We start from the raw sequence: 144,179 nt of genomic DNA on the forward strand, positions 1-144,179 counted from the left end.
AAGCAGGATCTATCCTATTTAAATCATCAGCTGAAGTACTCCTCATACTCCCAGTACATCATCAGCCTTTAGTGGAGTAGAATGTCTGCTATATATTCAATTCCTCCTGGTTCCATATGCTGTCATCTGAAAGGCATTTCACTCCATTAATAATTGCAACATGGTATGACAGAAATCACACATAGAATTTGCTGGAATGGACTTAACATTAAATTTCTCCCTAATTCATAAAGAATAGTTTGTTGCTTCAGGAATCTGAAATACAGTTTTATTGTATTACAGGGCTGGGAACAAACACAGTATTCTCAGGAAATAAATGTGGAGGTATATGAGAAGCAAATAAAGGAACACTACAGTTACAGCAGGAAAATCAGAACGGACCTGGCTTCCTTCATTAAGTGCTTTTATTTGTTTATTAGCATTGCTAAAGCAACATTAGATAATAAGAAAATACTAATAACATTTCATTAATAGCTGCAAATAAAACTTAACTTTGCCCTCGCAGCAGAAAAGCCAGGAAATCCTAGTAAAATGTAGTTTATCCATTCAAGAACTTATTTTTTTCCCATTACTAGAAATATCTACAAATATCACAAAGGAAAGATGATCTCAGTAATGGAAACTAACAAATATTTTCAAACAGCACCTACAATCAATTAATGCTCTTTTAATATATCTTGTATACTTATTTCAATATTCAGCAGTAAAAGTTAAAAGTGACATTTCAAAAGCTGAAGATACCAGTCCACATTTTATTATAGAGCCATACAGGTTTGAGAACATCCTGCACCTCAACCCCTTATTATCACCTACTCAGTTGAAATATGCCTACTGCAAACATGGCTTGTTTCAGTGCAAAATCAAAAAGTTGGTATAAAATATCAACAATTAATCTAAGACAAGTATCTATGCTCCTGGGATTGTCAATTTAATACAGCATTTGGTAACACTACAAAGACATCCAGCCGTGTGTGAATCCCAGTCTGAGAAATAAACAGATCTCCAAATGCTATTGTATTAGAATCTCCTGAATACCATTCCTTCTAACTTCGTTGTAGTCTGACTTGTCATTAACGGTGCAAGTGTGAGCCTCTCTCAGCTTTATCTTCCAAGTTTTCTGAACAGCACAGTCTTCAGTTCCTGTATTCCAGCCACACTGCTTTTCTAACTAGTTTCTATCTATATTACAATTAGTCCCAGTTGGAACATATCTTCTTGCTATGGGTTATCCTATCCCAGGACACTTCTTTACCCATTTTTATATTCTCTTTACTTGATTTTCTTCCTCCTCTCCATCTAGAGGGATTACCATGATGGTCTTTTCCAAACTCCTGTTGTTATTACCTGGTTCAAAATGGTAGTTAGTCATATCAGCTTGATCCCCCAGAGCCCCTATTTCACCTGAGCAGACAAACCTGTTTGAAAAGAGTTCCCTTTCAAAGAATGCTTCTTTCAAAAATCCCAAAATCCTCCTAATATCTATCTTGAGAACCATGCATTCTTCATTATTTTCACAAAGATGAGAATAACTCATTAGAGTTTACCTCAACCTTGGTTTCTTTGAGCACCTTGCCTACTTGGCATAGTCATCTTCACCCTGTTAAACCAGAATTCCAAGCTATCACTTACCCTGATACAAAGAAAAATCTGCAGAGTCCATGCTAGTATCATCAGGATGTTTTTATGCCAAGTTTACATCCCAGATTCTGGCAAGCTACACACACTTCAAGATCTGTTCTCATAATCAGCTTCTTTATTTTTATTGCGGGTTCACAATCTCAGAGGTCTTGGAGCTGAGCCACTCATCTCTCACTCTTTCTTCTTTTTTTAAATCATTAAGCCTTCTAACCCTTTTTTCAGTCCTCTGTATGTCAACTATTTCCCTTTTGAATTTCATTTTCTAATCACCTCCATCATCCATTTGTCTGGTGCAGCCAGTTTCTTACATTGCTTCTCATATTTTCTTCCCATGTCTTTCACTTGCCCATTTTCCAAATATCATTGACTAGCTCTTCCATTGCTAAGTCAATTCTGTAACTGTAAAAGACAGGAAGCAAACTGTTTCCCTGAATTACCCTGCACATGCTGAGATTTTTCTCCTTGATTTTGTTTGGTGCATGCTTATTTCTTACACACACACACACCCATCAGATTTATAAACTCTCCCCACATTCTCCTTTAAAGGCACACTGCCCTTAAATTTACCGTTATTTCTAATGGTGACTGTATATGTAGGAATACTTTCTCCCCTACTTTCCCCCACTTGTTATAACACATATCCATTTCTGTGTCATGCCTCAAATTATAATCACCTCTGTAACTACTGAAATCTACTCTTCCTATTCCTACTATTCAGGAAATAAAAGCAGTATTTCTGAATCAATTTGTCCATTTCTTCCTCTTTGCTTGCTTTTGTGTCTGGCTGCTCTTTTTTACCTTTAAAAACAAAGCCAACACCCCCCAAAAAAAAACCACAACCAGAACCACCAAACAAAAACAGACTACAAACAAACAAACAAACCAACAAACAAATTTCTTCTCTCCCACAGAATCTGCTAAGTGTGCACCACTTGTGATTTACATCAGACAGCATTCCCCTCTGACCAAGTTGTATAAAGAAAGCAACAACGTATTTTGAATTGTGATTCCCTTCCAGAAACTGATTTCTAAAGGCACAAATGATGTAAATATTACAGTTAAGTCTGAGACACAATAATCAAACAACCTACTATTAAATCTACTAGTACTTTTTAGAAAAACAATCAAGTTTAAGAATTACTACAGTGCCTTCCTCTTTGAACAGGTGTGGCCTAGCAGACCATCCTTTAGTTTGAGTGCACTGTTTGAACAGGGTAGAGAACGAATAAAAATGATAAAATACAGGATTGCTCAATTAAAAATTTTAATATGCCTACATACTTCTGTATACTTCAAGTTAATTTATCCAGAATGTCATCGGCTGGTTGTATTAAACTGTGCATGGTACTGTCCTGTTGGAAAATTCGAATATGCTTCTTCTTTAAGATAAATGTTCCTAGCAATAAATAAAAAAAAAGATGCAGTTAGTAAATGTTTTCTCATTATAATACAGAACTAACCTGAGAAACCTAAAGAAGATGTAATGCATAAACACTCATAACTGATAATATAATTCACAATTATTAGAAATTGAATTTAATATAACTAGATCTTTTTCTCCAAAACTGCCACATCTCAATATAGCAAACGTGATTTTTTTCATCCAAAAATAACCTTCCAAAAATCTCACAGTGAAAACCTAAATTAATACAATCCCAAATTTTTGCCTTCATAATAGGAAAGCATCAGGTACTGGAAGTTCTTTTGCAAAATGTATGTATGCACGCATGATGAGAAAAAAAAGGAGAAAAAAAAAACCTGGAAGAACCGAACACTAAATCACTTGGTTTGACTTCTTTTTTTCCTTCACATATTATCTTCCTCCTTTCCCAGAGCAGACACCTCTACCTCTCCACCAAGACACGTCTGGGGGTTAGCTAAAGAATCATCTAGTTTTGTCATACATAATGGAAAAGCTCCATTTGTGCCATTAGCTTAACTCTGAGCTATCAGAAACAGGAAGTTCTACTGATAATCATCCTTTTTTGTTTCAGAAAACTAAGGTAAATTAAAGAAACATGTACTGTTCTACACTTGATAGTATCATTTTCTGCATAGTTAATTGTATTTATTCTCTGCTATCTACATAAAACATCTGTTGTCAGTAGAACACTTTGAAGAACTCCAGCTACAAACTCACACATGGAAGTTAGTAACAATCATAACCTATCTTTGAAGACTGTTTAAATAGTACTGAAAAACACACTTAAGCCGGATTGTTTATTTTTTTAGAAGTATAAACTTGTATTAAAAGAAGTAACAATACAAGTATAAAAGCTCTTTGAAAGTCAATCTATTGTGTTAATGTTAAAGAGTTTGACTTGAAAAGAAGAAAACTCTTTTGGTGCTTACCTTGCTTTCTGCTCCTGAGACAGCTTTGCATTTACGTTATCTAAAGCTTGGCGGCGTTCCCGCTCCTGTCGTTGTTGATGCCGCTCTAAAACTAACTGTGCCCTTGCAGCCCGTGTACTTTGCCTGTCCCATTCAGCATCTCTTCGGTGTTCTTCCTCTTTGACTCTCTACAGGAGTGAAAAAAAATGCTTCATTTTCACTTTATTCAAAGATGAAACAGTATATATAAAGTCTGGCAAATCAATCCAAACAAACTTGCTTGCCTTTAGTGATCACTAGGGGTAGCATCTGAAATAGGGAGAAAAAGCGCTTCCAAACTAGGTAGGAGCCCATGCATTAGGCATAAGATATCACAGATGAGAAAGCTATACTTTTCCAAGGAGCAAGACTCCCACCTCTGCACAAGGTAAGAAAATTAGGACCTGCCACCTGGCAGAAGTAAGTTATTCAGTAGATTACTATTTCTCTCTGATATACTAGGTCTTTCTAAAAACCCAGAGCAGCAAGATAAAACATCGGGGTTTGGGATTTTTTTTTTTTAAAGTTCTTATTAGTAAAAGTTGTAACTTCTTGAGGTCAGAAGTTAGTAGACATCAGTATGGCTTATAATACAGCTAACTCAGAGTAATAACTGACCCGCCAATACCAGATAAGTAGACCCAAATTGTTTGTAACTCTGTCTCTGTTATACTATCACTTCCTTACTTCTTGCCTGACATCATACTGAACTGATTCAAGAAACCAGGCCTGCAAAACCCCTCACTTTCCTTGGTGGGGTTCATTTTCTGCCAGCTTAACTACTTCAATGGGTTCACTTTAGGGTCATAGGAGAGCCAGTAAAATGACAACTCTATCTTCAGCTTTAATAACACCACTGGATAAGACATAGTGTAGCATACAGTATTGGATGGATTAAAAAAAAATAATTGAACGGCTATTCATTAGCCATTATGAATTCAGCCTCTGCACTGAATGAGGAAAGTAGCTTCCTACTTCACAATACCTAGGCCTGTACACTCATGACTGCACAGGAAGGGTAAATTTCTTCATTTTGACTGCCTGCTTTCATAGACCTTTAGAGTAGCAATTATTAGCAATATTTCATTTTTCTATTTTCTATTGTAATCCTATCCCAGAGCATGGCTCGTGTGGTAGAAAGGAAATTCTGTTACGTTCATGAGCTTTTAAGACTATGAAATATGCACGAACAGGATCACTGGACCTGCTCTATTTGTCTTGCTCAAGTACCCTTGAGCATCAGAACACTGCTCTAGCCGGCCCTGCTTTCACCCTCAATTCCTGGCTCTTTCTTCTTCCCCTATGGAGCAGTCCACTCCTGCTCATCCCTTGCAGGCAGCTTGTGCAATCAATCTCAGGTCCTAAACTGCATGATGAAGTCTGGGTCTCGGGCTGCGCAGGACCTTGCTCCCCCAGTAGGCCACCATGGACCATGCCCCAAGATCCCCCAGGTGCCCTGGCCCTGGCCTCCACAGCAACCTTCCTCCCAGCCCAGCTCCAGGGCTCCAGCTCACTCCTGCTCCATGACATTTCCCAGCTGAGACACTGTGTTCAGTTTGATTGATTAAATTTCTGGTAAAATTCAGATCAATGGAAAACACAGTTTTATAATGGGATGTGCAGGGCAAACAATAGTTTCTTCTACAAACACTGTCTACAATTCTATTACAACCAGAAACACAGAATACATGTGTCAGCTTAAATACCAGTTTCTCCAGAACTTGCTGCTGTTGAGAGTAACGGATTGCCATCAGCTGATCCTGATTCATTCCCTTCCATCGATCTGTGATCACACGATGTCTACCAAAGGAACTGACTGCTTGTTCAGGGTTTTCAGAAAGTAAATTTCCTTGAAGGAGGCCGGAAATTTCATCCATGTCATCTTTCATTTTTTGATCCTTTTCCAACTTCTTTTTCTCAGCTAGTTCAGCAGCCTAAATTCAGTGAAAGAAGAGAACTGATATTTTTTCCGTGAGAAAGTATTAACTAAGAGATGCAACAAAATTAATACATCATAACAGGTTTCTTTCCACCTTGTATACAGTTGTCAACAGCATCACATACAAATACTATGATCATGATCCTATTGGCTACGATCAAAAATCTAATAGTATACATTTCTTTAATGTTGTTATACCACATACAGCAAATAATTTGGGGAAAAAATAATTTTGCTTCATAAGAAAAGCCAGAATGAAATAAAAAACAATTTCACATTTATCCACAAGCAAACACCAGTTGGTATTTGGAAACCAAACACAATATGGAAGAAATTTATGATAAAAATTTACAATCTTGAATCACTAGCCTTGATATAGATTACGTAATAGAGAGCATGGAGAGCATGATTAAGCACTCAAAACAAAATAGACAGGAGATGCCTATGTTAAGCCTGAAGATGCAGCCTGGAATCTGTTCCCTTTGCTGATAAAAAATACTAACTTGAGTCATACGATGTGAACATATTTGTAGTATTCGAAATCATAATATGCATTCTTTATGGAAATCACTGTTCCTAGTCCACTATAAGGTCGTAGTCTCCTATTCAGAGGAAGTTTTCCCCTTACAAAACTTGAGAAAGCAATTATTATTTTACTTTAATTGCCTTCCAAAGAAAAATTAGACTAATTAGAGGTAGAATGATAATGCTATGCATCACCCATTTTTAATCCCGTCTCGTTCTTTTGTAACATGTAAACTAAACCATCTGGAACAATGCACAGTGCTGGCTTCCACAGGGAGAGGTGACAGGTTAACTTTCTTCTTGCCGGGGCACAAAGAGCACAGGTTGCCAGACCTGTCTCTCATGTATGTAGCTTTACACATCTATCTTGACTGCAACAGATCAGTGGATATCTGTTTCTCCAGTTTGTCCAATATTGGCTCATACTCTGTTCAAAAACTGCTGGCTTGAGAATATTCACTTTATGAGTTAACTGGAACAGTTGTGTACTTTCCTTACCAATTAGTAGTTTGCTGGTTGGCACACAAACAATTTAGAAAGTGGATGAGGACAAATGAAAAATGGAGGATTATGCATCAAGAAAGTCACAGTAGGTCAAATAGTCTTCTGTGGCAAAAAAGGTGAAGTTGAAAAATAGTAGGCAGAGTAGCTAGAACATATGAACAACTGAGAATGACAGAACTACCTAGGCATACATGTGGGAACCTGTTCCTTTGTAAATGCTATGGAGAACAATTCTCACTCAGCAAGCACAGTGATCTATGCCACCCTTAAAGGAAACTGCTAACCTGAGTTTGGCTCTACATTTGTAGTTATGGACTTTGAGCCTGGGTGACAGCAGTTCTCCCAAGCATCAGGCCTGGACACTGTCAAAGAATGACTTTTATTTGTTCTAAGCAAATGTGCACAACAACCTGTCAGGGTCTGAACGAAATAACAAATAATACTATCCTAGATTAATAAATTCCATGGCTGATAACAGCCTTGTGCTTTCCATTAAAGTAACAAAAATATTTGATGTGCAAACAAATGAATAAAAGATAAATTCTTTTATTTTTTAGATTTATAAATTAACTAAGATGCAATTCAAATTAGATGATGCAGAAAGCCTCGTATTTAAAAATACCAGCTATCCTATAGGAATGTACACTCTACTCTAAAGCAAGAAAAGAGATGTCTACTTTTAGACAAACAGAAAAGATCAAGCAGATCAAATTCCAAGTGGCAAAACTTCAACTTCAGATCTAGTAATTACTGGCTCTGCCATCATAACATGCAATAATAACTAAATAAAGAATTACAGGCCACTTTTTCCTCTCACTGAAATCAGTGAATACAATTTTTACCAGAAGCTTAAAGGAATTTTTTTTAATCCAAAATGCGTTTCCCTCAAGTTTGTGGGTTTTTTTTTTCCCTCCAGAAAAGTCAGTAACAACTTGACAGGAACTACATTACAATTTCCACGCAAAAAAAAAAGAAAACAAAAACCCCAATGACTTTCAGTCATCCCATATTTTGGGGACACTGAACAAGAATATCTGGGTACACAGTTTAGCTTATTAATACTATGAATCAAGCAATTTGTTTTTAGTTCTGAAAGTGCTCCAGAGTAAATCACATTTAACAAAGTAATTTTGGATGGACCTCACATAACTACTGCCTTGAAGCTTAAAATGTGTAATTTTTATTTAGATCCCTTTATTAATGTCAATCCACTGTCATCTAGAAATAGATCCAAAAAAAGGTACTCAGACATTGTAACCCTAACCTTCTCAGTTAGGAGGGAGAGCCTAAAATTTCTGAGCTGCCTGGAAATCTTACTGGAGGAAACTCCCAGCTCTATGCACAGCCATGCGTGTACCACTACTGTGCAATGATTAATGACACTGCAAAAGAAAGATTTTAAACTCAGAAAATGCATTGGATTTAACCTATCAAGTCAAATCCCTAATAAGATATAATTCATCAATTTATATCTGCATGGAAGAAAAAACAGATGCACAAATACATGCTCCTTCATTTATTTTGATCTGTGATGCAAATTATGTCTTCCCTACTGCTAAATGCTTCCTTTCACTGTTAATGCAAGTCATAAAGCAAAAGAAGAAATGTACATAGAAGCATTAATGAGGCCAGGATTTCACAAGCTTAGAAGTCTCAAGTGTGTGAGGAACTAACTGCCACCATCACAACTTCTGAAGTCCTTATCACCAAGTCACAAAGCTCAAATGACTAAAGTGACCTATCCAGGGTCTTTGGAACTTGTGAAAGAGTATTATTAATCTGTATAGTAAACACAGTTCCTTTGTCTGTATTATACAGATACTTATCTCATAGTAGAGAACTGCACATCCAGCACATTCAAGCTAGGAACTTCTGCTAAGCGAGGTCTGTTAAAAATCAGTATGAGTACTGTTTCCTCATGCCTGAAAATGTAGTGCTAAATACTGACGACCCTGGACATTGAATATCAAGAATAGGATGTAAGTAATAAAAGATATTTGCACAGCACACTTCAAAGAATGAAAAAGTTACCATTCTTCTATGTTTAGGCACTCAGATATCTCGTGTCAGGTGAAAAAAAAGGCTCCACAGTTAATGCAAATACGTAATTTACTCAAAGCCTGAAAAACTGTTTCGCTAATGTGGCTGCTGGCTCTGAATGTGTCAGTAATGGCATAAAGTTCCATAAATAAGGAACCAGAATAATGCCATGAAATACTCATAGTAACAGTATTATGGGGAAAACTATCAAGCTGTTGTGGTATGCCCAGCAATAAACTCTAAGGACATAAGGTCTGTAATATTGTTAACAAGTCTATAAATATGAGGTCATTAAGTTAGAGATCCTCTGTAATGACATCAACTCACTTTCTTAGCATTACCTACAAAGTGTCTTGGAAAGGATTCAAGTCCTGTGCTATACACATCCTTCTGATTTCAAGAACACAATTGGTACGCCTATCACTGTACTGCTGAACTGGACATTCCCAAGTGTTGTTTTCCTTAGTGAGGAACCTCTTTCTAAAACAGTAGGATTCTGCTGTGTAATCACAATCGCATCAAAATAAGTGAAAAATAGATATTTTAGGCAGGACTCTGGGAAGCCTTCATTTCTGTTGTGTTGCTTGCCAAACTAAAATGATTACTACTGATGTATAAATTATTTCAGCAGGAATAACTGACAGTTTAAGCTAGCAGAAGTCTTCCCTTATACCAAGGACAAAAGCAATATTGGTGTTCCTGGTTAACTCATACTTAGGGAAGAGTTTTTTTGTTTGTGTTTCCGTGTTTTAGTTTTTTAAAAATTATTTTCTTCTTTACATCTCCTAAATATACTGGCTACCATAAGGACTATAGATGATGGCCATGGAGACAATGATTGAACCAAAGCCTAATTCTAGGAATTTTCTTCCTCTCTGAAGATGTATTCTTGTATTATACTTCATCTAAATTACAGTAAATGAGGATTGCCTTAGAAAGGGTAGGTTTGCTTTCTCCCTTTATGGCCATGTCAGACTGTGCATTTGCTCCTCCCAGTCAGGTGCAGCAGTCATTCATTCCAGACTAGTTGATTTTATTTCGGATTTGAGAAATGATCTAACACATCCTGCAGCTTCACGATCATGACATCAACTGCAAGAGACACGGCAGAAAAAAGTAATGAAACTCAGGGAACAGGAAACAGGAGTTTCTCCCTGGCAGCCACCAACAGGTAGAGCAGATGTGTCTAGAGCAAAATGTAGTGTGAGACTGCACCCCTCAAGAGCTTAAGGCCTTCAATCCAGCTACCCTGCTGAAGCTGCTGGAGACTCCTGTTCAACAGATTTGAGGTCAGATACAGAGATTTCTTCTCTGAAGTTTATTCTCAGGCTGAATGCCCTAGTTTTCACTCTTGGGAAAAAGCTGTATAGAAAATCCCTCTGTAACATAGCTTTCACTTAAGGACAACATCACTGAAAGGCCTGGCAACCTGAAACCTGTGGCTTGCATGTTTAATAAAGAAAAGCAGCAACTGTACCAGCACATTATTTTAGGAAAAGAGAAGAGCTTTTCCCAACCATTCAGCAAAAGAAAAGCTAAAAACAGTATCACAGTCACAAATAAACCCAAAATGAAAGTAAACAACTAACTACCTTGGGAGGGGGGAACAGGGCGGGGGGACACGCAGCTGCAAGCTGTCACTCCAATCTATACAACACAGCAATAAGAACAATAAGAGCTAACAGGAGACTGTTGCCCAAGCCTCCATTATCATGGCCTTATGGCAGGACTTTTTAGTATATTTAATATGCACGCCAGTCAAGTAAAATGTATATGCCCAAATATTACAAACCACACCACACGCAAGCCTCCCACCCCATCACCAAACCCTGTCACAAATTCAGGAATTTTTACATGAAATCAACTGGTATGACAATTATTTGGGATACTACTGCTAGCCTGAACGCACCAGCCACTTCAGGTACTATTGCAGCTATTCATATATAATACTGTTACTGTTCAGCAGCCATGACTTCAAGCAGGAAAAGCGTTTTAAATTACCTTGGGCTATCTATAAACAAAATCATATGCCAAATGTGCCCTGAAAGGCTCAAGCAACACTTACACTAAGACTTGCACACTTATACACTCAAGCCAAAAGACAGCCTACTTGATGTAGGTAATTTTAATGTGACTTATTTCTATGTGACTAGAGAAATTTAAAGCTAAGTCACACTAAATACACTTTAACCAAACTAACAGCATCTGTGTAGCCCTTTGAGCTGTATATATAAGCTGAGTGGAAAAAAAAAATTGTGCAATAAAATAAAAAACTGGAGCATGACAGATAATGGTACTAAGACAGACAGAGAAAAGTTCATGACATGTTTCTATAGGTTCCAAAGCATCCTTGATAAACAACCAAGAGACAAGTACAGAAATAGCAAAGACGCAGCCAACATGCCAAAAACAGTAGTTGTGGGGAATAAAGACAAAAAGCTACTGGCAGTAATGTTTCTATACAAGCAAAAATAAAAGCAGGCAGACACAGCTAAGATTATCCAAGAACTGATAAAAACCCGAATGAAGTATGGAAGGCTTTTGCTGTACCCTGGTTTACAGACTACAAGTCCCTGAGAAATTAGGGATTTGTTGCTGTCCTGCCAGTCAGCAAGGTGAGAACCAGGAGGAAGAATTTTGACAGAAGGTAACCAGACAGAGGATAGCTAGATCCTTGGAGGGGAGAAAGTGAATAAATTCTATCTTCCAGTTACTGAAACAACCTTGGAAGTTAGCTGCTAAGAAACTTCTGTGAGAATATCCATTACTCATCGTACTTCTGCACATCTTATTTTCCTTTTGTGTTTCCCCTTTTTTTAAAAAACAAACCAACCCAATATTAATTTACCTGGGTTCTATTGAAATCTTTAGTAGCTACACAGACAGCACGTCTGTTTTCTTCTTCTTTTCGTTGTTGCTCCATAGTCTTTTGGTCAAGTTCAATCCTATTCTTGTCATAAAGATCATCTAAATTATATTAAAATGAAATTTAGTCAATGTTCATGGACATAATGCGTCATATGAGTAAGCCACTATAAGAGAGAGACAGAGAGGAGCTACAGATACAGTAGGCTGACTTACATAACTATTTCCAAATCCTACCACTGAAGCTTTCCCTCCCGGGATTTCAGACAACTCATTAAATTAGTTTATTATGTTTGTCTTAACAGTCAGACAAAGTTAAAATGGAAAAGTGTTAAGTACTGAAGAAAAAAATACTTTATGCCACACTAGAAAAAACAGTATTATTTTTTTCTGCTCTAGAACAGTAAAGATTAGGTCTGATGGTCTGGATGGTCCAGAACAGTAAAGATTTGGTCTGGACAATTTGGTCTGATGAAGTAAACATACCATCTAGCATGCAAAACACCAATGTTTTTTCAGCATGCTCCAATACCTCATTTGAGGCATGAACCAGAAATGAAACCTAGGTGATGTTACAATCATCAAGTTATTAAATACAGATTTCTTCAGTGAGATACCAAATACATCAGAGCTTGTAAAGTAAAAACTGCTGCAGTAGTTCTAAGAGTTAAATACCGAATACATTAAAATACTGCTATGTCAAAACGACACAACCTATCAGAATTGCCGAGCAAGCAGATTAGAACCTTACTATCTTCTCTTGGTACCTGCAAACTTTTGATCAGCTAATGCATTCTTCCAGTCTCTCTGTTGCTGAAGCAACCACACTCTCATCTGCTCCTTTTGAAATTTCATCCTCTGATCATAGTTTAAGTCTTCACCCATAAACTTCTGCAAGCCAGATACAGTACATCGAGAGTCACTGTCTGAAAGTCGAGCAGGTCTATCTTTCTTTAAGGCTTGCGGATCAGACAGGTCAAATTCACGTCTTGTTTCTGGCTTCTGAAAATTCTTCTGAAATTCACTGATAGACTTATTTATGTTTCTGATATCATTTTTCTGTCTTTCTTCTAATATACACATGATCTTGTCATTTTGCTTCATTTCATTAGCTAAAGAAAAACAAACACAATGAAAATACAACTCTTAGAGGTGCATGTGGCACAGAAGTGCACATGTAAGATGGAAAATAAAAATTTTAAGAGGAATAAATAGAATATAAGTCTTCAAATTTTTATACCTTATGAAAGAGTATTTGATCTATAAGTACCAGCCCAGCAATGGCTAATTACTAACCCTAATGTTAGCAATATTTACTCATAAAATACTCCCAGTTTTTTAGGTATCTATTTATTAATGTTACAATGAAATATATGCAAGTGAAACAAAGACAATAAACATTTCTAGAATTACGAGGTTTCATTTGATTAGAACTTGCAGTAACACATGAAATATACTGTATACTAGTTCTTTCAATTTACAGTTACAACTGAAACACACTAAGTTGCTTATTAAGAAAAAAACAAAAAGCGGGCTCCCAATGAAAGGAATATAGATAGTTGTTTCATAGTTCCAATGATTCACCTAACCATAGCAGTGAAATAATTAGTTGGTACAAACACTTTCAGAACAGTTTAATAGCTCTCACCCATTTAATCAAAATCCTGTAATTGATTTAGTTTTAAAGAAAAACAAATGACAAAAAAACCCCACCCAAAACTAGCCATTTCAGCCACTTAAATATACTCCACAAGAAAAGATCATTTCCTCTGTTGCCAGACTACACATTGCTTCTGGCAGTTTCCTACGAGTCAGCGTCTAACAGGTATTCTGCCAGGAAAATCACAAGCAGCCGTAGAAGCACAGCATGGAAGTTGGCAGCTCCATTCCAGCTCTTCTTGAAACCCACAGAGAGCTCAGTCTGTGGGACCTTTTCACATGATACCACAAGAAAGCATTCCAAACACAGAGGGCCACAAAGGGTTTTGAGGTTAGGGGACACGGATGGAAATATTTGTGTAGCTACATGTTCTGACTCAGCAATGGCTGTTGTACATGGCTCATGCTTCTAGCATCAATAATCTATAGAGGAATGTATAGAATCTATATATTCTATTGAAGAATGCCAGACAGAGCATGGGCTTACTCTACAAGAAAGCAAACAAACAAATTTGCCACTTCTCTTCTGAAAAGAACAGTATTAAGTAATTAAGGTTTTTTAAATGCTTCTGTTATCTTCAGGTCTCCAAACAATGCTATTTGTCAACATGTACTTAAAGAAACCACTGAAAATTCCAGCCTATTAGAAAATGTATACCAGTTTAATCATGTCAATATAAACCTTAAGATACTAAGGAAAACACATATTGTACCACTGCACATGTACGAACATAAACATGACTATACATAGTATTCCATTTGTATGTCTGAATGTAGAGAAAAGCCTACAATTGTGCTTATATATACATATCCTGATTGACAGGTTTACGTAGACCTATATAGCAAGATTCAAGGAGACAGGCTCCATATAACAATAAATATGGCAGTCTGAAACCTATGAAGGGGAAAAGAAAGCAGGAAACAGATGGTAAATTACATTTAACTCTTCACAGAAATACCATAATATCTATGAATATACCAAGTTCTTCATTTCGTGCTTTTTCAGCTGCTTCCTGAATTTTCCTATCCTTGACCTGGGCATCCAATGCATCTTTATCAACCTATGAAAATGAAAAAAAGCAGCTCTTTAAGAGATACTATGTTTGAATGATTAAAAACAGGCATTGTCAAGCTACATTGATTCCCAGCTGTACAAGACAGATATAAACCCACTACCAACAGAGTATATATATATATCACTATTTCATGTAGGTAACAAAAAGAAAATCCAGAAACAGCATTATTAAAGTTTGTTTGCTTCGTTTTAATGCTGATAGGTATATTCTTACACCAAATCAGAACAAAACACTACATTTACATGATAAATGGAGCTATAAATGTAAACATTTAAAGCAGCACTGCACAGAATATGTTTTCCCCATTACAGCTGTCATTTTTTCTTGTTCTGCTTCCATTTATAAAGCAGGTAAGCATTCTGACAGTCAAGATGACAGGAAGTTGCAATAGTTCAGATTTCAAAAACATGTAGATGGTTGACTAAAAGTGTGTTGAAGAAATAATGGGGAATGGACAGAAATTTTCCAGTCTTATCTGACAGACGGGCATACATGTAAGCTGCCGAAATGCAATACTGGGTGCCATCTGAGATACACACAGACATCTACCATGAGCTGACAGATATGGTACAGAATATTCATATCCCTGGAGAGTACTACCTGAGCTAAGTATAATACCCTAAAGTGTATCATCAAATGGTAGCAGTCACCTCATTTTAGGCAAAAGAATCGGGTCCCAAATTCGTTGACAGAAGGTGCCAAAGTAATAGGCACAAACCTGGATTTTGTGTCTTTTTTCATTATTATTATTTTTACTGGTCAACTTACTGTCTTTGAAAGATTTGACAAAAAACAGTAATAATTCTAGTAAACTCTTTTGGTAGTCTTTGCCTAAAAACTATTCAGATCAAGGCAGAAAGACCTAAACGGGTCATGGCTGAAAATACAGAGTTAGTGCTGTAGAGGACTACTGACTATACCAAACAGACAAAGAGGTAAATCTTAAACAAGGGTGAAACCATAACAAATTGTACAGGGTATCATTGTCCAAAGACAGTGATGTTGTGGCCATTAAATATCTACCCATTTAGAGGTCTCATTTGGGAAACAAAGCTTTCAATATCACTATAGGAAACTGTTAAGAAAATTCAGTATGACTCCATTAGTAGTTTCTAGCAATAATACAGGTTAAGGCAATGCATTGACCTGCATGTGCAAATTCAGTTATGCTGTCAGCTCCCTCCCATTTGAACAGGTTACCCTTGACAAGAATACTTCCTTAAAACAACCGATGAGTCACATAAAGCTACAGGTTTAAGTGTTAAAGTAACGAATGCCTACTATGAACAGTTTGAAGCAGCTAATTTCTAATCTACTTATATTTACGTATAATAGTTCATATATAAATGGAAAGTAATTTTTCACTTGGACTATTCATCTGAACTCTTTTGGGAAATTAGTTTTGTTTATTGAGGATAAATGCTCAAATCTGTAAGCAAAGCCAGCAATATCTTTTCCATTACTCAAATGAGGAAACAGACACAGAAGTAAAAGTAATATTAAAACTAGTAATAATCAGGAAAAAAAAATTTAAAAACTCTGTTCCCATTCTCCTTCCAGTCAGTATAATCTCCTTCCAGTCAGTGTAATCTCCTTGTTTTAAACTACTCAATCCCTGCTTAAGGGTTCATGGTATTTTAAGTCAAACTGCCTTTATTTTTTAATTTTGTCAGAGACAGCCACTCAGCTGAACTGGTGAGAGAGAATGCAAAGAATCTGAAACCACATTGGAAATACTCATATAGTCTATCTCTATATAGATTTGTTGACTCTTAATGCTTGGGACTTGGCCTAACTTCAAAGCACAAGAACAGCCTCTTCTGTCACCAGTCATTGTTCAGCCAATGAATAAGGAATATTGAATGATAATAAGATATTTACAAAATTCCTAAAATGGACTCTGCTTGGATCTGTGAAAACCTGTCTGATAAGTTAATTCTTGAAGGTATTTGGGAAAGACCTTCAGATGGTGTACTTCAGTACTGCTCAATAAAATACACTGATATGCTATTTCATTCTCACCTATTTCATTACCTGAGAATTTATGGTTTACATTTCATTTTTAAAGCTCTAGAAAAGACACCTTCCGAGAAATTACATGTCTCCTGATGAAAAAATTAGAACCATCTTACTATACCCATCCCACACCTGTTTAAAAAAAAATAAAATATTATTAGCTCCTTCCACTTAAGTGTAGAGGAATGAAGCTGGGTTAATTAACATTGATAACATACAGCTGTGTGCTGGCTTCAGGGGCAGCGGGTTGGCTGATGTAGATAAGGTGCAGCTGTGGCTGGTTCTGTTAAGTGGTTGGGCAGCCAATGAAGACAGAGCAGTTGAGGAAGAAGCAAGAGAAAAGAGAGAGAGAGCGAGCACGCATCCTGAATGAGGAAAGACTAAGAGAAGGCAGCAGCGGGACTGGCATGAAGAGTATGTTGGTATGTGATGGTAAAAGACCTTATTGCAGCTGGCTAGTTTGGAGAATGCTGTGACACTTAGGTATATTGTTGGCTACTATATGTCAGGATACTCTATCAGGCTGGGCAGCCTGTCCTGTTGGTTAAGTGGGAACTGCTGCTTTGGTCTGCAACTACAGTGATTCTCGCATAAGAGCGGCTAGAATTAAATCCAAAGCACTGTTGGAGATAAAAGTGAAGATTATCTTTCCACTGACTTGAGATATATTTCTGTACTAAAGACAAGGTGGATCTAATTGATACCTGTTGCAGTTCTACCAGTCCAATGAAGTCAACAGTTAGGAATTATTTTCACCAATTCTAAATTTGGTTCTATGCTAGTTAATGCTGCAGCACTTAACATGTGATATATGCATCAGCACTGAGCACTCAGAATACTTTACAATAATTTAAACTTATTTCACCTTACAGTACTCTTCCCTCCATGCACACACACAGAATCTTAATGTGGGCCTTTGGAAACATTACAGGATGATTAAATGAACTACTACATCCAAATTTTAAATTGTTATAAAATAAAACATAATTTCCTGACATTCAGGGTGCAAACTGCATAGATGGCTCTAGAGAAAGCCCACCAGTATGAAGCTATCATCCCCATAGGCCTTCACAGACTGAAAGGTGCTCACATTCAGACCCCCACTCCAAGAAAGATCAAACACATCAATTAATTCCATAAATATGGCCTAATGGATCTCTCCTATTTTGCCTGATGCAAAATAGGCCCCAAATACAGGATCCCTTTCAGCAATAAACTGCTCACAGGGCCAAGCCTGCTGTCTAGTGAGATTCAAGCAGATGAGGGAAGTTATCAGCAGTGAGGTAAAAAACACTGGAATTTTTACGCCACGTTGCATGAGCCGACTTTGCATGCTTCTGGCTTAGCCCAAAGTAAAGCATATTACATTCACTTCCACACAAGTTAAGGGTGTCAAGATAGGGCTTTATCTTTTTGTCCTGTTCAGGAAATCGGAAATCACGCCCTTGAACCCTACAGCAGTGGACACAGGCCGCCTCAGGCTCTCTCACACACCTGACAATGGCTGCCAAAAATAACTTGATGAGGCCTAGAGAGTATCAACTCGCTTATCACCAGCAACTTTTTAAAAGCACCTCAGCCTTCTGCAGCTTCTGTTCTGGCAGATGCCACAAGGCGTTTTCTCCCCGCTTCCCACCCCCAGGCACCGGCCGTGCCCGCAGCCACCGCCGAGGCGCTGAGGGGGCTCGCCCCCCTCAGCCGTCCGCGCCGGCACGGCTGCCCACTCCGGCCTGCCCTAGTGCTTGTCCCCGCTTTAGCGTCCCCTCAGAACGCACCGGGCGGGGGAACGGCACCACCCCGCCCCGCTGCGCCACGCCCCGGGTGGGGGCTGTGCCCTCACCCCTATGGTCCGGACCCGCGCGTTGAAGATGCGGCTCTGCCGCTGCAGCTCCCGCTGCCGCCGCCGCTCCAGGGCGGCTGCCTCCTGCAGGTCTCGCTGCAGCCCCAGCCCGCTCATGGCGCCGAGAGGGCAACCGGCCGCGGGGGCTGCGCGCGCGGCAGCCCGGAGCGAAGCGCGGCCGGAGAGAGCCGCCCGCCAGGAGAACAACGCACCGGGTCGCGATGGGAACGGGAGCCCCGCCCCTTCGCCGCTCGCCCCGCCCCTTCGCCGCTCGCCCCGCCCCCTCCGCGCTCGCGCCTTTGTCGCCCAACGTGGCGGCAGGCGCGAGGCGGGCGGCCGCTGAGGGCGTGCCGTGGGCAGCGCCGCCTGTCGCCCGCTGAGGGGAGAGAGGCCGGGGCCGCGCAGCTCCCGCCTCTGGGCGGCAAACCGGCGACATACGCCCTTCGGCTATTTAAATCGGGTGGGGGAGTGCATGAGCCAACGGCCTCTCCTGCAGGGATGGGTTACCTGAAGCTGCTGGTGATACAGAATTTCAAGTCATGGCGGGGGCAACAGGTTATCGGCCCCTTCATGAGGTTCAGCTGTATCATCGGGCCCAACGGATCAGGTAGCAGGCTGGGGAGAGGGAGGGGGGTCACTGGGCAGCTGGTGGCTCTGTTTCTCCACTGTAGTTATCAGGACTGATGTTTCAGTTTTGGGGTCTTTGCCTGTTCTGTGAAGGCCACAGGCCTGCTAGGGAAGAAATGGCAGCAGTGCAGGCCCAGGAAGCAGGGTCAACATGGCTGTGCCAAGACAGGTGAGGATGTTGTACTTTCTGGTGCTATACAAGCAGCAAGGAAAACCAAGCCAGCAATTTCACTGAAACCAAAGGTTCTCAAGAGCTCATCCATTCCAGAAGTTAAACCTCCATCTGTGGAGGTTTGCCTATGGAGGAATAGCATTGCAGTGCTTGGGGGGGAGTGGGGGAAGTAAAAAGTCACACAGGCCTGCTTAAAATTTTTTCATATGCACCTGAGGGTGCAGCAGCACAAGCAAAGTTTTGGAGGCCTGATCCGCTCTTGCTTTTAACTGAAAGTACAGATTTTTCAAGCATGGAAGGACAGAGGTACAGTGGTGGAAAGAATTTCCATTTTTAGTTGTCTTCTTTTTCCAGCTCTTGTAGAATGAGTGGTTTGCAAACAACACACCTTGCCTTTGCTGCTCCGGTTTGCAATTCAGCTTACAATAATCACATAAAGGTGGTTTTACTTTAATACTGTGGCTTGAAAACTGCTTCTTGATTTGAGTCTGTGGTCTCTGTTACATGAGTAAGCGTGTTTGGGAAAGAGTAGCTTTGCAGGATGGTAGCTGCTTTGTGGTTTTAGCCCACAAGAGCCTTGGTTTGTAGATGTGACCCCACATTGTTATCCTGTGGGTGCTGGAACTTCTGAAAATCTAAATCACTTCTTCTGAAAGCCCCATTGAACAAATGGGATTTTACCTTCTATTTGCCACAGTATGATATGATAGGAGGTCAAGGTTGCAAAGATGGACTTGGCATTTGGTCTTAGTTTCCCCAGTCTGTTAATGATTTAGCTTATGATTTAGACTTTTTAGATCATGTTGCTTCTTGACTTATCTAATTGGAGTGAGATCTGTGAATGTAAGTAACAATTATTTAGCATTATTTTTGTATTCTTGTCACTTTATCCCTAATCCCCATTGTATGTATTGGAAAGCCTCAAAATTATACATACTTTTTCCAGGTAATTTTCCAGTTACACCTGTATACGTTGTATAGGTTAATCTAGGGAGAAAATTTGTGACTATTCTAATCTCTAATATTTCATTTGTCTATTCCCCCCTAGTATTCTTCCTTTTATGCTATTTTGGAGAATAAGTCAACATGCAGCAGAAGTAGCAAGGTTGAAGACAGGAAAAAAAAAAAAACCAAACCCAACAGTAATGCTCAAGACTAAAGGGGAAAACCAAAAAGGATTCAATTAAGAGAATTTTTGTCTGAGGGAGTATGATCTGAGAACTCTTGCTGTGGTGAATGGATCTGGGAGAGTAGTTGTGTTCTTTAGAACACTGGAGTTATAGTGGAAAAATTCTGGTTAAGCAATAGAATGCTTATGCAGCAAGTCTTCTTGACTGCATTATATGAAGAAAACTACCAAATAAGGAGTATGATGCTTGCTCAGTTTAAGTAATGGCCTCTAGAGATGCCTATGTAAGAAAAATTTGTTCCAACAAGGCTGAACAAATAACAAATCAGTTTTGTGATGATATTTATTACAAGCCTATTATCTGCTGCCAGTGTGTTACATCTTAGAAATTTACTTATTTATTATGTGCAATATTTTTTCTTTAATGAAATGCAGAATTAGAAATAGAACTAATAAAGACTTTTTCATTTATGTATATGGTTTTTAGTTAATTGTTAATCAAATGCCTCCTTTCTGCCATGTCAAAGTGTTTTTTTAAAAACTTTTTTAAAGGAAAATCTAATATAATGGATGCTGTTAGTTTTGTGATGTGTGAAAAGACATCTAATTTGCGAGTTAAAAGTGTTCGAGATCTTATTCATGGAGCACATGTTGGAAAACCAGTTTCTTCTACAGCTAGTGTGAAGATGGTATATTGTGAAGAAGATGGGGAGGAAAAAGCATTTTCAAGAGTTATCCGTGGTAGGTAGTGGATTCTGTTGGGTGTACTTCCTGTTTTCTGATGTATAAGAAATGGAGACGGAGAATATCCAACTTTGTTTTTCAGACACCTAATATTCTTTCATATTTGCGTGGATTAAGCCCATTAGTATTGCAATACTTCAAGTCCTTCAGTGGTATTTTGATAACCAAGTGTTATAAGTGAAAAAACATACTGGGGCAAAGTTAAAAAATTAAGCAAGTAGTTAATAAATGTTCTTTGTTCCATACTTTGATCTTATTCACTTGGAATATGTAGATGGTTTAGGCTCTAGAAAATGAGGTCTGACACCTTGCTGCAGGCACAAGCGCTTAAGCATTTATCAATACCTTTTTTGGAAGTATGCAATTAGAATTTTCATACAGAAAAATGAAATTATTGAAGTGACTAAGGGAGTAGTTGAAATACCTTTTCTTCTTTGAAGAAATTGTTCAGTTAAATTGTTCCATGAGTTTAGCCCTTTTCCTATGGATTTTATGCATAGCCATTTTATAGTAATTTTTTTTCTTTCCTCCTTTAGGTAGTTGTTCTGATTTTTTTTTCAATGATAAGTCTGTCAGCCGATCTACTTACATAGCTGAGCTTGAAAAAGTAGGCATACTTGTCAAAGCTAGGAATTTTCTTATTTTTCAGGTAAGCATTTAAGGTACTTTGTAAGGAAGATAAAAGCTTCTGAGATTATTTCATAGGACTACATAGTTATTTATTTAACAGAGAAGAGGCCATCCTTAGCTAATTTCAAGCCAATACATTTTTTCCAGACCTTGACCAAGGATTAGACTACAGAATGGAAATAATGGAGTTTGTGTGTACATGAGAGTACTAGTAAGAAAGAAGCTAAAATGGGAGAAATTAAGTACTTGTATTATTCAGAGTGTATAAGAAAACACGTTTAGTGTGTTATAAATAGGAACAGATAAGTTCATCTTAAAACTTCTATTAGTCAAGATGTGTGAAATTTTTAACTGGATTTTACGTTAAGCTTGAGAGATTGAAAATCCTAGTGGGTTATTAGTTCACAAGTATTTAATGATACAGGTCAGAAATGCCATATTTTTATGATGAATGTATTTCACAGGATTATCTTCCTTGCAGTTGTTGAGGAAAACTTCCCAAGGAGGAACTGATTTTTCCCTGTTATGGAAACCTTATAGATGGAGTTTTGTTGTGATAATAGTGTCTATGATGTGGGCATTTGTCTACTGTACAGATAAAATAAATCCCACAAAGCTTATTCGCTACACTTTACTGAAAATTGTGACTCCTTCAGATCATGAAGATCTGAGCAGCTAATACATGGACAAAAACTCTGTACCGTTAACTGTAGGAGTTAAGTAATCTTCCATAACAGTGATTTCAGCGGGTTTGCTTTTGAAATACTGGGGGGGCGGGGGTGTTAGTTTATTTTTCATTGACAATCAATTTCAGTTCCTCTAAAGAGGCTAAATGATTTAACTTTGTCATTCTGATACTGCTCACTGATTTGTGCCTGTTGGTTAAGTTTGAAGGTGTTTTTCATAGACCATATCTGACATTCTAAAACTTAGTGATTTAATTAGGTGAGGTGGCTAGGTGATAGTGCCTTTGGTACTAAACTTTTCCTTGGGTTTGAATCTAAAAGTATTTCCATCCAGTTCTGTTAATCATAAATATATCCAGAGAGAAATCTGTACTATATATCTATATATAGATCTACAGTGCTGCTTTGTATTTGCCATTTTTTCTTTAGGGAACAGTAGAATCAATTGCACTGAAGAAGCCAAAGGAGAGAACTCAATTTTTTGAACAAATCAGTAATTCATGGGAATATGCTGAAGACTATGAAAGAAAGAAGAAAAAAATGCAGCAAGCAGAAGAAGATGCACAGTTTAATTATAACAAGAAAAAAAGTGTTGCAGCAGAACGCAAACAAGCAAAGATAGAGAAAGAGGAGGTAACTCAAGGCTATTCCTTTTTTGCATGTTAAGATCTCAGATCTTACATCTTTTATGAACTTAAGTACAGATTTTCGTAAAAAAAACCCACCAACTTCTGTTGGTTTTAATCTAATATTTTTTTCCAGGATGGTGTACTATATAAAAACAGTATAATTTAAAATTATATATAGAGGAATACCTATAATAAAATCTAAATAAATGAAAGTGTAAATTTGCCAGTGTAATTAATGAAGTGCTGACTTACATGTTGGAGCTTTATGGTTAGTGCGCATTACTGGAATTATGGCTACAGGTACGTCATCTTATATCGCTTTAGATGTGAAATTAGATGGCTAATGATTAAAAATCCTTTTTAGAAACCATAAATAAATTTTGTAATGTTGGTAGGCAGAACATTACCAGATGCTTATCAAGGAACTGGAAGAAGAAAGGATACAGATGCAGCTTTTCCGGCTTTATCACAATGAAAAAAACATTACTTTTCTGAAAAAAAATTTGGATGAGAAGAATATGGAGGCTAGTACAAAGAAAGAGCAACTTTCTGCAGCAGAGGACGCATTTAGAGCCAAAAAAAGTGTGCTTGGTGCACTAAACAGAGACCAACAGCACATGGAAAGACAAATTAAGTATGTTTTCCAATCGGATTCTCTCATAGTTGTGTTAAAGCACAGTCTGTGCTGGGAATTCCTTGTCAAGCATGTGTTTCCTGTTAAAGTGGTTGGGTGATATCCTAGTGCTATGGAATTCAGTTTGTAGCAGTTTAGTAAAGTAATATTTAGATGCTGATTTCACTTCTACTACTATGCCCAGGTTGTCAATAACTTCATTATATAAATGAGTGTTTGCTATTAATTTTTATAAGGTTATGCTTCACTTTTCGAATTTCTATTTTCAGTAGATACTAAAAAAAAATCACCTGTGGGTATGTAACCTTGCAGTTGACCACTGATTATTTTCATGTGTGGTTGAGAGGAGGTTTGTTTTCTTTTTTTTTTTTTCCGGTGTGGTTTAGTTGTTTTGGATGTGTTGTATGGGTTTGGCTTTTGTTGTTGGTTTGTTTTTTTAGGACTCTGGAAGCATCACTGATTCAGCAGCGATCCCTCTGTGTAAAAGCAAAGGAAAACACTTCCTACCAAATCAAGAAAGTAGAAATGTCTAAAAAATCCCTAAGGGACAAGGAGAAATCCTGTGATAAGGAAAAGCAGAACATAAAAGAACTAGAGATAGAATTGAATGTTATTGAGAAAGCATGGACAGCATTTGAGAAGAAAGTTGAAGAGGAGTTACTGCAGCGAGCAGCAGCTGTTGAGCTGGGAGAAAGTCAGGTGACTTGGGAGGCCAAAAAGTACTGTTTACTAGTGAAGTCCAAAAATCCCTGGTGGTGACAGAAACCATTGTTTTACCAATAACATGTAATTTCTACTGATCTTTTTGCTGTTGAGCTCAAACAAAAACAAAACTGTAGCTTTTATAGTCTGTTTCATTGGATGAAGAGAAATTATGAGGAGGGACTCCCTCATGATTCCTCCCACTCTTGGGGGGGTAGGGGGTGGAGGGAGTCAGATCTCAGAAGTTCTAAACTGTGTAAAGATCTAGGAATTGTGAAATTGGAAATGGTAAGAATCTCTGCTACAGTGTGAAGTACATCTTTGACGCAATGTGAGAAGATCCCTTACTAGAGAAAGCAAAAAATTTTCAGTGAACAAGAAGTTGAGAAGAGTTTGATGGAAGCTTTAGAAGGGTTGTATGCAGGCATTGTCATCTGTGGATTAGCGTTATAGCTACACTTAATTATATGTGGTTAGGTGGTTCTCTGGTCTGTGGGTTTTTACCCTTTGTGGAAGTCCACATGCTACATTGTGGGAGAGTAGGATAGCAAACACCCAGTAGGATCTTGTGGTGAGAGGGTAATTGCTGAGAAATGGCTTCTCAGCTGAGGTACAGAAATATGTCTTCAATTAGAAAAAAACCCCAAGATGACAAGAAAAATGCAAACAAGACTTGGTAGTATACACACCATCTACTGTGGATCAAAATCTAGACCTGAGGTAGCTCACTTAAAAGCTATTTTAAGTTGCCTAGAAGGAAAGGACTGCATCACTGCATTCACGTTTGAAGAAGCTACCTTTGCAACCATATGGACAGAAATGCTTTTAAAATGTTATCTTTTCTCCATTGTCTCTTCCTTAAAATAGTTTTTGACCAATTAATGGGGAACCTGCAGGGTGGTTCTAGTCTGTGGATCTCTCCGCTTTGCGCTTTAGAGGCATTTGGTCAGTTAGTTGTAACTTTGCAGGATGGTTTGAAATGTTTGTTTACCTTATAAAATTTTATTTTAATTTTTTTATATGTTTGATAACATAGGAATGCTGTAATTCTAAATAGCAAGACTAAAACTTACAGTAATTTTGGGCTGTGCAAAGTCTTAGTGTTAACTTTAAGATTGATTGTGAAGTACTTAAACTTTATAAACTTCTGTGAAAAATAAGTCATTTGAAGTCTAAAACAAGACCGTAGGCAGTAAGTGTGAAGTGTAAGCTTTGGGTTGAATCTTTCTCTAATGAAATACAACTTCTTATAATGCAACTAGTAGCTAAAAAGGTTTTCTGGAGAATTGGGTGCGTTTTATAATCTTGATGATGATAAAGTAGGCAATTAGTAATTGAGTCAGTCCACAAAGTGGGTAGATCCTGTTGTACGTAATTTTTATTTTTTTTGTTACTTTTCCAGTTGGAGCGCTATAAAGAGCTAAAGGAAGTAGCAAGAAAGAAAGTAGCTACACTAACCCAGCAGCAAGAAAAACTTTGCTGGGAGGAGAAAGGAGATCAAGAAAAGCTGAAACTTAACCGGAGGAAGAAAAAAGAAGTTGAGGTATTTGTATCAATCAAAGGTTTTAAGGAGGAGGAGTTTGGTTTGGGTTTTTTTTACCTTTCCCTCTGGTATAAATGTCTGTATGTGTTAAATGCTTTGACATAAACAAATCATCAGCAAAGGAGATACATTGCAAGTATTAGTTCAGTTTTCATGTTGCAGCAGCTTTAGAAAAATGACTCCTACATTTGATTAGAGAATGGTTGTGTGGACCCACGCTGATTTGGTTTTGAAAGCTTTGGCTCTGATATTTTACATTTACTCAGAGCATATACTTAACTGCAATCAGTTCCTGTCATTGTAAGAGTAGTTTTTCTTTCTGAGATGTTCTACTGCTGTTGTATATCTTTATGATACTCGCACCATTTAGAAGTTTATTTTTATTATAGCTACCTTTTTGTTGTGATGTTTTTAAGGTCAGCTGTGTGTATGAGTGTGGTATAGTTGGAAAAATCTTGGTGTCCACTTCTCTATTGAATTTCAGAGGCCATGTATTTGGTGTGAACACAGATCATTATTGTTGTCATTTTGTTTCTGATTTCTTTTATCACTGCAGATCTAAACACGTAACAATAAAATACCTACGTTGTTCGCTATAACTTGGTCACCATGCCTGATGTTCTCTTTCAGAAAAACTGTTTCCCATCTCATTGTTCAATGATGCTTCTGATAGTCAGCTGAGCTTCCGTCCTTTCTACTTCTATCTGTCTTTTGCTGGAAACCTTGCCCTATTACATGTTCTGGGGTTTTCACTTCATTTTTTTTGAATCATGATAATCTTGCAATTTTGTTACCTACTAAGAAGTTAGCGAGGCAATGCACATTTCTTTGCTGTGTAGTTAAACTGGAGGTTTGGAGGAGACCTTATGTTCAGGAAAATTAAAAATCTGTCAGATGAGTTGTTACCAGTTTTAGTTCCTTATACAAGTACATGTAAACTTGCTTGTGTGGGAAAGTCTGTGTTTTACTGTATGAGGATGTAAAATAATCATTGCCATGATATCTAAGTTAATAGTTGTACATCCATTTGGTCTTGAGATGATACTACTTTTTCTTTTTGTAGTACTAGTTACCAGGAAAACCTAGTTAATATCTAGAAGTGAAATAAATCTATTGTTTGTGTTTCTAAAACTGCAAGTCCCATTGTACTGTTAGGAAGGAAATAAGGAATACTGGAGAGTTTGTAAAAACTCATGTCTCATAGTTTAGAATTGAGATTACTTACCTGTGCTGGTGATGTCTGGTGATCACTCCTCACAATGCCACATGTGTGTGACCACATCTAGCATGCTCTGTCCAGTTCTGGGCTTCCCCGTACAAGTTATCTTTCTTGACATCCTGGAGTGAGTCCAGCAGAGAGCTACCAGGCTGGGTAGGCTGGAGCTCCTGGGTTACGAGGAGAGAGAACCAGGAGAACTGGATCTGTTCAGCCTGGAGGAGGAGAGGTGATGGAAAGACCTTACTACTATCTGCAGTTACCTAGTGGGAAGGGTATGAGTAAGGTAGAGCCACGCTTTTTCTAGAGGTGCACAGTGATAGAATAGGAGACAATGGGCTGAATTCAGAATACGGGAAATTCTGAAAAGGTATTGGGTAAAGTGTTTCATCTCAAGGATAGTCAAATGTTGAAGCATGTGCACAAAGAGGCTGTCATCCTTAGAGCTATTCAAAAGGTCACTAGGATTTCAGAAGTTAAAGCTTTATAAAATCTGTAGGTAACTATTTTTTTATTTGCTTTAGTTACTGTATTTTTATTCAGTTTGAGTAATCAAAAATGCTTGTTTCACTGTTTGCTTGGGTTTTAGCATAATGCTGTTGTGTTGGGGTGGAACCTCTTATCTCAGCATATTCATGTGTCCTTATTAGGAAAAAACCTTCCGTTAATCTCGGGCCAAGAAAAGCACCTGTTTTGTTTTAACACCTATAACTTACTAACACAGTGTTTAAGTTGTTTTATTTACTGGTGTTGTGCTTCTTTGTGCTGAAGAAGCTTTTGCTGAACTGTAGCCAAACACGAAAAATTCAGTAATGGCCTTGATAAAATTATTTTCCTTTATTATATTCATGGTGCAATTTGGCACCTGCTATTGAGAAAGAGATGCTATTGCTTCAGCATGAAATACCAACAAAGAAAATCTGTCTCAGTATTTGTTCTGAGCCCTATACCTTGCTATGAAAGGTATTTTCCTCTGGCTTGTTTTTAACACATTCTATTTATGATTGCATAGGAAAACATAAAACAGATTGTGGAGCAAATAGAAGAGCATGAAAAACGAATAGAGAAGTTAGAAGAATATGTCAAGATATGCATGTAAGTTTAAAAGAATCAAAAGCTGAGTGGATTTCTTGCATATTCCCTATTTTCAAATTAATATAGCAGGTTTCTAATTATTTCTAATTCTTTTCTATTCTTCAAAATTTTAATATTAAGAATTAGAATTCTTTCTAATTATTTCAGTTACTTGTCAAAATAAAGTGGGAAGTATGAAGGCTCATCCATATTTCGTTTGAAACCAGTTTTATAATTGCTTCTAATTTCTTGCAGGTGTGCAAATTATGTCACTACAGGTAGGGTATGGGTCTGTTAGTATACAAATTCTGAGCAAGAGAACAGGGCAGTTCTGTAGTTGTGCTACTCTAGAAAGCATTAATATTTACACTGTCTACAGGGAGCACAGCTCAGTTCTTGCTTCCTGGGTCTTGTCTTTTACCTGATTTTTACTCTTTGTGAAAGAAGGTGTATAAGCCCTTCATTGAGTAAACAGAACTATCTTTGATATTAGCCTATGTTTTGTGCAGGAGGTCAGAGCAGGTGATCTCTAGGGATTTACTCCACCCCCACCACCCCCCGTCCTATCTTTTCCTATGCACCTGTAATGTGTGCGTTGGCTTAATACTGTCTGTGTAGTGAATAAAGCTTGGCCATGGACAGGGAGCAGTAGACCCACTGTGACTGCTGTGATGCAGAATTGCTTCCATTAAGTAGTTGTACTAGACTGTGGCAGAGCCTTAGTGCTATTGCTAAGTATGTAAAGTGAGTAATATCTTTGCATGAGAATTCTCAGGCCTTAGTTTGATAATATCAGACATTTTATTGATGGAGGATAAAACAATGCAGCTGTGTGTTTTACAGGCAAAACCCCTCACTTGTACTCAATTTTGAATAGCTTATACTATAGAATGCTACTTCTATAAGAAGCTTCTTATAGATACTTAAAATCTTTAATGATTTTTCTAGTCTGTGACCATAGAATGACTGATTTTGTAAGCTATAAGCTTGTATAAATAGTAAATAACTTTCCTATTTTTGCTTCAATTCAAAGTGAATTGTTAACAGAGAAAAAACAGCAAGAAGAAGTGCTAACTAAGGAAATTGAAAGTTCAACAATACGAATGGCTGAAGTGAACGAAGAATTGAATAAAATAGTTGGTGAACTGCAGAATGCCAAAATTGATTACCATGAAGGAAGGCGACAGCAGATGAGAGCAGAAATCCTGGAAAGTCTCAAAAGAATGTATCCAAATTCTGTGGTAAATGAGTGGTCTCATTTAAATGTGTTATTTTAGAATTAAGATTTAAGAGTTCTGCCTTAGAATGAGTAAGCAGCTAAATTACACTGGATGGTCTTGCATATTCTTTTAAACTTAATGCTTTCTTGACTGTACATGGTAAAATAGTATTCCTGAAAAAGTAGCAGCATATACTGTCATAATTTTTTCTGTTTCTAGAAACAGACAAATTACTGTCTGTATCAAAGAATAATTTTCATCTTTTATGTGATTTTTTGTGGTATTTGATTTCTACTGTTTTTTTGGCTTGTTTTCTTTTGTCCTCAAACATATTTTTGACTTCCTTATTTTGAAAAATGAATGGGAGGGTTAGCTGTGAGACCACTTATTCCAAAAACAATACTTCTTCCAAAGGGCAATTTTTTCTTAGGTGGATGAGATTATGTTACCAAATGGTCTGTCTTTTCTTATCAGTTACCGTATTTTACTTAAATTACTGTCCAGTAATGCCATTAAGTGTTTGGTGTATTGATTCTGAATTATCAGCAGACATTGATTGTTTTATGAGGTATATTTACTGCAACATGGAAAGTCATTCCAAATAAACTTATTAATCTAAACAACTGAATAGTTGGTCTCAGAGTATGTCTCAGTATAGTCACTCCTTTTTGATATACATAGTTGAGAAGTGCAAGGCAGTAATCTAATCTTTGTTTTTTAATGTTTAGAATGTGACATGCCTCTGGTTCCTAGTGCTACCATAAGAACATAAAAAAGAAAGTGTTTTCAGTTGTTCTTTTGCTTCTTGGTCTTTTGCAAAACCTCCTCAGAATCTGGCAAGTGTCTGATCCTGTTGTTTACTCAAGAGATAAAGAAATTTGCTTGTCAGCTGCTCAGAACTTTTTCATCCATGTTAACAAGATACTCCAAAAAATCAAAAAGACAATTGGTGGATCTCCTTTGCTCCTTTTGCATTGTATCCCTGTTTTACAAGAACTGGATCAAACTGGTGATACATTGCTGGCTTAGGAGAGAGATGGTGTTCAGGATGATCTCTGTGCCAGGAGCTACAAATTTAAGAGTACTTACAGATGGGACAGCTTCTAACAAGTGAAAACTAGTTAAGTCAAATTGGTTACATAAAACTATCATGTTACAGAAAGTTTCAATGATACCTGCTTCAGTTACTGCTGTTCCTGCAATAGTTTTCGCAACACTACTATATGAGGCAACAGAGTTGCCTATGAGTTGCTGCTTAAGGCTTTGGTGTATTAATTTCAGATGACTGAATACAATCTAAATTAAAGTCTCAGGATGGGAAGATCTTGACACATTTAATCTTCTGGGCCATTAAGTACTCAGGCAGAACTGAAGGAAATCTTAGTGTTGGTCTTCTGGATTTCATAGGCAAAAAAAATGACACACTGCTTCTAAATGTTTAGTTCTTACATCCATTTCAAAGCTTCTGTTAAAACATTCTTGTAATGGTTGGTGGACATTGCAGGTACCGAAAAGCTGTGCAGTAATGCAATTCTGCTGTATGAGTGACGTGTGCGTTTTCATGGATTTGTCTGTTCAGCAAAGTGAATTCTGCAGCTGATGACACTTTTCATAATTTAATTTTCAAAGCAGCATTCCTGCATTGGTAGTTTTAATTGCCAAGGTTGCTATTGTTACAGATTCAGTTTTTCAGAAAAGGGAAAACATTTGTGAACGGTAGGAAAGTAGATTGTAGTAGGCTGTGATTTGATCTACTGGAAATTATTACCTCATGAATGATACAGTTGAGGTAATGTGGATGACTTACCACATACAGCTCTTACCAGTTGTCTTCCTGTTTTCATTGGTTTAAATTTGATAAGTATAAAACTGTAAATACGCAAGAGGAGACCAGTAGCTATATGTCGACAAGCAGGAAATCATTCTTGCCTGAATTCACAGGCTATAATGTTCAGAATGTGCATTAGTAGCTTTAATCATTCAGGGAAAGCTAAGCTGTACCTATTATTACAGAAATGGGAAAAAAGATCTGTAGGGAATATGCACAACAAAGAGTTAATTAGTTTTATCCAGGTGGTATTTCAATATACGCCAAAACAGGATTAATTATTTGGACTATGCAGTACAAGAAAATCAGTATTTTTTCTTTTCATGCTGAAGTAAGCAGATAATTCTTTTTCTGGGGGGGGTTGAAACTAGAATAGTGCCTCTTGCTACCATTTTCCAAGTTAACAGTTCTACCTATCTATGACCTTATTGTCATTCAAAGATCTTACTGGATGTTAGATGCTTTATCTCCAAAAAAGATGCTTAGCTAACTTTTGCTATTGTTACTCTGAATGTTTCTAGAAGTGTATACTAGAGATTATGAGTAAAATACTGAGGTATGTGATAGTAACCTCAGGGGAAAAAGTTAAATCACTTCAGATTTTGAAGGTAACACTTTGCAATTTGAATTGATTACTACATCTCTGGTTGTTCTGATGTACAGCCATTGTAAATGAGTGCAGCTGGTGGATACCCAACACATTTCCTCTTACTGTCACTATTTTTTAATGCAGAAATACTATTTGATCTCTAACATACTACTATTTCTCTGTATTTTTATCTTCAGTTTGGAAGACTGCTTGACCTATGTCATCCTATTCATAAAAAATACCAACTTGCTGTTACCAAGGTATTTAGCAGATATGTGACTGCTATTGTTGTTGCCACTGAAAAAACAGCAAGAGATTGCATTCACTTCTTAAAACAAGAACGAGCTGAACCTGAAACTTTTCTTGCTTTAGATTACATTGATGTAAGTACTGTTTTCTTTTTTTCTGTCATCAGCAAGTTAATACACTTGTAAATCTTGATATTGGCTCACTTATTTTAGTTAAGTTTAAGTTTACATGTTAAGGCCTTTGCCTTTGCCTTACACTTATGTGGTGAACTTTATGAGGTTGCTGTCGGCCCATTTCTCCAGCCTGCTGAGGTCCCTCTGGATGCCAACATGATAACCTGGCATACCAGCTACTCTTCCCAGTTGTGTCAGCAGCAACCTTGCTTGAAGGTATATTCTCCCCTGTCATCCTGATAATTAATGAAGATGTTAAATTGGTCCCAGTACTGACATGTCTAGTAACTGGCCTCCCACTGGACTTTTTGCCACCAGTCACTAGCCTGTGGGCCTGTCTGTTCAGGCAGTTCTCAGTCCACCTCACTGTCTTTTCAGGCAGCCCATATTTCATAATTTTCTTTGTGAGGATCTTACGGGAGGTAGTGTTGAAAGACTTAACTGAAGCCTAGGTAGACAATATCCACTGCTCTCCCCTTACCTACTAGGCCAGTCATTTCATTGTAGAAGGTTGTCAGGTTGGTCACGTATGACCAGCATGGTGAATCGAGAGATTTCTGCTGACTGCTCCTCCAAGACTTTCTTGTTGTTCATGTGCCTGGAGATTGTTTGTAGAATTAGTTGCTCCATCGCCTTTCCAGGGTTCAAGGTGAAGCTGACTGTCCTGTAGTCCTTGGGGTCCTCTTCCCCCTTTTTGAACATGGGAGTGACACTTGGCTTTTCTCCAATCCTTGGGTACCTTTTTCTGTTGCCACGATCATTCAAAGATTATTGAGCGGCCTTGCAATGGTATCAGCTAGCTCCTTCAGCACTGTGGTTGCATCACATCAGGGTTTATGCATGCTTAAGCATTCCCTGATCTGGTCCCCTTCCATCAAGGGTATGTCTTCCTTGTTTGAGGCTTTCCCCCCTGGTCCCTGGAACCCAGGATTCCTGGAGGCTAGTCTTGCTAGTAAAGACCAAGCTGAATAAGGAATTCAGTGTCTCAGTCTTTTCCGTATCCCGTGTCATGAGGTTCCCTGCCTCATTCAGCAGCAGTCTCACGTTTTCCCTGGTCTTCCTTTTGTCACCTTTACTTACAGAAGCCATTTCTTTGCCATCCCTGGTCAGGTTCAATTCCTTGGGCTTTGGCTTTCCTAATGCTATATCTGCATGCTTGAACAGTGCCTCTATATTTCTCTCAGGTTACCTGTCTGTGCCTCTACCTTCTGCGTGCTTCCTTTTTGTGTTGGGAGTTTTGCCAGGAGCTCCTTCTGTATCCATGCAGGAAGCCAGGCAAAAATGCCAGGAGGCCTTCTCATTGGGACGTTTGCCCTTAAGGCTGGAGGAGGTGATCCTTGAATATTAACCAGCATTCTTGGGCCCCTCTTCACTCTGGGGCCTTATCCCATGGGACTGTAATGAACACATGTTTGAAGAGGCCAAAGTCTGTTTCCCTGAAGTCCAGGGTTGTGAGCTTGCCTTTTGCCCTGCTCCATTCCCTCAGGATCCTGAACTCTCCTAGCTCATGCTTACTGCAGTCTGGGCTGCTTTTGACCTTCCTTGTTAGTGAGTATGAGGTCTAGCAGAGCACCTCTTCCCCTGGGCTGCTCTGTCACTTGGGTGAGGAAGTTGCCATCAGTGCCTTAAGGAACTGCCTGAATTGCTTATGCCCTGCCGTGTTGTCCCTGTAGCCGTTATCAGGGTGGTTCATGCACCCCATGAGGACCAGGGCATGTGAGTGTGACAGGCCTCATCTATTTGTTCTTCCTGGTCAGCAAGATACCCACTACAATGTTACCTTTACCAGTTCTCTCTTCAGTCCTTACCCATGACCTCTCAGTTGGCTCATCATCCTTCCCCAGGCAGAGCTCTGCATTCCAGCTGTTCCTCACATATAGGGCATCTCCACATCCTTGTCTTCCCAGCCTGTCCTTCCTAAAGAACCAGTATCTCTCCATTGCAACGCTCCAGTTGTGGGAGCCATCCTGCCATGTCTCCCTGATCCTGAGAAGATTGTAGCCCTGCAGCTGCACACAGATGTTTAACTCATCTTGTTTATTCCCCATGCTACATGCATTAGTGTACTTGCATTTCATGCACAGTGGAATTTAGATTTTACAGATTTAAGGACTGTAGTATATGTGGAACATGAAAACCAGATCTGTTTCTAGTCTTGCAGTGACCAAGACCCCAGTTAGGTCCTGTCCCCAGACCACTCAGGCTTGGACATGCTTTGCTATTACAAAACTGATTCTAAATGCTGCCTTACTTGCTTTACAGGTTAAACCAATCAATGAAAAGTTACGAGAGATAAAAGGAGCTAAAATGATGGTGGATGTTGTACAAACTCCATTTCCTCCACTGAAAAAAGTGATTCAATTTGTGAGTGGGAATGGCTTGGTCTGCGAAACAATTAAAGAAGCAAAACAAATAGCATTTGATGGACCAGAAAGGTTGAAAGTAAGAGGATTAATTTTGTTGAATATGTTTTTCATTGCAGTTACGTATTTGATGCCATTTAAATAATTCTTCTGTTAACATCCCATGAAGCATTGCAGATAAACACAGAATGCTGTTACACTGTCTAGTCTGTTCTCACATAAATAAACCCCCAGATATTTCCCATGGTTATGTTTTCCTCTGTACGGTAGTATGTTAAGTGATCTCCTGGGAAAAGGAGGCAAATCAGAAGATAGTGTCCAAATGTTTCTTGGTATGGACCTTGTAATGAAGAGGAGGAAGGATAATCCTGTTCGTAAAACTGTCAGATTTAAAAAGTACAGACTTAATTTTGCTAGCTTTTCTACGAAGAAATGCTTTCAAAAATTCTTCAAAATATCTGACCATCTCTTAGTTGTAGATGTCAGCTGTGTTGAGGACTGGAAGCCTCTCTGTCTCTTCCTGCAGTTTGTTCTTCTGTTCCATATCTCTTGCTGTAGACAGTCCGTGGCGCCCTTTTGTGCGCTTAGTACACCTTCTAAAATCTTGATTAAAACAGCTTTAATTAAAAAAGCAAAAAAAGTTGAAGGTGAGCATGAAACCACATTTACATGGAATCAAGTCACAAAACCACTTGTGTTCTTTATTAAAATTTACACTTTGTTTACAAACAAGCTGTTTTATTTCATTATTGCATAGCTTCATTTGCTCTACTGAGCCAGACATAACCTTCTGAGTTGCCAGTGTGTCCACAAATGTCTCATGTTATTTCCGACATACAGGGAAATTGGACAATTCATCTGCTTTTTCTGATCAGTTGTAATACCAAAATGTGACTAGTGCCAAGAAACAACAGGGGTTTTGTGGCTTCATGTAGCTCATATTAGCAGGTTTGGAACAGGAGAAAAATTGGAGTTCAACTAAAATGTGCTTGTTGCTTGTTTAGCTGCCGTATCTTGGTGCACTAGCTCATGGGATATTTTGGCTGCTTTTGTCTTCAGATTTTTTGGGGGTTAATTATTTTTTTTTTTTTTTTGTCTTTCAGACAGTGGCTCTTGATGGAACTTTATTTTTGAAATCTGGAGTGATTTCTGGAGGATCAAGTGATTTAAGAGCTAAGGCTAGATGTTGGGATGATAAAGAAATAAATAAAATGAAAGAACAAAGAGATAGCTTGATTAATGAGTTAAAGGTAGGTTTGTTTTAAAGCACTTAACTGCAGAAGACATAAAGGGATAAAAGTTGTGTCTAATTTGGCTATGGGAAGGTGATTTTCTAAAAGGGTGATTTTTAAAGCTAGAAGATGCAGACAGGATATAATAGCTGGGTTTTGCCTTCTATTTAATAATAATCAACTGTGGGTCTTTTTCCATAGCTGGCTGGCAGGTTGGCTCACATATTACAGAGGTAGTGAACCAGGATAACACTATGGATAAAAATTCCTTCAAGGAAAAAGAGCTGTTCAAAGTACCTGAAGGCTTTTAGTGAAAAGGATTATACATTCTGTCAACGTGAAAATATTTGCACAGACCAAAATCTGTGTTAAATTTGTCATACCTCTAGTTACTTTAGAAGAGGGATAGAGTAGGAGATTAGGAATTTACAAGCATATGCTTTGTTTTAAGAAATACATGTTACAAAATTACTGTTGAATATGACTGGTGCTATCAGCATTTACCTTGAATGCAGCCTACATCAGTGAGGCTAGCTTTATGTAGTGTGTCAATCTGAAAAATGAGTAATTTCCAAATAAGTCACTTTTTGTTCAAAATGCTTTTTCTCCCATTGTAATGTTTTGCTAGGACTTAATGAAGATCAAACGTAAGGAGATTGACTTGAAGCAGTTGCATGCTCAGTGCCATGGAACTCAGACACGACTTAAATATTCACAGAGTGAACTAGAGCTTATTAAGAAGAAACATCTTGCTAAACTCTACATGGTATAGTACTAAACCTTTATAGCTTTCATGTTTAATAATTGTAATCTTTTTACCTAAGCTGTAATTACTGATGAAGTAAATACTGCTTCCTTATGTAGTTTTTTTTAATTGTGTTTTACATGCAGCAGTTATTACTGAGAAATTAATAAAATATAAAAAACAAGACTACAAAGTAATCTACATAAAATCTAAAATAGAAAAAACCTTAAATTTGTATTTCTGGTAAGCTTGGGTTATCATTTAGTAACCTTCAGAAGTCTGTAAGTCAGAATGCACTTTAAACAATACTTAAGTAATTTGCTTTTCTGCCTATTAAAATGGTAATCATTGCATGCAAATCGCCAATAATAGTGGGTAAGTGGCACTTGAGAAGATAAACTGTATTTTTCCAATTAAAAACATTATGTACTATCTTGAACAGAACTGTCTGAATTTCTAGAAAGTTGACCATCCTATTATGAAAAAATACCATCTTTGTCATTTCTATCTAGGAAAAATCAAAATTGGAAAGTGAACTGGTAAATATTGAGTCTCAGCATGATATGCTGAATGAAGTAATAGCACAAAGAAAAGAAAAAATAGAAGAATTTCAGAAAAAAATTAATGAGGTAATGCCTTCTGTCATAGTCATGACAGCTTATGCTGTTCCACTACAGAAACTTCTCATCTCTTCTACTCTCTGGAAACTGCCTTTGTTTCTACTCTTGCCAAACAAATCTGATACAGACTATGGAAAAGTGGTGCTGTAGTTTTATCTGGAAAATTTGCAGCCCTGCACCTAGATGCTTGTGTGAATATAGACTCTTAGAGAGTTTCCTCACAACTATTTGTAGTTACTTGAGGTGTATAGTACATGTATAATTTTGTTCCTGGCCTTTGACCCATTCTTATCAGTCTATCTTGGATTAATCTCTGACTGGAATTCTGCACATACAACAATTTTGGCTTCTTTTTATGTCCTCTGTCTTGCTTGTGGTGCAGGCGTGAGAGAGTGCAGATGTCTGTCATGTGCAAACACTAAGAAAGTCATTGATGCTTATGCTATAAGAATTCCAGATCCAAGGAACTTTTCTTTTACTTGTTCTGTGAAAAAAAAAAAAACAAACAAACAAACAAAAAAAAAAAAAACAAAAAAAAACCAAAAAAAAACCCTGACAAAAATACAAAACCCAAATGGAGGCTGGTCATCGGTTTCCAAAGAATAGTGTTAGTTGAATAGTATAACTTGATTTCATGTAGTATTTGAAACCTGGTTAAACAAGCCTCTGTACCAAAACAATATAAAAACCACTGAGTTTTGAGTAAAGTTCTCTTAAAATTTTGTTCAGTCCATTGGATTTCCTTTTAAATGCTGTAGGCTGTTGCTGTTTCATTGTTTAGTCTTGCCATATACACTATGCCTACAATTTGCCTGCTTAAATTTGTCATTAAACTCTTAGGACTGGTTTTGGCTGAAACTTCTGTTAGTGTATACTAACATATATATAAAATAGGAAATGAGAGATTCTGTAGTGTATTTTTTTCTTGTGACTTTGCTATAAATGGAACATAGTACTTAATATTTATGGATTGCTTGAAAGGATTAAAATGAAGAATGGAACTACACAAAGAAGCCTGATGTATCCAATTAGCGTCATGTATCCCGTTCAGCTTTCTCTTCTTCAGTTGACTGGGAACAACAGACAAGAAGCATTTAGATCAGAGTTAACTCTTGCAGATCATATGCCTTGTATCTGGCAGTGTACTGAAAGTGTTATTTGAAAATTAAAGTATATAGATTATTTCTCAGTAGTTCAGTTTCCTGTTTCTTAAAGTACCATGAAAATCCAGCCTGTAGCATGAAATGATTGTCTAAATGTTTTACTTCTATGAGTTGCAAAATAGCATAAACATTATTTGCTCCGCTTCTCTTTTTTCAAAGGCTGAAGATGCTGTTTTCCGGGAATTCTGTGAAGAAATCGGTATAGAAAACATTCGTGTATATGAACAAGAACATGTGAGACAACAAGAGAAGATCGATAAGGAAAGGTGATACTTGTAACTGAAATGTAAAGTAGTGGTTTGTATTAGATTTGGCATGCTGGTAAACAAGTAACCCCATCACAGGAAATACCACAAAAACCCTATAAGACTGTAGAAGGTTATAATCCTTTCAGTGGTAATACTTAGCAGTTGCACTGCTATGGTTTGAGTTTATTACACAATTATAGTCAGTGACATTTTGCAACAAACTTGAAAGATAAAATTTACTGGTTTAGTAGCATTGTTGTAAAAGAATCAAGCAAAGAATAGTTTTCTAAACTCCATGTTGAAAAATGGCTCGCAGACTGAGGATGGATGAGTAACTTGTGTATCAAAAATCTTGAAAGAGAACTGGGTGTAAGATGCGGTGATTTGGTATAGGGACATGCTGTTAAGGAAAACAGGGTCTTAATTTTCTCAACAGGCAACGTTAGCTGGTATTCCCTCCAAACAGGCACATGTCACAGGACCGCAAATGCATGTCTTAACAAGGATGTTAAAATGAACTATCTTCTTGTACTACAGGAATTTTCAGGCAGATGATAGTTTGTGCATTTCCTGACTTTATAGAAAATACACCTTTTCTACATGAACTAGTGTAATAGCTAGCACTGAGCTCAGTTTTCTTTTCAGTCATCTCTTCAGCTGCTAAGACACTCTGGTTTTCAGAAACTAGTCCAAATGTATGTGTTTGGCTAGGGCTGCAATGAGGTAGTAGTACGGTGTGTTCAGTTGCAGTTAAAGCACCTGCTGGCTGAAGTGATTCAATCGTTTATTTATGTTTGTGAGAACTGAAGTTTGGTGAAGTGTAAAGTCAGAACAACGAAAAGAGGAGTTTTTTGCATGACCTTATGCTACACTGCACATATGGCCTTGGCCTTGCTTGTGCTCTAACTTGCCATCCTGTAAGCCTATGCTGTGGTGCCTTCTTGCCCAGGTCTAAGAGTCTGGAGCTGGTGTTATGCCAGTGCTTTTGCCAGAACAGGTGCAGTGTTAGTAAGTCATTTTGGGAAGCTCAAAGTTCAGAGGCAGACAGTAACAGCTGAGAGGGTACCTTTCTTTAAACAGCCGTTTAGTTTTACTTCAGTCCTTGGTCACAGCAGCATATGAAGAAGTTTCTGGCATTGTACCCCTGCAAACAAATACGGGTCTCAGTTGAGAGATGATAAGTAAGCCTGATTATGGCTTAAAAAGCTCTGGTCTCATGCTTCTTAATTGCCATCTCCCAACTAAGATGGGTTTTTTATAATACTCAGATAAACATACATGGCAACTGACTAGGAGGTTTGCGGAGGCTGAGCAGGGGGGCACAGGCACTGAATGAATCTATGGCATCAGTGCAGCTTTTCCCCAGCTCATATCCACATCATTTACAGGTATATCATTCATACTGAGATACTTGCATTTTTAATATCACTTGCCATATTGAGAGTGCCCATGATGTGTCTTTATATTGTATTTATTTAACTATTATCACTGTGTTTTTGTAACCTCTGGTATATCCACAGGATGTGGTGTAGTGGAATCAATGATCCAAACGTTTGTGAATTTTTGTGTTCACATAGAATATAGCATTTTTATGTTTTCACTTTGACTATTTAGATACATATTGTAATAGCTTCACAGTTACTAGTCTGCTTTGTAAGTGTTGGTTTGAAATACTGTACTTCGACTAGACTGGAGTTTGAAAATCAGAAGACACGACTAAACTTTCAGCTGGAATATAATCGTGAACATCTACAAAAATTAACAAACGTAGTCAACAAGTTGAGAGAGAGCATTCATAAAGATGAAGCTGCAATTATTGGGCTACAGAAGGTAACTGTGATATATACATATATATATATGGGACTGAGAGGGAAGAATGCACTGAATTAAAATTTTGAATAAACTTAGTTGATGCTGTTGAGTAATTCTTCTAGGGCTTAATTCAGTGCTGACTTTGTAAATGTTAGAAAAATGGAGTTGCATATTTTCACACTAACTTTGGAATAACCTATCATATTAGGATGCTTACTAAAAATTTAAATTGGGATTACTGTATGTACGGTGTTGTGTTCAGCTTATGACAAGGCAGCATATGACTACAGATAAAACTAGTAGCATGTGGTTGAGATTCATTAGAAAGTTTTATGAGTAATAGCATACAACTCCTGGTACTTTGCATCTTTAAGGTGCTTCACAGCTACTAATAGACTTTAAATAATTCTATGAAAACTAATTATGATTTTTAGTTGAAATAATATGAATGGGTTCTTCCTTCATAGTGTTATCTATTCATAACTAGCTTTTTTATTACGTTAATGTTGCTTGTTAAATAAACTATGCTTATGGTGGAAAGTGAAGGAGAGAAGATGTATAATAGTGCTTTAAATAAAAAACAAAAGTGAAATGTAGAACTGCCCTGGAGTAGGCAGAAAAAAACATTTGCATCATTTGAACTCTGTGTTTTAACATTAGAAAACATACATTCCTGATACTGAGGAAAAAACAATAGATGTTTAGTCAGACATGGTTTCATGCATGTCTGACTTCATGCCTGTATGGATAATTCTTCTGAAATACAACTTCGAGCAAAATCAGATATTTTTGTCCTGGAGAAGGATTGATTGTTTTAAATTCTGAAGATTATTTGGATACTGCAACAACAGTAGGCCTTAATTGGGTTGCCATAATACTAGGCTCTTAAGGACCATGTCTTCATGCATGTAGTGTTAGGTTTACTATATTCTGGCACCTGATATCTAGTGATTTAGCAGTGGTATGGGTTCTGTAAGGGAAGACTCCTCAAGAGTATCTCCACAGATTCTTTACTCTCTGCAGAGTACCTCAGGATTTACCTTTAATGAACATTACTTTCAAAAGGATTTCAAGTTACCTGAGGTGTTGCTAAATATGTTGTAGATGTACAGCAGATGGGATCCTTCTTGGAGGGCTAGGGGAACAACTGAGGAATAGGGAGTAGCCTACAGATCTTAGGTGTCCTAGGATCCCTGCCTTGTTTGGTGGCTTTATAGTTTAGTCCGGTACAGTCACAAATCCAGAGCTGGCTGTACATATGTGTACGAAATGTCTGGATCTTCCTATGTGTAAGACGGGTTGTTTTCCCAGTGCCTTTCAGATTTTGTGCTGTAACACATTTGGATGTATTAAAGCAGGTTTAAACTTTAACTCTTTCTATAATAAAGGCTCTATATCAAGGTTTACCATGAAAGGTTACAAATGTAAATATTTCTATGCAGGATGAAGAAAAGCTGCTAGAAAAAGTGAATGAAATTGTGGAGGAGCAGCAACATCTTAAGGATAGATTAAGTGCTCATAAATCTAAGGTTATAAAAACCCAAAATGAAGTTGAAGACTTTAGAAAGACATTGTTAACTCTTAATAGGTAATTACTAATTGTACTGCTGGGAAGACAATTAACGTGATAATATTTAGAAGTAGTTTAGTGATCAGATGTTTGAATTTCTCTTGTTTTGCTTTCCTGTGAAAGATTAATTAGAGAAATGGTAATTTGCACTTACAGTATGCATTAGTCAAAAAGTATTTCTAATGCAGTAAGTGGTTCCCAAAAGTAGCGTGAACAAGATTATTTCATGAGAGCCATCTCATAATAAGATGGTGTTATTCTGTATGGTTTATCTACCTAGTTTTGGGTCATCTTGTGATATCTGATAAGTATGTATTGGCTTGCAACTTGATGGGGGGGCCTATTAAGTTTGCTGGTAGTTTCATGTTTTTGAGTTGCACAGTTGATTCCAATAATAAGAATTCTTATTCTTTTTTTCTGATTTCAATGTTCTCCTTTCTTCCAGGCCTTTTGAGTGGTGAATATCTTAAATTAATATTAGGACACTACTTTGTCCTTCCTGTTCTCTTTGGAGACAGTTTATGCTTCAGTTTTCTTATGCTTGCTTGTTATTGATATGTTTAGTGTCTCTTAATCAGGCATCTTCTTTATGTTTAAAAAACGCGACATGTTGGCACAGTATGGCTAGGGGAAGTTGTGGAATTTTATATAAATTAGTTTATATATATAACTAATTTATATAAACACATTTTATAATGTGGAATTTTAACAGTATAAGACTGTTATGTGTCTGCCTTATTTAGCAACTTGATGCTATCAAAGGAATTAGTTGCAAAGAATGAAGGCGTATTTCAAGAAGAGTAACGGTAAAAGATACTTGGTTAAACTTTAAAAGGATCAAATCTCCATACATGTTCAGCAGAGCTGAACAGAATGTAGTAGCAGTTAGGAAAGGTGGATGTACATACTGTAGTGTGAACTTGGCAACATTCTGAAACTATATCTGCACTGCTAGCATTTACCTTGCGATAGAATTAAGAGTTAAGCACGCAAGCTCGCTCTCTGCTATTCTGTATTAAAATGGTGTGTGGTTCTCGGCTCCCTCTTGAGTAATTTGGGAGAATTAAGGGGTGGAAGAAGTTAAGTACCACCTTCCTTTATGTTTGATGGGGATTGTAGAGGAAAAAACCCTCTTTGTTCTTGGTAACTTTTTCATGCTGTATGACTGTAGATGTTACTGGCAGTGATGCTTCTGCTCTTCAGGTTTTTTTGTGCCTTTTGTGTATGTAGGGAAACTACAAAATTACAAAAGGAAGCTACAGCTATAGAAACCTCCCTGGAAGAGAAAAGATTAAGACAACATAATATGCTTCTTGAATGCAAGGTGCAGGACTTGAAAATAAAGCTCCTGTCTGGATCACTGGATGACATCAGTGAAGTAGAGGTACTTTAAATGTTTATAGAAGATGGATATCACGGAGGAGCAATTGTTCAGAAATTCTTGAATTTAAAAATACTTGGTTTTCCTTACAGGACTGTTTGTCTTGCCTAGTAATGTTAAAATAAATAAAACATTTTAATGTGATTGGGCCTCGTCCATTTAAGAGAAGGATTTTTTGTTTACTTTCATAGACAAATATTGTTTGCAAGTATTTTTCCTTGTGATTGAAATGTATTCCAGTGAAATAATGTAAAATTCTTGTGGTATAAGAAAACTGGTATGAAGGAATATTCTACATACAGATATGTCAGAGGACACACAGGGGCCAGTGCAGAAATGTAAATAAATATGGTGTGTATATGGATTGAGATAATATTTGGTTAATCATTGATAATACAAATTCTGTCTAAAATCTAAAACCATGAAGAGGCTAAAATAGATATACACCTGCTGTCAGAGGGTTGACCCTCATTAGTTTTCTGTCATCCCTCTTTCTGCAGCATATCTTTTGTGAGGAGAAATTAACTTTCTCCACTGCTACAAAAGAAAAGAGCTATGGTTTTGAAGGACTTGTAATGTAAATCTTTCCAATCTGTATATATACAGTATGCACATTGTTCTAAATATATTACAAATAAACTACTGCTGTTTTCCTCTTTGCTTCAAACTGAAATTAACAGATGTTTTCATCTTCATTTAAGCAGTGCATTTTTTAATTAGACTTTAAATAGAACTTCACTAAATGTTAACTCCATTTTGGTTAGGGGAGGAGCTATGGAATAAGTTTACTTCACTTCATGCCGTGTTACCACTGTCTCCTCATTTTATATCCTTTTGCTGTATTGTTTTAACAGTTTTAAGTTTACTGTCATTTCTGAACCAGAATATCCTTCATATTTATAGCTAGGAACTGAAACGGAAGACACTCGGACTACATCAGGTATCTTTGAAAGGGAAGAGGCAATTCAGATAGACTACAGCAGCCTAGCAGAAGACCTGAAGGTATTTTTTGTTTGTTTGTTTGAAATTATTAGAGAATGAGTTTTTTATTTTTATTTAAAATCTTATTTGTTGAAAATATTTATTCTTCACCCTCGTCTTGAAATGAAACTTATTAAAAATACTGTTAAGCAAGTGTGTACGTGTGGTTTGGTTTTGCAATCATATATAGCACTAACGGGTTCTGGATAGGTCAATTTCCCATATAACTTAAGTTCAATTTAAAGCTTGCCTAAACCGTAAAAATAGAATGATGAAATAGTAAATACAGCTCTGACTTTTCCTTCGTCCTTTATCTTCTGCCTTTAAGTTCCAACACTATATGTTATGACTCAAAACTCTTGAAACCAGTTACTGGCTACCAGGGAGACTGTACCGCTTTCTGTAGTATTTCAGAAACTGAGACTTACCGTACTTCCCTCTGTAACAGTCTGTTAGGTCATGTTTTCTTAGTACTTTTTTGTAGTAATTTTTTTCCTCTTTAATCATAAGGAAAATAATTAAATGTCAGAGGCTAGGTGCAAAGCAAGGTACGAATCAGTCATAACATGTCTTGAAGAATTCATCAAGAACCTGTCTTCAAAGGTTTTCCTTACAAATCAAGTAGTGAAGCCAGCCAGTCCCCCTCCTGTGTTGCATTTTAACCCAGACTTCTAGACTGAAGGCAATTTGTTTGTTTTCTAGGGGTCTTGTGGAAGAATATCTTAGGACCTAGTAAATTTATTCTGAGAGCTAAGACTGGGTGGGGTTTTGTGTTTTGCTGTGTCTCCAGTTAAAGCTATTAGATGAGTGGGGTACTTCTTCCAGAAACCGTAAGAGTCTGTCATACATGTTGAAATGTCCTGGCCTAAAAGCAAGTTTTATTGCTTTAGTAATTTTATTTTTTTTCTTTAGGACCTAGATTCTGATAAAGATATAGAGGATCATCTGATCCAGATGCAGCAGGAAATAAAATCTAAAGAGAATACTTTAATGAAGACAGCTGCTCCAAACCTGAGAGCAGTAGAGAAATTGCAGATGGCTCGGGAAAAGTTCCAAGAATCAGTAGATGGTAACACTGAGGTTTTCATATTAATCTCTTCTGTGACTTTGACACTTTTCACCTTAATTGCAATTCCTCTTTCTGGGGTTGGTCCTGCTGGCTTTGCTGCTTTCAGATATTAAGGCATTTTTTGTACTCGCGTATTTATCTTCAGTTGTCTTCTTAATTATATGTAAGCACTTCTATTAACACATACTTTGCTGTAGGGTATTGAAATACAGTTTGAATGATTGGAAGGATACTTCGTGGCCAAATGACACTATAAAGTATTTTTACTTTCTAAAAATTACTGACTATAATCATAAAATATTTTTTTCTTAAATAATTGAAATAACATACATATGTTGTCCAGAACTCAGTCACGAGCATTACTGCAAAATTATTGGTGTCCTCAAAGAGCATTGCAGACACCAACAGTGTATTAAGCAAACCAAGGAGTTCTGAAGCTGTAACATATAAAAACTGGTGCTGCTTAAGGCTGTCCAGCTTACAGAAGGAATTAGGAGAGGTATTTTGTTCATTGCTCCAGATGAACGTGGCATAGGGCAAATCTGAATACATCCTAGTTTTTCAGGTTTTGGGGCCTCCATTTGAAATCTGGAAGGAAATTCATAATACTGGTATGCTCCTTGTATGTGCATTAGAACCTTTTCATGCAATAAATATTTTCCTTTGTTTGTTATGGTACACAATATATATTTTTTTCTGTGTATTTGCTTAGAGGCTTATGAAGGGGTAATTTTAAGTAATTTTTTTAATAGCTTTTGAGACCAGCAAAAAGGAGGCCAGAATATACAAGCAAGAATTTGAACTGGTGAAGAAAAAAAGATACGAGCTTTTCAACCAGTGCTTTGAGCATGCCTCCTTAGCTATTGATCAGATCTACAAGAAACTTTGCAGAAACAGTAGTGCCCAGGTGCGTCATGTTCTTAGGTGCTCAACTTAAAAGGTCTACTGGATGCTTTATCTAGAATAAGAGAACTTACTAATACTTGTGTGTTTCCAAAGACAGCTTCAGTCCTGAAGAAGAAAATCACACAATAATGAAGACTTTGGAATGTTAGGGTTAGGAGGAATAGGTATATAATATGTCAAGCGTGCTTTGGCACATTATATACCTTAGACAGAGAAATGTGGTCTACAGTGTTAACAAAATTGGGAACTACTTAGTTTGTGTTTAGCAGACCTGAAATTATCATGACACAAATGTGAAATACATTCAGGTACTTCAATTTAAAAATAACATTGGTTTACAGACCTGGTGATACCAATAATAAGTAGTTAAAAACACTTAATCATTAGTATAAATAAAACTAAAAATCATAAATCACTATTTCAATGCTAGTGTTTATATGAGGTTTTGAAGCTTCTTATACCCCACTTAAATAAACACTTTAATAGGACAGACTCAATATGTTTGCAACTTTTAAGAAACCTGTAGAAAAACTCTCACAATTGTCTTAATCTTCGCTAGTGTTCCAGTATTAACGCCAAAAGTAAAGAGGAAACTTCCAAATGCTTTGGTTACATCAAATTCTGTAGATGGTTGAATGTTTAAAAGGCTCAGGCTTGAACTCTTGTCTGTCTTAAACTTCAGAGTTTGTGTTTTCCCTGAGTCAGATACTCAGTAAATACTTAAAAAAAATCAAAAAATATCTTCAAATAATAAAGTAGAAATATTTTTACAAATATAAATAATAACGCATTTCTTCATGATTACTGGGCATATACCTTCTTCCCTAGGCTAAATATCAGGAAGGTCTTGAATTTGAATCCCTCTGTAGCAACCAGTATTTTCCAGGGTCATTGCTGGAAGTAGTTAGTTGGGTGCTGTCTTTCTGTGGCCTGTGATGCTCTGCCTTGATTTGTAACCTGTGGTCAAGAGATTATCCTGTGATCAGCTGAGAAGCTAAAACTGCCTGCTAGTTACTAACATAGCAGCTAAAGGAAGCTGGTCCAATTGCACTGAAGGGAAGTGCTTGCTCTGTGTGGTGATTGTTCTGGTCAGCTAAGGGAAAGGGTTAGCTCTGAGGTTTGCCATCAGAGGAAGTGGCCTAAGGTGCAGCTTGGACAGCTGCCTTTTAAGCAACCTTAACAATTTGTAACATGAAAAAATCTTAATTTTTCTTAATATATTAATAATACTTTACTATCTAGTCAAGGAAAGAGAAGCTTTGGTAGATCGAGTTAGTTTAACTTCCAGACGTAGACTCAGAACATTTGTGCACTGAATGTATGGCTCACTAAAAGTTATTTCATCAGCACATTGTGTATTACAGTACTTTAAAAGAAACTACTGCTTAAGAAATTGCACAGACACAGATTCATTATTCACCACCAGTTCTCTTTCATTCCTCTTCTGTGGAGAAAGGAATGTCATTCCTTTCATATCTTGAAATGCAAGGAATTGATGTACCCTAGTAAGCCACAGTGTCCATACATATTCCTTTTGCATAGATACATGCAGTGGCATAGAAGTCAAGTATCTCACAATGCAACTCTCACATGGTTACAGCCTGAAGAACATTGTAGTAACAATGACAGGCATTCTCGGCAGAGAAAAGGAAGAAAATATGCATCCTTCCCACAAAACAAAGATGCTGCAGGTGCTATTACTTCCAGGACTATGTACCGCAGAAATTATTTTAAATCAAATTAAAAGTTATGTTTCATTTTCTTTTTCTTCCACTGTGTCTGTGATCTGAGAGGAGTCATTTGAAATGAGTGTCAACTAAGGAAGTTTTTGTCTGTATCCGCTTGGGTAGAGGGGAAGAGACTGCATTGTTTTATTGTCTCTTCAATGGAGAAAAATAAACCATGTACCAATTAGCTTATCAATCATGCTTTTTAATGATTTGGTAAAATGGACATGCCTTTAAAATACACTTTTTACATTTTGGACCTGGGAAGCAGGATATAAAATATAGAGAAAGGCTACCTATATTAAAATCTTTATCCAGCCCAAAGCTAGGTTTTGTAAAACTAACCTTTCACAAAAAAGTGTAATTTTGAAGTATATTTACTTCTGAACAAAAAAGAAAACTGCTTTTGAAGTCTAAAACTCTAATAATAAAAAATAGAGCACTTACATAAAAGGTGATAAAATCAAGTTTATTCAGTAATTGAAAGTTTGTAAATAACAAATATGTAGAGCCATTTCCCAAATGGTTTTGTTAACTAGCCTCCTGGCTCATGATTCATTAAGGCATATTCACTGGGAAATTTTATAGTGCTACTCTTTGGTATAGATGAACAGGTGTTTCCTACAAGTGAAGCCACCTTACCAGCTTCAACACTAGCTCAGTCACTATTTAAGCCTGTCCATCTTAATAATTTTATAAATGTCACTATTAATAATGAAATTTATGCATTTCCAGGCATTCCTTAGTCCTGAAAATCCTGAGGAGCCTTATCTGGAAGGCATTGGCTTTAACTGTGTGGTCCCAGGAAAACGCTTTATGCCAATGGACAGTTTGTCAGGAGGTGAAAAATCTGTGGCAGCTCTGGCTCTTGTGTTTGCTATACACAGGTAAAAGAAATATTATGGTATTACCCAAGTATGTGGCTGAGTAAGCGGCAGGAAGATTGATAGTGATAAACTTAAAAAAATATTTTAAACACATTTGTAATACTCTATTCGAGCATTACTGGAGTCCTTATTCTTTACCTGTCATTACTATTTATCAAAATTTTATGATGGAGTAAGTGAATCTCTAAAGTAATCAGAATGTTTATTAACATTTTTGCATCTAAATGCGAAACACTGTTTTGTCTTCTACAGTTTTCGGCCAGCACCTTTTTTTGTTTTAGATGAGATAGATGCTGCCCTGGATAACGCAAACATTGATAAAGTAAGTTGGTCCCTTTCACCTTATCCTTTTATCAAGAATATAGTATCTTTTGTAGAAGGACCACTACTCTTCATTACAGGCTGTTTGGCTAAAGAGATTGATTACACTATCTTAACCTGTTCTAAAATATATATTTGGTTTAGGGCTGAAATAATGGTTGTATGAGATCTTAGACTGGGGCTAGGTTTAAATTGATAGAAATCTAACTGGGTTTTAATCAGTCCCCAAACTGTGAAGCTGAGAAAAATAGGTCAGGAGTGTGAAAGCATGCTGCATGACCACGTGGTACAGTCTGACACGAAGGTCACTTGTGAGTTGCTGGTTTGGTTGGACTGTTTAAAGCCTTTTGAGTTCCCTTACTTCTAAGTAGAAAGGAGTGTCATGTCGAAGTAGAGTCATTCTATCACTGGAGTATTTATTTTTAGCTTGCCTACTAAATATTTTTAAGTTAATACCAATTAAGGGCTATCACTCCTGTCATTCTAGTCACATGAATTCTTTATTAAAGTAACTTCCTGTTCTCTCAGTTTCTCTTTCCTGTTTTGGTAACAATCATTCACTGTAACAAAAACTTATGATAGAATATAAACAGTAAAGATTGCCAGCTGTAGACTTGAGCCTCTGGGAGGATACAAGGAGATTGTATGTAGGAGAAGAATCAAAAGGATCTCTGCAGGTGCCTGGGTTTTCTTCTGTGGAAACATTCCTTTCCATGTAAAGATCAAGCTGTAATTCTCATTGCATTAATAGTATTGTCAGTCTTGGTGGAGCCTAACAAACAAAAACAGTTTTATAAACGCCAAACTTCTCTCCCACCCCCCTTTCCTAAAGGAGTTAACTGTGATGTGCCAAGTACAGCAGAGTTTGCTTGGAGGATACCTCTATAGTAGACAGCTGGGGAAGCTCCACTACTTGTGCCTGCCAGATAGAATTCAGCCTCGGAGGTTACTGACTCAGCGTAGCATTGTGAGAAGTGTTTTCCTGAACCCGAGTTCCTTAAACATTCCTTGGGCTACAAGTCCATGAGGGATGCTCATTATCCAGTACTTCTGAGCAGATGATGATGCCCTGAGTTTGCTTTAACTCAGTCCAGTGTGTTTCAGCAACACCAGATTAGATGTAATGGGACTGTAATGGAAATAACTAAGCAGGCTTTAGGGTTTGGCTCTCGATGACATGATCAGAAACAAGATTACGCATCAGATCACAGAACACTTCTGTGATCTAAGCTTTTTAGCAGGGTACACTTCTAGTTATTAATCTTTCACTTGGGACCACTGTGAGTTGACATATAACAGCTGAAGATCACGTATTCTGGTTAAATACTAACTTCCAGAAAACACTGGTAAATCTGGAGACAAATGTATCGTGGCTGATGACTTAGTTAGGCAGGCTGCCTCCACATTTTCCTTTACTGTCTGTCTTGTTTGCTATTACTGTTTCATGCTGAATTTCACATTTTGCCTTTTATCAAAGCGGCACTATATCAGATGATTAGTACTTCCTATCTCTGCAGACTTCTGTGGTCTTTTGGATACGAGTGTAGAATTCTCCATGGTTCTGTCTGGAGCTGGGCAGGGGTCCCAGGTCATGCCTAAAAAAGTTGCCAGTTACATGGATAAACTAGCCATCCAGATAAGTTCCTGTTGCAGTTATGGATGCAGCAGTTGCCGATTACGTACACATTCCATGAAGTTCATGATTTCTAGTATATTACCAACTTTCCATAGAGACTACAAATGATGCATTAACACAGCTAATGAGACACACTAATGAGGCATTTGGCTGCAGTTTGCCTTTCTGAATAGGCTTGTTCTGACATATCTGGTGAAAGAGATGGCCACTTCAAGAATGCACCATTCTTCCAAACGCTACAAAGAATAGCTGATTTTTCCTTTATGCAACTAGATTTCTAAATTCAAACGTATTTGAAATCTGGTTTACTTTTCTTCAGTTAAAAATCACGTTCATAGCCCACAAAAGGCTGTCATTAACAGTTGTTGCCACATGGTTCCCAGGCTTATAACCTTCAATTGGTAGTATTTTTACAGTTCGAAGGTACCATATTTCATTTGACTCATCAGCAACAGTAATATATGTTTTGAAGATGTATAGTCAAGAAAGTAAAGGACAGTAATGCAGAAAGCTTAAGTATATTAGACCAGAACTTATAGTCTATTTATAAAAATACCATCCATAAATACCAATTTATAGCCAGAGAGCTATTAAACTTAGGTTAGATTACACATTAGGGGCTAACCCTGAAATGTCCTTAGTGCGGTCTACGTTAATCCTTTAGTTGAATCCTTGGGGCACATCTAACCTGACTGGGAAGTTATGCTGAGCTTCCTGCTTTGAACTTGAGCTGGGATTCTACCTGTTTTTTAACCTCCATGGCTGGAGGTGCCCATCTCCAGTAAGGCAGGAGGATACTGGCTGCAGAGCCCCTGTCCAGAACGTCCTGTTTGGCTTACTGCCCTTGTGCAGTCTTTTTCCTGCCTGCTGCTCCCCTGACAAGATGCAGTGTGGAGGAGTTGGGGCAGGATGACAGAAAGGGGCTGCTTTTCATGTTAGCAATATGAAGGAGGCAACCTGTGGTACAGGCTGTAACGTATAATGTGCCTGGAGAGCAGCTGCCCATGTAATGCAGGAAAAGGGTGACGAAATGGTAGTTTCCTAGAAAATTCCTTTCATTGGCTTCAACATCTATCTCGGTATAGTTACAAGGAAAGTTAGATTATTTAAGCATGTGTGGAAAGTGTCTTCAGTTGCAGAATGACCAAAAGCAAAATTGCAGTGATCTGCAAGTACAATTAACCTAATGTTTCCTTGCTTCTGGGCTCTTTCGTGTATCTTTCTGTATCTGTAAAATGCAGTTGTTGCTGGAAAGCACCGAAACCTTCAGACAGAGGAATTAAATATTGCAAGTGAGCAAAAATGATATATGGAAAACTTTATGTTGCTAGTACTCACTGGTGTCCAGGTTTTATGCTTAGAACCAAGTCGTCATCTTTGCATTCTTTCCATTTAAGTATTTACTAAAGCAGATCTCAAATAATTTACTTGTAATTACACTGTAAAATGAACGTGAATTCTGTAACTCACTAAAGGCAGTTCTTCCACTAAAAAAAATAACTTACCTATCACATGGATATAACTGTGCAGACAAAAGTCTAATTAAAAAGGTGCTGGGTTTCCTTTATTCAGCAGTTGATTTATATTGTGGAACACTGATTTATTTAGTTGCCAATTTGTATTTGTACCTTTATTTTACAGATCATTGAAAAAATGCTGCTGTCTGCATAAGAATTGATAATTGTAGTATACAGCCAGTAACAACCTTTTCACACTTATTTTCCTTGTTCAGGAATTTCCACCTTCCTTTGTAGTTATATTAAGTAAAATATTTTTCATTGGCACTGGCCCTTTTCTGTAACTTTATTAATTGGAGTGAATGATTTATTTTCATACACCTTTTCAAAAAGCAGCAAATCTGAGGGGTTTTCTTAAGAACATATAAAGTATCTGTCTTAATAACATTTATTTCTCCTTTATCCTGCTTATTTCAGAACTGAATTACTGGGTTCTGCAGCTACCCTAGTTAGTTCTTTCCTGATCATTCCCTAACTATAGCATGGTTTAAGTCTGCCAGAACTGACTGACTGAAATATTTGGCTTCTTTCCAAAGGTATCAAGTTTCATAAGAGAACAGGCACATCAGCAGTTCCAAATGATAGTTATTTCTCTAAAGGAAGAGTTTTATTCCAAAGCAGATGCATTGATTGGAGTATGTCCAGAGGTAACAATTATTACCAAATTTTATTAAATAACAGACACTGGGTTTTGCCGAAGTACTGATTTACACCTTAAGTGTTACTGCAGTGAATTGTATATAATTGTGTTGCTGGATTTGAACTTTGTGTTCAGAAGTAAGTGCAGATACTGGCTCACTGAAAAGATCATTTTTGTAACTTAGGCTCATTATTGTATCTCATAAACATTTATGAAATGCTTATTTCAGTTAACAGAAATGTTTTAAATTGTGTGATCCTTCTTCTCAGTATGATGAAGTTATGTTCAGTCAAGTGCTGACTTTGGATCTTACCGAGTACCCAGACGTTGATGACCAGGATGGATCAGAGAAGCACAGTCGCAGTTCTGTTTCAGAATAAAGCGTGGATGATTTCGGGGCCAGGTGACAACAGCAAGAACCATGTTTACAGCTTACTGTGACAAATCTGCGTTTGAATGTGGCTACTAGAGGTTGATATTGAAATGTTTACCTTTCAAATGAAGCAGTTTCTAAAATACTGATGGAAGCAACTGTTATTCATTGATACAGTTCTGTTAACAAGGGATAGCCAGAGGTTGTCATTGAGGCACGTAAAAGCCTGCAAAGCTTTCTCTTCAAATGTTTTGGGGTTTGTTTGCCTTAAGATGAAGGATTACAGGTTCATTCACATCAGCACAGTATTACAAAGAATAAGCCTCTTGCTTTTCTTATGAAAAGTATTGCTGCATTTCCAGTGCGCTGTTTAGATGCATGCCATCACTGGTCAAGACCTTTACAATCTCTCTTCTATGTTGCAACTGCTTCTGTTTGCCTTTGCATAGGATTATTTCCTGTTTTTAAAATAAGATATTGGAATCTGTCCATTATCTTACTTGACACCCCTGAGACTTCGATCTTCCACTGCAACCTTACGAAAATACATCATAAGCTTTTGTAAAGTTATCTCTATAGGTGCGATGTAACCTAGAAAAATTTCACCTTTGAGGTAGTCTACCCACACGCAAGTGAAAAGAATAAAACAGGTGTGAGTCAGATGCCATATAGGTAGCAGCCCTAGGAAAAAAGTGTATTAGTTTGCAGTTGAGATTGTCATTATGTAGCTGTCCCAGTAAAGCCAAATTTATTTTGACAGCCATGCTTCATCTAAGAAGCAAAGTTAATGAAGTTGGTTACAGAACACAGTTTCAGGGAGCTTGAATCGCTTTCCTCTGGCTTGTGCTTCACCTCTGTATGCTGAAGAGCTTTATTTGGTTTGTGGTTGTTCCTAATAAAATTACATCTTCTTATGTTCATATACTGACTTCCTTTCACCCACCATGCTGCTTCTACATCTGCCTTGTAACATGCTGCTGATACTGTGCTTGCTGCACACGATGGATGATGTCAGCACGTGTGGGGTTACTGCAGGAGGAAGGAATGACATGCAGGCAGTAGGTAATGTGTTCCTGTAGGAACATATCAGTCACATAAATGTGCCCACCTGCACTGTAGACATCTTTATGAAATACTTAGGTTGTTGCTACACTTTGTTATAAAATTGTTTACTCTGAGTATCAGTCAGTTGTGAGGTGGCATCAGTCCCTTAATTCAGAATCCACTGACATATGTGGAAGTCATTAGTGTTAATGACAAACAGAAGAGCAGCCTCTAGTGCCTTTCAATGATCTTTGACCCACATCAGTCTATGTATTTCAAGTAGAGAAGGTTTGGTTTGAGGTTATTTCAACCATTTGATAGGAACACTTGGTTGAAATAAAAGAACAGCGTGAAGAATTGTGAAAGCTACACCTTTTAGCTACTATACAGGAATGGTATAGTTGGCTTTAAATATTTTATTAAAGTGTACACCATCATCAGAGATGTCCTATCACCTTTATTACACTACTTGAGCAAAATAAAATAATAAATAGCAAGTTTGTTTTCAGTTTTTATTATTATGATTATAAAAATATGAAGTAGAAAAAGAGCCCTCTACAATAGAATTGGCAAACATCATTTAACATGCCAATTTGTATGGTTAGTTCTTTCACAGCACTCTGGTAATAATTTGAACAGGGCCTTAAACTAGTTACTTGTCTGTTCCATTTATCTGTTAAGTGAACAAGTTGCAGGTTCTGTCCCTTTTGACTGTATTTTAAACCCCAAGGTAGCTTCAAGGCAGTCTCATCCCTAAGATGACTAAAATATATTTTTTGATGGGGGGGAGAAAAACAAAACTAGGCATTTCTACCTTCTTGCTGTGTATGCTAGGCATTAAAATAACCACTGCCTTACTCATCTGCTTTTCAGGATACAGATAAATGGCACTTGAGTCAGGGGAGGCTGTTGTACACGTTGCAGTTCAACAGTGTCTACAAAACTGAAGAATCACCAATGCTAGGTGTAAGTTGATTGTTGCCAAAGGGAGGGGATATGATTTCTTAATGTGGATCTGACTGCAGGCACAGGATAAGGTGTTACATAACTTCAGGGCTGGGCTTGAATAATTGCAGTAATCAGGGTCATAAATAGCTCATCTCATCTGATTAATTTTGCTACAGCTTGAAGCAACAATTTAAAGTGTTCTAAGCTGATAGATCAGCATCCAAAATAGCATGACTGATCACTTTTGAAAACAGCCAATTCATACTGACTAGAGAAGCAAATTTCAGAGGTTAGTCTTACAGATAATACTATGCCTGATGCTAAATGACTTAATGTTCAAAAGTGATGTATCATAAATAAGTTTCTCAAAGGAGAGGATATGTATGGTCTATGTTCAGGCTGGTGTTGCTATTGATTTTTACCTTTTAAAACACAGCTGAAACCATGAGAACTTCCACTTACGAGGTCCATAGCAATTATATCATATACTAAACTCCAGGTTTCCAGACTGGCAGTCATAAAAGACAACTGGATGTTTCCTTCTGGGGCTGAAGAGACAAAAGTCAGTGCGCAGGCATTGTTTAAGATTGCTTTCCTAAGTAAAACCTCCTCAGACCTTCACCTACTTCAAAACAGGGAGAGACTTCCACATCACAGAAACTCTACCCATCTTGGTAGTTACTAGTCTAGAAAGAAGCACGCACTTCACTTTTAAGCTTTTCACTTTGCACACATACATGCTGGAGAATAAGCCGAAATTGTTTTTGTGACACGGCCGTGAAGGGTTGATATACCACAATTCAGAGGGAAAGGTCATCTGATAGACCCATCGCTTCCACCCCCTGTAAAACCTAATTATAGTGTGATGTGATCTCAGAAGGTGCAACAGATCAAATCCACGAGGGAACGTAAGTAGAGAAGCCTGGCTGAAGCAGCCTTGTCCAGGACTGCCAGATAGGAATGTGCCGGCGTCAGGACAAGGAACAGTCCTGAACACGCTCCCCTGCAGACACTGAGGTGAGAGGCAGCTGACCAGAAAATCTCAGAATACCAGTGTTAGCAATTATGTCAGTTTAGTGCTGAGACAATTCAGTGGTAAGTGAAGTAGCAGCTCCTCAGAAAAAAACAACAGTTAATGCAGTGCCTAACCTTAATCACTCGAGTAGTTCCACTGAAGTCAAACTTACACACTAGAGATTGTCTACAGATACATAATTAGATATAACGGGGTTTAATTCTGCTGTGTTAAGACTATCCATTATCTTCTTTCAGAGATAACTGACAGCACATTCTATGATTTAAACATTTAAAATACTTCCATAGGAATACACTGCAAATAAGTCAGCAAGCTCCCATGTACACATGGTGCATCCTTTTCTCCCCAGGTGATCTCACGCCTTAACAGACTGACAAACAAAACCAAATACTTGTAGCTGAAGTGTAAAATCATCAGGTTACTGTGATGTGGGTTCTGGAAACATGAAACAACACTCCCTGTTCCTAACAGCTGAGGGAGCTGAAGCTGAAGCGTGCAAGCAGCCTTGTGCTGACAGACCCCTGAAAAGTTCAACCTCCAGCAGCCTAACTGCAGATCAGCTCGTGAGAAAAGAATACAACCCCCCTTCGTATTAAAGGCAACTAACAGGTAGTCACAGGTATGCCCAAAGCCATTTTTGACGGATTCAAACATCACCTCTGTTGCGGCTTCACCTCAGTAAGAGCTTGGTCCAACTGGCTTGAAGCACAGGCAGAGAAAACTTGTACCTGCTTCTATGTGACCCTGCATATACAGTTTTAGTAGTATGGAAATGCCTGCAGAGTGACTAGTACGACTCTCAAGCTTTACATACATTATAAATTTACAGCTCTAGAAAAGAAAAGGCTAAAATGCACAATTTTTGTTCCACTTAAAACCATGGAAATACTCGGCTCAAAACTTTCCAGGCAGCAGATGTAAAACACCTGCTGTTAAAAAGCTTCTGGGTTGGGTTTGGTGGGTTCTTTTTTCTCCCTCATTAAATAGTAGGGATATCATGATCTGACTGCTTGCTTCTCTTAGGAGAGTCACTGCCATTTTCTCCTAACTTCCTTTTAGCACAGTCCACACATGAAGTTCCTGTGGAGGCAGAAGCAGGGGGAAGAAATATTTTAATGTTGCTACATACGCGTGCTTTGTATACTTTTTATTACAAGCACCAAATACTAAGATAAACACAATTCTGGTTCACTGGGGTTCTTGTATTTTTTGGATTAATTTGGATAATTTGGATTCTGAATTGTAACACTAACGCTACTGAAAGTCTGCAACCACTTCAGCTCATCTCAAGCTCTTCCCCAGCACTAAGTTCTGGTGCTAACACATAAAACAGGAAGCAGCTAATTAATTACTAATTAATCTTTTGAAGAAAATAATTCTTCATTTTTGTGTGGTAATGCCTGTGGAGTTCACAGGTGAGACGCTGCTTTAAGAAGTCTGGATCCCTTATTCAGAGTTCTTGGTGTGAGCTGCCGGTGAAAGTATAAACAATATAACTGGGCTGTAAAAATGAACAGAAGGAAAACTCCTTCAAAAATCAGGACATCCATCCTGATGACACATTTAGATCATTCTTTTTATGGGGAATTACACAAATCTGTGTTAAGGAACAATTTTAATTTTTTTTTACTTGCTATGTATTCCAAAATACAAATCCAAAATTCCAAAATACAAAACGGGTACTAAAATTACTTGTAAGGAGGGCACTAAGAAGTTAGTAAAGGAGCTTTATGTGAAGTAGAACTGGAATAAGTTGTGCTCAAGTTTTTGTTTTCTTCTCCATTGATGCCTAATTATACTTTACTGAAAAGGGGATTTATTAGCTTGTCTGCAAGACAGATAAGCTTAAAATCTAGTTGGAATCACAAGAAGTAATCTCTGACTTTAGGCCTGCCCACAAGTATCTTGGATAAGTGTGTATTTTTTGATTGTGACAAAGTGGGGGTTCTTCATCTCCTGCAATGCCAAAGACCCTCACGTGCAATAATGAAATGATACTTCTATAGGATTTTGATGGTATTTGCAGCAGCAGCACAAATATCTTAGAAGTGTAATCTTTTTCACTTCAAGCTTTGTTTCAAAGGGAAGTTTTGCTATTTTACACCATAAATCGGAATGTACTATTGCTCTGCTTACTCACAGAAGTATCACAAAGATACCTGAACAATGCTTAGCCAAAGTCACCTTCAGTACTACAAGTTTAAGCCTGAGATTCACTTTTCTATACCTTCTTAAGGAAGACATTCAAAATAGTCAGACAAACATCTGGAAATGTAGGCCAAAACCTCATGGCCTCATAATCTTTAAATACTCTGATCAGCGTTAATAATTTTTTTATATACATTTACTGTAGCTTTTCCATTCTATCATTTATCATTTTATTGACAGCTGAAATCCAGCAGTTACCTGCTAATATGTAGAAAGAAAGAAAGAGGGTAAGAAGAGAATCTGTTTAGCAGACTTCCAGAGCTAAATCAGAGTGCTGCACATTAATCATTTAATGGCTTTGTAAATAAAAGACTTTATCTCTGATACATTATGGAATGTTCTGTGAAAATAAGAACACTACTTACCCAACAGTGTTGTGCTGTCCACTCGATCAGCATCTAGGGAAGTATAAGAGACACCAACAGCACAAGTTAGCATTCAGAAAGTTTTCATACTTTCATGCAACATGCCAAAACAGCAAGGTTGTATTTAGAGTCACAGAATCGTTTGGGTTGGAAGGGACCTTAAAGATCCTCTAGTTCCACCCACCCTGCCACGGGCAGGGACACCTCCCACTAGACCAGGTTGCTCAGAGCCCCATCCAGCCTGGCCTTGAACGCTTCCAGGGATGGGACACCCACAGCCTCTCTTGGGAAACCTATTCCAGTGCCTCACCATCCTCACAGCAATGAATTTTTCCCTTGCATAACCTCTTTTCAGTTTAAAACTGCCCCCTCGCCCCATGACTACACCCCCTGATAAAAAGCCCCTCTCCAGCTTTCCTGTAGGCCCCCTTCAGGCACTGGAAGGCCGCTGTAAGGTCTCCCCAGAGCCTTCTCTTCTCCGGGCTGAACAACCCCAACTCTCTCAGCCTGTCTTCACAGAAGAGGTGCTCCAGCCCTCTGGTCATTTTTGTGGCCCTCCCCTGGACGCACTGCAACAGGTCCATGTCCTTATGCTGGGGCCCCAGAGCTGAACACAGTACTACAAGTGGGGAAGTGGGGTCTCATGAGGGGGAGAATTGCCTTCCTTGACCTGCTGGCCACACTTCTTTTGCTGCAGCCCAGGACACAGCCGGCTTTCTGGGCTGCAAGCACACATGGTCAGGCCACGCTCAGGTGCTCATTCACCAACACCCCAAGTCTTTCTCCTCAGGGCCGCTCTCAGTCCACTCATCATTCAGCCTGTATTGGTGCTTGGGATCGCCCCGATCCATGTGCAGGACCTTGCACTTGGCCTTGTTGAACTTCCTAAGGTTCGCAGGGGCCCACCTTTCAAGCCTGTCAGGGTCCCTCTGGATGGCATCCCTTCCCTCCAGCGTGTCGACCACACCACTCAGCTTGGTGTCATTGGCAGACTTGCCAAGGGTGCATTCAACCCCACTGTTCATGTCACCAACAAAAATGGTAAATAATACTGGTCCCAATATGGACCCCTGAGCAACACCATTTATCACTGGTCTTCACCAGACACCAAGCTGTTGACCATAACTCTTGGAGTGTGACCACCCAGCCAACTCCTTATCCACCACGGGGTCCACCCATCAAATCTGTGTCTGTCCAGTTTAGAGACGAGGATGTCGTGCAGGGCACTGACAAATGCTTTGCTCAAGTCCAGGTAGATCAGTCATTCACTCTTCCCTCATCCACCAATGCTGTGACCCTGTTGGAGGCGGCCACCAAATTAGTCAGGCACAATCTGCCTTTAGTTGAAGCCATGCAGGCTGTCAGCAATCACCTCCAGGAGGATCTGCTCCATGATCTTCCTCAGCATGAAGGTGAGACTGACCAGCCTGTAGTTTCCCAGGTCTTCCTTAAGAATAGGGGTTATGTTCCTCTTTTCCAGTCACTGGCAACTTTCCCAGTCTGCCATGACTTTTCAAACACAATGGATAGTGCCACTTCATCTGCTTCATCTGTAGACTGAGAATTCTACCAGGGCATGATTGCTGCAGCTCAGGCAGCAGCTCTTGACCTTTCCACTACTGAGCCACAGGTCCAGCAGCGCCTCTCCTCCGGCTGGGCCCTCCAGCGCCTGTACTAGCTGCCCTCAATGCACTCAGTAAACTGCTTGCAGTTTTCTGTGCTGCTTTTCCAGCAGACTGTCCGGGCGGCTGAGGTACCCTATCGGGATCAGGGCCTGCATTTTTCATTTTTTTTCATATAAACCTTTTAACAAACTTCTGCTATTTTTAAAAGACTGTGTAAATAAGCATAAAAAAAATGAAATCTGACAATTTGGCAACGTAGACAACAGTAACACACATTTGAAAAGAGTTTTGTTTGGGATTTTGACTGAGATCAACAAGATTTTGAAGTCAGAGTAAGGTCCCTCTTCTTGCAAGTGTTATGCCAGCCAGTAATCCCACTGAGTAAGAAGGGGAGCATTATAGTCTGACTTTGCAGTCATTTCCATTTAAAACTTACATAAATATATCTCCCACTCTGTTTTAATATCAAGGTCTGCTCTGCAGTAAGTTGGATACTCCAGACTCAACAGGCTGTAGACACCGTGCAGACTATTAAAAGTACATCCATCACATCCATCAACAGTGGTGTGCCAAAGAACAAATTAGAAAGCTGAGGCTTGTTCAGTGTCTGAAACTGCACCCCAACTTACTTTTACTTGTCTGCAGACAAACTTCCCAAAACCCAGATGCTGTGCTAAATATTTTTTCTAGCCTTCATGGAATGAAAAATCTAATCCAGTCTAAATGCAATATTCATCCAGATAATTCAGGCATACAACTGCAATTCTCTTTTAGGGAGGGGGCAAGGGGAAGGTTCCTGCTATGCACCACTTGGGAGTCATTTCAGACAAAACAGTTTCACTGACATCGTAAGCCAAAGAGCTGTGAAACAGTATTCTTCCCAAGGTCATTTAGTTATTTTCCTCAGTCCTCCGGATAAGCCACAGGAGAACCGTCCTTGTTTGGAAAACGTTAACGAAATCTCTCTCCTTTAAATATAGTTGTTATTTTTCCCTGGTTTTGTATTAAAAGCTCTTCATTGTTACAGCTAAGGAATTTTACTAGCTAAGAGACAACAGGATGGAAGGGAGCAGGGAGGGGAAGCACACAGATGGACCTAGTTAGTAAAGTTTAGCTCCCTGTCAACGCAGGAGCTTCAGCAAACCTACTGGGTTACTTCCCATTTTGGCATTAAAACACCTTGTACAGAATGCCAGTCCCTGTCACAAATTGAGTATTATTCCACAGCCTCTTCTGTTGTCACAAAACATTACGCTCACACTCAGGTTTTCTCCCCTGTAGCCTTAACTGTGTTAAGCCAAACACTAGTGGGTGTACTGATTTAATTTCCCATTCTGTGCTTAACCAGATATCGTGGCTCAACAAGCTTATCCCACCAGATAACTCCTTCAATTCTTTTAGTCTCTTTTACTTAAGTGTCATATTTCATATAATGTAGTAATACACTGGAGTAGTTCACGCCAAAAAATTACACAAAGTAAACATCTTAGTCAAATGCTAACAAAACGACAAATTCCCAATTACAAATCAAATTTGCAAGAATCCACAGATCTTATGGAAAGAAATCTGGTTGCAATTTTGTCATGTGTTCAACTCTGCACACCACTCATAAGCAAAGATGCTGCACAGGCCTGCTGCTTGGTACACGTAAGGTCAACACCTCAGACCAGCTGCTGATTGCTCAGACATGACGTCCTGCTATGAACCTACTCAAAGTTTTCTTATTAAAGAGGACACATTACCTGGACTTCTCTGCTTGCAGATTTGAGCAGTCAGATCTTGTACATACTCTGGGAATTGTTTAAAGCAGTCCCCATAGGACACTACTTTTATTCCGTGCAGCAGCATATCTGCCTGGAGCTTGAAAAAGTGGTCTTCATTTTCTTTAAGCACCAACATATAATGTTCTAAATCTACTTTGTTCTTTACTGTATAAAGAAAAAGAGCTTGGAATATCTGATCACGCAGGGTCTCTCCACAGCCCAAAAACAAAAAAGACTTGGTTCGATACAAATTTTGAAGGACTTCCTGTTAACAAACACACGAGAGCTCCATTTACTTCATTAGTCAAAAGGTCAAGGTCAGAACTTTTAAAGTACGTCAGACTTAAAAGGAGAAGCAGAACAGACATCACTATTGAACTGAACTAAGCATATCATTTAGAATCAGGGCAAACTGACCTTTCATAAGCACCGTTTCTACAAAAAAAATTATATTCAAAATCAAAGTTACCATACAAAAATCAAGTACACACATAAGTATTTCCAGTAAGGACATTTTAAATTAAAAGAATTATGATGACAGAATATAAGGCTCCTGTTAGGTCAATCTGTAAATAAGGAAAATTAATATTCTTGACCAAACGTTTGAGTTCTTAAAATACCTAAAATATGACATTAAGTCCAAGATCCAGAACTGGTAACAGCTCAAGCCCATAAAAATATAAATAATTCATCTAAGCAATCAGGCGGTGATGAATCCTTATTCTGGCTTCTCATATTTTGGGGTTAATGTTTTTTTCATCAGATAAATAAAAAGAACTCCAAAACCATGACATACAGATGAGGATTTTGATTGCGATTTACGAAGAAGCAGTATACAAGAGCATACACTGCCCTAGCAGCATAGCTGGCTTTCTCAATAATAGTGCCATTTTTCTGGGCCCCAATTATTTAATCTATGTGATCTAGCAAAACCCTAGCCTTAGGTAATGTGCATGCAGTGACTGCAATAAAATAGTTTGGCAAAACATAGTAAAAATTTTAAAGATCACACGAACCATAACTTCAGGATCTTGAGTAACATCTTTATATCCCGAGGGATCTAGCACCATTCCACAGGGATCTGTATATAAGCCATGAATGTGAAGAACTCCATATTTTATATGACCTCTTGCCCACTGAAGAACCTAAAGCAAATTATGCAAGTTACATTTTTTTGTTATACTACAATAACAGAGATTCGGCAAAACTACACAGCTGTCCAAACTGACACAACCACTTAAAGCAGAAATAAACTCTTTTGCACTTTTCTGCAGCAAAAGATGCTTTTAATTACTGATTACACAGCTTACGCTAAATTGCTGATACTGAAGATATCACTGGCTTTTTGGTCTAAACAAGCATTCAGCCAAGAAGCAAGTTCCAGCAATGCTGACAGAAGAGATAGGAACAGCAAAATAACTACCAGGTAGATGTAATAGTATTTGTGATTGTAACAATTACTTCACATAAATAAGTTGGGGGGGGGGGGGGAGGGTCTGGGGGGGCAAGGGAGGGATTGGTTGGTAAATGCGTCACTGAAACTCACTTCGGTAACTGTTACCAGATTATTCAGAATAAAAAGACACATAAAATAAACGTCTGTGCATCTACTTGTTAGCTTACAGACATGCTAAGAAGTTTTAACCTTGACACTTTTAAACAGGAAAACATCTTTCAGTGAAGCTTAAAAGCCGGTAAGTCAAAAAAATTTACTGCTCTCATCATACCTTATCCTTATCTTTCAAATCTAAAGATTCCATAGGTTTACCCTGTTGCTGACCAAATATTTCAAGTAAATTATCATAATTTGTAGTCAGAACCATTGTGCCTCTCTCCATGAGTCTCAGGATCGATTGCAGAACAACAGGATTCTGAATGTGTTGTTCTAAATTATCAAACACCTCCATTAAACAATCCTGGAAGAAGTTGGGCTTCATATCCCCAGTACGCTGAAGAAAGAAAAACACGAACACTTTGTAAGGACCGTGTGCACCACTTTAACTGCCTCCAACAGAAAACCCACATCATTTGCCTACTTAATGCCAAAGCATTTCTTTACAAGAGGGTTTACACAGTATACCAAGCATAAAGGTCTGAATGTACAAAACCATCAAAACCGGTCTCAAATTATTCAAGTGCTCTTGCCTCCACAATGTAGCTCAAAATAAGTTTCCATGAGAAAACCAAACCACTGTCGTACAGCTACAGTAAACCAAAAATTTTTGCTACAGTTAAAATCTCACTCATCACTTCTAAACATGAATGTACGTTTTCCTAAAAGCGTAGGCTGCATTTGCCCGGAGATTCTGCCAAGACTGACTGGAACATGTTACAGTTCTATAAAATATACCAGCTTCCTATTCAATAAATTGTATTACACAGAGAAAAAAAAAGTCTGTTTTATAACCCCCATATCGTCACTGGCCTAACTACATACCGAGAAAGGTGAGGTTTCTATGCTTTTACTGAAGCATACACTTACTGAAAATCAGTTGGTGTACTAAAATTATTCCCCGGATTCAGAGCCTGGGATATACTAAAGGGTTGTAGGTTTTTTTTCTTTTATTTTCTTTTTCCCCCACTCCTTCCGGGTTGAGAAAAATGTATTAATCATTAAATCTGCTACAAAGCCTAACCATACATGCAGACTCCTGCCAAGAGAGGCTATTATTACATTTTGCCTGTAGAGAAGCTCACCACGTGTTGCAAAACGTTCAACACATCCCACAACTTAGCAGTAAGTATGTCACCCTAATTATTTCAACCAGAAGACCTGGCAAACCTATTAACACAATCTGAAAATCTCTGGAACCTAAGATGAGCGGCTGAGAAATTGGGTATGTACAGACTGTCTTCAGTGAAGTGTGACCTGCAGTGGTGATGAACTCTGCGTGATCCCAGGATATCAGTAGGGTCACCTCTACCTGTGTTTTCAGGGTACCTCTAGTTTTAGCCAGCAGAGCTATAAATTCCTCTTTCAGTTCCAAGAAACATGCTCAGGACTCTTGCTTGCATTAATTATGACAAAAACTTACACTAAAAATGAAGCATTTTTTAGCCTCTCCAAAATGTACAGCATACTATACAATTACCATCAACATTTCAATTTTTACCAGAAAAATCCCAAGCTAGAAAGCTGAAAAGAATTTTTGTTGATAACAAAAGTATATAATGATGTTAGAAATTAACAGACATTATAAACATACTCACTGGTGACATTTTCCTGATGAGATCATGTGCAACCACAAGCAGGTCTCTGTCTTTGATTACTTTTTTACGAAATTCAGCAACATCTCCTGGATGAAGCACCTCCAGCTGTTCAGCTGCTTCAATTACAGCCTCAATGCAGCTTCTCCAGGAGCACAGCGCTGGGATCCCTGGGGCTACTGCAGCACTTACCCCAGTTCCAATTACAAGAAGAAGGTCCCGAGGCTGTTTTCGTATTAGACTTTTTAAGAATTTTCTATAAAATAGAAAACAAAAATCTTCATTGTTTACAGCGCATTTTCTAACTTGCCTGAAGAGCTCATGACTGACTCAGGAAGCCCAGATGAGCTGTCAGTGCTTGTGCAAAATACACGGAACCAAGTTCTCCATTTCTACGGAGAAGAATGGTATTGGCCGCAGTTCACAGCCTTCCCCAAAGTGACAATATACTTTAAGTCTTTTTGCCATTTTAGACAAGTGCACATAATTAATTTAAGCCAAAAACCAGCAACAACTTCAAATCACTTAATAGATCAAAATCAACAATCACCAATTTTCAGTTCACTGGGCTAGCCAAACACCAGCTCAAATGAAATTTTACGAAAAGCAGTCAAAGGACTATTCAATGATTTACCTAATACATATTATGTCTGATAGAAAGTAAGTAGAACTATTTCAAGGGGACAAGTTACAATATTTCAAAGAAACAAATTTTCGGTTTTCTGGGAAAAAAAGCAGTATCTTTTATTGTCATTTATTCGCACTTTAGGATACATGAACGTAAGAACAGTCATACTTATTCAGATCAAGGGCTCATCTAGCCCACTATTCAGATGTTACTAACCACAAATTACTCTCAAAGGCATGTTCGGTTTTGTATCAGTATTTGCTGTGCCAGCCAGCACTAGAAACTGTAGAGCAAGTCTGGCTTTCATGATTACATTGCAAAGAAGCAAAAACACATTTAAACCATACAGTGAAATCACTATACACAAACAAGGCCTTCAGTAATACAGAACCTTAGAATTCCCTTGACTTTCAAAACTACCTATACAGACTTTTAATTCCTGTTAATCTGGTAACACGGATGCTTAACACCTCTTATTTCACAATCATCACAATCTACCTAGCTAAAACTATAATGTTTAACTAGAAATGGCCTCAGGCAAAGCAATTAATAAACATGTAGATAAGATTGCTGGCTAATGCCTACAGATAACACTTTGCTGATAGTCCCCCATGCCTTCCCGCTATATTCAGCACAAATTGTTTCCCCTCAGCAAGTGTACTATTTATTCCTCACAAACAACCTGACTGGGTATGAAGCACTCGGTCAGCAGATGAAATGATCCCAGAAACTAGTTTAAGTTTTCAAGCATTATGTTGTCCTCGTACACAATCTCCAGTCACGTACTTGCACTGTATTTACAGATTTTCATTAAGAGATGGTTTGCAACACAAGTTACCTGGATTTCTGCTCACTTCTGATTGTTGATCGTTCTGATGAATCCATCTCTGAGCCCTAAGTAAAACAAAATGGAAAATAATTCTTAGTGCTTCTACCTTAGAAAAGGCCAAAATTAAAACCAGATGTACTATTGTTAGCATTTTCTATTTATTCTTACCCAAGTATTTTAAAATCAAGACTCCGTATGTCCCTTCCCAGTTAAGCAACACACCGACAGAAACAAAGCTGACACAGTGTGTGTGTAAACCTGCCGCAACTCCATTTAAGCTCAGTCATTGACATTTTAAGGCTAACGGAGATATGGCTATTCATGCAGCTGAAATATACTTGTGTCTAAATTCAAGATAAAATTTATCATACTCACTGAAATGTTAATTCATTTCAAGTAAATGAATGTATTGCTTGAGGTTTTTTTCATAATAATCAGTTGTGGAAACCAGACTTCTGCAACACATAACAATCATGAGGGACCCTGGTTACTCTACCAGGCCATATAACATGAAAGAAATTTTTTCCCCCCTCAGTGAGTATTTTAAATAAAAACTTATTTCTATATCATCTATATTGTATTATATCTAAAGCATACAAAGAACTGCATCTTGGCAAAAGAATTTGCCTACAATATCATCACTTAGAAATACCCAAGTTTCGTTACATTAATTCTTGGTTTTGTTTTTATAAGCACGTATTTTTTGTTTGGCTTCAAAACTTAGTTCATGGTTGTGGAGACTGCAGACCCTAATCCCTCAAATAAGCAAAATAAGCATTCTGACAGACCTTAGGGCTCACGAGGCAACTTGTCAGCATCCAGGTTCACATGCTGGCAGCTAATTTGGAAGCAAGAGGCCTAAGTTTGGAGATCATTTGATGGGAAGAGGGTGGGGTGGGGTGTGAACCCACCAAAGAAAAGAGCAAAACAAAAAAACCCCACCCTTGGATAAAGGGACATCAGCACTTCTGGGGAAAACACATGCCTCTCTTCTGCAAATGCACCCAGGGTGTCTTTTCAAGTGGAAAAACCTTTTCTTCTTGTAATACTTATTTTCTCCACGTCCCTTCCTTCGCTGACAGTATCCTACAAAGATGCTGCACTATCATCTGAAGGATTTTAACACAGTCAAAATTCAGATTAACCTATCTAAAGCAAAATGTTTAAAAATCGATAGAGAACAAGGCTCCTTTATATATGGAAAAGTTAAGAGTTCATAATGTAAAAACAGACGAAGGAAGTTCAATTTATTCTGAAAAAGACTTTTATTACCTTACAGCCCCACCCAAGGAACTATTTAGGAAAGAACCCCCAAGAAAGTTTTGGTAATTACCAAAATGGTAATTATAAAAGTTACCAAATTTGGTAAGCTACCAAAATTCATAAGCATCTCACCACAGGATGCTGTCGGTACCAGCATTTTAGACCTCATTGTTTCCTTTTACCCCTTCAAGTTGCTTCCTGGAAGCAGCAGCTGAACGGCTGCGGACCACGGAGTTCGCATCTCCGCGTGCCTCCGAGCCCCGAGTAACCGTGCCCAGTCCTGAACATCCTCCTATTAGGTGTAACACACACTCCTCCCATGAGCACACCTGGAAGACCCGAGGCCCTGGGCACCAGCACTCGGGCGGCGCATGGGGTCGGGACAGCCCGGCGCTCGGGGCCGCGGTGCGGCTGCTGCCCGGCGGGTCCCGCAGCCCCGCAGCGGCGCTGGGTCCCCACCGCCAACGCGAGGGGGGCTCGGCACAGCGAACGCGCCTCTCCTCCCTTCCTCCTGCTTGAGAAGCAAGTTCTGTTCGAGGCTCTACCCACGGAACAGGAGCTCTAGCCGCTGGCACGGCCCGTCAGCGGCGTGACCGAGCCGAACGGCTGTCCCAGGCAGTTTAATGTAGGAAAACCGCTACCGGGCAGCGGCCGCCGCTTTCCCCGCCCCGTGCCGGCCGCTTCTCCCGGGGAAAAGCCGGTGACGCTGCGCAGGGCGGCAGCTTCTCCTGCGTTATTCGCCGCCCCCCTCCGGTAACCCGCCGGCGCCACTGGGCGCAGCGAGCGGGCACGGCTAGAGCCGGCGGCACTGCCCCCCTTCCTCCTCCTCACCTGCGGGCGCAGGGAAGCCGCTCCCCGGCGGCGCTGCCGGCCTGCCCTGCGCCGGAGGGGCGGGAGGCCCCGCAGCTGCCCGGGACACGGCGCCCCGCGCGGCCACGGCCACCGGCAGCCGGAGCGGCGGCTCGGCCCGGCGGCGCACACCCACCCCCGCTCTACCAGCCGCGCCGAGCCCCGCGGCCGCCATCCCCTACCCCGCCGGGCCCGGCTCCTCGCCCCGGGGCGGGCGGCTCCGCAGGCGGCGCCAGACCCGGTGCCCCCCGCCCCGCCGGCGCCGTTACCTCTGGGAGCGGCCGCGTGTGCCCCGCCCGCCGCGCTCCCCAGGGCGGGGCCGGCGGCACGAGCCCCCGCCACTCCCTCCCCAAAGCTTTCCCCGCCGGCTGGAAACAGCCGCCCCAGGAGCAAGATTCCGCCCGAGAACGGTTCCCGGCTGGCACCGGCGGCAGCCCCGCGGGGAAATCCGCTCGGGGAACGCGAACCGCCGGGCTCGGAGCTGCCGGGGCCGGGTGGCAGCGGCGCGGGCGGGTCTGCACCCCCGGCAGGCGCGGCGGTGCCAGGCGGGACGGTGCGCGCCTCGGCCGGGGCGGGAAGGGCGGCGGGCAGCGCCCGGGCGCCCTTGGAAGCCCCCGAGACCCTTCGGAGGCGAAAGCCCGAACGAGCAGGGCGCCCGGCACGGAGGAAGGGTCGGTTTTCACGTCCAGGAGACTGGGAGCCCCTACACGTGAAGATTAACGGGGCCTGCGCTATGAAAACTTGCAGATGGCAGAAGAATTGGAAATAACATAGAAATATATAGGAACACAGACAAGTCTTAGGGTGAGGAGAAAGCGAAGCAAACCGCAGAAAGGGACGGTAGCGCTGGTACCCCTCGCGGCTCCGCCGGGGCCGGGCGGGGGGGGGCAGGGGCTGCCCGCAGCGGTACCGCACCGCCGGGCACTCCCGCACCGCCGGTACCCAGCGCTCCCCTCCTCTGCGGGGTGTTTGGGGGTTTTGTTTCGTGGTTTTTAGGGGTTTCCGTTTTTGTTCACCCACCCCGGTTTTAATCTCTTAAAGCCAAAGCCTAAAAACTGAAGGGCCCTTCACCATGGTTCATTAAGGCATTTCATTAACAAACAACACTCAGTTCAGCCCCGCCGTGTTTTCTAACAGCAGCGTCCCACTTTGTTTGCAACGCTGGGGGTATCAGGTGTGTAAAAGCTGCTCCTTCTGCCTAAGGATACTGTTGCAGAACTGTACCCCCAAATTCCAGTTGCAAAACTGTCTTGAAAATGCATCATTCTCCAATTTTAAGCTTTTAAACCTACCCATGGTACCATTTTACAGACTTTTGAAGACTTGAAGTACTTACTGGCATAAGCTTCCCAAACACAGGTCCAAAAAGATTTTGTTTCTCTGGTCAGTCACTTCTGTTGTTTTGGGGCACACGCAGGATTCACAGGTCTTGCATGCCTATACGATAGATTTGACTGTTCTCTTTTGTTTGTTAAATGTCGCTTTAGGAAGTATTTTGGTCAGGATGGCTGGTTTTGCAGATGAAACATTAAGCCACTGTTTTTACTCCATATCTGATGTTACTTTTGGCAAGAATAGTTGTGTCGACTGCACCGACTTCACTAACTCAGTTTGCATAAGAACACTGTGTCCTTGTGAACTTTCTGTGTACTATTCCCTGAGCATCACTTCTCACTTTGTAATTTTTTTTTTATATTACCTTGCAGTGTCCCTAGACAGGCTTAACAAGTATTTGGAGAATCATAGTGATAAGAAAGATTGAGGAGAGGATCAGAGAGAACAGGAAGGGAGAAGTCAGAATGTAACTACAGTCTCACCTGAAAACTGGAGTTCGATAGAGTTAGAGAAACTCTGCGATGCTTCTAGCTCTTTGCCTTTCACACTTCACTACTGCCTGTCAGTCAGCAAGGTATTTTAACATGCTGGTATTTAGGGTTCAGTAAACCTGAAGGTCAAAGATCTTGTGTTTTAAAAGAATCCGGTGAGATTCTTCTCCCTAATCCCCACTAACTGTGTGTGAAATCCAGCTTGGAATGCCATTTGACACTGCCTTGTAATAGTGTTGGAATGTATTACTAAATAACTTGCTGAATATCTTAGAATATTTTGTCAGCTGTAGGTAGGAGTCACAAAGACTTGCTAAATATTTTCCTGAGTTTGAGATTCAAGGTCAGAATATCCTGCAGATTTACAATACCTAAAATACTTCTTTTTGTTGCATTAAATTAAAAAGTAATGTCAGAGGAAATACTTGTGAAGAAAGGCCCTGAACAGCTTTTCCATTTTTCAGTCTGAATCAATTCGTCTGATAAAAGTTACTACCTTTTCCTGTAAGTCTTGCTCCTTTTATATCCTTAGACTACAAAAACTATTATTTTAAGAAACCCAACAGTACTCACAGTGAGCTCTGGATTCTCTTGCAAGGGGTTAAGAAAGTCACTAAGGACAGAGAATATCAATAGTTTCCAATCAAATATGGTACAAAATTAAGTATATACAATACAGTAAAAAAGAGGTTTGGAATACCTTTCCAAATGTACAAGAGGTAACAATGTATTATTTTCCAATATATTTCCATGTTATTATTTGAAATGTATTTGACAGAGACAAGCAAACGCCATTACAGGAAAATTGGCATAAAGTTCAGTAGCAAAAATCATGGTGAGAAGAGGATGCTGAGGTGTGTTGTAACCTGTAAGTTTAGAAACATGAAGGAGTTTCTTTCAAGAAGCAACAAAGAAAGGCAAGTTACTGTTGCTACAACTGAGAAACTCTGCGAGGTAAACACATACTTTAAATAAAATAACTACAGAAGCTTACTACTTGATTCAGCCTAAGATTTATCTCTCATGTTATAGTAAAATCATGTGTTTATCCAAGTGTACTAAAAAAACGTTAATTCAGTTGCTTATTTTGGGCATTCCCACAGACTTTGGAAATATTACTCAAAGTGATCTAATCAGGATAAGAAATGCAGCTGGTTGGTTTTGGCTGGAAGAGGCAATCCGTTTGATTATTCAGCTGTGTTTTTATGCCCTGAGATGTAATGTTGATTTACTTTTGACATCTTGCTGTTTAATAAGTTATGATGAAGTAAATCCTAGTTTATATTATGCCAGAACCTGCTGGTTTGAAAGAAAACAAGTAAAACTTGTAATGAAAGTTTATTGAATTTGCTGAAGGGTATCTTTAGGACGCCAGCTAACTCATGTCTTAATTTTTTTCATAGCAGGAAGCCAATTTGCCCTTGTTGATTGAGATAAAATTCCTTCTACATGCACAGTGGAACTGCTAGTTCCTCCCTGATAGGTGATTACTTTTTTCTGTCTTGGAGCTGACTGGATCTTACAAGTTTGTCATTTTTGTAAACAGAATCGTTTATAAAATGCTTTGAAGATGAAAGATACTATCAGAAATTCGAAGTATGTTTTCAAATGCCAGTGTCAGTTCACTTAGAGTTTACCGATAACTGAATATAGAGGTTAATTTTCAAAGACAGTCTTTGACTTCCAGCACTGTATGTGTATAAGCCCTGCAGAGTGACATGATCTGTAAAATAAATCTGGATGTAACTGTAAGTGTACACTAGAGCTTATTTTTAAAGCTGCCAAGTGAAAAACATGTCTTCAGTGACAGATGCCAACGTCTCCCTACGGTCAACTTTTATTTAACTGAGTGTAAGTGCATGCAAGTTCTGCATTACTTTGCTCCTGTGTCTCACACTGAATTGCAGTCAGGATCCTTCAATGTGTACAGTTTGCTGCTGCTGTCCTATGCTTTCAATCAGGCAGGGAAAAGATGGTAAGTTACAGCTTCTTGGAAAAAATCCCTCCCCCTGTGCCCACCATTAAAATATTCAAATAACTAACCATTATTAAATTAATAGTTACTGATTTAATAACTAATAATACATTCCTATAACTAAAATCCATTTTCTAGAGTCCAGTAACACTAGCATCATAGAAAGTGTAATCATTTCAGTATAGTTATATGTGGAAAGAATACATATTAAAAAGGGTAAATTGGGGGAAATTAGTTCTGTTAGCCTCAGTCTTTCTGACCTTGAATTTAATTTGAACTATTTGTAACGAAGTCTGAATATACGAGTTTGCTTTGAAAAACTAAGGAGCATAATGGCCTGGAATCTCCTTTGATTAAATAGGCTGTCTTCTGCACCTTTCTGACAAAAAAAAAGAAACAACAAAGGAGCTCTGTCAAATAGGTCCTTATCTGTTCTGAACAGCAACAATGTGTGAAGCAGTGTGAAAGGGAGAAAAGCCATTCTGAAGGAGAGGCAGAGCTGCAATAGGAAAAGGAGAAAAAACAAAACCGAAGAGATGACAGTACCCTCCCCCCCCCCCCAAAAAAAAAAAAAAAGAGAAAAAAAAAGAGGGAGAAATAAAAAGGTAAAAGGAAATGGAACATTATAGTGACTGGAAGTAATGGATTTAAATCAAGCACATTACTGTTGAGAATGGGCAGAGAGAAAGCCAGACAGGAAGCTGCAAATACTCAAATTTTGCTTGAGTTGCTATTGTTAAAAAATGTAACTAGGCCAGAGAAATGAACCTGGAGAATATTATTTTAAGAACTTGTTGGTTAACTGGCATAAAGGTCTGTCTTGGTTGTCAAATACCAGATGCTGAAAATGTTTGCAAAAATATTTGCAGAAACAAAATATATATAAGATAGGAACAAAGCTAGAAGTGTTACTCTGCTTTGTTGGAACATATCAGATGCAGTACTGAGTAATAAAGTGGGTTTTTTTCTGCATGGCTGGTCTTTTGTGGTCCAATGGCTACTTCTCCCTATGCATATATTTAACAAGCTTAAAAACACAACAACAGATCAAGCCATAGGCAAGCAGAGAGCTATAAAGGCGACCAGCACATGGATCTGGTATGCAGTGCATGCAGAAGTGCAGCAGAGAAGCATAGGTTAAGATCTAGGACTTCTCGAGAACTGCGGTAAAAAGGAGCCTTGAGGACAGGCACCTGTGACCCTGCACAGCGGTGGCCAGTCAGACACTGGCTGTTTGATCCAGCAGGCTGATGATTGCTGCAGAACTGTTTGTGCAGTAATGCTATTGACTGCCCTAAGGTCATGTATTTTCCAGTAAACAAACATTTCCTTTGAGGTGGTTGGTAAGATGATCTCCCCTGTAGCTTAGCTGTGCCTAACTTCTAATTTGAGGTATAGGTGAGGTTATCTCTATTTGTAATTCCTATCAGTGTCAGGATCAAGTCTACAAGGGAAGCTGTGAATGTTGCACTGAAGTCCAGGGATGCAAGCTAAATGAAATCTTACTTAAGAAGCAAAGTTCTTTGTACCCACCCAGTTGCCATGGCTTATACCCTGCAGTATGCCTAAAGAGAAATGAAGCATTATACCATGTTTACATTATGCTTGCTTGGATTAACATCAGCAACAGATGAGACCCATGTTACATACTGTACGGGGTTTTTAGTGTCAGATCTCGGTTACAAATCTCATTTAATGCATGTTGTAACAAAGTGTTTCGCTGTTATGTATGCTATCATTCCAATAAAGAGTACAGATCCCATCCCAGGGGTATTTGGATGCTTAACCTCGTATTTTTTTCATTTGAGAATCTGGGCCGTCATGCAGAAACTCATAGATGCCATATCACAGAAAGCAGACGTTCAGGAAGGGTTATCATAGTGATGTCTTCAGGCCTCAGCTTTAATTGCTTGAATGCTATGTAACCCATAAATGCTTGAAAAGTTATGATACTAAGGTCCTGCATTCTGCAGAAGAAAAAAACCCTACAAGGTTGCTTTTGAGTGTTAATATTTTACTAGAATATGCTACAATAAGAAATTTCTGTAATAATTTTTCAGCCTGTTATTCTGTTAACTGGCTCCAAGTCTCTTTACCTAGATGAGACATCAAAGGCTCCATAATCTCCAGTTTTAATTGATTTATTGTGCAAGTTATCAACTCCAATACTGACTTATATTTCAATGTGGCTCTCTCCAGAATTCCTCATTCTTAATAAGAAACAATAAAAGTAGAGTTAGGTTTATTCTACTAATGCAATCTTGATTATAGCAAATGCTAGTTAGTTTGTGGGTGACACTTTAAAAGTCAGTTTTCTAATAAATGGCTGCCTTCTCCTGCTACATCCCTCACAGTGACCCTTAACAGTAGAAATTGGAAAAAAAAAATTAAAATATCAAAACCAATTTACCTATGCAGTGTGTTCCAGGCTGAAAAATTTCCTTGTGAGAAAATTCAGATACCTCCAGGTAGTTTCACCTAGGTGTTAGTCTTGCTTTTTTGTGGACAGATAAAATAGTTAAAAGGTTTGAGTTACAGGAATTTCCCAAAATGTCAGTCTCATTCAGGCTCATTATTCATTTTTACTAGGTATCTCCTCAGCTGCTAGCTAGAACAAATACTTGTACTGCACACCATGAGATGCCAGAGCCAGAAGAAATCCTGTGCAGTGGCATTCTATTACTTCTGCATGAAAGGCTAAGATTTGAATTGGTGTCGGGAAGTGAATCAGCACTGTGATTAAAGCTTTTGAAGAGTTTTTGTACAACAAGCCATTGGCTTTTCTTTAACTTCTTAGCAAACTAAAAAAATAGTCTTTTGATTTTTTTCTTCAACAGAACATCTGTAGAAACAAAAAAGAAACCCTGTACTATCACTTGACTAGACAGCATAAGGGTATACACACCACAAACATCTGTCTAGTAAACATTTATAAAGAATTATTATTATTTGCAAAGACACGCATCCCAGAAATATTTCCTGGAACGGCATTAGGGTATGATGCAGTAATGCAAGGCTGTTAATCACAGAAAGATCAAATTCAGTCTGCAGCCATCCTGTTGTAGGCTGTGTTCCTATTACATAGTAGAAGCTGCAGAAATTGGAATTTGGGTATGGGGATCCAAAAAAACAGTATGTATAGAATTTGGTGCCCGTAGATAAGTAAGATGGGGTTTTTTCCCATATGAAAATAAAATTCAAGGAAGGCAACAATAAAAAACTGTGCTATTCTTCTGATAACACAGAAACTTCAGTGACATAAGTATTAATACTTCAAACTTAGTCAAATCCCTATTTGAATAATTCAGTTCTGTATAACTTCTAGTAGTTTTAATTGGATACCTCCTGTCCATGTGCTCAAACCATTCTATGATTTTATACAGGAACATAGTGAGTAGGTTTAGAAAGAATCCCTTGTGTTTGCAAGTCCAGTTCTATATTTTAGCTGTACTATTAAACAGTAGGAAGCTGAGTTGCACTGGTGGGCATAGCAGTCACTATCTGACTCAAATGCTTTGGAATTAAAGCATTATGTAAATATACTCATTATTAATATAAAAAGGGTAATTTAAGTGATTGAAAGTGAGCAGAATAAATCATTTAACTAGAAGCTGAAGAGCATTACAGACTAACGTGGAGAAACCTACTGCAAGGTGTATGTGTTAATGTAAGCAAATTTAAACAACTCCCTTGGGAAAACGCTTGAAAGAACAATACAGTAAGGCTCAAGCTCAAAAGCTAAGAAGTCAGGAAATATAAAAGCATACATTGTCTATGCATCCCTGATTTGCTTCACCATGGATTTGCGTTATGATGCTACTTTATAGGAATGCATACTTCTTTCCCTTGTCCTACCTCTCTGTCTTTTAGTACACAGGATGGATGGTGGTTGCTTCAAAACTTTTTTCATTATTATCAAATGTACAACCTTTGTGCTTAATATAGTGCACATATTCTCTAAGCCATCACTGAAGATGAAGCTATTTAGCTATTTGCAATGAAGTATTCTCTTTATGTAATGTTTTGTCGTTTATTTTTAAACTTTCTGTGAGATAAGAAGAAACTTCTATTTGACTGATGAGAGAAAAAATGATGCATGTAGAAATTAAAATAAAAAATATTTATTGATTTGGTTGCCTATTTTTAAATTACTAGAATTGGGGGTTTTCTAATATTTTGCATTTAATATTGAATATTCAAAGCATGGTTTCCACTGACTACAGCAGTAGCTGGGAGTGCCAAGTATTTGTCCAAACCAGGACTACTACTACGAAGTACTACTGATCACACTAAAAAAATTTGTTGAGGCATTTTTGTCCAGATTAGTGCAAGAACTCTATGACAGCTGAAGAGACTAAATCTACCTCCTGAGTAGGGATGGACTGCCTGAACTTTGAGGCTGTCATTTTCTTTTCATTCCTTCTTTGATGCAAAGCAGTGGTGGTACCTGGCATACAGGCCTGATTCAGCCACAGAGATGGAAGCATGCGGAAGAAATAATCTGTGACTGCTTAATTTGAGACAGTACCATAACACCTGTAAGTAAGATGCTAAATTAATATTGCAGAAATACCCATAATGCAGATTTCCATTCTGAACTAACCTGACTTTGCAGCCATAGCATTCTTTTAACACTGTTGCGAGTGTAAAGTTAGCAAAAGACAGACGCAATTCCACTATGTGGTTTTAGGACTAGAGACCTTAGAAGCAATTCAAGGACCTTTGTCACTTAAGTGATGAAAGGTACTGATAATAGGAGAAAAGTTAACATATGCAGATACTTGTAATGGGTGGAGCTCTTTCCCTGTGAGTTTCATGGATACCAGGAACAGCAGAGGAATGTGGAGATTCAGGAACCCTGGGCTCATGTTCAGGTTTGTCAGGGTAGCATTTTATATTCTGTATTTCCAATTTTATACACACAGCACCACCTCCATTCTGTTCCTGCCTGTCTGTTAGAGTACTGCCTCTATCCCAAGTTGATCCTTTGATCCTAGTTCCTTCTATGTTTCTCATTCTTCCTGTAACAATCTTGATTTCCTTACCCAGTCAGCCATAATCTCATTTTGAGAAAGTCGTGGATTCTCAGTATATTCAACATAGTTTCCTTGCCAGGTCAAATTTAGTTTCCTCTTTCCTTATTCCTCAGCACTTACCCTACTTTTGTCTTTCCCTTGCACAACAAGATGCAGTACTACTTTGTCCCTTTTCTGACTCTTTGTGCCAAACATCCCCCTTTTCCTTGAGCATCTTGGCTCCCTGTCAGACCTGCCGTTTCTTTGCAAGGCTCATTGCTCATCATGGGCATCTGCTTCCATCACAGTCACAGAGTCCCTCCTGTTTTACATACGGACAGCTAGATCTTACTCTCCCCTCTTCTCCTCTGTCACCCTTGTTCATTGTTTCTTCCCATCTTAGTTACAGTGCACAACACATTTCAACTTCCCTTTCTTCCTATTGTCTAATTGTTTGCTCTGTAAATCCCATTCACAATCACTCTACATTCTTCCCGTCAGCATGGCTTCACCAATCTATCTGCTTCAGCAGGCTGCATTGCCCTTACCTCCTCCTGACTCTCCCATTATGCACTTCTCCCCTTGAGACACATAAACCGAATGGTTTCCTCCCTCCTCTGCAGTCACATAGCTACCAAGACAAGATCACCCCTAGGAAACCTGGCAGGTGTAACTTCAGCCCTTGAGCAACCCTTGCAGGGAAGGGCAGCCTCCCAGCTGTGCTCCTGAGGCGAGACACCCTCATGGCTCACTCACAGCCCACACAGGACAAGGCCCGCAGACACCTGCGGCAGGCGGGAGCCAGGCTTTCACAGCCATGAGCCGTCTCCCTGTCTAAAGGAGCAGCACACACTGCAGCTGGGCCACCGAGGCCACCACCACCCCTGCCATGGCTTCAGCTGGGCAATCAGGCTGAACAACACCTCATGGCCCATCCAACCCTTCCATGCAACCACCTGCCTGCAAATCCTCTGAAAGCAAAAGAAAGCAGCTACCACTGCATCCCACAGGGCAATGAAACACTGGGTTTTTCTTTCACCAAATGGAAATAAATCACAAGAAACTACTTCTTAATCAGCAGAACTAACAAACCCGCTCTCCTATATGTTACTGGCTTTCCAATGACTAGTTACAGGAGTGCGGCCACTGGTTTAACGCCAGATTCATGCTGCTTCTGCTGCCGAGGGAGACGCAACAGTTTCTGCCTGTCTTCCCCACAGCAGGGCACTTACCTCTGCCCAGCTGCTGCCACGGCTGCTAATTAACTGGAATCGTAATAATCTTGGAGACCACCACACTTTATTTAGGCTGGAAGTGCCCAGCAGGTTCAAGAGCTGCTGGAGGAGCTGACCTCTTTCCTCGAGTGGTCAAGCTGAAAAATAAAGGTGCAGTTAACCTTCTGGCCCAGGCATTGGCAGAGACCACTTGCCCCAGTGGGGCTCAGCTGTTCTGTGGTGCTTTTTCAGCCATGGTGGCCCCTGGCTGCCAGCTGAAGGCCGTAAGCAGGCATGGTGGCCCTGAGGTGTTCCCCACAGCAGCCAGCCCCTCAGGGGCACTGCCAGGGCCTTGGTGGCCGAGCTGGGCTAGGGGACACTTGCGGACCCGGAGCTTGCCTGCCCTGCCACCACAGCTGCCTCCTGCGGCTGGGCTGGCCTGCACAGCTCTCTTACCTGCGCTCCAGGAAACTCAGCCCTTCTCCTGCCAGGATGGGCTCGGCCACCTCAGCAAGCTAGAGAGCGGTGAGTAGCTGGGGGTGTTTGTCTTATTAATGGAGAAAACTGCGTTCTTTGAGATTAGTCCCCTCACCGTGTCTGTACTGGTCTGCCTGAGAACCAGCACCCACACCCCAGCCTGCCGCCAGGGTGGTGGCAGCCCTGAGGGGACATCTTCCCTCCCCCCTTGCAGCTGCAGCAGCGCCATCTTGCCTCAGCTGTCCCTTCTTGCCTGGGAACCAGGGTCCCTGCCACCCCGCCAGCCGCCCCTGCAGCCCCCGAGCTCTGCCTCACGCCAGTTCTCCAAGACACATCTGTATATTCAGCCCTGTTTTATCCCAAACACCTGAAAAAGAGAGACACACACACTCCCTAATACTGTCAAGTGGAAGCTGGTTATGCAGCAGCCGGGTGTGAGGCCCGCAGAGGCTCTGCCTTGCCTTCAGCCCCTGGGCTGCTGGGTTTGTTGTGCCCAGTGCTATAGGTGACAGCCATACTGCCCCTGCCCCTGGCCGACTTTGCTGTCCCTCTGGTGTCTCCAGCTGGCTCTTCCTTCCCCATTTTGGAGAGGGGGCACTTCAAAGGTGAGAGCAGAGCTGCACAACAGGATGGGAGATTGCTAGGTCTGTCTGGGGGCTTGCTTAGCCTTCCCACATAAAGATATATTTAAATATGTTTTAGCTTGTTATGATTTGCTTTCATGAAGACAAGAAAGCAAGGTAATTGCTACTGTACACATACACTGTGCCTTTTCTCCTCTCTTTCTCACATGAAATTTCAATCTCCTGAAAGAAAACACGAGTGGTACAAGCACTCAAGGAAAAAAAAGACAGACAAAAATGGTTTTGCTTAGCCTTGGTCTTGGAAAATGTGTTTAAGTCTATTTTCTGGAGTATTTTTTTTTTTTTTTGCCTATTGCAAAGTATCAGCTGGAATGGTTAGATGTTGGGAAGTAGCTAAAGACCGGGTCCTTTAATGGGAAGTGGTGGGAAACCTTAACCATACATGTTTTTATCAGTGCTATTAGAAAAAAGATAGCCCACAGAACAGAGGCATTGTAGCAATTGCAGATTACTTGTGAAGAAACTTCTGCCAGAAAGGAAGTGAGATATTTTACCTGACTCCTATATTCAGATCATCAATAATAATAGATAGTATGTACATACATATGTATGAAAATATGTACGATAATACATGGGCTTCTGCTGTACATGAGCAAGCTTGGTACAGTTAATGCATGCAGAAGATGCAGGGTATAATTTATCAAATCAAACTAGAATGCTACCAGTAAAAAATTTAAATGTCTCCTGGAGTTTTATGTTATTCTCTAAATGTATTCTACAATTTTCCTGGTTTGTCTGTTTTCCAATGGCTTGGAAGGGGTTTTAAAATTCTCCCAGAGCCCACTGCTTCTCTAGGTGCAAATCTGGGACTTACAGGATGAGTGCCCAGGAGGCTTTGTAACTGGAACAATATACACTGTTTCAGCTATAGATGGTTTGGTGCTCAATGTAGGTAAGTCTTTGGAAATAATGGCATTAATATTCTATTTCTTAGAAAATGGTGCATAACATTGGGAATGTACCAGGCATCTGCAATACCTAAGGTTTCAAACAGAGTGGAGGAGTAAAAAAAATATGAATATATGGGCTTGAAGTAATAAAATGTATGATAAAAATGTTTACATTCAAGCAAATATCTTTTTCACCCTGGGGTGAAGTATCTTGAATAGTATAAGGGGAATCCTATGTTCCATTTATGTTATTTAATTCCCTACTAATAACCTGGTGTATAAAAGGACAGCAGTCTGCAAAGGTCAGGCTTTTCCATGTATGGGATCTGGAGCTTTTCCTCTGTTGTGTGGAACAGATTCTGTGCTATCAAAGTGGCACAGGGCCATCCTACAGTCTGAGCCAGATTTGCTCTCTGTTTGCAGGACAGATAGCACAATGAGCTCTTGTTTTTATGAGAGTGGATCTCTTAAATGTTGCACAGTGCAAATAAGGGCAACAGTATATACACAAGTAGTTCAACTCTTGATGCCTTGTGTATCTTAATAGTTCCTAGGAACTGTAACTGTGTACTCAAGCAGAAACAACTGTCTTTAGAGATGAATTCTGTGCAAAGTGCTTTATGACTTCTAGGATGTTTTAAGCACTGCTTGGCATAACACCCTGCAGCTGAGGCATGTCAGATGGTCTTCAGAGAAAGTAAAACCTATTGTGTTGTGATAATAATTGTTTGGAGGATACACTTTGTATTATAGTTTATATGTGTGGCAACTCTACTGTATAGCTTATGTATTCTATGCACACCATATTTATTTTTAACTGTATAATTGTGCATTTGTGAATAGTTTATTTCAGTGTTACAAAAACAATACACATTTGGTTCCTGGTCTACAGGATCTACAAGCAGTAAAAACTACTCTAGGTGAAAACTAATCAGTTACGTGAAAAGTTTAAGTAGCCTCAGCCAAAATATTTCAAGTTGTAATGGACACAAAACATTTAAGACATTAAATGATAGTGTAATTTGGCACAAGAAGCAGACAGCTCCTCAGCTCATGTAAACAGTGTAATATCATAAAACATAGGTTGGAAGAGGCCTCTGGAGATCATCTAGCCCATCACTCAAAGCATAACTATGTCAGATTGCTTATGATCTTGCCAGTCAAGTTTTGAATATGTCCAAAGATAGAGAATCCACAAATTCTCTGGGCACCTCTCCCAGTGTTTAACCCCCTCATGGAAAAAAAAAAAAAAAAGTTTTCCTTATGTCATTGCATATACGTTCCTATAATAATCTTGTTGGCTTACCTTAGGTTATTTTTCTTTTCCTGTGCCCTATTTGTGTTTGCCTTCTGTAGGAGAAAGCCTTCTCTTTTCATCAGCTTTGCAGTTTTTTCAGCGAAGTCACATATTTTAACAGTGGCAATTTTAAAGTGACTAAACCATCAAACAGTGGAGCTTGGGCCTAGGTTTTATACAGAGTGAGAACTGTTGCAACATTCCTGCCCTCCTATATTCAGCACCAACACTGCAAAACCTCTGCTTCGTGGCAGCAGTCACACCACCCAGGGCAGGTGTCTGGGCTCCAGATGCACAAAGCTGCACCCCAGCAGGCAACATGCTGGCTCCATCTGTTGGCACGGACACCATGGTCCTACATGGGTCTGTCAGGTCCAAATCGCTGTTCTAGGATCTCCCACACCTGAATGTTGGGTGAGTCTCACAAACAGAGAATGCACCTTCCTCTCTGCAGACTCTAAAATGCACACTGATTCACCAGAGTGGACCACGTTTTTCATGTGACATGCAAGTAAACCTTCGCCATCCATAGCTAAACCACTTCTCTGATTCCAGATCAGCATAATAGGTGCCAGCTGTACCTTTGTCTTTGGATGGGTCTCCCAGCCCTCACCACCAAGCAAATAACTTATCTGAATACTTCAAGATTAATCTTAATCTTTTTTTCATCAGGTAGAAGGCAGTATTGAGACTTGTCATAGGTAGCTAAGACTGACCCATAACTTGTGGTTTGGCTGCATTGTAGGAGAGTTCAGGTGATTGCTATACTATATTTTAAAAATGTGCCTATATCTAAGATTTGTAATAACAGCCAACTTGTGCTTCACCCATGCCTTTGCCAAGCTTTCTGCTACAGCAGATGCTATCAGCTGGGATACAGTGCTTGTCAAAGCTGCTTCTCAGTCACTGCTTTCCAAAATACTCTCATACTCTCCCAAACATAGCAAGTATGCTTCCTAGGGTACTGACTGGGGTCACCTGCAGTGTGAATATGCAGTTATGTCCACACAAGGTCTTTTGCTTGTAAATGTGCTTTCACAGGATTTAATAAATAAATAAATAAAATCATAGCCCATTTTAACATGGGTGTAACTCTCAAGTATAGAGCAGGTCTATCTGAACCCGGAAAGTACATAGAAAGTATTAAAAATTTCTTACTAAACATTTTATGATGTGGTTTTGGCTTCTTTAATAATTCATCTTTACAAGCAACTAATTTGAATCTCTTTTTTTAAAAATGAAAGAACAGTCTTCCTTTCAATGAAGATTCAGTTGTCATTGCAATTTGCATTAGAATATATTTGTTGTTATCTTTAGGTTAAGAATATCACTGACTTTTATTTGACACCCAAAGTAATGGCCGGGGTGAGAGTTGGGGAGAGAAGGAAGATGGAGTGGGAGAGGTAGGAAAAGAATTTGCATTTGTTGAAAGGCCAAACAACATAATTTATCACGACCATAAAAAGATTATTGTGCATTTTTCAGCTAAAAATGTGAATGCCTTGTGAGAATCTGAGTAGTGAAGTAGTAAATTGTAAATAATGTTATCAGTAAATACAAGACATACAAAAGAACTTTGCTAATAGATCATTGTTAATGTATTTCAGGTGTATAGTTTGTGGGTTGTTGTTTTGGTTTCCTTATTTCAGCAAAAGTGTAAGCTACATTTGCATTGTATTTATTGCTTTTGAATCAGCACATTCCATGGAGTGCTGCAAACCTTTTTCCCCGATATAGGTTGGAAGAGCATCTTTTTCCTCAGTATGGGTTATCTGAGAACTACAGCTACATTTCTATTATCATAATTCTTTCTTATTTGTTATTGCGGGTTGCCATGCACCTTGATTTACCGTTGTCACTTTATGAAGGTAATCACCAATCACTTTTTAAAGCTAATTTTTAGGTATTGTAAAAGTTCATTTCCTGAGAGATAAAAAAAGAGAGAGATTAATTTTAAGTCCGCTGCATATATACAGAATGTTTTTTATATTAATTCAGTAGACTTTGGATCAACTCCAAAGGAATAGTCTGTTTGTGCTTAAACATGTGAGGTCCCATTCAATTCAATGGACCTTTCATGAGTTCAATTGAGAATAGAATTCAATTGAGAATGGTCAGTTGAAGTTGAGGGCCATTTCTATAATTTCTGCTTAATTATAGATAATACATTATATGGAAGTTATTACAGAATTTTGCAGAGGCTTGTTATGTTACTATTTTATGCACTCAGGCATCACCGTAACAATTTTCAACATTGCTTTCTTCTGCAAAAATTATTTAGCATCTTTCCTCCTTGAGATCATAGAAGCTTTTGAGACGCAAATGCAACTGTTAAAAGATCAAAATAAATTCTAGTCACTGAAATCAGATCTACAAGTAGTAAAAACTAGTCTAGGTGAAAACTAATCAGTTATGTGAAAAGTGTAAGTAGCCTTAGCCAAAATATTTCAAGTTGTAATGGACACAGAACGTTTAAGAGATAAAATGGCACTGTAATTTGGCATAAGAAGCAGGCAGCTCCTCAGGTCATCTACAGTATAGCTGTAAGTCTGGATCTGAAAATGGGCTGAGGCCTGAGACTCATGTTAGTAAGAAGCCCGCAGAGCTGGGTCAGCAGAATAACTGATGTTCAGCTACTCTGAAGATCAAATATCTAAGACCACTACAGTATATTGTAAATGGTCCTACTGATATGAAGTATCAGACTTGAATCTATTAGGCTGAAGATGACGGTCTCTGACTCAAGGCTATAAATAGAATGTCAAAGGGTACACGCCCAGGATTGTAGGCTCTTAGCTGGCTATTGTACATCATGCATATAGATGCTGAGATGCAAAGTCCAGTCTATTACTGTCAGAAATACTACTTCTCAAAAAATTAGAAGCTGTGCCTTCTCCCATATTAATAACTCAATTAATAGTGAGCTTTATATTATGCTCTGGAGGACATTAGTTAAAGGTTCAAAGTAATCATCACTGTTCATCTTAGGCCTAGAGATTTGATATAACTCACCTCTTCCATAAGGAAAATTGAGGTAAACACTGTCACTGCACACACTTCATAAATTGCATATCTTTGCTATCCAGTTTGCATTGTTTCTAACTCTTTGTGCTACCTCCATGATTCACTATTCTTCACACTGTATTATTTCCAAAACCAGTTCTTTTACGTTTGCAGTTCCTGCTATCTGAAAAGAAATAATCGTTTGGCTCCTTGGTTGGTTTTTTTGTTGTTGTTTGGGGTGTTTTTTTACTTTCATGAAATATTGCTACAATTAAACCAAACAACAGTAAGCATCTAATAACAAAAAGCAGAGCAGCACTCACTGACCTTGCTCTTGCCCTTCAAGTAACCCATCCTATGTGAAACTTACCCCTAAACCCCCAAAAAACCCAACAACCCAAAACTACAAGACATTAAAGAAGGTGCAGTGGGTTTCAAAACTACCTTTTTTGGTTTTATGTCTCAGTGTAAGAATATAAATGGTATTTAAAAATTTAAATACAAGGTTTTACATGCATTTAAATACTTGTGTATTCAGCCTCATTGCAGTTTAGCTGAAGGTATGTATTTAGATGAATTACATCAGCCACGGAAATTAAGTTCAGTAAGGTTAGACTCAGTCAATGCAGCAGGGAGTCAATGTTATTTTAGTAAAATTAGATGTAAATTGATCCAAGACTCCTTTCATCAAGATATCACATTGGATTTACTAAGTTAGTTTTCATGTCTGTATAATCAAGCCAATGTAATATATTGCCTGCAGGTAAGCTCTTACATGTCTGGGGAAAAATATTAGATCAATGAAGTATTTAACCAAAACCAATTTCTATTGTCTCTAAAACAATTACAGTACAGAGTTCTAATGGAACTCTACTGTGATAGAAAAGTTTGCTACATACATACATATATATATGTGTGTACTGTGTGTGTGCACGTGCTTTGCAAGTTCAGCCTCTCCATATCAACCCTTTGGAGCAAGCTTGCCCAAGTGCAGAAGCCGTTCAGGACTTCTGTGCTTTTTTGTCAGTGCTCACCCTCCAGTCATGCTCTTCACTGTCCTGGGTCTGCAGCTTCCTGGGGCATGGGATGTCTTGAGCTCATGAAGTCCTCCAGCTCTTGCCTTCTTTCTACATTGTTCCACAGCTCTTCTCTTTCTGGCTACGTTTACGCCATGAGGCAGGACATGCTCACGCTCAGTTTCTCACCCCACAGACTGAAGAACTGGCAAGGCACACTGGAGCCCTCTGAGAATAAGGGTTTTTTCCCCTGCAGAAATGAAAGATGGGAAGAGTGGGTGGGTATTGGTATCACTTCAGCATGAACAGGCTGTAGCTGGGCTTTACAATTTAGATATAGAGGCTATTGACTGTGAACAAAGGCATCCAGAAAAGAGAAATTTGACTACTAGAAGGCCTCTGTATTTGATCTAAGCTGAGTAGAAGCTGTGGTGCAGCCTGTAAGATGCTGATTTAGCTCATACTGACTTTATTTGTTAGTTAGTTAATAAATCATTAGTTATTAATTATTATTAGTTCCTAGTTAATAATCATTAATAAGCAGGATCAAGTTATGGACCTGTGATTTGCCCCATGGTTGCCCATGCTGTTGGGCTAGTTTCTGGCAGCGTTTTGGCTTATGACAACTAGCACTCTCGAGATCAATGTCCAGACAGAACTGGTCATGGTTCTTTCAGCATCCAAACAACTGAATGCTATATGTTCCAACTTATCTGAAAGAGAGTACTAAATATTGCATCTGCCAGGTTGCCAGCCCAGTTGTCATAGAAATGAGAGTATAATATGGAGTTTCTTACCAGGAGCTTCTGAGAATGCTGGTTTTCTGTAGCCTGCACCAAAATATCACCTGTTACAAACAAATGAGCTACTTCCTTTATCTAAGAAGGTGGGTTTTTTTAAGTCTCTAACATTACTATGACCTTTCGATTAAATAATCTGCAGAATCACTTACTGAATAAAAGACAAGTAGTTCTGAATGAAATGACCTCTTCCCTCACCCTGCCCATGTATTAATTATGCATTTGTCCTAGTGAAAATAGAGCTGAAGAGACTTGGTTTGAAAATGCAGAGGGCATCATCTTTAGGAACACACCCATTTCCAAGAAATGCAACATAACATCACTCCATATTCATGTCTTCACCATCTGTGCTCATTTACCCCCCATTAAAAAATTATTTTTATTCAGTATACTACAGTTTAACAATATGCTTATAAAATGCCTCACAAAAGTTATATTTGGCTCAGAAAGGAGTCAACTCAAGACTTGCACAGCCACGTTTTAGCAGCAGACAGCCCTAGGACCGAACAAACCACAGAAATCTTGTCTAGCTCTCACTCTTTGTCCCACTTTCCTTCCACATCCAAGCTCAGGCATCTCCACAGACAAGTTGAGTCACATAACTGCTAGTGGACAACCTTAGCTTTCAACTGTAGCAGTCAGTCTACCTGCTAAAGAGGCCTAAAGCAGTGTTTCTGCTAGGACCTCAGCTGAGAGCATGCTGGAGTGAATGATGTAAAAGGAATTGAATGTAATTTGGTTTTCAGTCCTGGAGACCAGGCATTTGAATCTTAACTTAGACTACAGGTAAAAATATGTACAATAACTTCATCCCAGCACTAGTTTTTCCACAGCACAGTTTGTCTTATCACTTTGTGCGCAGAGAAATACCAGGACCCAAGTAAAAGATACCAGAAATGGAGTATACAACTATACTCTTGGCAACATACTGCTATTAGGGTTACATTCATCTCAGTGCAGACCAGCAGGCATGGCTCAAAGTTGTCCTAAAGCTTCTCTTGAAAAGAGATCTCAAGTTCAACTTGTTCACAACCATCATGTGTAACGTTGGCAAAAACCTAAGCACAACCTTGAAGTCTTAAATGTAAGCAGGACTTCAGCAACTGTTCCTGGACTCTCTGTAGATGTGATTTTTATCTTTATTTTCTACCACATAGCCACTTGCAATCAGCATTTTCAATACATTTTGCAGGGTCATTAATGGAATGATAACTATCATCAGTGCCCAAGACAACAACTAGGAATAGATGAACAATACCTAGAAAACACCCAGCAAATATCACTTTTCAGTTTTGTCTCACTTCTGTTAATGCTTTTAATGTAAATACATAAGGTTCAGAAACTTTTTATCTGTACATATTCCTTCCTTCAGTGTGGCAGGCTGACTGAAAGGCATATCTAAACAAAACCAGACGGGGTTGGCAACAACTTCTGCAAAAGCCTAATGTGTTCTTTTTACATCCTCATTCCTTCAAATATGAAGCAGTGGCCCCCAACCTCTCTGTTTCTTAAGTCTGTGTACTAAAGAAATGCTGTTAGTCATACCTCTGATAGGCTCCAAACAGGAATTTCCATACCCTTTCTTCAACTAGGAGTCCAAAGTAGAGCAGAAAGAAGTCAGTATTTAGATCAATGGAAATACCAAATGGAGAGGCAAAAGCAGTTATGACCCTCTTCTGGTATTTATCATGACTGTTTTGACTGGGCACAGTTCTGAAATACAGTTCACAGCATAACAAGTGGGTGCTGACATGTAAGAACTTATGAAAAGTTAAAGCTGCTCCAAGTGTAGGTCTCCCTGTCTAAAAGCAGGGCTGTATAGAAAAAGGAGTTTGAGTTGAGATTTTCAACCAAATATTTAAATAGGAAATTTTGATAAAAATCACAATATGTTAAAAGTTTCTCTTCCTTTCTCTTTCTTTGAGAAACAATTGTCCTGAGATCTGAAGCTGGTGAAAGACAATATTCTTCTTCACACAAACTTTATGAACACCGGGGATGTTTTGAAAAACTAGTGAAAAACCCAAAGCTTGTATCATGGCAATGTAACAGCAACTGAGACAGTTCTGCTTCATTTGGGTGGAGGGAATAAAAAAAAACCACCTGAAAACAATCAATTTTGATTAAAGTGAATAAAATTGAATAAAGTGAAGATCTTTTAAATGAAAGACTTCAGAGAAGCACAAGAAGAAATACAAGCTATTCAACTAGGCCCATTAGCAGGATTAAACTGACTAAAACAAGTTATATGCTGAGTGAGAGACAAACAGATTGATGTGAATGTCTTAATAGATACTGGCAGAAAACAGATTGGATTATTCTAGTACCACATTTTAAACGATAGCTATACATGCTGACATAGACTCAAGCAACTTCTTTAAACAAAATGAAGGAGAACTTATTCCAGTAACAGAATTAACTGATATGTCATCTAATATAATGTATTGACTGTCTGCAGTTGAAAGGATACTTTATTTGGCTTCATTAATTTTACTAATCCTACTGTTAGATAGCCTGTTTCTCCACTGGGTCAGAGCGAGGAGTTAGAACCCTCTACAGCAATGAAGTACTACATCGGCTTTATAAAGGAAGAAAACACCCCAAGGATCTGTTATGTACTCTCATGTTCAGCACTGCACACCTACAATTCATACTCCCTTTTTCTTCAAATATCCATTGCTTCCAAGTTAGTACTCAATACATGAATGAAAAAGCACCTCAGAATGGCATTTGGAGCCACTTGTATGGCAGAAAATTACAGGGAAGGCACCAATAGCCAAAACCCAGAAAAAAAAATATCATTCCAGGTACTTCAGCACCATCTCTCCCTTGAAGTGCTTTCTCCTCCCCCCCCCCCCCCCCAGCCCTTGCATAGCTGAAACCAGGGCAGAGTAGGCAAGATTTAACATGTTGTAGTTAGAATACCCAGACGCTGGGGGCTTGTGTACAAATTTCTTGGGCCTAAGTCCTGAAGTTTAAAATAGCAAATTTTGCAATCACCAAGCTACATCTCAACGTTCCATCCTGACAGTGTTTGACTTCACACAAAGCTTTTATCATACTCTGTAGGGAATAATTCCCACTTCCTAAAATAAGTATCAGTGCAAGATCATCCAGTCATGACAGTGATAGTGAACTACCTATGTTAAAACAGAATCCTTTATTATTTGAGACAGTTTAACAAATATGCTGATAAAGTAGGAAAACATCAATAACAACCAGTGACAGCTCTGTGCTTAGCAGAAGTGCTTGCTGCAATAGGACAGTTACTTGTACATATGCAACAGGAATAAGGTACAGCTTTGAAGCTGGATCTTCAAGTCTTTTGTAGACACAAAACTGTATATGGAAGTTGGCATCAATGGAAAAAAGCAGTACATAACTCAATCCTGGGGCAAAGATTTATTTCTAATCACCAACTGAGATAGCTTAAAAAACCTCACCAGTCTAGATGCTAATATGTGGAGTGCTGGCTTGCAGCTGCCCAAGGTAAAGGTCAGAAATGAGGCTAAGGCTGACAACAGTGAATATACTCATGTGTCCCACTAGAGCAATATCTTCCCTTCACTAGCCTACCAACAAGTTGTATGGATCTCTGAAAGAATGCCTTCTTTGAAACGATTTTGTTAATTTTCATTCCTGCAAAGCTGTTTGAGGGTATTTAAGTATTTGAGATCAGAATTACTTTGGTACATACAGGACAATTTGAACTTGCTTGCTTTCTTTTAGGGAAGGAGAGGAAAAAAGGGAAATCTTATAATAGAAAGAATCACTAAAGTCCTGAGGAAGCAGCAGTAGCTCCCTGTTGTCTACCTTTCAATCCCTAGTTTTCCCTCAGAACATCTTTTCCTAAAGCAACCTGTTTTTCTTTATTCTTCATCAGTTACTATAGAAAAAGGTTGAGACAGGAATAGCTATATCAGGTTCATCTGTTCATGAGAAGCAGATGAGAGGCCTGCAGTAGTGCTTACTCCAGATGAATATACTAGACAACCTCTGATCACACCGCTGAAGTTGAAGGATCTCATGAAGATTCTTTGGGCATTTGATATGTGCTATACAAGGCAATTAACTAAATCAGATCTCATTAGGACAAGACAATATATCATGTACTACAAGACAAAAAAAGTTGTCCTTATTTCATCCATGCAATTCATCTTCAGTTGGCTGGTTGCATTCTGTAGCTTGTTTAAACTAGTGTTGAGTAGAAGAGACAGTCCCATAGGTCTAGCACATGTAGCAATTCAATTGCATTTCCACCCTTCGCTTGAATCAGGTTGTTCACTCAGAGCTTAACTGTGGCCTCTGTTCACTTTGTTGAACAGTCTGAGACACACACCTTGTCTCTGTAGAAGAATCTTCTGGTCCCCTGGTGGGCAAGTGAAAGGCTTTATTAAGTTCCAGTAGAGACTGAGTGGAGCCTACTGTCACAACATTTTGTAAAGGCTGATTGCTACTTAAATAATTTAGTATCAGAGAAGCCCATAGATTATTTTTTAAAAATAATAATTTGCAATGCAGTTTTTGCTTTCCACACCTTTAATCCAGGAGAGCCTGGCAGACCTGAATGAATACACAGCACTTGCATCATTTTCAAGTGAATGAAAGAAGTGGGTGTTAGCAGCCCTGACACCCACCGTTTCTAAAATTTAGTTCATTCCCTCCAGAAGTTCAGTTTAACAATCAGTCAGGCCTCATTGATTTCCCAGGGCAGGAGGCACAGAAGACCAGGAAATATGCACAGACTAGTTGAGTTACACAGCTCCAGCAAAGTCTCACTTATTAATTGAAAGGGGTAACTTGCTTCTCCTGGGGAGGAAGCAAATAAATGAAAATCAAGGCATTTATTAGGACACTATTTAATCTTTACAAATGCCTGCACACCTTGAGACAGTTTCCAAACTCCTGAGCAGATGGAAAGCTGCAATATGTAAGAAAGAATACACAAGCTTTAAGTATGTGCGACAATGCTGGTTTTTTTCCCAGTAGTCCTTACTGAAGTCTAGCAGCTAGTAAGCTTAAACCTGTGTAATAATTACAAGACCTGTTGGTCTTAGGGGAGATTATGATAAAGTAGTCTTTTTCCCATTACAAACTTCCAAATTTGGAGGGCACCATCTGGTCTGTCATCTCAAACAAGACCAGCAACAGTGTCTTGGAGCCATAGGGAAGAAGACTGATGACTGAGGGCTTAGGTACTCTTACTGGAAGTTGTAGGGTATAGCAGTACTTACCTGAGAGCAGAGGATATAGAGGCAAGAAAGCCAGCAAGCAGAAGGAACACAAGAACACTCAGGATTGATGTAATGACAATCATGTCTCCGCTCCTTCGACCAGGCCAGGTATCAATTTTCAAGGGAAGTTTAACTAGAAAAAACATGGAAAGAATGTTCCTATGATCTATTTTTGACCATGAACACCCCTACCAAATAGGAGAAAACTGGTGATTTAGGGGAGGCCAAATGACTATGTCTATACCTGAAGTCTTAGATGATTTACGGGAAACACAATTTATGGGAAACAGTTTTAAGAATCAGTGTCAGCATTTAGGGTCTATAAGTTTTCCTCGGCAGGTTAGCTAATATGACAAGTACCTGTACTACTAAGAAATGTCAGCAGAACCACATACCATGACACACCTCAAATTTGAAACTGCATGTACAAACTTTATCTTTACTAAAAGAACTGTTCTGAAATACACAAAAGTAGAGAATTATTCCATATTTTAAGCCTGCTACTCCAATATTGATAGGCTGACAAAATTGTTAAAACTTTAAGAAAGGACTAGGTATTACTCATATAGTGTCCTAAGGCAAGCACAGATACTCAGAAGATCTGAGCAAAGCCACAGACTTACCTCTTCTGGTTTTGATTGGATCAGACCAGAGAGTCTGGTCTTTCACAATACCTTCAGTGCTGTCTAGCAACACATATTTAAACCTGTGGGAGAAAAGTGTTAGATTAGATATTTCAAATTTGAGCTTCCCTACTAGCATTTTTAAGCTACTGGATTAGCTGGTCAGACTTCAGGTTTTGTCAAAGCATTAGATGGAGGTTGTCAAAGATAACTGACTATTTCCAGAGACCTTATAAAGAACAAATAGAATTAATAATGGAAAAACATTCTATCCTATGTTGTGCACAGTTTGCACTTTGTTCTTGTGCGCCTTGGCAGATTATAGCTTTCCAACAGTTCTTTCAAGCTTGCTATTCCCTGTTGTGAAGGGTCTCTTTATTTAGGACAATGAGTGGTTTTGATTTCCATAGGGAAGTTGAAGATTTTGTCCAACAATAGAGATCTTTGCCACCTTCCTTCCTAGAGGAGATTATTGAAGAGACATGAGATTTGGCAAAGAAATTAAGTTTCCATTCCACAATAGTCTGAGTTATCAGAAATGTCCTGAAGAGACAGAAGATGCAAGACAGTTTTTGCAAAACTAAGGGCCCATAGTATTTCATTTCAGAAGAACATCAGGTTTCCAGAGCAGATGTGGCTCTGTGTGACTGCCGTTTTTACTACAGCTTTTAAATATCTGGCAACAGCAAAACAAGTGTATTGGGTAACAACTGTCAGGGTACCCAAATTCCCCAGATGGCCAGCTTCCCCAGACAACAGGGGTCAAACAAGTATGCAAGCCACCTGGCTTTTACTGTGAAGTCCAGTAACATTAGGGGCTTCTTGGAGCTGGAGACCAAGGAGAACTTTGGTTCTGCAGAATCCCATCAAAACAGAGCCAGCAGAGCCAGATCCATGTCTGCAACTTGGCAGAATCATCTAACACAAAATACACTGTGAATACTCTCAACATCACTTTCCAGTGAAAATCCTTTTCTACCAGCACTTTCTAATCAGATGCTGTTACCAGATTGCCTTCACCAACACAGGTATAGAACCAGCAGTTCTTATGTGAATTTTCCTACTGATCCGTGAATTTAACCTGATGGAGCTCACTCACCACTGTTAGAGCACCATCTTCAGGGTGCTAGACCAAAGGCAAGCAATCTTCCTAACTCCCCTGGCAATAAAGCATTTCAGTTAGGGACTGGTAATTCACGTCACACCATAACAAAGGAACATAACAGGCTCAACATTGCTTCCTATTGTGTTTTAAGAGTAGCAATCACCTTGTAAGAAATAAGAATTATACCTGTATGTCGTGTCTGGTGCAAGAGGTGGGTTACAGACAGCTAGGAAGTTTGGGTCATACAAACAAGTCCCATCATCCCCAATTCTGAAGAGGTATTGTTTCAGGACATCGGAAACTTTGTTGACATCTCCTACATCAGCAAGCTTAGGAGGCGACGTGCAACTGGGTACATTGAACAAGGCAGCCTTGTAAGGTCCAAGCTGCCCCCCGCTTGTTTGTTGGAAGGTGCTGTCGAGTGGTTTGCTCCTGTTATCAGTCACCAGGGAGCTTATCACACTTGCTGCAGGAGAAATGCTTTTTAACAAGGTTGTTAGACCTAGTTCAGTTCTTCCCATTCACCGAGTTTATTTGGCAACTACCCCAAAACACTCAAAAGGGAAACAAAAAGTCTGCTACCAGTTTGGCTGTGTAGTGATCCTACCCCCTCCTTCTTATTTGTTGATGAAGCTCTTTACACTTGTCCCTCAGAAACTGTGAAGGATCCACAGCATATCACAGAGCAAGACTTTTTAGAAGTCACCCTCCCAAAATTCCTTTTTTTCCAAGAAGAATCTGATTGAGTAGGGTCACAAAGGCTGCTCTTCCTCCATGCCACATAGGGTTCCAGTAAACATTCAGTAAATCCTGCCATCTCAGATTTGATACCATAACCAAGGCAGAATTCCTCTAGAGTCACAACTCTCCTGTCTCCTAGAGCAGAAACCCTTAGACCTCTGGTCACACAGCAGCTGGACCTCCCAGAACTACACAGTACACAGACCAGTGTGTAGAGGCTGCGTAAACAAATGCAGTACCTACATTTCTGGCCATCCAGGCATGTTCCTGCTTCCAGGCAGCATGCCTCAGGAAGTCTGAAAGTCCTCACTGCTTCAAGCAAAGTGTAAATCTGTACTCAGCCCTACAGCATAGTTTGAAAGCTCAATTGCAGCTCTCAAACCTTTCCTGCTGCAAAGCCAAAGCACAAGTTCAAAGAGGTGTTCCCAAATTCGGCAACCGCAGGTTGAAGTTTTTTCTGGGGGAGCCCCCTCCAGGTAGGTGTTCAGTGCTGTCAGCAGTAAAGGAATGCTAGTTTTCCCAAAGCTGTGATGCACTAGGAACTACTTCGGTTTGGAAGCATTCTGCTGTGCTTCTGGAGCAGATTTCTTGCAACTGCTTGGTCATGAGAAGTTTTTAGCTATTATCCAATGCAAAATTAAACCTGTTTTAAAAGGGAGAAGTTTCTAGCAAAGGTTAGAAATAAAACTTAAGGGTCAGTGCTCAAGTTAGTTGAGCTCTGACACCCCTCTCTTCAATGGGAGTCAACAACATGAAAGAAAATACTAGCCAAGACATGCTCTATTCTTAGGCTTGCTTCCCAAAATTGTAACACTTGTCGCAGTTAGGTCTCCAGTAACTCAGCTTGGCTCTGGTAAGCAAGTAAGAGCTTAAAACTAAAAATAAGCAAGTTTGTTTTATGGTTGTTTTTTTTTTCTCTGGGGTGAGTGTGTGTGTGTTTGGTTGGGTTTTGTTTGTTTTTTTTTTTTTTTTTAACTTTACTAGGTAGATCAAGTCTGATAATGACATTAACAAGATCAGAGCTAAAAGTTCCATTACTTCTTCAGAAATTTGCTAGACTCTTGGCTTTGTAGCAGGCTGACACATTTCCTTACCAGCAGATCTGAAGATAAGGTGTTAAGAAAATTAACTTCTCTTAAGTTTTCCTTCTCCCTGCTCCAGGAGACATCCAAGGGTGAACCAATGTGTTTCTCTGCAGACCAGAGACAAATCCAAACAAAATTCCTCCCAGTCTGCCAAGTAACAAGGTTTCATCTGCTTGCCTTAAAAGCAGCAGATTTCTCCGCATATAACCCCCTTTTGTAGGGATTCACCCATCTGTGTAGGAACTTTTGCCAGAGAATCTGCAGATGGGTGGTTGATGTAATTTCTAACACAAAATATCGTAATTGCAGGTATAACTAGGTATCAACAGCCTTTTAATTATAACACACTTACAGCCTGTTTTAGGCATACAAAGATGTGCACTTCGGCCATGGAATGTGTCTCAGAACTTTGTGCATTCACTGGTGCCTATATTAGCTGTATGGGATGGTGTCTCTGTTATGACATCTACTCATCCAAGGCCTCCTCCTTCCACCTTACCCAAAGTGGCAACAATCAGCAGTGAAAGTTTTAAGACTGTTTCATTTATTGGCCGATTTCTCTACTGCCCCCTCAAGATGTCTTCTCTGTGCCTCTCAGAAAAGGAGGCTGCATAGAGCCTTCAGGGTAGAAGGCATGATATAGGGAAGTAAGTTATTTCTGTCAGCTTATGGAGTAGCTCTAGCTGGCATTCAAAAGAGTCTGCCAGAACAGCAGGGAACAGAGAAAGCAGCTCTTGGTCACTGCCAGCAATGTTTCATTGCCAAGCAGTTATCAAATTCATTTTATGAATGAATCTATGAGCCAGGCATCTTTGACTGCAAGTCTAGCATGGCTTGCCTTTGTCTACAGAAAAATAAAGGTAGTCCTTCCACAGGCTGGCAACCCTAACTATGAAGCAAACTGCAGCAATTACCGGGTTTCTCTCAGCAGGTTTACTTAGGGGAATTCAGGCTTTTATACAAGGCATTGACATTTAGACAAAGATAAGGTATTGGACTGTGGACCACTTGGTTTCATTAGCAAGATTTGGGCAAATATTTGTAGCTGATAGTGCTGCTTCACACATACTGGGTTAGCTAGCATAGTACTAACACTTGCTATCATTAATCAGTCCCATTGAAATACTACAGTTACTTATATATTTTATAATACCCTAGAGAAAACAGAGGCCAGAGGCTCAGCTGGCACATAACTTACATCTACAAATTTTTCTCTGTGCTTCCGTTCAGACCCACTCCCATCATATTGTGAAGAATTGCTTGCAATAGCCACACGATGTAGTTATCTTCCAGAAAGGCATAATGCTGGATACTCACCTGATTCCTTCATTGCGTACAGGTTGATGACATAAGATTTATTTGGATACAATGAGCTGTCAAACATACAGAAAGGTTTTTCTAGAGCAACTGTAGTAAGAGTGGGATTGTTTGTAGCAAGCTGAGGGGCTGCAAGCTGAGGTTTCAGGCTTTGATCTAGAACAGAAAGTTACCAAAAAAGTATAAAAAACCTTTCTCCTCTCCCCCTGCAATCTCTGACTCAAAAGGGAGGATCTGGCAGTGCTAACAACATAAAAGCATACAAGGGGGATGTGAACTGCAGCTGAGCAGGAAACAGCCCACCTGCCTGGTGAAACTTTGAGAGTTAGGGGGTTTTGCTTTAATCAAAATGGGGACAAGGATTTAGGGAGGGAGGTAAGAGATGTTGCTTCTCAAAAATATGGCTCACCACCTCAGAAGGACAAAGACCTCATTATAGGGGAGGCTTGAACACACATACAGTCTCCCTCTTCCAGTGGCAGCACCAAAAGCAATGCTGTCAGTTCTAGAATGCTTTAGCACTAAGGAGTCTTAGTAAGCATTTTAAGACTAGACTTGTTAACATAAAGAGTGAGAGACTGAGCAAAGCCTTACGGAAGGGAAAACTGTCTGGGAGAGGCACTGGAAAGAGCAAGCAGTACTGGAATAGAGTTTATATCAGACACTCCCTTCTCCCCACACAAGCTCATCCCAACTCATCTCCTGGGAATATTAACTACAAACAAAAAGAAAGATTCAGTAGTTCCTCCTCTTTCCCAGCCTAGCTACGGTAGAGACACCTTACCAATCTTGCAGCAGAATGCACGTTTGAAGCCCTAAACTCCTCTCCCAACACATGTTCTAGAGCAGAAAGTTGACACCCAAGACAAAACAAAAAAAACATGAAAGAAACAGAAAGGGAAGAGATAGAGAGCAGAAAAAAAGAGGGGGGGGGGGGGGGAAGGGGAAGACTGTAGATAGATGTCTCTTACCTGCACACAGCTGTCCCAAGCAGCAAAAGGCTAATACAACCCAAGAGCTACACATGCTTGAGCCCTCCAGAAACTTGTCACAAAACAAAACAAAAATGCTGAGAGGCAGCCCCCACTGAAGAGCTCCCAGATCCACTTACTCCTTGGTGTCAACCACACCAACTCCTCTCCTCAAGGCCCCTGTAGTTAGAATTTACCTACCCCCTCAGCACCTCCCTATACGCAAATTGTCTCTCCTGCTCAGGTGTCGCCAGTCCCCCAGCTATTATCTGCTCCGAGGTGAGGAAGGGTATTACAGCTTTGATTTCCAGTTGATACTAGGCATCAGTGTAGTTCTCAGCAGTGCTGTGGGTGTAAAGAAGGTTTTCTCCCTACCTGTGCTATTGATAGGTGGCTTTGTTCTTTACCTTCTTCTGTCTAAAAACTTTTGAAATCTCTCATGTAGGGAAAATTTGGAACTAAGTATCTGAACCCTGCATCCAGTGTGCATCATGGATGGTTTTGATTTAGAGCTCTAAATTTGGGCAGCCTTAATAGAGGTTACAATTGCCTTCTGAATTGTGTTTCCTGGGTTACATCCTGAAAAACAAAAGCCTTCTGCTTCTGGTTAACTCTAATGTGATTCAGGGCACCTACGTGAAGAGCAAACCATGCAGAAATCTGAATCTGACCTGTTGTACCAAATTGCTCAGCTAAGAATATACTTGATGAGTAACTGCTATTATGAATAGTCTATTACATAAGAGATCAGATTACAAAATTATTGATCACCTACTTAAAACAGGCTGAGGAGAAAGTATCAGCAAGCTTTTATAGAATTAAAGGGGCTAACATGATGTCACTGCAGCAACTCCAGGTTTACACTAATATCACTACAGTTACATTACCGAATCCATCTCCTTTACTGATATGCCATGGGCCCCAGAAATCTGTTTGAAATATGTAATCAAATGATTATAATGCAATTTCCGCCCCATACGTGCCTTATTTTGTTTCAAATTCTGCATGTCGTCTTCAGCGTGTTTGGTTTGACTTTTTTCTCACATTACTTTTGAGGGAGAATACTGAATACAGGAGTTACCCTGCACTTGCACTGTTATAGAGTAAGAAAGAGTTGTATTATTCTTTCTCACTCTATAAATGCAGTCTAAGTCTATGCTGGCATAAATACTCAGGTAAATCAGACTAAGCCAGAAAAGATCTTACCCTTCTGTCTTTTATTCCTAGGAATATGATTGTTAACATTTACACTAGGGGAATTACTTGTATAAACTTGATACTGATCTGCTCAAGAGTGTTTTTACCCCTTAAAGCAATATAATAATGCACAAAAGTTGCAAGGGTTCTGACTCCACAGTAAAAGCAGAGAGTAAGAACAACAGGATCTCTTTCTCCATCATAAAATCAATGTTTTCTCCAAACAGTGGTTCCTGTAAAACCAGACCCTGAATTCTTTAGACAGGTAATCCTTTGAGAGCAATCAGCAGCAGCTTTTTTCCCCCTTTAGACAGAAAATAGACACCAGGACATATTGGTTGGTAGGGAAAAATAAATATTCTACTTCATGGCATGCAAGCCACTTGCACGTGCTACAAAATACTCTTCTGAGTTTTATCAGAAAACACTGCTCCCTCATTCACTTTCTAAAGCATCAAAACAGGCAACAAACAAAAAAAATCTAAAAAATAAAGATTAAGGCCCAGAATCACAACAATTTTTTTTTATTTAAAGGTAACAGTTTTATTTCTTAGATTCACAGCCATCAAACAGTAAATCCAGTACTTATTACTCAGGCAAAACCCTGCATGACCTTCTTGGAGTCTTGCCTGGATGAAGAGTGTGGCAAACTGCTCCTTGGGCTACAGTCATTCGAACTGTTGCTCAGGCAATTAATTTTATAACAGCCAGGAGTATGTCAGTAGAGCTGCTCATCACAGAAAGTTAATCACCTTTCAAAGTGGATACAGGATAACAATTTTAGCCATTATTTTTCATGAGGCTAGTTCTTCAAGCCATCATGATTTACTTGAGTACAAGGCCATCTGGTGCTCTGGTGGAATTCAGCAGTCACAATAAGGTGGGGGTAACATTGCCTGTGTTGTGAGATTTTAGAATTATTGGGTTTGTTCCATGCTCAGAAGAATCTCAAACAAAAGTAGAAAATTAACATGACAATAAACTCTCTCAGCTCCATCTGTGCTGGCAGATGTGTCCTAAATTAGGACCAGATCTCATCCTTGCTTACATTTGTGTAAATCCACATTAACTCCACTTGAGTCAGGGGAGCTGGACTGGATTTAAAGGGTGTTACTGCAAACAAACTTAACCTCAGTATAATTAGTGTTCCCTGAAGGAGGCACAGGGGAAGAAACCAATGTAAATTCCTATGTCTTTGTTTAACAATGCCAATTTTCTTGCTCTGTGTAGCCTTGTGGGCAATTCAGGAGTAATTCATAGAAGCCTCCTGAGCCAGTTTGGATTGATGGCTCTGTGAGAACAAAATTTTAGCCTTGGCTTTCCAGGGCTGTGAGAAGCCTGTAAAGGTTTGAGGAGGATAAGGCCTGGAGTCCAAAAGGCCACGCAAAGTGTGCAACCCTCCAAGATCTGAAGTCCAAACTTTCTTTACATTGTCTGTTGTGGGTGTAGTGGAGATAGCCCTCCATACTCTGCTGTGCTCCATCTTTCCAGTCCACTGCATGGGCTAAAATGTATAGGCTATTTGCAGCCCAGCTCCATGTAGAGACATTACAGTGTTTAATAAAGAGATTAAAAAGCATGGTGGTGATCTAACAGTCAAGAGATAATCTAATCCAAAGGGTGAGAAAGATGAATGAAACATATAATCTGTTTTAAAGTATTTTGAAAAACCTCACTGGTTTTCTACATAGCTATTATTAGCTTGTAATTTCCTGCAGGTATCCTGGTGGGTGTAGACCTTGAGGAATGTGCTGAAAGAGGAGTAATGCCTTTGTGAATTAATTTTTTAAAAGCATTCTATGAATATGGCAGATCTGGAAGAGAATGAAGAGGCAGTTAAAAAAAAGTTGATAAAACAAGTGATCAAGGCTTGGGAGAGTGGTGGAGAGCTGACAGTTAAAAATGGAGAAGTACAGAAATGCAGCATTATAAAATATTGTGAAAGCGAAGACAAGTTGGAATGAGAAACAATGGAAAAAAATTTCCTTCTGTCCATCACTGTTCTTCAGACATGATCTGGCAGGAACTATAATCACCTCTGTTGCTGAGTCTTATGCATCATCTGGTCTGCAGAGGTTAACCACAAGGGAAGCAGCTGTAATACTGCTGTTACGACAAGAACATCTGTCCAATTGAGAGTGGCACTGAAACCAAAAAATCTATTCAAAGAGGTTACTGGTCAGCTACTACAGACTTCAGAAGTGGTTGTTCTGGGGGCTGATATTAGTAACAGAATGTTATGGGCAGTGTCTGAAAATCCAGGCTATCCTGGCAATGTACATTTTCATCCAATGGTAAATAAATTTCAGTCACTACTGCACTGTATTTGTATCAGAAGGCTGAAGATAAAAGGGAGAAATTTCCCATTTATCCAGGAAGAAAACTCCTCACTGAAGCAGGAGGTGAAATACCGCTTATGACATTTCTTTCTCTCAAAGTCTTCCCAGAATACTTGAAGGGAGTAGGAGACTTACATCTCACATGATCTGCTGCACAAAGGCCACACAGATGCCTCGTACAGTTGTGCAGTTCTGAAATCTCTTTGATATGTCTTTGGCTTCCTGGAGAAGTACTTCTGTCCTTTGTTGCTGCCACAAGGGGCATTCATTTCTGATCATGAAATCTACATACCTGTTAACATGGCCTTGGGATTTATTTTCAGGGTCTGTCTTACTCCTTTCATAATAAAGTCCCTTTGTGCGTATGGACTGTGAATCACCAGAAGAGCTCTGCAAACTGTTTTGTTAAAAAGGGACCGATGTGATGGAGATAATCCCCATCCTACATTCACTAAGCACAGGAACAGACTTACGTGCTGAGTAGGGTCCCATCTGTGCACAGATCAGTGCAGCATGACTCACTGAACCACTGATCTCCTTAAATTAGAAATCTTTCATGTGTCCATAAGGAAATATGAAGGCTCAGTTAAAAAGATGAGAACTTGGAACTTATTTTATCATCTGGTGGCAATTAATTTTGTGCAAACCTGAAAGGTCAGGCAGTGAAAACATCAGAAAAGGAAAAATAACTTTCTTCTTAAGAAATCAGGGCTACACCATTGTCTAATATAAATTGGCACGGCTTCATTGAGGTAAATTTCTTACAAACAGAAGAACCAGTTCTTCTTGCATTCCTCTCATAAATCACGTGTAAGATCTTATCACTGCAGTAAACCCCAAACACAGAACACTGAAACATCTGCAACTTGGAGGAGCCAGGGGTTAAAATGAAAGGCCTCATTGTAACACAGAAGTTATTGTTTTCTTTGCTGAGGAAATGTCTTACTATCTACAGTTACCTGCTTGAACTTTCATCTCATACTGGTAAGAACCACTAAGAAGCACTTCTTTTTGTGAACCTCTTTGGGTTTACATGATAGTGTGGATGTCCCTAATAAAAGCAAGCACCATTGGCTGCAGCCTTCTCAGAACTTCCCCTTGTGATGGTTCGTTTGTGCCAGGCAAGTCAATGTAGGTTGGTCCCACACTTCTTCACTTACAGAATGATATTTCCCTACTTCAGTGAATTCATTGTTGGTTGAGGGGCTTGTCCTAAACATCAATAATAATGTGGAGTCACACTGTTGTAGAATAGAAAGAAGAGAAAGTATCTTTAGTAATTCAGAGTGGTTAGGTAATTGTGTGCTGCATTTATGACCAAAGCAACATGTTTTTCATGAAGAATAAAGGTAAGATGATGGGGGGTGGGGGTGGGGCAGTTAATCTTCCTGGTCTGTGAACTGGCTACATTCCCTAGGCTGCAGTTTCTGTTAACTGGCTTTGTATTAGCTGTGTTGGCATGATGTGTGTCCATGCAATGACCCGTTCCTTCGCTGATGAGAGGAAGCAGGCCTCCCCAAGTGGTGGGTGTAATCCCTCACTTGTGTCCTCAGGCTGCTCTTGATTATTCATATAATGAAGCCCTTTTAATTTAATTCTACCAGGAAAATAAAACTCAGCTTTCTGGGTCTGCAAGAAAGAGTGAATTTTAATGACATGAAACTTGATTAATATTTGAGGTTTGAGAATGATCTCTCTGTAATGGCTGAGGCTCAGGCTCTTCCCTCACAAAGATTTTTGGGGGAAGGTTGAAATACCTCTCTAAATCTAGAGTCTTGAAATATCACTTCATGAAGTCAGTTTAATTCCCTTGAGATTCAGCTGAACTTTGGTGCAATAGCTGTGGTTTTATATGAATGTGAAGTATAACACAATGAGGCTCCTGTACTGATCAGTGTGCCAAATTCCACCGCAGACAGGCCAGGGTAAAAGTTTTCTAACAAAATGATGAATTAGTCCATAATGTTGTAATTAAAAATGGAAAAAGCTTTCTGTTAGGACTTCCTTTACTTACTGAATTGTAACCCACTAGCTAATTCATGGTTCCTAGAAGGACAAAAAGTGTATGCTGTTTTTGACTAAAGTCTTTATGTTGTAGCTGAAATGCTTTATGGTAAATTCTGAAAGATGCCGCTTGAAGTTAACAACCAGATAAAAACCCCAAAACCAGAACTACCCCCTAAAAAGAGGTATATGAATCAGATGTTGCATAGTCTGGATCCTCGTTCTTTAAACAATGTTAAAGAAATGCCCTGTTCATTTGCCTTCCAAGAGGTGTAAAAGGACTTTGTAAACAATTTTATTATACAAGACCATGGTATTTATATCCATGGCCCCAGTGCAGACTATGCAGGAAGATGGAATAATCTGTAAGCATAGGTACTGAATGCCCATCTGCTGCTAGTCAAAATTTATGTTCTAAACAATATCAATATTTCTGGTTACTTACACTCATTTTGTTTGTTGTTTGACAACATAGTCCTCTACAGAATTTACATATAGCTTCCTGTTGATAAAGTTTAAATGGCTCAGTTTCATCTCCGTTCCTCTTCAGTATTCAAAGTACTACAGTATGCTGGAGTAGCAACTTCTTGTTTGACGCTTAATTGAATAGGAGCCATAAGAACCCGTCAAGCAGGAATGCTGCCAGCTCTGTATTGAGTTCTCTCTGTAAGTCAATGAGCAGTATCAAAAGATTGGGGTTTTGAGGAGTTCATTTTCATGGTTTGATAACATGATATACAGCAACTTCTCATGCACAAATACAGTTGGAATATGACTAGAAGAGATTGGGGTAAAAAAGGATCCTGATGTAGTAAACTACTGTGATTCACAGTTGCTCTAGGAAAGGGAGAGAAATGCTTGACCCAGTATTTTTTTGTATGGTTTGTAGTTTAACATGACATTTATAGAATTTCAGTTTAAAATAGACAGAGGTGCTTCAGTGTTTTTCTACAGCTTCTTTGAGATCATGTGCATGTTGGATATGCTTGGCAGTAAATAGCTTTGGTCAGTGATTCAAGGCAAAAGAAAAGTCAATGTGATGCTGTGGAAGGCATTTGCAAAAATGCATCCCAGAATAATTTACATTAAAAAGTGAAGCAACTCAAGAAACAATACAAGAAAAGAAAGACAATATTTCTCCTGACTCATATGCTTCTGATGTTCTAAGCTTTCAGCTGATATCAGAAGTAAATATAAATTAATAATTATCAATAATAAACAGGCAGGATTCAGTGTAAATAGCTGCTGTGAGAGGAATGTGATACAAAATGTTAGAATTTCAGCTATACTGGTGTAAGTTTTCTGCAGCCAACAGATTTAAATTTAAAGCCCTGTAAAAGGAGACAAAACTAAACTGGTAAATCCAATTATTTTTATCTTAAAAGGATTATATGAAAAAATAAGCATTGCTGTGGCCAATGTCTAAACAGGGAAACTGATGCACAGTAAAGTGCAGTAACTTGACTGGAGTGTACAGTACTGAAGAAAGCCTGTGTCTCAAATCTCATGGCTCTTAGTCCAGCACCTAATGGACTGAGCTGACTTCATTGTAAGCTTATTTCAGGGGATTTCATGATTAGATATTTTTACTTAGCTTGGTAGGCACAATCTTGGGTTTTTTCTTATACAAAGCTATTTAAACTGTCTCTTTCTATTCACAATGCATTCATAGTAGGACTCAGCAAGAGACATTTTGTTGGAATCTGTTTTCTAAGCAGCTTCAGTTCCAATCTTATCCTTGTCTTCAGCCTGCCTACCCCTGCAGTGCACGTGTCTCAGCTCTCAGTTGTTAATTACTCCCTTAAGGAAGAGTTGTTTTGTGATTAGGCCTTGGGTGAGGATTCAAAAGATCATGCATAGCTAATGGCTCCCTCTGAAAACAACCTATTTAATGTCTGTTTTTCAGCTGCCCACTTGTAAAATAGGAATAAAAATCATTCCACTCTCAGCTTTTAGTGTTGTCTATTCAGACTATATGTGTTTGGGGAAAGATTATTCTTTATTAACTACATCTTTAACCTTTAAAAGAATTGTGTAATACAATTCACTGGCCAATTTTGGCAGACATAGAATACAATCCTCAAACTCACTTTCAGTTTCCAAGCATTTGTGCACAGAACCTCTGGAAAGTCTTCACTATACAGCTTGCCATATGTACAGGCTGATGAAATAACTTAAATGCATTTGGCTTCCAAGAATGAATTTCATATGAACACAGTCTAAACAGATACTCCTGTTCAGGAGCTGGGACCCAGCTGTTGGGTTTTTTTTTTCCATACACACAGCATTTTGTTGCACAAGGCTTGATTCTTGAGAAATTTGCTTTTACTATTGCCACATACCAAGAGGTCAAACTCTGAAACTCCTGATTTAAACTATGTATATATGGAAATGCGCATCCTCATAGACAAGCTGAAGAAAAACTGACAAGACAAGCAGATAACACCGTGGACTGAATGACTGGGCTCAGAGAGTTGTGATCAGCAGCATGAAGTTCCAGCTGGAGGCCAGTCACAAATGGTGTACCCCAGGAGTCCATACTAGGATCAATACTGTCTAACATCTTTATTAATGACCTAGGTGATGAACCAGATTGTACCTTCACCAAGTTTGCAGGTGATAAAAAGCTGAGAGGAGCGGCTGATACAGCAGAAGTTTGTGCTGCCATCCAGAGGAGAGACATCTGGACATGGTGGAGAATGGATCAACAGGATCTCATGAAGTTGGACAAAGGAAAGTGCAAAGTCCTGTACCTGGGAAGAAATAACCTTATACACCAGTACAGAATGGGGCCAGTTGGCTGGAAAGCAGCTTTGCAGAAGAGGAGCTGGCTCCTGGTGGACAAAAAGTTAACCATACCATCACTGTGCCCTTGCGGCAAAGGCAGCCAACAGTACGTGGGGCTGCATGAAGAAGGTGATCCTTCCCCTCTGCTCAGCCCTGGTGAGACCACAGCTGGAGTGCTCTGTCCAGCTCTGGGCTCCCCAGCACAAGAGAGAGATGGAGCTACTGCCATGAGTTCAGGGAAGGGCAACTAAGGTGATTAAAGGGTTGAAGCATCTGGCATGAGAGAGGAGCCTGAGAGAGCTGCAGGTTTTTAGCCTTGTAAAAGGAAAGTTCAGGGGCGACCCAATCAATGCATATAAATACCTGATGGGAGGGAGCCTAAAACAAAAAGGTAGCCAAAGGAAGAAGCACATGGAAAGACAGGATGAAATGGAGTTACTGGACTCTGTACAAAGGGGTGCCCATCAGCAGTATGAACAATCAGCTAAGAAGAAAAGACTTTTTCTAAACCTCATCCAAATTATTTAGAAATGCTTTGTCAGAAAGGCTACAATACAGCATGATGTGAGTTTAGTCTTAACTATACTGTAGTCAGGATAATAAAACAAGTCATGTTAGAAAATGCCAACGTGAAGCTACATGGACAAAACCTGCTGTAATCTAGACCAGAGACCAAGCAGACTACCTGATTCACAAAATCAGGAATAGGGCATGTACAACTTTATTTGAGAACACATCTTTTCTTATCCTTGTCCCTCATGCAAAGACAAGAACAAAGTTAGATCCTTTGTGCTGCTTTTGGTGATAAAAGAAAAGCAGACAACTTCAGCACCTCATTCGTTATGCTGGTTTTGGGATTAATAGCATCTTTCATACACAGTGTCTGCTAAAGCATATCCCTAGTACAGAAATCCTGAAAATAAGAATGCAGAAGGTACTAAATAGACTTTGTCAATTGCATAAGAGTTTTTCCACCCTCTTTCAGTCTGGCTGTAATTCTTGTTCTACCAGACAGGCTAGAATGGTTTGTTGCTGTCTCCTGCATTTTACATTTTTAAGGTATTTTCCCCCCTATCTTTGTTGTTAAACATTCAAGAGAAGAGAATAGCTCCAAGAAGCCATTTCTGTTTGGTAGAATTATTAAATTTCAGCAGAGATAATTCTAGAAGTCCAGTATCCTGTGTCATTATAAACATTAAGGAATTATGTGCTATTTCAGCCTTTAATATTTTAAAACTGGAATGAAATAGACCCAATTTCTTCTTTCACAGCAACTGGTATGACAAATGTATTACCTGGTCACTGCATAGAGGTAATCACAAGTAATCAGTAAGTTGCTGTGGTTTACCAGCTTCCAGATTGTCAGCCAAGCCATATGAGCTGGATGTATGTGATCTCCCAGCCCTTTGCAATTGTGGAGTAAAATGAGTTAACTTAAACCACTTAACCTGTCAAGTTTCATTACACATCTGCAGCTGTGTAAGAGCACATTACACTGCCAATTACTGTGTATTATCTGAATAGCAGAACATTAGAACAGGGAAATTTGATCCATTTGCAACTATCTATATATATGGACCACACATCAATCTCACTGGTAGCCTGAAGTGAAAAGTTTAATCAAACTTAATTAATTTCTTACTTCTCCTAGGTTAAAAAAGAATTTCGTTTAGTTTATCGCACTGACAACTTTTATCAATGACTGTGTTGTTTCAGTGCCCTGTCTAGTAGTGGCAAGACTTAGGTCATTGCCAAAAAACCAAGAAGCTCCAAACTTGTACTCGGATCTTGATCAGGCAAAGCTTAATTTATGTCCTAATGCTTATCTCACATGGCAACCGTTTTATGTGTTCACCTACTAAAGGGATGTATTTCTGCTCCTGTTATTTACACTTTTTTCTTTCTTTACTTTCCATTAATATAAATTTTTCTATTAACAAAGAATGCACATCCCAAGGAAGACTGTTTATTATAGATCTTTATTCCATCAAGGTTTCTGTAAGTACATTTCTAGCTCGCATAGGCCTAAAGGCTCCTCTTCAGAGTCAGTTCTCCTAAATGTAATGGATGTATGGGACACAACTTAGATATTTAATGAGAATGATCCAGCAGCTCAGGTGTTTGCAGCTGTACTGCACAGCCATAGTCTTGCTTGGTCAAAGCAATTTTTCTACTAAAAGCTGAATAGTGATAGTGACATGCCAGAATTTGGAGAACATTTGTAACACAAGCCTAACGTTATCATGCATGCTTTTCTACATTAAATGCTAAAATACCTCACTAATCAGGGCAGCAAAAATACATTTTCAAGTATATAATCCATCTAGTTTTATAACAAGTCATTGCCACCATCCCAGCTGTATTTCCACATAGCAATACACTTCTATCATCCAGGAGGATAACATCATAAATCCAACATCATAAACGTGAATACCACTTACCAAAGCCAAAAAGAGCTGAACCCAATGGAGCTACATAGATTTGTACCAAGTGTTATCTCTGTAGTCTCCTCCAAGCAGTAATCCCTCTTAACTGACCATAGTCTCTCTTAAGTGTTCAGCAAACAGTGAGGGACAGCCACAGGGAAGGGGAAGGTGGAGCTGCATTTCCTCTAGAGAAAGATTTGATGAAAGACATGATGCAACGTATATGCAAGGGAGACAGATTTCTCAGCCTGCATAATAGACTTCCATGAAAACTAATGACTGTCAGAAAATGAATCTCCTTTCATCCAGGAACACAGCATATATAGCACCATATATATAAGAAATGCAAGAAAAGCCTTCCTGAAATAAAGCGTTCTTCTGCATGCACAAACTTTTCCTTGGGGAAGGGGTGAAAAAGTGAATGAACCACACATGCTAGATGTTGCTTGCGTACCTCGATGCTGCCAGTAATTCTTTAAAAAGGGCTGTTGAATAGGGAGGTGAGAACAGAGCAGAACTGACTGGAGAGAACTGGGGGAGAGAAGATGCTGAAGATTTTGCAAACATAAAGATGAGAATCAAAGCAAAAAAGCTCCGTAATGTCAGAAACAAAAAAAGGGAGAAAGCTCTCCATGACCAACATGAGAAGAAAGCTGGCACATACCAAGTCAAACAGTTTTTCTCTACCTATATTTCACATCCCAAACACAGGGACTTGCTCCTGAAGCAACAAGTAGAAAGCAGAGGAGCAGCAAAGACCTCCTAAGCAGCATTCCTGTGGTTGGCACTGCAGTTCCCCTGTGTCCCTTTCCACTGTCAGGGAGCACACGGTGGGTAATGCTAAATCAGTGCTGAGCCTTCAGTTAGGCTGTGGGAACGTGACACATCTCAGGCAGTGTCGAATAAAACCAGTGCTGCTGTAGGAAGCGTTTCAAACTTAGAAGCTGGTAAGATGGTAAAGGACAAAGGGCTGTTTTGAAGCAAAAAAAGGAGAAAGTCAGAATGGTAAACCACAAATAAGTACTGAGTTATAAAACGTATTCCAGCTCACAACAAAGCAAGCTGCAAGTGCATTCATAGCTGATGACAAGAGTTTGGAATCATGTAAACTTTCAGCTTGAACCTGCAATCATTAGTAGAATAGAAACATAAACGTTAAAAGTTATTGGAAATTTTATTCTCTGTGCAGTGTTCCCAAATGCTGTTACATCATCCAGAGACGTTGCCTCCCTCTTCCATCTGCCACATAGTTCAGGTGACTTCTAGGTGCCTCCTGGCCATCCTCTCTGCTGTCTGCCTGCACTCACACCATGTCTCAGCACTTACCTGCCAGCTGGCACAGCAAGTCTGAGGCTCAGGTGTTTCTGAAGGGTTGCGGCAGGAGTGCCCTGGAGGTAGGGCAAGGACAATGCCAATGCTTCTTTCCAAGTCCTCAGTTTTGAGGTTGGCTTTAGTTCACTTTAGATAGAGTAATTTGTGAAACAGTTAATTAAAAAAAAAAGAGTTTCCGGAGAAAAGAAGAGTTAAAATAGGTTAAAAGAGCACTGATCTCAGCCTTAAGTACAAATGGTGGTAGCATCCTGTGATGGCAACAGGAAGGAATGGGTTACAAAGTGTAACACTGGTAAGCAGGGTAAAGAACCGTCTTTCCTACTGGCTGTAAATGATGTCCCAATGTATTAGTAACAACAGGGAATTCAAACTATGTTGTTAGTGGTTGAGAAGATACTATGCATTTTTTAATAATTTAGTGATAAGAAGTGCTTTATGGGTGCTATTTACCATTACTATTATAGATACAGAGCTTCCCCCCTGATCCCCATCCTTAATCTTACCACAAGCTAAACTACAGTCAACTTCAGGCAGACATTTATTTGAGCAAAAGTTAAGGAAGCATGGAGGGCTCCATTTTGTTGTCCATCCTTTATGGAAGGACATAAAGAGCAAAGCTTCTTTTATTCCACTGAATATGCATACAAACATTAAGATGCCCTAATAAAACCTATTCAAAGTAGTATTGAATCCTAAGACAGTGTGCAATAGCTTCAATTGTTTTTCCAAGATCTAAATAAATTCATGGAATAATGAGAGCTATACTAATTATTTAATTACATTAGACATTACTATTAAATATCGAGACAAAACATCTGGCAATATTACTCTAATGACTTGTGTTACATTATCTGTAAACAGAAATAAACTGGTTTTGAGTATCTCTATAAAATTATTTCCTCTCCATCCATACCTCTCTCCCCTCCCCACTTTCATAACTATTTGGGAATGTTGGTTTAGATGCATGTGTTTAAGAAGAGACAAGAGTTCTCTGAAAGAGAGTGTTAGTTTGTAGCCATTAAATTAGCTGCCTTTTGAAATAAGCCCACAGAGATCCACAGGTAATCAGAATCTCTTCTGAAGTCTGTTTTTTGTGTATAGCTTAGTTTATCTAGTTTCTCTGACAGTTCCCCACAGTGTCTTGTATTGTATGTGTTTGTGACTTTGTACGAATGTTGTTCACTGACATTCATATGTGAATGTACCATGCTCTGGTCCAGTAATCTGAGCAGCAGTCTGAAGGTCAGGAACTGGGGAGAGTCTCTTTGACATTGGTTAGCTGATAACCGAAGAATATAGTTTCAAGATAGTTTGTACTTACAGTTTCATCACTGTAAGGGTGAATTCAATATTGTGAGGAATGTAAATATACATTCTGTGAAGCTGAATCAGAATTTGACCTTTTGCTTCCACATCTCAGTTTGCTGAGAAATGGCCCTTGTTTGGTACTCTCCTGTCTTATAGGTATCCAGGGATATAAAACTAATGAAGCATTTTATGTTGGAATTTACACTGTAACTGCAAGATAGGCTAGTATTTCCCAGGAAAAATCACATACTTTTTTCCAAAAATCTTTTTTTTGATTGAAGTAGTGAATCCAAAGCCTGATAAAATGAAAAGTCCTGCATCTTTAAAGAGATTAGAGTCTATAAATTTATTTGACAGAAATGTACTATAAAAGGTAATTCATCTTACCTTCATTATGAAAAGCCTCATCTAAAGAAAAAACTAGTCTGAGGAAGGATAGATTTTTGTTTTTATAGAGCATATTAGCTGCATTGACCCTTTTTTAAGCATTTTTTCATCCACCAAAATACGAATGAGCAAAGTTAACATCTCCATTAACATTTAATGTGTTTTTTTCTCCCCTTGCACCAAAATACTAGATGATGGATGTAGTGATAGCTTGAGGGCTGAAGACACAGGGCTTAGCGATAGCCGTCTCTCACCTTTATATAGCACTTCCTCATCCAGATGAAACTGGGCACTGAAACCAGTTTGCTTTACAAGCTAGTTCAGAGCTCTTGAAAGTGGTCAAGGTTACCGTGACTTGAAGAGAATGGTTTCTGTCAGTCCTAATTTAAGAGCATATTTGTGTGTGATCAGGTGTATAGATGCTTATTTGCTCATACTTGAACCTGACTTGCAAGAATAGAGTTCTACTTGCTGGCTGTAAATCTCCTTTCAATCTTCCAGCTCTTTGGCTGAGATCTAAAGTTATTGAAACCTGGGCTTCTAAATTCGTATTTACACTATTTTTATGATATACAATAATTATGTTTGTAGAGTGAGTTAAATGGGTAAAAAACGTAAATCACTTCACATATAAGGCTTAGTTATCTAAACCAGATAATTTTTTATCTGTCTTTACGAGAATTCCCTTATGGTCATTGAATGAGAGTCAGACAAGCCTTGAATTTTAGGATGAAATTCTTCATGGAATTAAATAGTGTTTATGATATAGACATATGGCACAGAATACAAATGACCTCCAATCAACATGGAGGGGAAAACCCACACTGAATAAAATAAACTGCATGCACTTCTCCGTTATATACATCTTAAGTTGCTGCAATTAATATTTAGCTTTCCATTATATTTCAGCTGGACATTAAATCCCATGAGAGATGTCTTCTCTGTGCAAGTCTCTAGACAAACACAGAATAGCCTCCACCTTGAAAACCTTGTAGTATAAATAGGTAGAGTGAGGAAGGAAGGAGACACACACAGAGCATAGGTGCTAACAACAACGTCGTTCTTTGAAATACTATTGTCCCATTAGTTACACTACCTGAAAAGCCCTGGATGTTACAAAGTGAGATTTGTTTTGCAAATGACCCCTCAGATTTATGGTTTGTTTTATATACTGATTTCTGAACAGTTTGACCCGCAGTCCTCCTTCTTCATGGTGGTATAGTCTGTGTCTGTGGGGAAACTGAGCCGGCAGCAGGCTTCTCCTTTCACACAGACCAACTACATTATGCCCTACAACAGGGGTCCTCAAACTATGGCCCGCGGGCTGGATACGGCCCCCAGGGTCCTCAATCCAGCCCCAGTATTTACAGATGCGCCCCCGCCGAGCCGGGGGTTGGGGGGGAAACCAAGAAGCCACAGATGACTACCTGCCACTTCATCTGCGTGCTGGCCCCCTGGTTAAAAAGTTTGAGGACCCCTGCCCTACAAGAAGACGACATATTTTCTCCTTTTCCCCAGAAATGCTTTCACTGCAGCTCAGGCTTATGAATTACTCAGATTAGCACAGTGGCTTTACACCATGTATGGAGATCAATACACAGTGTTCATAGTCTCCTTTTTGTGCACAAGAGAGCTATTTTATTGATCCAACCCCTGATTTCAGGCCTGACCTACCTTATTAATCTCTCCTATCCTTCTGAATAAACCCTGCAGATGGCAGTGATCTAGCTTAGAAGGTAGTACTTGCTGTTATTGCCAAAATAAAACCCAAACAACACAGGAAACTACTTATGGTGCCAGGATTCTGAGAACAGGTGTTTCTAAATTGCTATTTTTCCGTCAGTGGTGTCCTTTCAGTCCACAGGTGCATACTGAAAGCCATACACTCTGACATGTGGTCACAGCTAACGAACAGTCTGCTGCGTAAAGGTGCATTTGTGGAAACAAAGCACTTCAAGCTTCTTAGTATTCCTCACAGAGTTTCAGGCATAACACATTTAAGAGATGTGGAGCAAAAACTTCGAAGGGGAATTTTCTTCAGGCAATGAATATCTGATTAAGAACTAGGAAGTGAAGTACTAAAAAACATAAATCACAAGATCCTAACAACCAGGGCTGTTTGAGCATTGCCTAATCACTACACTTAAGTGTCTCATAGTTCTAAGTGTAAACCCTGATATAATACTATACTGCTAATTGATATTCTAGTGTAAGTACTAATGTATTTGTGCAACATTTTGTATGATATGATTTATGGCAACTGAAGTCAGTGTGTAGTTTTCCTGTGGCTGATTGATTGGACCTATGTGAATATCTTTCAAGATACCCTACAAAGAAAAAAAATAAGTTGTTGTGCTTACTCATGGTTGAAGGGAAGTGAGAAATGCAGCAGAGTGAGACCTGACACTCACCAGGTCAGAGAGCTAGGACTGAAACCAATAAAATGTTTAGTGACATTATAAGCACTTTGTGAGTAGGATGTCTATGACATTAATAGCACTAGCAATTCCAGAAAGGGATGACTAAAATTTATCTAGTGAAGATAAAGAAGAAATATAGATAAAGAACACTGTAACTACCCAAGAATGAACCCACCCTTCTCTGGCTTAGATCTAATCTAGCATGAGATGCCTACCTGTACCGTATTTGCACTTTTAAATTGCAGTGCCATTGCTGAGCCCATGATAGAGGAAGCTGACATTTGACAGTGGGGTTAGGAATGCCTGGCTAAATAAACATCGCATACAGATCTACATCTGGAAAAGGCATCATGATACACAGTTTGCAGTATCACTCACCATAAGAGCCCATCTGCTGATGTGCCCAGGTACACCGTCCACAGACAGTTTTGTCTGGAAGTTCCAGATCCAGGGGTGGGTTTGTGTCCCAGATGTCTGAGGCTGAGAAGTGCTGTTCCCATTTTATGGTTGTAGAGCTGGAACAGAGTAAGCCGACAGATGTATGGGAGGACTGAACAGGAAGGAGTGGGGTGGCACAGGAACTGAACACATCTCTCTTCCATCCTTCATCAGTTGTATGTTGATTAAGCTGACAGCTTAGTGAGGGTGACATGCCAGAGTATAACCTCCTGCCTCAGGTGAGTGGCTGGCATGCTGCTAAAAGCCCAGAGGCGCTCTGAGATGCTCCTAAGCTACTCAGATGAGAGGTGACAGCTTGCCTCCATGGGAGGCAGCAACTTCAGCAGAGTTGGAAACTCAAGGGGAACCAACAGCTCACAGCCACTGGCTTGCACTGGTACCTCTTTCAAGACGTTGCAGGTACCTGGGCCTAGGCCTGCAGTGGCTGTCTGAAAGTCAGACATGCGACAAGTTTGGCACTGAGGCCAGAGGATCCCAAGCCCTTCACTGGAGAGGTGGCAGCCTTTCCTTGTTTGAATCTGCGTGACTGAAACAGCTGGAGAGAAGGCTGCAAGGTCCATGAGAGAGCTGATGTTTGGAACAGACTGCCATCAGCAGCAGATTTCAAAGGGGCTTCTGCCCCTCCTCTCTGCCTGCTCACTGCGGGCAGGATGAGTTGCAGCATGCACAGAGGCTGCGGGTGCTGCCTCACCTAACTGCTTTTTCTGTTCTCCCTTACTTCCACAGAGGCCGGCTCCAGACTTCGTATCAGGGCAAGGCACAGGCCTGCTGCTCCCTTGGTCCAGGAGCCAGGGGGGTGCCACAGCCAGCAGGGCAGGGTCCTCCCCAGACAGGGGCCACCTCGTGCGCCCAGGCAGGCCTGTGAGTGCAGGGGAAGCACAGGGTCCAGGGCGCTGGGCAAGGTCATGGTGCTGAAGCAGGTCCACCAACAAGACAGGAAATCAATCCACAAGTCAGGTTCAGGTCTGGCGATGGTAACCAGGGTCAGACAGATCCCAGTGACCACCAGGCAGGTCCACAGTTACACAGCAGGCATAAGATCAAGCCAGAAAGTCAACCCACAGGTCCAGACCAACAGGGTCCATGGTAGGCAAGGCCACAGCTAGGCTAAAGACCAGCACACCTACCACAGAACTCAGGCAGGAACCACAGCAGAGGGCTGGGTTTAAATAGATGCTTGGGCCCATGGGCAGGTGGATGCCCCAGATGAGGTTGGTCAGGGACATTAGGATTATTTGTGCCCTCAGGGATTTGACACTTCCATAGTTGCCTCCATTTACAAGGACATGAAACAGCATTAAGTTTGAATCATATCATGCTGGTATTATTTCTTTTTATAAATGCATTGGTTTAGAGGTTTACACAGGAGAACACAAACCCTGTATATTTTAACTGAAAGAAAAATATATATTCTAATTGTATGCCACTTTGTTTACTGACTTAAAGCTGCCATTTCTCCAGGAAAGCAAGGGAAGAGAAGGCCCATGTTTCCCTTGGAAACCCATATTCAGTAAAGTGGGAACATTTCAACACATGTAAATGATTTATACTTCAAGAAAATGAATTATTTCTTTCCTCCCCACTCCTAAGCTGCTTGATTGGAAAGTAATTGCTCTGCTTTCAGGAGGCAAAGAGAGCTACAGAGCCAAGGCTTACGTCAAAGCTGGTAGCCTCAATGCCACATCAAAGCCACACAAAGGTGGCTGTGAGTGAAACCAGATAAATGTGGCGGTAGACAGTCAGCATGAGCATTGGCCAACTGAGACAATATTTATACATCTGCAAGGAGTGTATTTCATTTAGTGTTTAGAAGGTGGTCATTCGATCAACCAGAACTTGAATTTGTTCGGTGGGGATGAAGGGGCAGGGGGGCTGTGGAGGTCCAGCCAGATGTTCTGGTTGAAGACTCTAGTGCTGCTTTCTTACTCCATGTTGCCACCTAGTGAATTCAAAGGTGATTTCATGCCTGCTCTGCGTTTGTGGGTTTGGGGCTTTTTTTGTTTTCCTTCTTTTGAGATATTTGCTTATTTTGTTTTCTGAGGCAAAACAAAAGGGAAGCCCAGAAAATGTAACCGTTGCAGGGAAGGATTGGAGAGAGCCTTTCTGGCACGTTTATAGGTCTGATATTCTGGTGTATGGCCAAACAGAGGCAATTGCAGGAAAGCTCTTATTAAGCTCCCAGGCTCATAAAATTTTACTCATGTTCCTCTTAAGTGCACACTGGTTGCCTGGTGCCCCACCACTGCAGTAGGATATATTGTTGCTTCTTATTTTCCCACTGCAACAGCAAGCTTCCTCCTCATCAGCTCCTGCCCCTTGCTCATTTTGGCTTCTTTCTTCCTCCCCACTTCTATTCCCCCTGCCCTTGGTCTCTGTGCTGCCTCCCTCCCACTCTCCCTTGCTATGAGCAAGACACCTTCTCCATGCTGTGTTTGGGAAGTAAATATCTCCTTCAGTTGCTGTCATAGGTTTTGGCGGGAGTAATGAAACTCCTTTCTCTTCAGTCCTAATTCTGCCCTGTCATGGCCCCTGAAACATCAGGAAAGCAATGAGATACAAGGACAACTTCTGGCTAAGATGCTTAATCGGGTTGTGGGAACGCCGGTGCCTGATTCTCTTCTAGCTTTCTGTGTGATTTTGATGAGTCACTTAATTGTCATGTGCCTCAGCTGCTCTGTCCTGAGAGTGTCCCCTGGGCTTTATGCTTCGCATTGTGAGTCTGCTTTTATTATTAAAAGATGTGGTAACATGAAACAGACCTCACAGTACTTGTCAACAGATAGAGAGTATCATAGTATCTGATACATAACATTCACCCCTCGGCATTGAAACAAAGCTTGGTTGGTTTCTCTGTGCCTTTGTTGCCATATGGCTTGTCTTCCCCCATTTGTTCCACTGTTTTCCTTATGCTTTGAAGTTCCCAAGTGCAATATGGAGTACAGAGTATGTAAAAAATCCTGCACCTCTGCTCCTTAGGAAAATAAGAGTCTATAGACTCATAGTTTGACAACATTTCTATTGCAGATAGCAACCTTATTCATTTGCATTGGCACCTGAGAGATCCTTTCAGAGACATTGCATTTTGCACATTAGCAGTTTGATCAACGAAAGGAAGATATCCACAAGGTAATGCCTCAAATAAACACCCTTTGCTCAATTTAATACTAAATGAAGCAAAACATTTTCAGGAGCAAAACATCTGAAAATCTCAGAAGCAAAACCCCCACTCCTTGGAAAAGGCAAACATTGATTTAACTGTCTTTGAAGGGGAAAGTTTTGGTGGCAGAGGTGTTTCATTTATAAATTGCAAAAAACCTACTGATTAGAAAAGCTGACAGAATTAAAATAGCATTTTCCTCAGAGAAACCACACATTCATTTTAGGATAATAGTCTTTCTGGGATAGTATCTAAGACCAAGAGAATTTATTAGCTGAGGTCAGGAAATTAATAAATGTTTTCACACTTTGCATTTCCAAGGCATTTTTCTGCTAAAGATTTCCAGACTCAACACTTATACATTGTTGTGTCACTGTTACATATAAAAACATCCTGGAATATGTTCAGCTTCAAAAAAAGGTCTGTAAGGTAAGACCTTACGTATTTTTGAGGCACTCCAAGGGCATCCAATATATAAGCGCATTCCAGTTAGGTTGTGTAGGCAGTTGTCCTCACAAAGTATATAAAACAGTTCCGCAATTTCATTTGCATCGAAGAACTTTCTTCCCCAGTGTTACCTAACTCCTGCTGAATAGTGTAAATGAAAGTAGCAGAAAACTGTGATTTTTGACAGGGAATGGACACTGATACTAAAATTTCAGGTGACACTAAAATTGGCAAAAAGATATATAATGATAGAGGTAAAGCAACACACAAACTGAGCTTGAGAGCTTCCTAAAATGCATAGCCAGGTGCAAATATTACACAAATGAACAAGGAAAGTAAACCTTGTCTGTGGGCAGGGGAACACAAAGCTTCAAATCGGTCACTCTGAATAGGACTGAAAAGTCACAGGGAAGAATGGACTGACCCCAGAGAGAAAACTGCCTTTGGGATAATGAGATAAAAATGACTCATGTAATCCTTTGTTAGTGGAAATTGGGAGATATATTTACCAAAATATTAACACAACATAATGAAGATCACTGGAAGCAAGGATGGCTGCATAAAATTCCATAAATTTCTTATGAAAAAGATTTTAGTTTGTCCAAAAACGATGCATGAAAAGAGAACTTGGTTACAGCATGTGAGAGCCTCTCCAGGAGGAAAAGACCAGGTACTCAAAACTCTTACCTTCATCTAAGAGAAAGGTAGGAAGAAGCAAGGAAGGAAAATGAAGCAAACACAAAGCCTGGTAAAGTCTTTTCCATGAAAAACTGAGAGCAACTTTTTAAACATAAACATTAACTAATTGAACAAGCCATGTCAAGTGATGCACTAATGAATCATTGGTGAATTCAAATCATCATAGGGTAACTGTAAGGCAGAAAGCAGAAATTACACGTATAATGTAGCAGTGGTTCGAAAGGCATGTTCTGTGACATGCGGGTGTAAGACCGAATCATTTAATGCTTCTTTCTGGGTTTAAATTGCACATTCTGAACAAGAATAATTTTCAGATTTCATGTGAACAGTGGCATGATCTTAAAGGTCTTTTCCAACCTAAATAATTCTATGATTCTATGACCTAAACCAGTGTCATCTCTTTTCCAGCCATTTCCCTGAGTCAAAAAGTAGAATTTATACTAGTATAGATATTCCTCTTCAGGCTCTGAACTTCAATATTCAGAAATTATTCCCTCATAATATAGGATCCAATTCTGGTTTTACTTAGTGGATTTATTTCACTTTATTTCACATTCATTACTGTAACTGAGTTACTTCTGATGTAGGCAATAGTTGGCCTTTAATTACAGTCATTTTTATTTTCCACTAATGAAGAACTTTGGGAGGTTTAGATATTCTCTAACAAAATAAATTACTATTAATCTCAGTTTTCAAGAGATATCACCTTCGATTGTAAGAGAGTTCTAGATAAAGTTGTAATGTATTTTTTATAGCATCTTGAATGCATTACATGTAAAGATGGACTTATATTAGACAAAAAGAGAATTAAAGTGTCAAAGGCTCAAATGGAAGAACAGAAGAGCCTAGCTCTTACCCTTGTGTCCAGTGTTCACCTGACCGCTAGCCTCTCAGAAAATCTTTCTGCCTTCTGTCCTATCTTTCTTCCAAAAAACAGGGGGACTCTGTGTCATACAGAACAAAATTCGTGACCGAGAGGACATCAGACGACAGTTCTGTTCTGTACCAGGAGTTTTCTGTCGCCCCTGGTGGGTTTGGCGAAGGCGCTGCTGCTACGCAATGGCAATGGCTCCCTCTAGTGATGGGCACGCCCAGAGACACCCAGGTGTGCGTCCATGGACTCTGCCAGAACATCCCCCAAACTCTTCTCCAGACACAGTACTATCACACATGAAATGCAAACCAGAACACTCAGATCTAAACGCCTGGGACCTTAAAAAAGCTTAAAATACATCTGTATCTTAACTATATGAAGCTGTAGGCCATATTCTGTACTGGGCCAGTCAACCAAACTGTTCTCCTACAGGCAGGATGAGAAACTATTTGGCTTCTTGGACTTAACACTGATAAGAACGGGCTTGAGGAGGAGTCTGCGGGTGCTCCAGTTAACTTCCTGGTTTTGCCTTCCTCACAAACAACAGAGGGTCAGGCACAAGGGATCTCGGTTCCCATTTCTTCTTCTCTGGCAATAAGGAGAAAGAGCAGCTCTATGATGTATGGAGGAAAAGTTTTTTAGCAGAGGCTGTCAGACTGCCATGCTTAACCATAAGCATCTTAAATACTCCTCTGCCTTTTAGATTGTTCATTTCAAGTGCACAACCTGTTTTCCCTTCCCTTCTCTCATGCCATCTAACATTGCCTCTTTTCTTTCTCCCTCCCTGAGCCTCACCCCTGTCCTTTCTGCCATTTCTGCAAATGACGGGTACAACAGCAACAAAAAAGAACTGGTGTTTCTGTTTGTCCTTCAAGAAAAACAAGAGTCCTGAAAGGAATCATCATTTAATCTGAAGACTGAGATACGAACGGTGTCATCATAGCTATTGCTACTTGTGCTGCATAAACCCCTTGCAAAAGCCTTCAGTGCAGCTATAAGTACAAAGATTTTTTTCTTGTCACCTAGTTATTTTATTGTCTTTCCCTTCTGAACCAATATTAATTAATCAAGATTGCAGGCTGCAAGGTGCTGAATGACACAGTCCAAGTAAAACACGTTTCCTCTGACTGTGGAACAGAATGAGATAATCGCTGAACTGGAAATAACATCCCTTCAACTTAATTCCTGCAATATCTTAGATTAACAACATAATTCTGAGCTTCCTCTGGGAGAGAGGTATAAATGTCTTTACTGGCAACAAGCACTGTTCAACAAAGGATTTTATAGACATTCTTCATAACTGTTGCACAATTCAGGGTGGGAATGTGACCATGGGCACACAACAAGATTCATGTATCCTTCCTGTGTGGCATTCGATAGAATTAAGCAGGTTGAAAATTAAAGTCTCCTGGGATGCCTTTACCCACTGTGGGGTGTGGAAGACATCTGGGAGTGGTGGGAAGGGATCTGAGAGCTGAGATTCCACAAAGTGTTGGGCTAGATTACATAGTTATTGCTAAACTAGGAGTGAATTAAATCCACCATAAGCTTGGTCATATTCATAGTGCATGTGCACAGCAACATCTGTTTCCTTGAATTGGGTAGTAAACCAGCTTGCACTAAAGCTAGTGAGGAATGGAAGAAATTATTTTACAAGCAGGCAAAGCAAGAGGTGCTCTCATCAACTTCAAAATGACTACAGAATCTGCAAAAGCAAAACTGAATTACGTATCTTCAGCTCAAAGTTTATTCTACCCTTTATATTTGACTATGAAACCTGGAAATCCAGTTCTGAAAATTCTCAGAATGCTTTCTGAAGACAAGTACTTCAGGAAACATCCGTTAATGTATGTAATGAATTCTTAGTGTTGAGTTTGTCACATAATCCATCAGTTTTATCCAGAGAAGATGGATAACTATGTAAGACACAAAAGAAATGAAGCCAAAGTATCTACCGTGACAAGCATGTATTGGGGCAGTCAAAAAAAAAAAAAAAAAAGAAAAAAAAAAAAGAGCTCAATCAAAAGGATCCCCCTGCTGAACAATACCGAAAGGAAACATTTTAATCTAGAAAATATGTAAAACATGGTTTAGGATTAACAGGGATGGAAGAACTTTGTTTACAACCTCCGCAATATTCATCAGCTGGGAGAGTAGAGAGCTAATAGTGTCCTTCTAGTTTTACTGACCTAATTTCAACAAGCAGAGCTCTTCCATAGCTTTGATTCTGATTTTGAATTAAGAATGCATTACCTGGGGAAATTATTTCTGATAGGAATGACTAGAAGAGACGTAGTCTGAGAAAAACTACTTGGTCATTCAGATTCAGATTCAAAGTAATTTTGAATGCCTTCTCTAGAGCTTCCTGAAATAGTTCATCTGCCTCCAGCAGTATCTCAAACCATTTCTACAACTGGCAACACAAGAGAAAATTCATAATAGCTATACTGTTTTTGCAAATATCTGGGCACAGCTCAATTGCTCCTGGATCTTTAGTTTTGGACGTGGGTGTTTTGCACAGTATAATAACTTCACATATATTCATCTTACGCAGCCTAACCAGTTGTAGTTTTTGACTGGTAATTTAGCTGATACTTCTAAGTAGCAAACTTTTACACCTTGAAATTGTGTGTAATAAAGATGAGTTGTGGTTATAAGGAAAACCATATTGAAAATAGTGACTTTGTAGGCATTGTTGTATTACTTTGCCTTTTATTTCTTTGTGATTTAAAAAGCCAAGGTTTTTTTTTCTAGTTTTCTTCCTGTCCTGCTTTATTTTTATCCCTTTATTTTCACATATTCTTACTCAACTCTGACCTTCCCAAGCTGTTGCTCCCAGAAGTCACATGATAATGTGAAGCATTTGTGTTAGGACAAATCACAAATCTCACTGTAAGTTGGCCTATTAAAATGATCAGGAGTGTTTCAGGGAAATGAAAAAGGACTTTGTAATAGAAGTCTGAATAGTAGCAGTCTGATTTCTGCCATGAAGAAATATTTTAATAACAAAACACAGAAGGAAGAAGCAGAAGTGAATACAGTATCCAGATTTTCCAAAGGACAAGCAAAATTTATTAATGCAACTCAGACTTGCTTGGTTGGTGAAATAGAGTTAATTAATCTATTTCTGTGTGCAACAAGATCATGTGAGGGGGTGAAGAAGGAACAGAACTGTCTGATTTTGTGTGGTGATGTTGTGTAGTACTGGTTGCGTTCTCCTCCTGTCTGTCGGTGCATGTAGAGGATGCAAAGATCTTTTTTGCACATTCTTTTCTGAGAAACTGTTTTTAATTATCATGTATGCACAGATTAAGAGTCTGCCTTTACATACAGCCTGAGCTGAGATCACATTCAGAAAAAAGTGACTCAGTAAGACCTAAAAAAAGAAAAAAAAGGTCCCAACAGACAAAGGAAGTCAACAAAAAAATCAGACTCTGGATTCAGGACTACAGTCCCTCCAGCAAAGTATTCTCTGCACTGCACTGCACTGCACGGGATATCTCTTTAAAATGGGACGTTTTGTTCTTATCAGAGAAAGCTAATGTAATTAAATAATAATAATAAAAAAACAACAACAGGAAATGGCTTTTGGTAAGTGATTTGCTCTAGGGAATTGTACTCTGGCAGAGAGAAGCTTAATATTCCATGTGGTACCTGACACCTTCTAGTTTAAAGAGAGTTAGGAAGATGTATTGGAGAGCAATCAGATAATATAGAATGAAAGTACTTGATCTATGTTTGATAGTATTATGCAGTACCACAGGGATATTACTCATGGATTTGAAACCTCAGAATTAATACATAAATGAATACATAATTTAGAAAATCAGTGGAAACATAATAGCTAGTGATTTGCATGTTTCCAAAAGATTACATATATACTTTTAAAAATAGCTCTAACAGCTTCTGGAGCAGGTAGACATGTGCCACAGTGTGCTGTGATTTCAGATGATTGAGGAATAGTTGTTGGGGAATTGAACAATAAACTAATGTATGGCACCTTTAATCATTTCTCAAAGCTTAATCAGGCTGTATACCAACACACAAGAAATATTTCTCAGTGGTAATGGCCCATTCAAAAGACTCAGTGTATTTCTATAAAGCATCAATTGGTTCGGAAAGTAAACAGGTGGTAATCACAGGAAGATGTCAAAGATATTACTGAGAACACAGTACACATTCACAATTCATTAATGTACAAACCATCTGTGGTAAGCAGCTAAGGGATATTTTGAAGAGGAGCATTTCTATATTTGACAAAACAAAGAGATTGTTTTGTCAGCCTGTGAATTTTATTCTTTTTTCCCCTTTTATGGCTATAAACTGCACAATGAAACAGCAGTAACTGAATTGGGAGGTGAAAGACACAAAGCAATCACTAACCAGTTAGATTAGAGAGAAAGTCTTCTGCTGGACAGTTTTTTTGTAATTTTTCTCAGTGGGCTTTTTCCCAGTTTTTCAGACTTGTCCTGTAAAGCAAGACTACATGACTAATGAAACTAGTGGTGTGAACGGACTGGACAATTCCGTGTGTGTGTGCTGACTGTCTGAGGTGCTCTGAGTGCCTCACAAATGTAAAGAGTGGGAAATACAGATCATATTCAGAACGAGGATATTGCCCATGTTCAACAGATGGCTAATATCCAAAGATGTTTTGGTTAATGCAATGCTGAGTTTGAGGATGGTTTTTGCAGAGAGCCAGGCAGGTTGAATCAGGCACTGTATCATGTCAATACTATGAATTGGGTGCCAGACAGCAGCTGGCTCATTTGGGTGACTGGGTAAAGAGGCTAAAAACCACACAGCTGTATGTGCTCATCACCACAGTGAGCTAGCTACAAAAACTAGATGGCAGGCCACATGCCTAGATTCCTAGTGCCCTAGCAAAATGAAAATTAAAACATTTTGCTGTTGGTATGTAAGCTTTTTATGTATTTTTATGTGTGTTAATGGTAGTTAGTCAGTGCTCTGATGGGTATATGACTGTAAGTCCTCAACACAGAAATGACTGACTCAAAAAGGAGAAGCCAAAATAGAAATCAAATGATGTGTGTCAACCAGCTCTTGATAAATTTCACTGGATGCATCTTTTGAATTGGCTCAGCCTCAGGCTGTCATGATTGCGTGGCTGAGAACATGCTTGAAATGATTACTATTCCGGCTTTTAAATTTAAAGACAGCTGATTGAATCAGCTTAAGTATTAACCAATTTTATCCCATTTTAGCTAATTGGAATTTCAGTAATGGAACATCCCAGCCTTTTCACATCTTGTTATGGAGACATGTATTTCTGGCACAGCTGGATGACTGAACTGTTGCTCAAAACAGCCACTATGATATTTCTGTCAGCTTCTCCCAAAGAATTCAGGGAGGGTTTTTTCGCTTGAGTCGGCATTTGGTAATTATTCTGTGTACATGCCTTGCCAAACCGTTCTTGTCTGCTAATTTCTGAAGCGCCTGATGAAATGCATTGTCATTGCAGGGAGGTGTGTCTGCCACAGAGGCTGCCCTCTTCACTTGATATACCGCAGTGTCAAGAGTAATGACCGAGCTCGGTTCTTAAGGAGGTTTCAGCCACTCATACTACCACTACACAGCTTTTCCTGAGCAGACTGCAGACTTGCTTATGATTTTGTCCATAGCTAGCTGCCAACAAATTCCTCTGAAAAGGCCTAAAGGAAAATGCTCATGAACAGGTTGCTCTTTGGGGACATTCTCGTCTCAAGCAGCTATAAAGCTGTGAAGTAGCTTATTGTTTTATGCAGCATATAAAGCTTCACTGTGAAAATCAGGGTACTTCAGTTTCAACAGCTCCAATAACCAGCCCTTTCTGGAAGTTTTTCAGTGTATTGTATGTAACTGCTTTTCTACTGTGTTTCTGCATTTTGTGTGTGAGATCAGCCTCTTTAACGCCCGAAGGAGGGCCAGGAGGGCATTACATGGTCTTCTAAACTAAGCCTTGCTGCCTCCTTTCTACTTGATGAAGTGATATGATTGCCAAGGTCTAGTAAGACCTCTCCCAAGGAAGGAGAGTCCTGTGCTGTGCCCTGGTCCTCTACTGACTTCTCTTTGCATTGTGTGCTCTGAACAGGGTGGTAGGAGGCTCCCATGCAAGCAGGCAGCAGATGAGGCAGTGGGCAGGAGTTGGGAGCTGTAACAAGAGAATCACTTGCCTACACAAAGGCTGCTGAACATTTCCTGTCAAAATTGTTTTTTTGTGGAGAAGTATTTGTTTGGTGTATTTTTTGTTTAAGATAAGGTACTTTTTTGTTGACAAGTTGCAAAGCTTCTTAGATTGCCTGTGTTCAGGACTGATGGCAAATCATTTTTCTCCAAATGACTTCCCAAGGTATTTTTATGAGCAGTTCTAGTTTGCATATTTGATAATAATTCAACTGAGCTTCCTATATGAATTAAATGTATACATTTTCTAGGAAGACAATGTGGAAAAGTTTGTATCATGTAGGAAGTTAGAAACTGTAGTGCGTCACTGACTCTGGGAAAGGGGGACATAGCTGGAAGTGGGCTAACCTACACAAATATATTTAATACTTCCAGTATCTCCCAGCAGATCTGGTTGTGACTTTTCAAGCCTAACAGGTGTTGTTTTAATTCTTACAAACTGTATCTACTAATTGAAAAAAAAGGAAATTATTATTTTTTTTTTTCAGACTGGGGAAAAAATCAGATGGGATAGAGTACTAGAAAAGGGTTGTAACCTTTTGTCATGTTTTAACCCTAGTAGCAACCAAGCCCCACACAGCCACTCGCTTACTCCCCCCTGGTGGGAGGGGGGAGAAAATTGAAAGAGTAAAAGTGAGAAAACTCATGGGCTGAGATAAAGACAGTTTGATATGTAAAGCAAAAGCCATGCATGCAAGTAAAGCAAAACAAGAAATTCATTCACCATGTCCCATCAGCAGGCAGGAGCTCAGCCATCTCCAGGAAAGCTGGGCTCCATCATGCATAACAGTGACTTGAGAAGACAAATGCCATCATGCTGAACATCCTCCCCCTTCCTCTTCCCCCAGCTTTATACGCTGAGCATGATGCCATATGGTATGGAATATCCCTCTGGGCAGTTGGGGTCAGCTGTCCCGGCTGTGTCCCCTCCCAACCCCTTGAGCACCCCCATCCTGCTCGCTGGTGGGGTGGGATGAGAGGCAGAAAAGCCCCTGACACTGTGCAAGCACCGCTCAGCAGGAGCTAAAACATCCCTGAATTACCAGCACTACTTTCAGCACCGATCCAAAACACAGCCCCAGACCAGCCACTACGAAGAAAATTAACTCTCTCCCAGCCAAAACCACCACAACCTTCCCATTTCCTTCTAGGAGAGGAGTCATGCTGCTCAAGATATACAATTCCTTCTTTGGAGGATGTGCTATCATGGTGAAAATGCTTACCACTTTCTGTGCTAGCAGGATGTTTAACTTAGACAGTCATACAAACTGGGTAATTTGAGACTAGGGACCAAAAATGCCGTGTTTGCCAAGGTCATAAACCCAATCAAAAGCTCACAGACTATCCCAGTAGAAACAAATTAAGATGCGGGAACAAAATGAGATATCCAATCTGGCAAGCAGACTGCTAAAATAATGGGTTTACTGTTGGCAGGCTTGATAAGCCTTCAAAAGCTACTAGGTAACTGCAGTGTTGAGAATCCTGCATTTTAAAGACAAAGCAAAGTAGGTCTGAGGCATCTAAAAAACTGAGTGCAACAGTGAACGTTAGTACGTGGCAAAAAATGTACAAAAGTCATTCAAAAACTGTTGGAGGAGGCTAACATCAGTGTTCAGGAGCTGATAAAAGTCATTGGCAGGTGACCATAAAGTTGTAAATTTAAAGGCAAGCAAAACTCAGTAGGACTAGCATTAATTATGCCTTCCAGAACAGAGAAGTGTTTCCAATCCAGAGCTAACAGCTGATCAGACCTGCACGAAACACCAGCCACGACACATGCAAGCTGAACTGTGCAGCGATGAGCACTCACAGAGGGTGAAGCTGAGGTCAGTGCTCAGTGGTAGAATTGCCTTCAGATCCTGACTGACAGTGCTGCTGAGAGGATCATCTCCTCACACTGGAACTCCACAAACAGTTTGAGCTGGCATAAACCAGAGTTGTAGCTTACAGAGGTGTTCCCACCCTACGTGCTGTTTGCTCCTGCCACTGCACGCCTGTCATCTCTTGTGACCTCACATACATTTGTGAAGGTGAACAGTAAACTGGTTCTTGTTAAAATCAATCCCCTCAAAACAAAAGGCTGTAATTCATCAAGAGAATTTCCCCGAAAAGGTTCATTGCAGAAACCTTCCAGGAATGTCTGAGCATATACAGGTGCTGACATGGAAAGCAGAAGTAGTTCACATATGGTAAAATTTAAGAAGAAACTTAAAAAATACATAAATCCACAAAGGTTTATCATTTTAGAAAGAGCAAAATGTTAACATAGAAGCAAGGTTTATCATTTTAGAAAGAGCAAAATGTTAACATAGAAGCATTACAAAAGGAATATAAAACTGAACCAAAGAATGAGCTAAGTTTTGAGATGGTTAAACCAGTACAAGAAATTGGCACGACACCTTTGCTGTACCAATACTGAGGAAGCCTTAACAATTGCAATTGTTTTCTAGACAAGCAAATCTGAAGTTTGCTGAGTGAAGACACACACAGCTGTGTGAAAGAAGAGCTGCAAGCTGAAGCTAGCATCCATGTCTCAAAAATGCCTCCAGAAAAAGAAGCAGCAACCCACCTGCATCCCCCCTCCGTGTCGTGTCGCCCCCGTCCCCCCCCATCCCCCTGTATGACATACATTGGGAAAGAGGAAAGAGCAGTGCTAGCAGAGAAAAGCAAGTATGTTAATCAACATTATCACAAAAGCTAAAAAAGCTTCTTCTGAAAGGCAACAATGTAAATCATTTAGTTAAGGAAAGCGAAGTTCTGACCGGCAAGTTTACATCTGCTGGAAGACATGTTACAAATAAACAAAGGAAAATTTTAGAAACAGAAAAAGACCAAGACTATAGACAAATCATGCTTAAGGGATGGAACACTGGCAAGCAGCACAGAAAACCAATGATGTTGCAAACAGATTAAACCGTTAGAGCCAAACCCCAAATCTTTTCACATCACAAACAAAGCTGTGAAAAAGTTACATAGAATGTAAAACCAGTGCAGTTTCAGGTAAAGATGAAAGGCTTTAAAAGAAACCAGTCACAAAAAGCTGGAATTGGTAAGGTAATCAGCAAAATCATCAAACTGTTAAAAAACCCTATGAGACCAGGAGAAGCTTTTGCATCGATGTGCAAACAGCATTTCATTCAAAATGCCAAAGATGACCTAAGCATATGCAACAACCATGCAGGCTTAAAGTCCCTTCAGTCTTCTGCAGACGAAGCACTTAAACAGAATTGAGGAACTAAGGCAAAAGTAAAGAAAGAGCAAGACATATTTATTTCCAGAAAACCATGTGCCCACCAGATTTTTACCCTAAGAATAGTCCTCAAAGAGATAAATGAATAGTAAAAGCCACTGAGACATCACATATTTTGAGAAAGCTTTTGACAGGTTTCAGCATCAATGTCATTCTTGAATGGAACATCTTGCTATGTTATGATATCCAATGAAAATAATACACATCAAAACCTTTACAGCAAGGCTTAACTTTATACTTTAAGTAAACAGCTTCAGTGAACAGTTTAACATAGAACTCAGTATCAAATGAAAAGATGTTTCCTGATCTTTGGAAGGAAACTCCTGCATTTCAGTTTGTGCCCATTGCCCCTTGTCTGGGCACTGGGCATCACTGAAAAGACCCTGGCTGCCTCCTCTTTGCACTCTCCCTTCAGGTATTTATATACATTGATAGAACCCCCTGAGCTCTCTTCTCTAGTCCAAACAGCCCCATCTCTCTCAACCTTTCCACAAATGTTCAGATGCTCCAGTCTCTTCATCATCCTTGTGACCCTTCACCAGACTCTCTCCAGCACATCCATGTCTCTCTTGTACTGAGGAGCCCAGAACTGGACACAGCACTCCAGCTGTGGCCTCCAGCCTCACCAGTACTGAATAAAGGGGAAGGATCACCTCCCTTGAGCTGCTGACAATACTTTGTCTGATGCAACCCAGGATGCCATTCACCTTCTTTGCAGCAAGGGCACATTGCTGGCTTACGTTCAGCCTGGTGTCCACCAAGACACACAGAAGGTCCTTTTCTGCCAAGCTGCTTTCCAGCTGAGTGGTCCTCATCATATCCTGGTGCCTGGAGTTGCTCCTCCCCAGAGACAGGACTTTGCACTTCTCGTTGAACTTCATGAGGTTCCTGTTGGCCCATTTCTCCAGCCTGTCCAGGTTTCTCTGGATGGCAGCATAACCCTCTAGTGTAGCAGCCATTCCTCCCAGTTTGTTGTCATCTGCCAAGGGTTCACTCTGTCCCTTCATCCAGATCATTAATGGAGATGTTAAACACAGAGATGCTAGACTTATTACTATACTAAATGTATTCTTTTACCCTCAAATTTACTATTTCTGACAATAGTCTTCTTCCATGAAATCAAAACTAAGTATAAATTTGCAAATATTGTTTTTATAATGGATGATTACTTTTGATCAGAACTAGATGACTAAGGACTAATTCTGAGAAGTATGGGGCGGCTGTATTTTCAGTTAATATAAGTGAGATCTCATAACTACTTAAGACTGTGCTTCTCATGGATCTAAACAGTTGCTGCTCTTCAAAACTCAGACATATTTCATGCTTTCTATTCAATTGGCAATAGAACAGACTATTATATACTCATATTTTTATGGTGTGACTCACAATTATTAAAAAATCATTATTCAGGTAGTGTAACATGATGTATTCTAGAGATTCTGCTATTAGAGAAAACAGCTACCACTAAAATGTCATTTGAATAACTCTGTATTAGTGTATTTCACTTCAGTTCATTGATCCTTACTTAGGCTATGTACTTCCAACAGTCTCATCTGGGGATTCTAGTTCACAAGGTAATAATGAGTTTCAAAAATGCATCATTAATATCATTCTTTCTTTGTGATAAAGGAGAAAAAGCTTGCAAGAAAGGGGAAAAAGAACCTATTTTTTTCTTACGTGCACAGCAAACAAATACTGCTGTTAGTAATACTGCTGATTCAGGGTCAACTGCAAACTGCATTAAATAATCTGAGATTTTCTGAAGCTGTTGACTTTCTCCTAGCTCATGGGGATGACTTCTCCCCTCTAGCCCCTGACAATACCTGCCTCACATTGGCATTGCAGCTTTGGTAAAGATAATACCCCAGTTCCTTGAACACCCACCTGGTTTATCTGCAGCACTGCTTTGGTTTCATTTGTGTATGTACCTCTAGAAAAATAAAAACATCTCTAAATTTATCAGGCTCAGTGGACTTAATTTTAAATGGCAAAGAAACTCAAAATTAAAACAATGAGGTTTATTCAAACAAGGCAGAGTTAAATTTTCATTTAAAACTGGAAATAAAAACAAGAAACATGGACTTTGAGTACGTAGCGCCTTTAGTTTTGGTCTGTGTTTTTCTGAGAGGCACCTTTTAGCTGCAGTCAGCAGGGCTTGACACAACAGAACTCAGCCTCAAGGGTGCTGCCCAAGGCTACCTTCCCATGTCCACTTATATCCCAGGTTTCCCGTTTGCTCTTGAATGTCTACGTTGCTTCAAAGACCACCACAAAAATCCCCTATTTTCAGAGGACCCTGCCTGAGGTGCTGTTTTAGGCATCTGGGAGATTGTGGGCAGAACGCCCTCTTAAGCTTACCTGGGAATTACTGCCTTTGAAGGGTAGTGGGATAATTCAGGAAGCCCATTTGACTTACTCTAATATATTTTACTAATCACATGATAAAGGGAGGGGGATGTGGTATTGTGTAGCAGTTTCAGTTGCCTTCTGATTTACTGACATTTCATCAGTGAGTGATATTTAAGCAATATAAAATTCTAATTTGTACAGGTTACTGCAGATCCAGCTATTCTTTGTGGTTTTTAACTTCTATATCTTTTTTTTTTTTTTTCAAACTTGAACAAAGTTCCCTGCTTCAAAGTTTATTCCTTAGTAAAATTTTTTGTCAGTTTCCCCCAAAGCAAACTACCCAGGATGCACGTGGGGGAAGTATTCACTTTCAGTTTGGATTTCAGTGTTTGTAGCAAAAGTCATGTGAAAACCCAAAATTCACACCCAAAAGTAAGGTCAAATGATGGGTTTATTCACTGTAAACAAACCTTTTTTCATAAAAGGAAATGTTTAGCTACATTTTAATAAAGTAGCTGTTCCCTTTTGGTGATGGCATCATTGTTAGAAAGGATTCAGTAGGATTCCCTTACGCAGAATCTGAAGGGATCCATTGTTTTATCGGAGTGTTAGCAATGTCCCAGTCAGGCTGTGTCACAGAGAAGACTCCTGCCTGTTCACTGTTGTCAGTCACCGAAGATCTCACAGAACTGTAATTCCTGGGGCTCTGGCCAACTGTCAACCGAGATATCTCTGTATTTTACTCCTAGTAATTCAGCCTATGTTATCAGTTGCAGAATCCTTACAACTCGCTCTCTGAAATGTTACAGCAAGTTATTACATAGCTGGGGTTTTCTTGCACCCTGACAGCAGCTGTATTTTACCAGTAAACCACATACAGGCAATACGGTTTGCAGCTTCCTTTAAGAGATACTTAGACTCCATTAATGCTAAAAACATTTTTTTGAAAGGTCTTGTGAAAGATACTATACAAACGTGAAGTGTTTTTATTATTGTTATTATTTTAATATCTTTGTATTGCTTTATGTATTTCTCTAGTATGCAAAATTCAGTCATTTACAGAGCACTTGGGAAGCTTCTGAACTGCGTTTGTGACAGGACTGATGAATAGGAAATGAGAAACCTAAGGGAAAACTGGCTTTGTGCAAGAGCAATCCACAGCTTCTCTCTTTACCTGCCAAACAAAAATCGTAACATCAGCATCTACTGCTCACAGTATAAAATAATTTCTTTTGAAATCACCTTTTTCTACAGTCCTTCCATGTGAGCTGTCTCTTCTGTTGTAATAAATCAACAATGATATCCCTAACGAGAAACACTGCACATGGCAATGAGATCTGAGCCTTGGCTTAAAGGCAGTAGAAAACTAATTTTGAAATAGATAACCTCTCTGAGCATGGTGCTGGCTGAGGTAAATTAAGATGACTAAACTGTATTGATTAGAAACAGTTTGAAAGATTCACATTTTTCAGGGGAAAAACAAAGAAGAAAAAAAGACACTTTGGGATATTGGAAATTTACTTTCTTGTTCGTACATCTATTATGTTCAGGACAATTCAGCACCTGTTCTGGCCTATTTTAAAACACTGGATGAAGTTACAGAGGTTCTTAAGAAGCAATGAAATAGAAGGAACCTATATGTAAACATAGGGCTAGATTGCGGGTTGAAGTGTGTGCTGTCAGTGGTAGCCAGAAACAAAATACCAATAAGATATGAAGAATTTGATGTTTAGCTAGGAAATGCAACAAGTACAGTGCTGTTGACCATCTCTGCATTACAGTCCCCCTTCTCTTGGGCCTTGTCTTCATAGGAAACTACTGTAGGATACACAAAGATCTGAACATTGGATGCAAAAGGTATTCTGCACAATTTTTTTTTTCCTCACAGTATATGTCCCTTCTGTGTTTTGGTTTGGTGTTTTTTTTAAAAAAAATTCTCCTTGGAATTAGACTAAGTTTACTAAATGACCCTGAAAAAAAAAAAAAAAAAGAAAAAGCACCTTTGTGTTACAAAAATGCAAGCAGGTAGCTAAGGTAAAATGACTACTCTGCAATCAGTCTTGTTGCATGCACATGGGCCAAAAAAACCTCAGGTCAAAATGTTCTGAGTTAGGTTCTTAAATCATCAATTTAAATTTGTCATGAAGAGGTTTCTAGAACCTAAAGACCTTTTAGTATCTGGCCCCTAAATGAATAGCTTGGCCCTCAAAAGCCTAAGCACCTTAAGCATTTGTCACTGACTTAAATACGTGCCATAGGTCTTTTGAAAATCAAATCATAGCGGGCACGCCAAAATATGACCTCTGTGTTCAAACTGTACTTTTCTGTTTGTGAAAATGTTGATAGATACCTGTAATATAGAATATCTGTTTTCTGAGAGGTTACCAGTATTCTCACAGCCCATCCAGGGAATGCACTGGGTAGTCTACCCTGTTCTCTCTTTTAGAGCTGAGCACGCTGCACACTGTCTATGCCCAGGTATTGCCACAGGTCAGCGATGCTGTAGCTCAGAGGGAGCAATGCAGTCTGCACTGGAGCAATGCGGTGTGTCTGCAGCCCACCATGGAAACCTTGCATGAATCTCAATTCCCAGCTGCTTGTAGTGGCTGTTCTTCAGCCAGGACATGTACAGGCAGGAAGGGATTAAAGCTAATGTCTTTATCATTCAGATCAATCCTTTTATAGTCACTTCAGACTTCATACATTTAAATTCCCTTTCATGCTGGGCAAGGGAAAAAGATAAGGTGATATATCTTTAAGTACTGAAGATGAGATCATCTTCTTTTTATAGAAACTGAAATCATCCAAAAACTGCACAGCAGCAGGCTGAGCGCATTTCTCAAGCTGCATGGCAAGAGCAGTATCTGGGAATTTCTTTCCAAATGAAAAGGGAGCACGTACCGAGCCAGATCTTATCTTGAAATATAACCCCATTAGACACTGCTTTTATTTCTTGGAGAGAACTGAGGGTCTGATTGGTTTTGTTATTCCTTCTCCAGTCATTTAATCCCATCCTTCAGTCATGAAAGTGAAAACCAGGTCTTTCTTTTTCCACTGGACATGACTGAGAAATCATTATAGCACTTTGAATCTTATCTCAGAAAGGAAAAAATCTGTATAGGGCTATTACTAGTCATCAAGATAAAGCAATAAAGCCCACAGAAAAGTACCCTGTCCTAATAGTGTTCATTATCAGATGGGCACAGAAGAAAAAGAGTTAATATTGTTTGTAAAAGAGACCTTGTCCTCCCATGCAAGCACACACAAACTGACATACAGACACAACCACAGACATATTCATATAGCCTGAGTCATTAGTGGGTCAAGTATGGCCGTGCAGAGGCCAGAACTGGATTCCTGCAATAGCAATGATAACAGCACAGGGCACATCAGTAGTCATGGCTTGCCCCCTGTAAAAACCTATGTTAAAACTAGAGTACCACAGGTACATCAATAAATCAAAGTAATGCCTACATTTAATCACTCAATGTGAAAGCTGAGCAACGTCATTTTTTCCCTGACTGTTCTGTACCTTACATTGCTTAATGTAAGTCATGCTGAGATCTGCTTTTCTTGTGGTTCCTAATTTTATCAAAGGTTTAATATTTTCATGCAAGAACTGAATATATTGTAAGGTTTGTCTTTGACTGGTTTCATATACCATAGTTTTGCCTAGCAGAAGAGGAGCTGTCCTTAAAGCTTAGTGAAAGCTCGCAGAGAAGTGAGGTTATTTGACCAACAACACATGTTACACCAGTGGCAGCCAAAGGTCAGGTCTAGCTCCCCAGACTGACAGCCTGGTACCTTGTCCACTGGACCCTGGTGCTTCCCCACAACAGTTCAGAGGGCATGGTTCAAACAGGACTTTAATACTTGGCATAAGTGGGACAGGAGGGGCTGGGGAGTCAGATGTGTTGAAGGCCTGTGAAGGTCTTTACTTGCAATGAAAGGGCAAGGAGATGAAGCACTGCTCTGGCATTCAGTGGCTTGGCTCTGGATCCCACCACTCGGTCACTGGACCCTGAGGCACAAAGGAGCCAAGATGTCCACATAAGATGTCCATATAGACAGCTATAAGAAAGCACGTCTCTTGGTCATTAATGAACCCAGACTATGACAACAAAAAGCCACAGTACAAGGATACATACCGGGCTGCTGGGTCCTCACACAGGCCAGAAGGAATCTGCACAGCTCCCTTGCCACATCCATTTCAGGCAATCTCAAACTGCTTCACTGCTTAGAAGCCCCAATCTGTTACAACCTGAGAATGAGTAACCAGTAGGACAAGATGCACCAGGAGACCTGGCTGCCCTCAGCCATCCTGCAGCACCACTAGCTCTGAGCCAGCAGGGAGGGGAGGGCTTCCCACACCGAGTGCACCAGCCTGTGGGAAGGCAGAATTACAGAAACCACTTTACTAATTGGAAAGCATTTCAAAAGCTAAGTACTGCACAGCCTTCTTTTGGGAAATGTAAAGCAAGGGACTGGCTGAAATGACCTCACTCAGTTTTCAGAACTGGTGTGTTTGTGTATATACATGTGTACTCTACAGTAGACTTTATTTTGATTTATATTTGCTGAGTTTTACTATGATACAAGCAGACCATTGCAGTATAGTGGGTCCTATTAGGAATGACATAGATCAGAAAACACAGAAACAAAAAAGCAATTACAACAGAACATAAGCTTTGTTTCTGAAGTAATGTATTGTTTTATAGCTGTCCTTTCAGTTTTGACTTTCATAAGCCTTTGAGATGATCAGCTTTGAAATTTCACTCCACCTTCATTAACAACCAGAACCCAAGTACACTGCATGCTATGAAAAGCAGAGTGCATCCAAGATGGTTATATTAAAGATTTATATTTACTAACACATGGCCTTATCCTTAGCACTTGTAGACTGGCACAGCTCCATTGGTACATAGCCAATACATCCATCCCAGCTGAGAACCCAACCTTCAAAATCTTACCCCAAGGACAGTCATAGAACAGTCATTATCAATTTAAAGAAGGTTTTGTTTCTTTGCTCTGTCACTTTTTGGTTTTGGTCTTTTTTTTTTTTTTTAATAAAGGGAAGCCCCTCATTTATGTATTTTTGTATGGAACAACATGTGATGGATGTATGTGATGTTTTTGCATTTGATTAGTTTGTTACAGTTACATTCTCAAAGTTTATAGCAGGAGTATTTTAATTGCAAAAATATACAGAAATGTTCAGATTTTGAAGTCTTTCATTATACCTCATGTTTCTGTTTTTCCTTGGACCTCAAGTTCATATCTAGAACAAGTTTGATTGACCAATGAATGGAATGATTACTGATACCTTGTTTTATTTTCAGTCATCGCCTGTCTTACTATGACGAATTCAAACTCATTCCCACCATGAAACAATCAGTATTGTTCTGTTTTTACTGTTATCATAACTGATTATTTCAAGACCAGTAACTACATTTTCACAAAAATCTTTTTACATGAGACAGTGATAAACATTCATGTTACTATTGGAAGGCTGAGGTACAGAATCAAAAAAGTTACACTCATCTGGAATACTCTGTGTGAAAAAACAAGAACTATGTATCTTTTACCTCTATTTTGTGTCATTTGCTCCAGGCACAAAAAGCATGGACTTCAGTTTCAACCAAGTTTATCTTCAGGAGGCCATATTTACTAGATGTGTACCTAGTTTCTGCAACATCTAAAACAGAGGTATTATAGAAAACAAGCTAGTTCTTTACATAATCCTAAATCAAAACAAAAGCAGCTCCAGGTTGGGGGTCAAATGTTAGAAATAGATGTGTAAAGTGAAGAAGGCTGCTTTCAGGTTGCACAAAATGTGTTAATACAGGTATCACAGAACTTCTGGACACTTTATTTGTGCTACTTTTTTCCTCATGCCTTTTTTATGCCACCCCCAACATTTTAAACACATTGATCAAAATGTTTTAAAATGATGACCAAAACCCATCAACACAACTATGCAGTTTTTATACTCACAAGCCATCATCAAGTTTAGAACATCTCAATATGCTGCAAATTGCCACTTCACCTGGAAGGAAGATCACCACAGTAGTCAGTGACCACCCATCATACAGACCTGCAGTTGGTAGGATAATACTGCTCTTTGACAGTAGGTTCAACAGCGTTTGTGGGCAGACAGTGGAATAAAAGGGCTGCAAGGAGTGGAACCCACATGGAAGACAGTATTCCCTTGCCGTTACAGACAACTCTTCTGCTCCTTTTCATTCAGCAACCCTGATATTTCTCATTTGGTTCCTCCAATTGCCCCACACCAGCAGAAAGATATTCCTTATAATTTGCTAACAGGCAAAGATAAAGGCAATTACTACCTCTGTGTGACTTTTGTACCCAACAGTCCAGTTTGGTACTTAGGCGGAACCCTGATCAGCCTGTCTGTCACTACTCAAACTGCAGCCCACTTTGCAAGGCTTAGGAAAATCTGTGTAGCTTTTAAATAAAAGCATCATTCTTCTTTTGGGGTAATTACTCAAACTGAACAGCTCAAGTTTTTTGAGAGTCATTTACTACTAAAAAACCACATATATAAGCCAGGAAACCAAGCAGAAGGAGGAGAGAAACCTTAAGCTGGATAACAAAGAATGAGTAGGCATGTGTGCATGTACATGTTTGAATGTACATTTAAAAGATTTTTCTGTATCTTTCATTGACTTTTCCTGAGGAGTCATTCTACAAGTTACATTATAACTTTAAAGCAGTCATTTCAAAGACATTGTGGCATTGCATTAAATAATATACTTTTTTGTTGTCCAGCTAAGATATTGACTATTCTAAAATGAAAACCAGTGTCAATAAAAAGGAGGTACATGAATACATATGGCATCTCACCACTGAACAATTTTAATACCTCTAAAATAAAAAGCTCTGGCATTTTTGTTGAGGTTCATTGTGTTGCACAGACAGAAATAAAAAACAAAAACAACACAAACCCAAAGCGCAGCATGGTTTTTTTCATTTTCTTTTCTAAAGAAAATTAATTAATTTTCTGCCTTAATTGTGTCAGCCTAGTAATAGCTGAGCTGCTACAGAGCTATGTAATGCAATTTCTTTAAAGCTGGGCTTAGAGGACAGTGTGTATGTCATTAGGCAACTATATACTGCTCTGGCCTGCTTATCATACTGTGATATCAGCGCAGGAAGAGAGCACTTCCTGCACTACCCACAGGCTAAGCTTATAATATCCTGTTAAGATGTAAGACAAATGCTGAACCATCACTGGAAGGCAGCCACTCATTGAAGCTGGATACAGATGACAGTGGAAGAATTAGTGTTCCAACTTCAACTTCAATGCCAGGAGATCACATTATATGAGACAAAGAAAACTGAAGGTGAGATAGGAAACGATAAAAATTAACCCTTTAAAATGTACTTATCCACAGAATCAAGTCCTGATCTCAGTTCTTAGCGATCTTGTCATGTTGTAAGTTCTAGTTTTAAGCAGCTAACGTGAGAAAACACACAGAGCCATTGTCCCCTTTAGCAAAATAAATGTTGTCCATGTCTGAACAGTTCTTAGTTGTACAGGTCTGGCTACGTTTTTCAGCAAAACACATGTCAGAGCAGCTTCCAACGTAGCAAAAGGTTTGGGTGAGCTTGCCTAGGCAGTTTCTTGCTAATGCCATGAAAACTGAAAATTAAATAGCTTGTTTCAAGCTATTGTGGTATTTCTACACATCTTACACCGTAGACATATGGAATTCTTGGAGCTAGAAGTCTAAGCCAGATTCAGCACTGTTCTTGTAGAATTACTGAACTAGTGCATAATAAATAACACTGCCATTGTGATTTGTTGCTGTTTTTGGTCAACCTTCCATAATGAAAAAACACAGAGGTAAGTTACATCATGGTTTCTTTCAGTTGCTTAGAAGCCACAAACCATCACATATTTGTGTTTCAACATACAGGAAATTACTATTACCCAAATAGTTAACCAGAATTCAGAGCTGCAGGTTTATTTCTATTTGAATCAAATATTGATGTCATAATGGATGTATATTTTTTTGAGGAACTTTGTTTATTCATAAAAATTCATCTAAATTTGTGAAAGGGAAACAATTAACCATTTCTTTGATGAGGAAGACATCAAGTGTGCTTCTCCTTGTTTTCTCTTGCTATTATCAATACTTTCCCAAGCTTTCTGCTGACTTCCATAGCCTATTTTACATACGCTCTGCTATAAAGTATCTTAACATTTCTAAAATCCACACAACACTGTCTTCAGCAGACCTTTCACTGTGTGCAGCTGTCTACCATGGGGAAGGCAATATTTTTTCTTTTACGTTTTAGTATATACATTTGCTTTTATTAAGTTTACTATAATCTTTGCATCAGATTCACCTAATGGCAGCTATGAGCATTTTTCTGATTTATTTCATTACCATGATGAAATAAGTATATTATAGCATAGAGACTAAGGAAAAATATATCTACTGTATCATTTCACTGAAGAACAGAAAACAAATCACTTCATATTTTTGCACCCAGGACATTTACTGTTCTGCAGAAAGGTTCTTACACCTATGAATCAGTAAAAGTCTCAGTAAGCCCTTCAAAATTCAACCAGATTTTAAAAAATGCTGAAGAACAGAGTTTTGTCTAACCAACACCAGCAACCCCTTACATTTTTCAGAGGTCAGTAACCACAACTAAAAATTTTTATATTCTTCATTTTTTCAAAAGAAACCACTTTCAGACGTATGGAATACTTATGAAAGCCCCACTTAGCTGTGGGCATTGCGTTACTTTGAACATCCTGGCCAAACAACGGCTTAAGCTGTGTGCTGTGCCATGGTTATCTGTACTGGTGTGAACTTCATGTACAAGTCACAGCCAGTCAGAAACTTTATTTTCTCTCAAGTTTAGGATGTTGATTGCCCTACTTAATTCTTACTTCTCCTTCTACACCTCATACTTCCACAGAAATATACTGAACAGGCAATTTATGAGCAGGCCTCTTTCTAACCCTTGTAATTTTAGGATTTGAAACAGGTTTAATCACTCATTTAAAACATTGAAGCATGTAATTGAAAACACTGCAGTGTCTGTTAAAAAGTCTACATCTAGCATCATTCTACTTGGGCCCAATGGATTATAGCAATGTACATTTAATAAGGTAAGGGCCAAGGATCTTTTTTGCTATCTATAGAGCTTCATGTGCTCAGGAGTCACAGAAATTCTCTTGTTGTTCAATCTCACCTTTAAAGTAGTCCTATGATTGGCTTGATTTCTTAAACATAGTAAATACTACAGGTTAAAGATACTGAATCTTCATAGGCCTGTTAGGATAAGTTAATTCCATTACCACACTGTTTCCTGAACATAACCATGCTAGAATTATCCATAGTTTCTTTGCTCTCAAATATTACATGTTAGGTAGTGGCCCAACATAGGAAATAGTCATGCATCATGGATTGCTCCTGAATACCCAAAACATTTCAATAAAATTATCTCATTTGTTCTGTTTCTAAAGTCCTCCTCTTTATAGGAATGGATACTAATGAATGTTAAATAACTCCAAGGTCTTTCACCTCAGGAGAGCACTTCGGTCAGCTCTTCTGGAAACAAGTGGAAATATTATTCGCATGATCCATTCTTGACTCTAGAAATGGGATGAGACATCTGGATGCGGTTGCCTAATATCATTAACATTACTTGCCATTTTGACCCGATCATGAAGACCTAATAAGGCAACGCACTTTTATATACTTTTGACAGCGCAGTTCTAAATCATTATTTGCAATGGAAGGAACCAAGTCTTACTCTGGTGCTGGGCAGAGAAGCTAGATTTTCTGTCACTAGATTTGTCTTTCCAGACCAAGATACAGATAAATTAGGAAAGGCTTAAATAGGGAGCTTCCTCCTTTTTGGTATTACCATTTTATGGCAATGTCTAAAGGATCCATCATGCCCCATATACTCGAGTCTCCTGAAGGGGGGGTGTGGTGGGGTGGGGGGGTGGCTGGGGAAATAATTCACAAGTTTGACATAAAAGAGGTTGAATAGAGAACAGAGGCACACTGGTCTAAACTGACTCATTAAGGACTGACCAACATGTCAGTGGCACAGCTAGGAGCAGAATCCAGATTTCCCACATTCCTAGCTTGTGACAGTATTTCTAATCTTTGCCACATATGGACTGCAGAGACTCATTACCCTGCTGAATGAAAAGTAGCAATCAAAGCACCCAGCAGAACAGCACAGGCTGCAGGGCAGCCAGTAATACCTTCAGGACTAGAAAATTCTGTATTGCTGCAACAAGTGCCAGCATCACGTATGGCTGTGTGGAAAGTGGAGTTTCTGCAGATTTAATGAGGAACAATGTGAATTCATCTGCTTTAAATGTTTGTTTTTCAGCCTACACTAATAACCAGAGGCTACCCAACAGCAACTGCAAATCCTAGTGTGGACACTTTTGAATGCATTGGAAGTGTTCCTGTAGCATCCATGCTACTGATTTGTATTTTGCTGTGCTCTTTTCATCTGTATCTATTAGTTTTCTTTTGTTTTATGGCTGGATCATGCACTCTTTGAGGAAGAGTTTATATTTCTATTCATACAACACTTAGCACAAAAGGGATCTAGGAATAATAATTATTATGGTACAAATAACAGCATTTCTCCCATTATAGCCAGGAAATTGCCCTGTGTAACTCACAAAACCATCTTTTTTTTTTTTTTTTTTTTTTTACCATCTCATTTTCCTTACATATTCACCCATTTTAGTTGCTTATAAAAGCTCAGGTTCTCTCACCTAATTTTTTCAGCTATTCTTTCAACCTGTGAGAGGAAAATCTGTGAGATAAAGACATGTTTTCAGTGCTTCTTAATCCCTCATACATGTTCAGGACGCATCAAAAGTTGTGTGATGGAGTATTGCCATAGCAGAAAAACATTGAATGGTTCTGTTGTGGTTTAACCCCGGCCGGCACCCAAGCGCCACGCAGCCACTTGCTCACTCCCCCTCACCCAGAGAGATGGGGAGAAGAATCGGAAAGGAATGTGAAACGCAAGGGTTGCGGTAAGAACGATTTAATAGGGAAAGCAAAAGCTGCGCACACAAGCAAAGCAAAACAAGAAATTCATTCACCACTTTCCTGGAGATGGCTGAACACCTGCCTGCCCATGGGAAGCCAGGCTCCATCACGTGTAACGGTTACTCAGGAAGACAAACGCCATAATGCCAAATGTCCCACCTTCTTTCTTCTTCCCCCAGCTTATATACTCGGTATGACGTCATATGGTATGGAATATCCTTTACACTAGTTCAGGTCATCTGTCCTGGCTGTGTCCCCTCCCAATTTCCCACACCCCTCCAGCCCTCTCGCTGGCAGGGCCCAGGAAACCTAAAAGTCCTTGATTTAGTATAAAAATCACCCAGCAACAATTAAAACCATCAGCGTGGTTATCAACATTGTTCTCACATCAGAGCCAAAACACAGCACCGCACCAGCTACCAAGAAGAAAGTTCACTCCATCCCAGCTGAAACCAGGACAGGTTCTCTGACAGAAAGTTGTTTTGTTGATTCTGCCTCATCCTGAGAAAGAAGGGAAAGACAGAAAGAAGGGAGTTTGTGAAGTGTCAGCTGTCCCAAACAGTCCAGCTATAAATATATATATTTTTAACCAAAATCTTTATAACTAAAAAGGAATATATTTAACCTGAAAACAAAACCTTCTACAGAATTGGTAACAGATGTTCAATAGCCCACTCCGTCATGGCATCCCCTCAGTACTGGGCTGTTCGAGCCACAGACTCACACTCCTCTGCACCAGGGTTAGTTCCAAAACAAAGTATTCTACTTTCAGGCTGATGTATTTTAGTGTTAAAAAAAAATAATAAAAAAAAAAAATCAACATTTACTGTGGCAACTTGATGCCATTATCCAACCAGCAATATTAGATTGTTACATATACCTACCACATGCAATAATAGCTATTATAATGCAAGATGGTGACAGTTGTTGCAATGACAGACTCCTGTGCTCCTGAGGGCTAAGGGAAACATTGCATCAAAACTTCT

At 39.4% G+C, this 144,179-nt stretch overlaps 4 protein-coding genes across 8 annotated transcripts; 1 reads left to right on the forward strand and 3 right to left on the reverse strand.

Annotated features, from left to right (window-relative positions):
* Positions 1 to 2,542: 2,542 nt before the first annotated feature.
* RIBC2 (RIB43A domain with coiled-coils 2) lies at positions 2,543 to 18,676 on the reverse strand. Its single transcript, XM_027805573.2, has 7 exons — positions 18,473 to 18,676; positions 14,520 to 14,601; positions 12,649 to 12,993; positions 11,865 to 11,983; positions 5,715 to 5,942; positions 3,991 to 4,157; positions 2,543 to 3,034 (listed from the first exon to the last, which is right to left on the reverse strand). Exons 1-7 carry the CDS (start codon positions 18,587 to 18,589, stop codon positions 2,953 to 2,955), a joined length of 1,140 nt encoding a protein of 379 aa, XP_027661374.2. The 5' UTR covers positions 18,590 to 18,676; the 3' UTR covers positions 2,543 to 2,952.
* Positions 18,677 to 18,970: 294 nt separating this feature from the next.
* On the forward strand, positions 18,971 to 53,592 carry SMC1B (structural maintenance of chromosomes 1B). 2 transcript variants are annotated; one of them, XM_005439258.3, is made up of 25 exons: positions 18,971 to 19,079; positions 20,953 to 21,141; positions 21,681 to 21,793; positions 22,890 to 23,093; positions 23,485 to 23,723; positions 24,164 to 24,422; positions 25,828 to 25,968; positions 28,197 to 28,279; positions 29,292 to 29,499; positions 32,093 to 32,278; positions 34,580 to 34,759; positions 35,784 to 35,930; positions 36,541 to 36,678; positions 37,170 to 37,286; positions 38,600 to 38,706; positions 40,377 to 40,518; positions 41,943 to 42,088; positions 43,301 to 43,454; positions 44,355 to 44,453; positions 45,345 to 45,501; positions 46,254 to 46,408; positions 48,870 to 49,021; positions 49,274 to 49,343; positions 53,032 to 53,142; positions 53,405 to 53,592. In XM_005439258.3, the coding sequence occupies exons 1-25, from the start codon at positions 18,971 to 18,973 to the stop codon at positions 53,513 to 53,515; spliced, it is 3,717 nt and encodes a 1,238-aa protein (XP_005439315.2). In that variant the 3' UTR covers positions 53,516 to 53,592. The 2 variants fall into 2 exon arrangements, with proteins under 2 accessions (XP_005439315.2, XP_027661358.2); XM_027805557.2 differs by lacking the exons at positions 48,870 to 49,021; positions 49,274 to 49,343.
* A 1,397-nt stretch (positions 53,593 to 54,989) lies between these two features.
* Positions 54,990 to 70,734, reverse strand: FAM118A (family with sequence similarity 118 member A). 4 transcript variants are annotated; one of them, XM_027805559.2, is made up of 8 exons: positions 70,610 to 70,734; positions 67,171 to 67,226; positions 65,708 to 65,960; positions 64,225 to 64,446; positions 63,514 to 63,642; positions 62,477 to 62,762; positions 59,110 to 59,142; positions 54,990 to 57,616 (listed from the first exon to the last, which is right to left on the reverse strand). In XM_027805559.2, exons 1-8 carry the CDS (start codon positions 70,613 to 70,615, stop codon positions 57,516 to 57,518), a joined length of 1,086 nt encoding a protein of 361 aa, XP_027661360.1. In that variant the 5' UTR covers positions 70,616 to 70,734; the 3' UTR covers positions 54,990 to 57,515. The 4 variants fall into 4 exon arrangements, with proteins under 4 accessions (XP_027661360.1, XP_055568211.1, XP_055568212.1 ...); XM_055712236.1 differs by lacking the exon at positions 70,610 to 70,734 and adding an exon at positions 69,543 to 69,605; XM_055712237.1 differs by lacking the exon at positions 70,610 to 70,734 and adding an exon at positions 69,256 to 69,512.
* A 19,886-nt stretch (positions 70,735 to 90,620) lies between these two features.
* On the reverse strand, positions 90,621 to 115,189 carry UPK3A (uroplakin 3A). The gene is made up of 7 exons (XM_014280000.2): positions 115,085 to 115,189; positions 98,507 to 98,579; positions 97,536 to 97,691; positions 94,579 to 94,858; positions 93,288 to 93,370; positions 92,665 to 92,797; positions 90,621 to 91,799 (listed from the first exon to the last, which is right to left on the reverse strand). The coding sequence occupies exons 1-7, from the start codon at positions 115,085 to 115,087 to the stop codon at positions 91,712 to 91,714; spliced, it is 816 nt and encodes a 271-aa protein (XP_014135475.2). The 5' UTR covers positions 115,088 to 115,189; the 3' UTR covers positions 90,621 to 91,711.
* Positions 115,190 to 144,179: the final 28,990 nt, after the last annotated feature.

The sequence above is a fragment of the Falco cherrug genome, chromosome 5, assembly GCF_023634085.1.
Source record: "Falco cherrug isolate bFalChe1 chromosome 5, bFalChe1.pri, whole genome shotgun sequence".
Taxonomy (NCBI): Eukaryota; Metazoa; Chordata; class Aves; order Falconiformes; family Falconidae; genus Falco; species Falco cherrug.

Bases quoted from the DNA above. Each gene is read 5' to 3' on its own strand.
- RIBC2 (XM_027805573.2), bottom strand. From the start codon at position 18,589: ATGAGCGGGCTGGGGCTGCAGCGAGACCTGCAGGAGGCAGCCGCCCTG. The intron at 11,984-12,648 runs GTACCAAGAGAA...AATATAATTTAG, and splicing joins AGCTGATCAAAAGTTTGCAG to ATGATCTTTATGACAAGAAT. The intron at 5,943-11,864 runs GTAAATTAATAT...CACTGAATTTAG, and splicing joins AAGATTTCAATAGAACCCAG to GCTGCTGAACTAGCTGAGAA.
- SMC1B (XM_005439258.3), top strand. From the start codon at position 18,971: ATGGGTTACCTGAAGCTGCTGGTGATACAGAATTTCAAGTCATGGCGG. The intron at 29,500-32,092 runs GTAAATGAGTGG...TTTTATCTTCAG, and splicing joins GAATGTATCCAAATTCTGTG to TTTGGAAGACTGCTTGACCT. The intron at 46,409-48,869 runs GTGCGTCATGTT...ATGCATTTCCAG, and splicing joins GCAGAAACAGTAGTGCCCAG to GCATTCCTTAGTCCTGAAAA.
- FAM118A (XM_005439259.4), bottom strand. From the start codon at position 67,979: ATGCTGACAAGTTGCCTCGTGAGCCCTAAG. The intron at 67,227-67,949 runs GTCTGTCAGAAT...TGTTTTACTTAG, and splicing joins GTTGCCTCGTGAGCCCTAAG to GGCTCAGAGATGGATTCATC. The intron at 59,143-62,476 runs GTAATGTGTCCT...ATACTTCCCTAG, and splicing joins CTGCAAGCAGAGAAGTCCAG to ATGCTGATCGAGTGGACAGC.
- UPK3A (XM_014280000.2), bottom strand. The intron at 97,692-98,506 runs GTAAGAGACATC...TTTCTGTTCTAG, and splicing joins CTTGGGACAGCTGTGTGCAG to ATCAAAGCCTGAAACCTCAG. The intron at 92,798-93,287 runs GTAAGTCTGTGG...TGTTTTTTCTAG, and splicing joins TCCAATCAAAACCAGAAGAG to TTAAACTTCCCTTGAAAATT.